This window comes from Pseudophryne corroboree, chromosome 2 (genome assembly GCF_028390025.1).
Source record: "Pseudophryne corroboree isolate aPseCor3 chromosome 2, aPseCor3.hap2, whole genome shotgun sequence".
Lineage (NCBI taxonomy): Eukaryota > Metazoa > Chordata > Amphibia > Anura > Myobatrachidae > Pseudophryne > Pseudophryne corroboree.
In genome coordinates this window covers 212,241,442-212,385,620 of record NC_086445.1, presented here as the reverse complement: position 1 = coordinate 212,385,620, position 144,179 = coordinate 212,241,442, and the positions used below count along the sequence as shown (strand labels likewise).

Genomic DNA, 144,179 nt, shown 5'->3' with positions numbered 1-144,179 from the left:
CTGATGCTGACATCTGGTCCGGACTGAAGGACCTGACAACGATTACGGACATGTCGTCTACTGTCACTGCATATGATTCTCTCAACATTGATAGAATGGTGGAGGATTATATGAGTGACCGCATCCAAGTAGGCACGTCACACAGTCCGTACTTATACTGGCAGGAAAAAGAGGCAATTTGGAGGCCCTTGCACAAACTGGCTTTATTCTACCTAAGTTGCCCTCCCACAAGTGTGTACTCCGAAAGAGTGTTTAGTGCCGCCGCTCACCTTGTCAGCAATCGGCGTACGAGGTTACATCCAGAAAATGTGGAGAAGATGATGTTCATTAAAATGAATTATAATCAATTCCTCCGCGGAGACATTGACCAGCAGCAATTGCCTCCACAAAGTACACAGGGAGCTGAGATGGTGGATTCCAGTGGGGACGAATTGATAATCTGTGAGGAGGGGGATGTACACGGTGATATATCGGAGGGTGATGATGAGGTGGACATCTTGCCTCTGTAGAGCCAGTTTGTGCAAGGAGAGATTAATTGCTTCTTTTTTTGGGGGGGTCCAAACCAACCCGTCATATCAGTCACAGTCGTGTGGCAGACCCTGTCACTGAAATGATGGGTTGGTTAAAGTGTGCATGTCCTGTTTTGTTTATACAACATAAGGGTGGGTGGGAGGGCCCAAGGACAATTCCATCTTGCACCTCTTTTTTCTTTTCTTTTTCTTTGCATCATGTGCTGATTGGGGAGGGTTTTTTGGAAGGGACATCCTGCGTGACACTGCAGTGCCACTCCTAAATGGGCCCGGTGTTTGTGTCGGCCACTAGGGTCGCTAATCTTACTCACACAGTCAGCTACCTCATTGCGCCTCTTTTTTTCTTTGCGTCATGTGCTGTTTGGGGAGGGTTTTTTGGAAGAGACATCCTGCGTGACACTGCAGTGCCACTCCTAGATGGGCCCGGTGTTTGTGTCGGCCACTAGGGTCGCTAATCTTACTCACACAGCTACCTCATTGCGCCTCTTTTTTTCTTTGCGTCATGTGCTGTTTGGGGAGGGTTTTTTGGAAGGGACATCCTGCGTGACACTGCAGTGCCACTCCTAGATGGGCCCGGTGTTTGTGTCGGCCACTAGGGTCGCTAATCTTACTCACACAGCTACCTCGTTGCGCCTCTTTTTTTCTTTGCGTCATGTGCTGTTTGGGGAGGGTTTTTTGGAAGGGACATCCTGCGTGACACTGCAGTGCCACTCCTAGATGGGCCCGGTGTTTGTGTCGGCCACTAGGGTCGCTAATCTTACTCACACAGCTACCTCATTGCGCCTCTTTTTTTCTTTGCGTCATGTGCTGTTTGGGGAGGGTTTTTTGGAAGGGCCATCCTGCGTGACACTGCAGTGCCACTCCTAGATGGGCCCGGTGTTTGTGTCGGCCACTAGGGTCGCTAATCTTACTCACACAGCTACCTCATTGCGCCTCTTTTTTTCTTTGCGTCATGTGCTGTTTGGGGAGGGTTTTTTGGAAGGGACATCCTGCGTGACACTGCAGTGCCACTCCTAGATGGGCCCGGTGTTTGTGTCGGCCACTATGGTCGCTTATCTTACTCACACAGCGACCTCGGTGCAAATTTTAGGACTAAAAATAATATTGTGAGGTGTGAGGTATTCAGAATAGACTGAAAATGAGTGTAAATTATGGTTTTTGAGGTTAATAATACTTTGGGATCAAAATGACCCCCAAATTCTATGATTTAAGCTGTTTTTTTAGTGTTTTTTGAAAAAAACACCCGAATCCAAAACACACCCGAATCCGACAAAAAAAATTCGGTGAGGTTTTGCCAAAACGCGTTCGAACCCAAAACACGGCCGCGGAACCAAACCCAAAACCAAAACACAAAACCCGAAAAATTTCAGGCGCTCATCTCTACTTAGAAGCAGGACACCCAATTTTCTTGGGATCATACAGGACAAACAGAGAGTACGATTTTCTGTGACGAAAAGTCCTCTTCACATAGATCCTCAAAGCCCTCACAACATCCAAGGACTTTGATGTTATCGAGAAGTCAGTAGCCACTGGCACCACAATAGGTTGGTTGATATGAAAAGCCGACAGAACCTTTGGAAGGAACTGCTGACACGTCCTGAGCTCAGCTCTATCTTCATGGTAGATTAAATAGGGGCTCTTACAGGACAAAGCCCCCAATTCCGACACACGGAACACAAGTGACAGCCTTCCATGTGAGAAACTTAATTTCAGCCTCCTGTAAAGGCTCAAACCAATCCGACTGCAGGAACTGCAACACCATGTTAAGATCCCAGGGTGCCTTAGGCGCCACAAAGGGAGGTTGGATGTGCAGAACCCATTTCAAAAAGGTCTGGACCTCAGGAAGGGCAGCCAATTGTTTCTGAAAGAAAATGTTTAAGGCCGAAATTTAGACCTTTATGGATCCCCAATGCAGACCCATATCCACACCTGCTTGCAGGAAGAGGAGAAACCGTCCAAGTTGAAACTCCACCGTAGGAAATTTCTTGGATTCACACCAAGACACATATTTTTTTCAAAATGCAATGGTAATGTTTAGACGTTACCCCTTTCCTAGCCTGTATCTGGGTAGGAATAACCTTGCTTGGAATACCCTTTCGGGCTAAGATCTGGCGTTCTACCGACATGCCGTCAAATGTAGCCGCAGTAAGTCCTGATAGGCAAACGGCCCCTGTTGCAGAAGGTCCTTGCAAAGAGGAAGAGGCCACAGATCTTCCAGCAGTAGGTCCAGAAGGTCCGCGTACCAAGCTCGCCTTGGACAGTCCGGAGCAATGAGAATTGCCTGAACCCTTGTTCTCTTTATGAGTTTTAGAATTCTTGGAATGAGTGGAAGTGGAGGGAACACATACACTGACTTGAACACCCATTGAGTTACCAGGGCATCCACCGCCACTGCTTGTGGGTCTCCCGACCTGGAACAGTACCTCCGAAGTTTCTTGTTGAGACATGAGGCCATCATGTCTATTTGAGGCACGCTACAATGACTGGTCACATCTGTGAACACCTCTGGATGGAGGCCCCATTCTCCTGGATGGAGATCGTGTCTGCTGAGGAAATCTGCTTCCCAGTTGTCCTCTCCTAAAAGGAAGATCGCTGACAGCGCCAACGCGTGCATTTCTGCCCAGAGGAGGATTCTTGTCACCTATGACATTGCAGCCCTGCTTTTTGTTCCTCCCTGTCGGTTTATTTATGCCACCATCGTCTCATTGTCCGACTGTACATGAATGGGCCGATCTTGTAGAAGATGAGCCGCTTGGAGAAGACACGGCTCTTAGTTTCAGAATGTTTATTGGAAGAATGTCTTCCTGATTTGACCATCTGCCTTGGAAGGTTTCTCCTTGGGTGAACGCTCCCCAACCTCTGAGACTTGCATCCATGGTCAGAAGGATCCAGTTCTGGATTCTGAACATGCGGCCCTCCAGAAGGTGAGGCATTTGCAACCACCAGAGGAGAAGAATCCTTGCCTTTGGTGAGAGACGTATCTTCTGGTGCATGTGCAGATGAGATCCCGATCATTTGTCTAGTAGATCCAACTGGAAGGGTCGAGCATGGAATCTCCCGCACTGTAGAGCCATGTAGGAGGCAACCATCTTCCCCAGAAGGCAAATGCACTGATGAAATGATACCCGGGCAGGTTTCAAGACATCCCGGAACATGGATTGAATCGCCAATGCTTTTTCCCTTGGAAAAAACACCCTCTGCACTTCCGTGTCAAGGACCATCCCCAGGAAAGACAATCTCCTTGTCGGCTCCAGATGTGATTTTGGAAGGTTCAGGATCCAACCGTGATTCCTGAGCAGTTGAGTCGTAAGAGCAATGGACTGCAATAACCTCTCCCTGGACACTGTCTTTACCAGTAGATCGTCCAGGTATGGAATTATGTTCACTCCCTGCCTGCGGAGGAGAACCATCATCTCTGACATCACCTTGGTGAACACCCTCGGTGCCGTGGAGAGACCGAATAGCAGTGCCTGGAACTGAAAGTGGATGTCCAACAGTGCGAAACGGAGATAAGCCTGATGCGGCTGCCAAATTGGAATGTGGAGGTACGCTTCCTTGATATCCAGGGATACCAGAAACTCCCCCTCCTCCAGGCCTGAGATCACCGCTCTCAGAGACTCCATTTTGAATTTGAACTCCCTCAGATAGGGGTTTAACGATTTCAAAGTCAAAATTGGCCTAACCGAACCATCCGGTTTCGGTACCATGAAAAGATTTGAATAGTAACCCTTGTTGTGCATATGAGATGGAACTGGGACAATGACCTGTGACCCTTCCAATTTTTGGATGGATCCTGTAGGATAGCCCTGTCTGCCAGCAAAGCTGATAAGCCTGATTTGAAGAATCGGGGAGGCAGGAGTTTTTGAAACTCCAGCCTGTACCCCTGGGACACAATGTCCTGTACCCAGGGGTCAATACCAGACACCCACAAATGGCTGAATCGTCTTAGCCTCACCACCACCTGCCCCTCCTCCAGGCCGTGTGATCCACGTCATGCGGAGGATTTTGATGTACCAGAAGGAGGCTTCTGGTCCTGGGAGCCTGCAGTAGCAGGTTTTGGGGATTTTCCCGCCCTCCTCAAAAGAAGGTGTTATGCGGCTTGTTATTTCTTGATTTAGGAGTCCGAATGGACTTTGACGTAGCTGAAGAAAAGGGCTTCTTCATAGCAGGCACAGCTGAAGGAAGAAAAGGTGACTTACACGCAGTTGTCGTTGAAATCCACGCATCTAGCGCTTCCCCAAATAGAGCCTGACCTGTGTAGGGCAGGTTCTCCACGCCTCTCCTGGATTCCGTGTCGGCAGACCATTGGCGCAGCCAGAATCTTCTACGAGCCGAGACCGACATGGAAGATATCCCAGCAGCCATCGAACACAGGTCTTTCATGGATTCCATGGTAAATACCGCAGAATCCTGTATGTTACGTAAGAACAATTCAACGTCACTTTTATCCATTGTTCCAAGTCCTCAAGTAACGTGCCAGACCACTTTACTATAACTTTAGAAATCCATGCACAGGCAATGGTAGGCCGTAGTTGTCACGATCCGGGTATCTGGACGCCATTTCTTACCTATCAGATGCCTCCTAAGGCTGGCTCAGCGCTCCAGGACCGGATCCCATCTGTCATCCTGATGTGCACATTCCCGCATCCTCGCCTGTCTCTCTGGACGCAGTCACAGTAACGCCTTATACATCTGGCATGGCGTCTCCCGCGGCCTCCGCCCCTGAGCTTCTGCATTCAGAGTGGCGATTACGTCAGCCGCGGCCTCCGCTGTGTCCGCGTGGTTGGATGTGCATCTGTCAGCCTGGCGTCTCCTGTCTCCGGTGGCCGGCGCCGCCATTACTGTTTTCCAGACCACATGGATTACAATCCAAACTTCCCTCCAAGTGTCTGCATGGGCGCAGCCATCTTGGATTCTGTCAGCTGATCTTTCCCACCAATCCGTTGTCAGTATTATTAATTTGCATAATTGCCTAGCCAATGCCTTCCTTGCAAGGCGTCAGTGCTTTGGTTGTCAAACCTAGTTCTAGTTTGTCTCTCTTCTGTGAATGTCTTCCAGGTTCCAGCTCCTGTTTCCAGACTTCTGCTATAGAGACCCGCACCAGCATTCCATCTGCGGTGTAGCCTGACTCTCCGATCCATACTGGACTCACCTGTTTCCAGCTACAACATCACCTGCTTCCAGCTCAGCTTCCAGCAGAGTACAGCTTCTCTTAAAGGGCCGGTGTCCTTTCTGCAGTTTACCACTCTCCACCGGTATTATTATTTCTCCGCTCTCAAATTCTACATTTCATCTACATTGCATCGCTCTCAAGCTTTATTTATTATTTAACTGGTTCCAGCCAGTATCCACTCCGTGCCAACACCTGTCTGGTTCCAACCAGTACCCACAGCAGCATTTTATCTACAGCAGTCCAGCTTTCCCTGGAACACCAGCTGGTACGACCCTGGGCTTTCCTCATTGCTACAGTTGAGCCTGGTAAGGACTTTCCAACTTGCAGATAATAAGAACTGTCTCATACCACCAGAGCTCTGTGGCCCCTGCCACCCTGTAGTACCCAGGAACTGTATTATTATTTCTCTGCTGATTTTTATGTTACTTTTTACTGCTACTGTGATGCATGGAGTTTGTCATAAATAAATATCATTGACTTTTACTCAAGTTGTCGTGGTCACGCCTTCGGGCGGTTTCTCTTCATGTTACTTACATGTCCAGGGGTCTGATACAACCTCCCAGGTTCCGGTACATCTCAGCCCCTACAACTGAGGCTGCCTTCCATCAGCTCAGGCCCTCAGTTGTGACAGTAAGCACTGACCTAATGAATCCAGCCGGAGACCAGGATCAAGCGGCCAGGCCGATGCAAGAACTGGCAGCCCGACTTGAACATCAGGAGGCTGCACAGGGCCACATCATCCGCTGTCTCCAGGATCTCTCTACTCGGCTGGATGGGATTCAGACAACTCTCCGTGGATCAGGCGCATCTGGGGCGTCAACCACAGTGACTCCAACTATAACCCCACCCACCTTACCCGTTTCTGCTCCACGTCTTCATCTTCCAACGCCAGCAAAATTTGACGGATCTCCAAGACTCTGCAGGGGATTTCTCAACCAGTGTGAGATTCAGTTTGAGCTACAACCTGGCAATTTTCCCAGTGACCGTACAAAAATTGCCTACATCATCTCACTTCTCAGTGGCTCAGCCCTTGACTGGGCATCACCGTTATGGGAGAGGTCCGACACCCTGCTATCTTCTTACACTGCATTCGTGTCAACATTCAGGCGCATCTTCGACGAGCCAGGCCGGGTAACTTCAGGTTCGTCTGAGATTCTCCGTTTATGCCAGGGATCACATACTGTAGGACAATATCTTATACAGTTCCAGATCCTGGCATCTGAACTGGCATGGAACGACGAGGCCCTGTATGCTGCATTCTGGCATGGTTTATCCGAGTGTATTAAAGATGAGTTAGCTACCAGAGACTTACCCTCCAAGTTAGATGAGCTAATCTCACTTTGTACAAAAGTTGACTTACGTTTCAGAGAGAGAGCAACTGAGCGTGGAAGATCATCTGCTCCAAAATCTTCTGCTCCTCCTCCTCGCCAACTGTCACCAACTAAAGATGAACCCATGCAAATTGGCCGTTCCCGTTTAACTCCTGCTGAGCGCCGAAGACGTCTCTCTGAGTCTCTCTGTCTGTATTGTGCAGCCCCGTCTCACACTATTAATGCCTGTCCCAAACGTCCAGGACTCCAGACCCTAGCTCGCCAAGGAGAGGGCCGGCTAGGAGTAATGATCTCCTCTCCATCTCCTCAAGATTGTAATCTCCCAGTCTCGCTTCAAGTTGCTCAACGTTATCGGAACGTCATTGCCCTCCTTGATTCCGGAGCAGCTGGGAACTTTATTACCGAAGCCTATGTTAAACGGTGGTCCCTACCCACCGAGAGACTTCCTTCCTCCTTTTCCTTAACTGCCGTGGATGGCAGTAAAATTTTTGATACAGTTATTGCTCTAAGGACTCTACCAGTTCGTCTGAGAGTGGGAGTTCTTCATTCCGAACTTATTTCACTTTTAGTGATTCCAAGAGCCACACATCCTGTGGTCCTGGGCCTTCCATGGCTCCATCTTCACAATCCTACAATTGATTGGACGACTACGCAAATTCTGGCATGGGGTCCCTCCTGTGCTGAGACATGTTTGTTTAAAGTGTTGCCTGTCTGTTCTTCCTCCCCCAGGTCGTCTGATGTTCCCCCTCCTCCATATCAAGATTTCACGGATGTGTTCAGTAAAGCTTCTGCTGATATCCTTCCTCCTCATAGAGAATGGGACTGCCCGATTGATCTCGTTCCAGGGAAGGTTCCACCTCGAGGCCGAACTTATCCGTTGTCTCTGCCTGAGACGCATTCTATGGAGGAATACATTAAAGAGAACCTAGCAAAGGGGTTCATTCGACCTTCTTCTTCTCCAGCCGGCGCAGGCTTCTTTTTTGTAAAAAAGAAAGATGGTGGTCTGCGGCCGTGCATCGACTACAGAGGTTTGAACGACATTACCATCAAGAACCGCTATCCTTTACCCTTGATTACTGAGCTCTTTGACAGAGTTAGCGGAGCTACCATCTTTACAAAGCTGGACCTGAGAGGTGCATACAATCTCATCCGGATCCGTGAGGGTGACGAGTGGAAGACCGCATTTAACACCCGTGACGGACATTATGAGTACCTCGTCATGCCCTTCGGATTGAGCAATGCTCCAGCTGTCTTCCAGCATTTCGTCAATGAGATTTTCAGAGACATTCTATACCGTCATGTCGTGGTCTATCTAGATGATATCCTCATTTTTGCCAACAATTTAGAGGAACATCGTTTTTGGGTAAAGGAGGTTCTGTCCCGTCTCCGTGTCAATCATCTCTATTGCAAATTAGAGAAATGCGTCTTTGAAGTCAAGTCCATTCCGTTTCTAGGGTACATTGTGTCCGGTTCCGGACTAGAGATGGATCCTGAGAAACTACAAGCAATCCAGAATTGGCCGGTACCCTTAACCCTCAAAGGGGTCCAGAGGTTCTTAGGGTTCGCCAATTATTACCGAAAGTTTATACGAGACTTTTACACCATTGTGGCGCCTATTACTGCTTTCACCAAGAAGGGTGCTAACCCGTCCAAGTGGTCTGAAGAAGCCATGCAAGCTTTTCATCTTTTAAAACAGAGGTTCATCTCTGCGCCTGTCCTGAAACAGCCTGACATCGACTCTCCTTTCATCTTAGAGGTGGATGCCTCCTCTGTTGGAGTAGGAGCGGTGTTATCTCAGAGGGCTAAAGATGGCCATTTACATCCTTGCAGTTTCTTCTCACGGAAGTTCTCCCCAGCGGAGCGCAACTATGCCATTGGCGACCAGGAGTTGCTAGCCATCAAGCTCGCTCTAGAGGAGTGGAGATATCTGTTGGAGGGAGCTTCTCATTCAATCACCATCCTTACAGACCACAAGAACCTTCTATATCTGAAAGGCGCACAATGTCTCAACCCTCGTCAGGCCAGATGGGCACTTTTCTTTTCCAGGTTCGACTTTAAACTCCAGTTCTGTCCGGGCTCTCAGAATCGCAAGGCCGATGCCCTTTCCCGCTCATGGGAGCAAGAAAATGAGTCAGAGTCTTCAGACAAGCATCCTATTATAAATCCGTTGGCATTCTCCACGGTAGGGATGGACTCTACGCCCCCATCAGGGAAAAGTTTTGTGAAGCCGACACTAAGGAAGAAGCTCATGCATTGGGCCCATGCTTCCCGCTTTGCCGGACATACAGGTATCCAAAAAACCCTGGAGTTTATCTCTAGGTCCTATTGGTGGCCAACTCTGAAAAAGGACGTTTTGGAGTTTATTGCATCTTGCCCAAAGTGTGCCCAACATAAAGTATCCCGCCAGTCGCCTGCGGGGCAACTGGTTCCACTATCTGTTCCCCGTCGACCATGGACCCATTTGTCGATGGATTTTATTACAGATTTGCCCATGTGCAACAAGTTCAATACCATCTGGGTGGTAGTTGACCGGTTCACCAAGATGGCACACTTCATTCCTCTCACCGGTCTTCCGTCAGCTTCCAAGTTGGCTCAAGTATTTATACAAGAGATCTTCCGACTCCACGGTCTTCCAGAAGAAATTATCTCAGATCGAGGAGTTCAATTCACAGCCAAATTCTGGCGAAGTTTATGTCAAGTCCTCCAAGTCAAGCTAAAGTTTTCCACGGCTTACCATCCTCAGACCAATGGTCAAACTGAGAGGGTGAATCAGGACTTGGAGTCCTTCCTCCGCATCTATGTGTCCTCCTCTCAAGATGACTGGGTTCAATTACTTCCCTGGGCCGAGTTCTGTCATAACAACCAGTATCATTCTTCATCTTCTTCAACACCATTCTTCACCAACTTTGGATTCCACCCTAAAGTCCCTGAGTTCCAACCGCTTCCAGCAACTTCTGTTCCTGCAGTGGATATCACCTTGCATCAGTTTGCCAATATCTGGAAGAGCGTACGATCAGCTCTGCTCAAGGCATCGTTCAGGTACAAGAAGTTTGCGGATAAGAAGCGTCGAGCAGTTCCTGCTCTCAAGGTGGGTGATCGGGTATGGTTATCCACGAAGAATTTGAGGTTGAGAGTTCCCAGTATGAAGTTTGCACCTCGCTTCATCGGTCCTTTTAAAATTGATCAAGTCATCAATCCTGTTGCTTACAGACTCCAGTTACCTCCTTTCTTAAAAATACCCAGGACATTCCATGTTTCCCTGTTGAAACCGCTAATCTTGAATCGGTTTCATTCCTCACTTCCTCCAACTCCGAAAGTCCAAACTCAACGAGGCGTTGAGTATGAAGTGGCCAAGATCCTGGACTCACGTCACCGTTACGGTCAACTTCAGTATCTTATTGACTGGAAGGGTTATGGCCCTGAGGAACGTTCATGGACCAATGCTTCTGATGTCCATGCTCCAGCCTTGGTCCGGAGATTCCATTCAAAGTTTCCTCAAAAGCCAAAGAAGTGTCCTGGGGCCACTCCTAAAGGGGGGGGGTGCTGTCACGATCCGGGTATCTGGACGCCATTTCTTACCTATCAGATGCCTCCTAAGGCTGGCTCAGCGCTCCAGGACCGGATCCCATCTGTCATCCTGATGTGCACATTCCCGCATCCTCGCCTGTCTCTCTGGACGCAGTCACAGTAACGCCTTATACATCTGGCATGGCGTCTCCCGCGGCCTCCGCCGCCGTCCCTGAGCTTCTGCATTCAGAGTGGCGATTACGTCAGCCGCGGCCTCCGCTGTGTCCGCGTGGTTGGATGTGCATCTGTCAGCCTGGCGTCTCCTGTCTCCGGTGGCCGGCGCCGCCATTACTGTTTTCCAGACCACATGGATTACAATCCAAACTTCCCTCCAAGTGTCTGCATGGGCGCAGCCATCTTGGATTCTGTCAGCTGATCTTTCCCACCAATCCGTTGTCAGTATTATTAATTTGCATAATTGCCTAGCCAATGCCTTCCTTGCTGCAGGTATAAATAGGTTGTGCCTGAGCAAGGAAGGCGTCAGTGCTTTGGTTGTCAAACCTAGTTCCAGTTTGTCTCTCTTCTGTGAATGTCTTCCAGGTTCCAGCTCCTGTTTCCAGACTTCTGCTATAGAGACCCGCACCAGCATTCCATCTGCGGTGTAGCCTGACTCTCCGATCCATACTGGACTCACCTGTTTCCAGCTACAACATCACCTGCTTCCAGCTCAGCTTCCAGCAGAGTACAGCTTCTCTTAAAGGGCCGGTGTCCTTTCTGCAGTTTACCACTCTCCACCGGTATTATTATTTCTCCGCTCTCAAATTCTACATTTCATCTACATTGCATCGCTCTCAAGCTTTATTTATTATTTAACTGGTTCCAGCCAGTATCCACTCCGTGCCAACACCTGTCTGGTTCCAACCAGTACCCACAGCAGCATTTTATCTACAGCAGTCCAGCTTTCCCTGGAACACCAGCTGGTACGACCCTGGGCTTTCCTCATTGCTACAGTTGAGCCTGGTAAGGACTTTCCAACTTGCAGATAATAAGAACTGTCTCATACCACCAGAGCTCTGTGGCCCCTGCCACCCTGTAGTACCCAGGAACTGTATTATTATTTCTCTGCTGATTTTTATGTTACTTTTTACTGCTACTGTGATGCATGGAGTTTGTCATAAATAAATATCATTGACTTTTACTCAAGTTGTCGTGGTCACGCCTTCGGGTGGTTTCTCTTCATGTTACTTACATGTCCAGGGGTCTGATACAACCTCCCAGGTTCCGGTACATCTCAGCCCCTACAACTGAGGCTGCCTTCCGTCAGCTCAGGCCCTCAGTTGTGACAGTAGTATCGTCCCTGAAGCCATGTATATGGATTTGAGCGCAGTGTCAATTTTGTGATCAGCTGGTTCGTTCAACGTGGCAGATCCCGGGACAGGTAAAACCACATTCTTTGACAGTCTGGACACCGTGCGTCAACTATGGGTGGGTTTTCCCATTTCTTTCTATCCTCCCCAGGGAAGGGGAATACCACCAGAACCTTTCTGGTGATCTGTCATTTTTTTATCTGGGTTTTACCAGGATTTTTCAAATATAGCATTTAACTCTTTAGACGCAGGAAAGGTTAGCGAGGCTTTCTTATTATCTGTGAAGTAAGCCTCCTCAACCTGCTCAGGTTTTGTGTCAGCAATGTTTAACACATCTCTAATGGCTTCAATCATCAACTGCACCCCCTTTGCAAGAGATGCCACCCCCCTCAGCACGTCCCCATCACCGCCTACTGTGTCAGAGTCGGTATCCGTGTCGTCTTGCATAATCTGAGCAAGAGCACGCTTTTGAGAGTGAGTGCCAGGGGGCCTTGAAGGTGCCAACCTGGACCAAACAGCCATAGAATTCTGTAAAACCTGAGTTGCAGTTTCATTCTGTGCTACCCTAGCAGAAATCTGAGAGATCATACTCTTAATAGAGGTTAACCACTCAGTTTCTCTTATTGGAATCTGTGTTAAACCAAAGCAATCCTTATTACATGGAATGGGATCATCCTGAGAGGACATATCCTCTGCAGTATATGACACAGAGTCCCTAGACATGGCTTTTTCTGAGATAGCAAACACCCCCACACACACAGGGAAATGGCAGAGTTTCCCAACTGAGAATGCCAAGAGAGACACAGAGTTTGGAGCTAACCCACACACAGCGCTTTTTAAGATAAAGGATACCCCTTACCAGCGCAAACTGTGTACCTTAATAGGTTACAAAGTCTATTACACAGTCTCCCCCCCTTCTACAACCCCCTGGTATCGTACAGATAGCTGGAGTTGATGTGGAGGGACAGCTCTCCCCTGTCAGCGTCCCTACATGCAAGAAAGATGGCGCTGAACACTGCTGGGTCCGCTCTGAGGAGAAGCTCCGCCCCCTTTCATGGCGCTGCTTCCCGCTTTGATTTGAATTTTATACTGACCTGAGGTATGTGCTGGTGGTGATCCTGGAACCCTGACAGGCTTTCTAAATAGTGTAGGGTGTAGGCGCTGGCTCAGGTCGCCCCTCTCAGCGCTGCACCAAGTACCGCTAAGCACTGGAGTGCAGTTAGTACTGCGCTCCCTACCCTGATGCCGCCATCTTCATACCTGGTCCCCGCTTGTCAGGGGGGCCGGTAACTAACTCGCAACCGAAGTCTTCTGGCTCTGTAAGGGGGTTGGCGCCATGCTGCTGGGGTGAGCGATCCCCTGTGGCGGTGAACGTTCGATCCCCCCAGGAGCTCAGTGTCCTGTCAGCGGAGATAGTGGCTCATACCCCGCAGAGCGGACACTACTCCCCCCCCCTTAGTCCCACGTAGTAGGGAGGCTGTTGCCAGCAGCCTCCTTGTGCCTAAACTCTATTGAAAAAATAAAACTAAAGAAACTCCTATGGAGCTCCCCTAGCTGTGACCGGCTCCTCCGAGCACATTTTCTAAACTGAGTCTGGTAGGAGGGGCATAGAGAGAGGAGCCAGCCCACACTCTCCTGGTGGACCAGTCTATACCCCATGGTAGTAATGTGGACCCTAGCATCCTCTAGGATGTAAAAGAAATTGCGATCACCTTGCAATTTCTGCTTCATCGTAAAAACTATTGATGCCTCTTGCCGGCACAGCTTAGATGCGCCCGCAGGAGAACCGGTGCCATCTTACCCATTGCGGCGGCTGCATGTGACATAACACAGCTGCCGCAATCATGCCTATGACACCTCCCCTATTTGCGGCGCCCGACTGCGAAGTGACCCGACTCTATTGATTTCAGGTGTCAAAATTGTTGCCCGAGACTCGTTAACCCTTGTAAAACTACAGCTACTTATTCATAATAGAAAATTATAGTGTTAAGGTGCCCACTTTGGCAACGTATTTCATGCCCAAACCAGTGTTGGGCAAGGCAAAATCCATGTGGGTCATATGCAAGTGACCCGACTCAGTTGATTTCAGGTGTCAAAATTTTTGCCCGAGACTCGTTAACACTTGCCAAACTACAGCTACTTATTCATAATGGAAAATGATAGTGTTAAGGTGCCCACTTGGGCAACGTATTTCATGCCCAAACCAGTGTTGGGCAAGGCAAAATCCATGTGGGTCATATGCAAGTGACCCGACTCAGTTGATTTCAGGTGTCAAAATTGTTGCCCGAGACTCGTTAACCCTTGCCAAACTACAGCTACTTATTCATAATGGAAAATGATAGTGTTAAGGTGCCCACTTGGGCAACGTATTTCATGCCCAAACCAGTGTTGGGCAAGGCAAAATCCATGTGGGTCATATGCAAGTGACCCGACTCAGTTGATTTCAGGTGTCAAAATTTTTGCCCGTCACTCGTTAAACCCTTGCAAAACTACAGCTTATTCAAAATAGTAATTCATAATACTGTGCATGTGCCCACCTTGCCAGCGTATTTCATGCCCAAAACAGTGTTGGGCAAGGCAAAATCCATGTGGGTCATATGCAAGTGACCCGACTATTGATTTCAGGTGTCAAAATTGTTGCCCGAGACTCGTTAACCCTTGTAAAACTACAGCTACTTATTCATAATAGAAAATTATAGTGTTAAGGTGCCCACTTGGGCAGCGTATTTCATGCCCAAATCAGTGTTGGGCAAAGCAAAATCCATGTGGGTCATATGCAAGTGACCTGACTCAGTTGATTTCAGGTGTCAAAATTTTTGCCCGACACTCGTTAACCCTTGCAAAACTACAGCTACTTATTCAAAATAGTAATTCATTATACTGTGCATGTGCCAACCTTGCAAGCGTATTTCATGCCCAAACCAGTGTTGGGCAAGGCAAAATCCATGGGGGTCATATGCAAGTGACCCGACTCAGTTGATTTCAGGTCTCAAAATTGTTGCCCGAGACTCGTTAACCCTTGCAAAATTACAGCTACTTATTCAAAATAGTAATTGATATTACTGTGTATGTGCCTACTGTCAAAGTCAAAAATATTACATAGAGAGAACATACAAACTGCACACATTTAAGTCGCTATACTTGCAAATATGCGCAGCGAGCACAGCAATATATGTTAACACACGCATTTACACGGACATGGCACAGAGATGGATTCGACACTTATTTCATACAGTACATAATTATAATAATATCAAGCACCAGACATCATGGAGATTTAAAATTACTTAATGAATTAATGTCATGAATGTGTATTATTTGAACAGAACCAGATACACCCGTCATGTTTAATATTGAAACAAGCAGATTGGTGTGTAGATTAATTTGATACTTGTTGTGAAATTGTGGGACATTGCTGCGGATAGTTATGATTATATGTATAAAAGCTAAAATCACTTTGTTAGAACAATGCAGTGAACAGGGAACTGAAGACAACCCTTTTGGCAGTTTTCAGGGCTGAACCTGATCAGCATATACAAAGCAAGAGAGACCCCTCCCCCAGGAACTAGTCACACAGGAAAGTAGTTCCTGGCTAGAGAAGAGGTCAGTGTTCAGTTGCTTGTGGGCTCAGAGGACAGATGTACTGTAGCTACACTCAGCTACAAAGCACCCGGAAGCATGGCTGGTTCATCACCAGGCTCCAAGCGAAAGGCTAAGTATTGAATTCACATGGCTAGATAAGGAAATATAGACAGATGGCTTTAAGGTCAATGGTGCTGGTTTAACTAGGATATTGTAACTTGTTTGGGAATCTGTGATGGTAGCTGGGACATTAGACAACCTGTAGCATAGCATTTGTGGTATTTGTTTGCCTATGGTGATTTAAAATAGATTGTGCTGGTTTGTTATAATATATCTTGTCAATCATGAATACCGCCATGCAGTTACTTGTGAATATGGGTTTTGTAGCAATGGCATGATGGGATGTGTGGTTACATTGTGATCTGGTGATTCATATAACATGGACTGTAGGCAATAAACGAAGTTTGTTTGGAATGTGAAATTGAATAAGATGGTTCTAGGAAGTTGGATTGGAATGTGGAATATAATTAGTTGGATTGGAATGTGGAATATAATTAGTTGGATTGGAATGTGGAATATAATTAGTTGGTTTGTAGAAGATGGCTGCTGCTGGGTGTTTTCTCCTCCCCCTTTGAACCATGTGTTGCAGTCTTTGGAATCATGGGAGTTTTCCCCAAAATGGAGTCTAGCTTCTATCCCATGCGGTATTATAGGGACCATTGTGTTGTTGCTGGGTGTTGTGTATATAGGGACAGCCAGTATGGGTAAGCTCAAGTATTCTCTCCACAAAGATTCTCAGCATTGACTAACTGCGCAGCGATTGTCTCTCACATGTGTAAGTTTCTCTGCAGCCATATAACCATATTGCCTTTATTGTTATTGTAAGCCACTCTCTCTCTCTCTCTCTCTCTTTCTCTCTCTCTCTCTCCTTCCCCTTTAAAAGTGTATTGTGTTTTTATTGTATTTTATGTGTAGTGATTCGGTTAGGTATTCTATGTTATTTTGGTAGTGTATAACTTGTATTTGTTTATTCTTTTGCAATAGAACGTTCATTTAAGGTGTTAAAACCTAAGACCGGTATTTGATTGATTATTATATTGCACAAAGGTTCTCAGAGCATCACAATCGCTCAAACAGCTTTAGTATAAACAAGGTTAAGCAGCGTTATATCGCTACAGTGTTTTAGTACAAGGTCTACAGTATAAGAATATCCTTTTGTGTGTTACATTCAAGGTCTACTGATTGTTATCTTGTGAGCGTCTGCGCCGCTCGTGATCTCCTCGTGGTCTCGAGCGTCCGCTACGCTGATAGCGTAGCATTACGGTAGTCGCTCACCTATAGTGTGCCCGATACCAATAGCGTATTCTCGCGAGCGTTTGTGTCGCTCGAGCGGCTCGCTCCCGATACAGCGTCCGCTACGCTAAGAGTACGGTACCTCGTGCGCCAATTGCGTACTGTGTCTCTTAACCTTTTAATGTGTTTTAAATAGGATAAATATTATAGACATTGTCAAGTGAGGGCTCCTCCGGTCTTCACATATCTGCACTAGGTAACTTTAGCAGACATTATCGATCAGCAAAAGGCGGGAAGGTGCTATCCCTCGCAGTGCTGACCAGATAAGCGCCTGCTTCACTTGGTAAGGAGTGCTGAGGGAATTCGGGAACTGGAAGGTAAGAACAGTACGTTATTGTCTTTGTAAATCTGGTTTTTATTTCTATTTGGTGCCAACTACACACGCAGATTGGATGGTTTGTCTGTTTAAATAGGTTTAAAATTATTTTTAATCGCTCTGCATAGCGTGATAACTTTAGGAGTTTGAATGATGACTTTCTTTGTGACAAGAGGCCGCATGGTCTGTCCACCATTTTGTGTGACCCTCATGGAGGTGGAAGGGGGAGGAGCAGCGGCCATTTTGGGAAGGTAAAAATTTTTTTTTTCCTAAGCGGCTGATTGTCAGTTGACTCAGGAAATAATCAGCCATCCATTGTCAAAAAGAAATCATCATTTAATGAGTTTTTTTTTGACAATGGATGGGTTTTTTTTAATGCATTTATTTAATCTATATCATAGTCAATCATAAGTGGTTCAGATACAGTTTAATAACAGTTAATAATAAATTAAATATTTGATTTAAGAAATACACAAATAAAACAAAGTAGTTTTTTTTTTTTGGTCACTGTCTCTCTTCAAAAACCTGTTTTAACTCTGCTACTTGTAGGATGGCCATTGAAATGCAAATGACCTGTGGGACTGGTTTGTTGTTTTTTTTTTCTCTCTCCCAGCAGTGAAAGAAATCGCACATTCATATGCAAATTAGAAGCACTGAATAGGGTCTCATATATGTAATATCTATATGCGTGTGCTTACATCAATGTATGTTATTAGATTAATTTAGAATTGCATGTTCATTTGTGTAATTTTCACATCTCACCTTCCTGTTTGCCATTTGCATTGATAACGTGCTAAGAAAGATTTGTTGCTATTGGTAGTTAAAAAGATAAAAAGTAATATTTAAGGGTATAATTGTAAAAAGCACGCACACAGTCTCGCCTAAGAATACAAGGGAGATTTGGGTGGTGTATAGTGAATGATTACAGTTAAAGATCATTCACATTGATAAACGTGTAGTGTGTTACTGTGAACGTACTTGATCTGTGTACACGTGTCCTCACAAGGACAGACCGTACGCGACGCGAGGGCCGACGCAACGGAGCGTCTGGGTACGCCCACATAATACAAATCACACGATAGTATTATTTTAACAGGCGAAAAGGAGGCAACGCGATAAATAGCGCAAGTCAATTTTAGTGTCCAAAATTTTAAGCTAATAGATCCTTCTCCAATTTGTGACTCATCTGGTCTAGACTATTACTGAATGAAAGGAATTTCTGCGCAGAAATAACAATTAAAGTGTACATGTGGTGAGTGAGTGTATATATATAAGTTTCTACAATTTTTGGGTTGAACCACAGGAAAGTCGAGTTCTCGTGAGGTACATACATGTAAGTGACGTGCATGGTGGCTTGGGAGGCATCCCTTGTTAAACATAAATTTGAGCAGTAGAGTATAGCAGACCAGGAGGTCTACTGTAGCACAGACCAGGAGGTCCGGAACAGACCAGGAGATCTAGGTACAGCAGACTAAGAAGTCCGCTATAGAGAAAAGTAGCACAACACCAAGAAGGGTTGGTGCGGAACCCATATAGACCATTAAAGCTCTGGCTGAAGGAATTCGCAGCCGAAATTTTCGATTCCACTGGTCGCTCCGCACATAAGATTAGTTGCTTATGTGCAGAACGATTGTACCGCACGTAATTGTGTGCATTAGTTAGTAATCTGACCCAGTACCATTTGCGTACGAAAGGGGTCATAAACGCTATTTGTACACTCTAACGTGATTTGTGTAATTTTTTTTATTTTAAGGGAGGTTCGCTGGTCACTCAGGAACTATCCAGCAACCAATAGTTACTGAAAAGAGTAAGTGCTCTTCGGATCACCCTCATATGTTCCAGTAAATAGCGGTTCAGGTCGCAGGGGCCCTGGGTCGAGTACGCCAGCGCTAAGGCAGTGTGTGGGCGTATTGGTCGGCGTGGGCGAGTGAGTGGAGTACTCGGTAAACTGCCACCGTCGGCCTACACCGGACATCTTGGTTTTGTAAGGGTTCGCTGAAGACCCTGATTTGAAGGTCAGAGGTAGTGAAAGCAACACCTGCAGGTATGGGGGCCAGTTGTTCGGGTAGGGGACGATCAACCTCGGTTCGGGTTGATTCAGTAAACCGGCCAATCGGGTCGGCAAGGTAATGTGTGAAAAATACGGTTCACACAGAGGTTTTATGTGATGAATGGGAAAGAATGACTGTGCATGACGGAGAAAAGTTTCCCCGGGTAGGTAGTTTTAGCCCAGATGTGTTACAAAACCTAAGGAGAAGGATATGTCTCATTAAATCAACAAAGAGACGGATCAAACATTATGATTATTTACAGTTATGGCAACACAAAGGTGAAATACAAAGAAATTTAACTTACATATCAAACTCTCATCTTGGGAAGAGAGACATGGCAATGGAGAGGATTATGGTTGCAGAGAAATGGCACAATGTTGTACGATAAAAATGCACTTAGTAACTGTATTAAGAATGAAAGTAACAAATGTAATAATGTTTATAAAAATGAAAGTGTAAAAATTACAAATGTTAACCTATGCAAGTCGCACCCCATGTCAAACTTCCCTCAGGACTACAAGCAAGAAAGTGAGCCCAGCACGATGTCGGCACCTTTTCCAGCAGCCATCACACAAGACATCCAGGTGGACGCGACCAAATCGGTAAAGGCAGTAATCAAACCCCCTAACGGAGGGTCAGGTGAGGTCGTGTCCACAGGTACGTACGGTGTTATATATCACGCACAAACAAATGTACCCCATATTGTAAGACCAACACAAGGTGATGTAATTGAATTTAATCCTGTCAGGGTGAACACAATATATTAAAACAAATGTACACTACAGGAAAGTAGCAGTTTAGGTGTTAATAAATGGTTTAAAGGAAGTATTAAGAACGAGTATACAAGCCTCTCTACCTAACTGGAGAAATAACTCAGTAACTGCATTAAAGAACTCCGCTGTTGGGCATGAGCAAAACATCATCAAGCACAGGGAAAACAAAGAAGCCTCAGATCCCTGTGGGTAAGTCAAAGGTGAAAAGGTGTTATAATTGCCAGAAGGAAGGTCATTTTGCAAGAGATTGTAGATCAAGAAGTAGACCAAATTCATATAAACCCCCTAGACAAAGATATGAGCAGAGTTATGACACACCAAATTGTAATCAGAGATCACATAGGAAGGAGTTTGGGCCGCACCTGTAACATGCAATCAGGAAAGGTGATCATTAGGACTGATAGTAAGCCTGAGGATACAGTTAATGAAATGGGAGGTCAGTTCCTTGCAGGCACAAGGACGGCCGGGTAGACGTTGTAATTTATCTGTAAATGTTCTTTTCCCCATCTCTGACGTTCATCGGCAGGACCCAAATATCACATAGCTATTTGGTCCTTGCAGAAGTCTACCAAACCCCAGTATGACCTACCAGCATCGATGTATCCTGGCCAGATACAGAGTGTAGGTATGGAAATACTGGTGGGAGAGACTATGCAAGGATACCATTGGACATGTAGATGTGACAGCCTAATGGTGAACGGAAGATCTGACAATGTTTTTTTTTTTCTCTCCTGAAAAATGTTTGAAAAAAATATATGTTTTTTTCTGTTGTTGTTTATTGTTGATTTATGTGATGCATATATATATATATGAACGGTTCTCTCTCTCGTTGTTGTTTTTTCTCTCTCTCTCTTCTTTCTCATGTTCTCATAACGTTACAGATGGTATGTCACACATTAGTTGGACAAATGGTAATGCAAGATTTATTCTCCTTACAGAAAGAGCGCTGAGCTAGAAGAAATATTGTATCACCAGAAAGTTTAGAAGACTGAGAGACAGCACCTTTGAGATGACAGCAGAACAAGAAGAACAACAAGACTAGAGAACTAATTATCGTAACAAGTTTCTCTCCCCCTCAAACTGTTTTCCTGTACCCCCATTACAAATTTCTCCTTTTCTTCTCCTGTAAGATGGACTCGCCTCAAGAGACTGTGATCCGTGTTTTCATGTTGACCCTGATGTTGACCAGAGCAGTCTGTTTCGGTGAGAGTACCAGTGAGGTCGAGAAAGGATCCAGAATAGGTTTCTGATGACTGAGACGGAGGTGTAAATTTCCAATAACAACACAATCACCGAGCAAAGGCGAGTACCGGAAACGATCTAGCAGCCATGTTATTTGTAAACATTGTGAAGGACTGTTAACTGAAAAGAACTGTATCTGTAGACTCTGTGACAGTGTAGTAGAGGATGGGTGCATCAAGAAATGTCAGTCCAGTTTTAACATTAACATGGACCGGCATCCATTGAGTGACTATCACTCCTTAGTGGGTAAAGTGTTAAATCAGACAGATTGTTGGGTATGCTCTCAAGTACCTCAAGGCCACAGCAAGCCAGGACTAGTACCATTTCCTTTAACGATAGGGGAGGTACTTGAGTTAAGTGGTGGGAGACCGGTGGACAAGAGGTTTAATATCTCTAGTCCTCCTAGTTTGAAGCTCCACCAATATCATGTGGATAGATCCCTAGTATGTTTTAACATTTCCAATCCCCGAAAGCCGGGAAATTGGGAAGTGTCATGGAGTAACCAAACCATGACCTTTTCATATAGAGCAGATATAATGCCTACAGATACAGAGCTTATATGCCACATAGCCGGTAGTGGAAAATCTTTCCGATATAGGTATACCCTAGGAAATAGGATAATGAGAGTTGGAGAGATATCACCAGGATACTGTGCACATATCATACAAACAGATACGTGTACTAAACAGATGGGAGAATTAGGGTCAGGAGATTTTATATGGAAAATGTGTAACATGGTAATGACATATTCAGTCCCATATGTTCTCCCCGATGATGCATATTTCATATGCGGGAGAAAGGCGTATGAGCGGCTTGCCCCAAACTCAGAAGGATTATGTTATATTGGAAAAGTACTGCCTGAGGTAATGACTGTATCGCATAACAAAATTGATTTGATTTATGACCCAACGATAGAGACACTGTTGTGATGAAAATGTGATTCCACGGTCCGTTTCTTTCACCTGTTTCTCCTTTGTTTCTCTCCAAGGTGAAAAGACATCCGCTTGGAAGAAGAATTTGACAGCCTTGTATACAGACAACAGACGGACTAAAGAAGAAGTTTGACAACCTTGTACACAGACAACACATGGACTATGCCATAGACCCCCTTATCCCTAGTAACGTTAATTTTACGCTAGCCCAACACTTTTTGTAAGTCTATGGACATTGAGAGAACTTTTGCTTGCATTTTGGCAAAAGCCCAAAGAGACTACAGTCAACATGTACATCAAGACAAGACTTCAATCGGCAAATGTACGTTAACCTCACATAGAATACGACTGCATTTCCCATAATTGTTCTTTATCTTCATTTCTACAACCTTCAGGTAATACCACACATAGTCGATAGGGAATACAGGCACAGATATCAGCACTCACATATTTCCCCATTCATGTATCATCAACTAAAATGTGCTCCCCCATTTTGTTGCAACCAAAAGCCGAAAAGAGCCCGGTAAAGTTTGACAGCCCATCCACAGACCCTTGATACGGGATAAGAAGGAATTCAAATGTATACTTCGCAATACCTCGAAGCTTGATTTAAAACACGTACGGCACGATGATACATGACCCCCCAAACATGGATTCATACATACATACTTTTACTATTTCACTAGGTCATACATTTTTCCTACCTTCTTCTCTCCTCCCTTACCCAATCATAGAAATGTATTTACATATGACATATATTTTTCTCTTTTTGAAATGTTTTAGGAAGTGGCAGTTATTGGTGACTGCCAAAGGGTGGACTGTCAAAGTCAAAAATATTACATAGAGAGAACATACAAACTGCACACATTTAAGTCGCTATACTTGCAAATATGCGCAGCGAGCACAGCAATATATGTTAACACACGCATTTACACGGACATGGCACAGAGATGGATTCGACACTTATTTCATACAGTACATAATTATAATAATATCAAGCACCAGACATCATGGAGATTTAAAATTACTTAATGAATTAATGTCATGAATGTGTATTATTTGAACAGAACCAGATACACCCGTCATGTTTAATATTGAAACAAGCAGATTGGTGTGTAGATTAATTTGATACTTGTTGTGAAGTTGTGGGACATTGCTGCGGATAGTTATGATTATATGTATAAAAGCTAAAATCACTTTGTTAGAACAATGCAGTGAACAGGGAACTGAAGACAACCCTTTTGGCAGTTTTCAGGGCTGAACCTGATCAGCATATACAAAGCAAGAGAGACCCCTCGCCCAGGAACTAGTCACACAGGAAAGTAGTTCCTGGCTAGAGAAGAGGTCAGTGTTCAGTTGCTTGTGGGCTCAGAGGACAGATGTACTGTAGCTACACTCAGCTACAAAGCACCCGGAAGCATGGCTGGTTCATCACCAGGCTCCAAGCGAAAGGCTAAGTATTGAATTCACATGGCTAGATAAGGAAATATAGACAGATGGCTTTAAGGTCAATGGTGCTGGTTTAACTAGGATATTGTAACTTGTTTGGGAATCTGTGATGGTAGCTGGGACATTAGACAACCTGTAGCATAGCATTTGTGGTATTTGTTTGCCTATGGTGATTTAAAATAGATTGTGCTGGTTTGTTATAATATATCTTGTCAATCATGAATACCGCCATGCAGTTACTTGTGAATATGGGTTTTGTAGCAATGGCATGCTGGGATGTGTGGTTACATTGTGATCTGGTGATTCATATAACATGGACTGTAGGCAATAAACAAAGTTTGTTTGGAATGTGAAATTGAATAAGATGGTTCTAGGAAGTTGGATTGGAATGTGGGATATAATTAGTTGGATTGGAATGTGGAATATAATTAGTTGGATTGGAATGTGGAATATAATTAGTTGGTTTGTAGAAGATGGCTGCTGCTGGGTGTTTTCTCCTCCCCCTTTGAACCATGTGTTGCAGTCTTTGGAATCATGGGAGTTTTCCCCAAAATGGAGTCTAGCTTCTATCCCATGCGGTATTATAGGGACCATTGTGTTGTTGCTGGATGTTGTGTATATAGGGACAGCCAGTATGGGTAAGCTCAAGTATTCTCTCCACAAAGATTCTCAGCATTGACTAACTGCGCAGCGATTGTCTCTCACATGTGTAAGTTTCTCTGCAGCCATATAACCATATTGCGTTTATTGTTATTGTAAGCCACTCTCTCTCTCTCTCTCTCTCTCTCTCTCTCCTTCCCCTTTAAAAGTTGTCAAAGTCAGAAAAATATCTCTATGCACATTACCATATTTGCACCTCACACAGGTCCGTGCTGCGCATGCGTGCGCTCTCCCGTACGTGCGCATACTCACAGTCGCGGGCACCCGCAGGCGCACGGTATGCGTATTTACGGTAGAGTTTATGTGATCGTAGCGTGCGACTCAATCGTTACATATTTTCACTATATAATGTATTTTGTAGATCATGGTCCCTTTGATAGATTCTGAAAGTTTAGTTAACATAGCATGTTCCTGAACAGAGAGATCCCTCTTTGTATTGTACGAAGGGTCTAACAGGGGTCATACAGTGGTGTTTGGTACCCATCGGAAGAGTATTTAAATAGCAATATTCCGGTGTTGGTTTGGAGCGGATTAATCGCTCGTGCGAATAGTTATGGACATAAGAAGTTTATGTCCATTTACTATTATTTGTTCTTATTTAGTCATGCGGCGGGAAACCCAGTATCCCACCCACCTGAACAGTTGGAAGCAGTCACAGCCCACCTGTATGAATCAACCTATGACCTTTTGTTATAATGCGAAGCCGAATTCCTGTGTCCAATGAACAATGAGATTGTAGGGACCATTGAATTGTATTGTGTGTGGGGCATAAATAGGCAGGCCGACCATATCCAGTTCACTCTCTTCAACGGTTCTCATTGCTGATAATCGGGAGCTGGATATCGAGGCGCATGCGATCGTTTCCCCTTGTGCGTAAGTGTTTCTCCGCAACTATATTGATCTTCTTGTTATTGTGGGCCAATCTCTCTCTCTCTCTCTCTCCTCCTCTTTCTCTCCTATTTTCTCTTAAATAGTAATTGTATTATATTCCCTGTGTAGTTATCTGGTTAGGTAGTCTATGTTATATTGTAGTGTATGATTTGTATTTGTATTAATTCTTTTGCAAGTATATCATTCAAAATATATATATTAGGCGTTGGACCCTAAGCCCAGGTATCTGTGTAATTCTTATAGTGTTTAGTATTCTCAGAGCGTCGGTGACGCTCAAACAGCTTGTAAGTTAATAAGGTTATACTGTGTTGCATTTACGTTCTATCATTACACTAAGGTCTTATTGCACAATACACTGTTTATGGTTTAGATACAAAGGTTTAACATTGTGAGCGTCAGCGCCGCTGGTGATCTCCTCGTGGTCCCGAGCGTCCGCTACGCTATAGCGAATCATTAAGTTAGTCGGCAGCCAATAGCGTGCCTGCCCGTGATCTCTTGGCCGTGAGCGAACGTGACGCTTGAGCGTCTCGACTACGGCTAAGCGATTGTTACGCAACGTGCGTACCCTTACGGTACTTCATACGTAGATAGCGTACAGTGTTCTTAGACCTCATAAAGGGTATTATATAAGATAAATATTTAGCTTTATCAATTGCGGAATCGTCCTGTCCTTCACATATCTGCACTAGGTAATTTCAGCAGACATTATCCAGCAGCAAAGGGCGGGAGATCATATTCCTCGTAGTGCTGTTTGGATAAGCGTCTGCTTCTCTTAGTAAAGGGTGCTGAAGGAATCCGGGAACCGGAGGTAAGAACGACACGCTAGTCTCTTTTAAAACTGTTTATTTTTCTGTCTTGCGTACACACGCACGCACACATATATATCTGCATTTCTTTTTTTCATTTGTGTATTTTCGTATATCACTCTCCTGTTTGCCAGTTTTATAGTTGATAAACGTGATAAGAGAGATTTGCCGCTATTTCATAGTTTAAGAGTAAAGGTAATATAGTTAAAGTATAGACAAACACAGCTGTGCCTGAGAGACAAGGCGAAGTCAGTGTGGTGCGCGGTAGATGATAAAGGATCATCTACATTGATAAACGTATAAATTGTGTTACGGTGGATCTTTGCTTTGCGTACACGTGTCTCTAACAAAGGACTGAGACTTGTGTACGCAACCCAAGGGCCGACGCACGCAGCGTATATTACGCAACGGAGCGTACGGGTACGCCCACGTAACTCAAATCACAAGTGTAAATTTTTTTTTCAACGCGATAAATAGCGCAACGCGGTAAATAACGCAAGGTGATAAATCGCGCAAATCTATTTTAACATTCGAAATTTAAATTAACAGATCCTTCTCCTAATTTGTAACACATCTGGTCTAAAGAGAAATTTCTGCGCAGAAATAGAAATAGAAACAAAAGTGTATATGTGGTGAGTGAGAGTTTGTTTTTACAATTTTTGAGGTTGAACCACAAGAAAAGTCGAGTTCTCGTGAGGTACATGCGTGTAAGTGACGTACATGGTGGCTAGGGAGGCATCCCTGGTTAAAACATACAATTTGAGCATTAGAGTGTAGCAGACCAGGAGGTCATACTGTAACAGACCAGGAGGTCATAGCAGACCAGCAGGTTCAGGTACAGCAGACAAGGAAGTCCGCTATACAGTCCACAGGCACAACACCAAGAAAGGGTTGGTGCAACACCCATATAGGCCATACAAGCTCTGGCTGAAGGAATTCGCAGCCGCAATTTTCGATTCCACTGGTCGCTCCGTACATAAGATTAGTTGCTTATGTGCTGAACGATTGTACCGCACGTAATTGTGTGCATTAGTAAACCTGACCGGTACTATTTGTGTACGAAGGTCATAAACGCTATTTGTACATTCTAACGTGATTTGTGTAATTTTTTTTATTTTAAGGGAGGTTCGCTGCTCACTCAGGAACTATCCAACAACCAATAGTTACTGGAAAGAGTAAGTGTTCTTCGGATCACCCTCACAGGTTCCAGTAAATAGAGGTTCAGGTCGCAGGGGCCCTGGGTCGAGTACGCCAGCACCATATCGGTGTGATCAGGTCGTATTGGTCGGCGTGGGCGAGTGAGTGGGGTACTCGGTAAACCGCCACCGTCAGCCTATTTTGAACATTTTGGTTTGCGTAAGGGTTGGTTGAATAAAGCAACACCTTCGAACTATGGGGGCCACTTGTTCAGGTAGGGGGCGATCAACCTCGGTTCGGGTTGATTCAGTGAACCGACCAGTCGGGTCGGCAAGATACGTAATGTGTGAGAAATACGGAAGTCACACAGAAGCTTTATGTGATGAATGGGAGAGAATGACGTTACATGACGGGGAGAAATTCCCAAGAGTAGGTAGCTTCAGCACAGAAGTGTTAACGAATTTAAGGAGAAGGATATGTCTCATTAAATCAGCCAAGAGACGAATCAAGCATTATGATTATTTACAGTTGTGGCAACAGGAGGGTGACATACAGAGAGGATTGGCTCAGGCGGCGGCATCTGGCTCGATCAGAAAACTGATAGCCACGGCCCCACCGCCACCATATATATCGGGAGAAAAATTGGTTGCGGAGAATGACGCATTAAGGTGTAACAAACAAACACTTAGCAACTGTGTAAATGTTAAAGATAATGTTAATCAATTAACCAATGCAAGTATTAACCCGTGCAAGTTGTACCCTGTTTTGAACTTTCCTCAGGAGTGTGATCAAGAGGACGAATCGGCAACAATTTCAGCGCTCTCTCTAGCAGCCACCATAGCAGAGACCACTGTAGGCACAGCTCAACCCCCGAGATTAGTAACGAAAGCCCCTAGCGGAGGGATAGGTGAGGTCGTATCAACGGGTAAGTACGGCACCATACACTATGCTGAAACTATTTCACCACAGCCTGTAGAATCTACACAGAATGAGGTTGTTAGAGTTAATCCTGTTAAGGTAATAGTAGTTCCAAATGGGAAAACAGACACTTCAGGAGTCACTCCTGTTAGGAACATTGCCATGTACAGCCCATTTTCCCGAATGGAATTAAGGACCATAGTGTCGGAATTCCCTGACCCTAGAAAAGACTTAGTTGCCAGCCAAAAATACATCAGAGACCTAGGTAACACGTTAGAGCCCAACAATAAAGACTGGCAGATATTGCTGAGAGCATGTTTACCCTCCAATGTCGACGCAGCTCAATTTTTAGCTGACTGTGGATTAGATCAGGATGTACCTCTTACAGATGTGTACAACAAAGACAATGTAAAAAGAATAAGCTTACAGTTAAAAGAGTACTTCCCAGCCGTAGTTAAATGGAACAAAATATTCTCCATTAAACAGAAGGAGTCAGAAACAGCTGCAGAGTATTTTCACAGAGCATTATCAGAAATGGCAAAATACACAGGCATAGAGGACATTAAAACAAACATAAACCATCGAGAAGTAGCAGTATCGGTACTGATGGATGGTTTAAAAGAGTCATTGAAGACTAGGGTACAGACCACACAACCATGTTGGCGAGGTCTGTCTGTGGCTACTTTGAGAGAGGCTGCTATTGATCACGATAGGAACATCACCAGACACAGGGAACAACAAGGTGATAAGTTAATGGCAGTAAGTATACAGGCCCTGACCACAAGGCAGCCTTTGTTTATATCACCAAACCCTGTGGGTAAGTCAAATGTGGTTACTTGTTATTCTTGTCATAAACAGGGACACATGGCACGAGATTGTAGAATGAAGAATTCACGAAACTCATACCAACCCCCTAGACAACGACACGACACACGACATTGGGAGCAAGGTCCGCAGAAACGGAGTTATGAGCCACATACAGGGGAAACAAAAAGATACCCCCCGAACAGAGACTGGCAAGCCTCTGGTAGCTCCCAATTAACTCCATCACAAGTAGTTGCTGCCAGCGGGATTCAGGGAGGTCACCATACCCAATAGGGGTGTGGCCATACCTGTAATCTGCAGCCAGAAAAATTGATTGCAAGCCTTGAAAGTGAACCAGAAATTGCAATCAATGTAGCTGGTAAATCATTAAACTTTCTTGTAGACACAGGGGCGGCCAAATCAGTGATAAATTCGACAGTGGGCATGAGAACCACTGGTAAGACAATTCCAGCCATAGGGGTAACGGGAGTAGTCCAGCACTACCCTGTTAGCAAACCAGCCGAGATTACAGTAGGGCCTTTACATACCAAGCATTCCTTTTTGCTGGCTGCATCGGCACCGACTAATCTCCTGGGAAGAGACTTACTGTGTAAAATGGGGTGCGTCATTTATTGTACTCCTGAAGGTGTATTCTTGGACATACCTGAGAATCACGCTCAGGAAGTGCGAGACATGTTAGACTCCCCGTCAAAATTAATGTCACATACCATTATGACAAATAGGACTCCCTCCCAAGTAGAAGAAATGACATCTCAGATACCAGAGTCACTTTGGACTAAAGATGGACAGGACACTGGATTAATGGCAAACGTAGCTCCGGTAGTTGTACAAGTAAAAGATGGTAGGATAGCTCCAAAAATCCCACAGTACCCTCTGAAGCCAGAGGTGGAGTTAGGAGTGTATCCCGTAATAGAGCGCTTGCTACAACAGGGCATTCTGGTAAGAACGTCCAGCACTGCCAATAGTCCCATCTTCCCTGTTAAAAAGAGTGGGGGGAGGGGTTACCGGCTAGTGCAGGATCTAAGGGGGATTAACAAAATAGTTGAGAGTCAGTTCCCCGTAGTGCCAAATCCAGCTGTCATCCTAATGCAAATCCCTCCCACTGCGAAATTTTTCACTGTTATTGACCTCTACTCCGCTTTCTTTTCGGTACCTCTGCACCCTGACAGTCAATATTTGTTTGCATTTACATACAGAGGAGTCCAATACACATGGACTCGATTACCACAAGGATTCATAGATAGCCCAAGTATATTTTCCCAGGCTTTGCATGATTGTTTACAGTCTTTCCAACCAGTGAGTGGATCAGTATTAATACAGTACGTGGATGATCTACTACTGTGTTCTGATTCATTGGAAGCATCCCTGAAGGATACGAAACAGCTCCTGTTTCATCTTTCAGACACAGGACACAAGGTTTCCAAAGACAAGTTGCAATTATGCCAAACTAAGGTAAAATATTTGGGACACTGTTTAACACAAGGACTGAGACACCTGACCGCTGATAGAATTCAAGCAATTAGAGACATGACTCTGCCACAAACCCAGCAACAGATCAGAACATTTTTAGGAATGTGTGGGTATTGCCGTAACTGGATCCCAGGGTTTTCCATTCTAGCGTTACCCTTGCAGGAGATGGTCTCCTCAAACAAACCTGATCGGATTTCGCATACAGACGAGTCTGAGACAGCATTTGAGAGACTTAAACAGTGCCTAACGCAGGCACCAGCATTAGGTATGCCTGACTATGGGAAACCCTTTGAACTATACGGAACAGAAAGTGCTGGTTGCGCGGCAGGCGTACTAACCCAAAAGCGCGGTGATGCCAGCAGGCCGGTAGCATATTACAGCGCTCAGCTAGATACGGTAGCGCGATCCCTCCCCACATGCTTGCGAAGCGTTGCTGCGATAGCATTGCTAGTAACGAAAAGCGAAGACGTCGTGCTAGGTCACAACCTCACAATTCATACACCACATGCAGTGTCAGCCTTGTTAAATTCTGCCCAAACCAGACACGTCTCATCAGCGCGGTTTACAAGATGGGAATTGGCACTAATGGCCCCCGTAAACATCACCATAAGGAGATGCAGTGCATTAAATCCTGCAACATATCTCCCAGGTGTGCCTGGACAGGCACAAAGGGTGGAGGATGAGAGTGGTGGGGAAGGAGAATTTAATACAAAGGAAGACACCAATGATTGTATGGAATATTTGACCCAAAATTTTACCGCAAGGCCTGACATCAGTGACAACCCACTGGAAGATGTAGAACTTACGTTCTACACGGACGGTAGTTGTCATAGACAGTCAGACTCGGGAGACTTGTGTACTGGATACGCAGTCGTAGATGACCAAGGCACCATAGAAGCGGAACCGCTAGGCCCACCTCACTCAGCCCAGGTTGCTGAACTGGTCGCCCTAACCAGAGCATGTGAATTGGCTAAGGGCAAATCAGCCAATATCTACACCGATTCTAGATACGCATTCGGGGTAGTCCATGATTTCGGAGCCCTATGGCGCCTCAGAAATTTCATGACGGCAGCTGGTACACCGGTAGCGCATGCAGCTCACATAAAAAGGCTTCTAACAGCGATACAGGAACCCGACAGAGTGGCTGTTATCAAATGTAAAGCACACACATATAGCCAAGACCCAGTATCACTTGGTAACAGCCGAGCAGACGAAGCTGCTAAATTAGCAGCTGCTACCCCCAGACAGACACCACACAACTGATGGTATTTAATACCATCAACACACAGAAGTTGTGTGAGATGCAAAATTTGTGTTCCACACAGGAAAAGGCAGTCTGGAAGGCAAAGGGATATGGTCAGGAGTCCTCAGGACTCTGGACGGATGGACACGGTAAACCAGTGGCCCCCAGAGCATGCCTTCCATGCTTAGCTGAGGCAGCTCACGGGCTGACTCATCTGGGCAAGGAAGGGATGTGCAAGTTGGTAAGAGCATATTGGTGTGCCCCAGGATTTTCATCTCATGCGAGTAAAAGGGCAATGTCATGCCTTACCTGTCTGAGAAAGAACATCGGAAAGGCAATACCTACAGAACCATCTCATATCCCACCTGCCGGCGGCCCTTTCCAGGTAATACAGATTGACTTTATTCAATTACCCCCTTGTCGAAATTTGAAATATGTACTTGTTTGTATAGATGTTTTCTCAAATTGGGTCGAAGCATTTCCGGCGGCCACAAATACCGCTATGTTTACTGCTAAGAAAATTGTGCAGGAATTTGTATGTAGATATGGTATCCCTAGAATTATCGAAAGTGATAGGGGTACCCATTTTACAGGTGATGTCTTTCAAGGAATGTGTAAATTGATGGGAATTGATAGCAAGCTGCACACTCCATACCGTCCACAGGCGAGTGCGAAAGTGGAAAGAGTGAACAGCACTATTAAAAATAAACTGAGTAAAGTGATGGCAGAGACAGGATTGACATGGCCAGAAGCTTTACCCATTGTACTGTACAGCATCAGAACCACTCCCAGGTCCCCTCTTAATCTGTCTCCCTTTGAAATCTTGTTTGGTCGACAACCGCATGTTATGATTAACCCTCAGGATGATTTGAAGTGTAACAATGAAGTGACTGTAAAATACTTGATTAACATGAGTAAACAGTTAAGGAATCAAAATGATAATTTGAAGTTGGTAATGCCTGATTTACCAGATAGTAATTGTCATGACATTGAACCTGGGGATTATGTAATGATACGGAATTTTCTACGCTCAGGTTGCCTTATTGACAGATGGGAAGGACCATACCAGGTCTTATTGACTAGCACTACAGCATTGAAGGTTGCTGAGAGAGAGACTTGGGTTCATTCGTCCCACTGTAAAAAGGTTGCTGATCCAGAGAGGTCCCGTGATAAGGAACAGACGGTAGAGGTTGTATCACTGGAGTGTCTGTTCCAGGAAGATTGAGGCGGCACCTGAGCATTGAAAATCACAAGACCAAAAGCAGTTGTCGATCCCCTGTTCCCTTTTATTGTTTTTCTCCAACTTCCCATCCCCTCTCCCTCAAATTATTTTTTTTCCCCCTTCTCATTCTTCTCCGTTTCCTCCTACAAGATGGACTTGCCCCAAGAGACTGTGATCCGGATTTTCCTGTTGACCATGATGTTGACCAGAGCAGTCTGTTCCGGCGAGAGTACCATGGAGGTCGAGAGAGGTTCTGGAATGGGTTCTGATGACAGAGATGGAGGCGTAGTTTTCCAAGAACAACATTATCAACAACCAAAGGCGAGTATCAGAAAACGATCCGATAGCATTGATCATAGAAGGAATTGTGAAGGATTGTTAGCTGAAGAAAACTGTATCTGTCGGCTCTGTAACAATGTCATTGAGGATGGGTGCATCAAGAAATGTCAGTCCAGTTTTAATATCCATATGGACCGGCATCCATTGAGTGACTATCACTCCTTAGTGGGTAGTGTGTTAAATAAAACAGATTGTTGGGTATGCTCTCAAGTACCTCAAGGTCATAGCAAATCAGGGCTAGTACCATTTCCTTTAACGTTAGGGGAGGTACTTGAGTTAAGTGGTGGGAGACCGGTGGACAGGAGGTTTAATATCTCCAGCCCTCCTAGTTTGAAGCTCCACCAATACCATGTGGATAGGTCCCTATTATGTTTTAACATCTCCAATCCCCGAAAGCCGGGAAATTGGGAAGTGTCATGGAGTAATCAGACCATGACCTTTTCGCATAGAGCAGATAGAATGCCTACAGATACAGAGCTTATACGCCACATAGCCAGTAGAGGAAAATCTTTCCGGTATAGGTATACCTTAGGAAATAGGATTACGAGAGTTGGAGAGGTATCACCAGGATACTGTGCACATATCGTACAACCTGATACGTGTACTAAGCAGATGGAAGAATTAGGGTTAGGAGATTTCACATGGAAGGTGTGTAATATGGTTATGTCCTACTCCGTCCCATATGTTCTCCCCGATGATGCATATTTCATATGCGGGAGAAAGGCGTATAAGTGGCTTGCCCCAAACTCTGAAGGATTGTGTTATATTGGAAAAGTACTGCCTGAAGTAATGACTGTATCACATGACAAAATGAAAGACATACACCGTGTTGCCCAAACTCCTTATACTCACACCCATTACGAGCACGTAGTTAAACGACACCTGATAGAAAGAACAGAGCATCCGGCCTCTGACATGATCCATGAATCCACCGGGATTCAGTTTCTAATCGCGTTAGATATCACTCGCACCGCTAGAGGAGTGTTGAATTATAAATACATATCTGCGCTCGCCAATTTGTTAGATAATATCACTGAAATGTATGATGACACGTTTAGGTATACTGGAAGAGAACTTCAGGCTTATAAAACAGAACTGGTACAGCATAGAATGGTTCTTAATTACCTCACAGCAGTGACAGGCGGATATTGTGTCACACTGGCAACACAATACGGCGTGAAATGTTGCACATATATTACGAATAGCACCGAGGACCCGGTCGAGGTCATAGACCAAAAGATGGACGATATTCTCCAACTGAAGTGGGAATTTCGCAGGAGACACAATCTCACCCTTGCTGCTGTGGGTAATGAGCTGACTGGTTGGGTGTCATGGTTGAACCCGCGAAATTGGTTCTCTGGTTTAGGAGACTGGGCTCAAGGAGTCATAATGGATGTTGGGAAGTTTCTCCTATGTATCTTAGGTGTTATCATAACGATTGGTTTGATATTTAGATGCGGTCAGGCTTTAATGAGGTGCAATCGTCGTACTAGGGTAATGAGTTTAAGGAGTGAGGAAACTGTAATTCCAATGGACTTGATTTATGACCCAAATGTAGAAACAATGATGTGATGAAAATGCGATTTCTACGGTCCGTTTCTTTCACCTGTTTTTCCGTTTCCTCCAAGGTAAAAAGACCCACTTGGACGAGGAATTTGATGAGCCGATATACAGACAACAGAGGGATTAAAGAAGAAGTTTTGACAACCTGATACACAGATTTTTGATGAACTATGCCATGGATCCCCAGTTTCCCTAGAAATTTTAAAATTACGCTAGCCCAACACTTTTGTAAATCTATGGACATTGACAGCTTTTGCTCGCACCTTATGGGCAAAAGCACAAAGAAGACTGCATTCAACAGACACCAAACAAGACCTCAATCGACGAATGTACATTTACCTGACATAGAATACCACCGCATTTACCGTAATTATGTCTTTTCTTCATTTCTACAACCCTCAGGTAATGACACACATAGTCGATAGGGAATACAGGCACAGATATCAGCAATCACATATCTCCCCCATTCATGTATCATCAACTAAAATGTGCTCCCCCATTTTGTTACAACCAAAGCCGAAAAGAGCTCGGTAAAGTTTGACAGCCCATCCACAGACCCGTACCACGGGATAAGAAGGAATTCAAATGTATACTTCGCAATACCTCGAAGCATGATTTAAAACACGTACGGCGCGATGATACATGACCCCCAAGCACGGATTCATACACACATGCTTCTGCTATCTCACTAGGTCATACCCTTTTCCTACCTTCTCCTCTCCTCCCCTACCCAACCATGTAAATGTATTAACCCCTGACGTATATTTTTCTCTTTTTGAAATGTTTTAGAAGGTGGCAGTTATTGTCGACTGCCAAAGGGTGGACTGTCAAAGTCAGAAAAATATCTCTATGCACATTACCATATTTGCACCTCACACAGGTCCGTGCTGCGCATGCGTGCGCTCTCCCGTACGTGCGCATACTCACATTCGCGGGCACCCGCAGGCGCACGGTATGCGTATTTACGGTAGAGTTTATGTGATCGTAGCGTGCGACTCAATCGTTACATATTTTCACTATATAATGTATTTTGTAGATCATGGTCCCTTTGATAGATTCTGAAAGTTTAGTTAACATAGCATGTTCCTGAACAGAGAGATCCCTCTTTGTATTGTACGAAGGGTCTAACAGGGGTCATACAGTGGTGTTTGGTACCCATCGGAAGAGTATTTAAATAGCAATATTCCGGTGTTGGTTTGGAGCGGATTAATCGCTCGTGCGAATAGTTATGGACATAAGAAGTTTATGTCCATTTACTATTATTTGTTCTTATTTAGTCATGCGGCGGGAAACCCAGTATCCCACCCACCTGAACAGTTGGAAGCAGTCACAGCCCACCTGTATGAATCAACCTATGACCTTTTGTTATAATGCGAAGCCGAATTCCTGTGTCCAATGAACAATGAGATTGTAGGGACCATTGAATTGTATTGTGTGTGGGGCATAAATAGGCAGGCCGACCATATCCAGTTCACTCTCTTCAACGGTTCTCATTGCTGATAATCGGGAGCTGGATATCGAGGCGCATGCGATCGTTTCCCCTTGTGCGTAAGTGTTTCTCCGCAACTATATTGATCTTCTTGTTATTGTGGGCCAATCTCTCTCTCTCTCTCCTCCTCTTTCTCTCCTATTTTCTCTTAAATAGTAATTGTATTATATTCCCTGTGTAGTTATCTGGTTAGGTAGTCTATGTTATATTGTAGTGTATGATTTGTATTTGTATTAATTCTTTTGCAAGTATATCATTCAAAATATATATATTAGGCGTTGGACCCTAAGCCCAGGTATCTGTGTAATTCTTATAGTGTTTAGTATTCTCAGAGCGTCGGTGACGCTCAAACAGCTTGTAAGTTAATAAGGTTATACTGTGTTGCATTTACGTTCTATCATTACACTAAGGTCTTATTGCACAATACACTGTTTATGGTTTAGATACAAAGGTTTAACATTGTGAGCGTCAGCGCCGCTGGTGATCTCCTCGTGGTCCCGAGCGTCCGCTACGCTATAGCGAATCATTAAGTTAGTCGGCAGCCAATAGCGTGCCTGCCCGTGATCTCTTGGCCGTGAGCGAACGTGACGCTTGAGCGTCTCGACTACGGCTAAGCGATTGTTACGCAACGTGCGTACCCTTACGGTACTTCATACGTAGATAGCGTACAGTGTTCTTAGACCTCATAAAGGGTATTATATAAGATAAATATTTAGCTTTATCAAAGTGTATTGTGTTTTTATTGTATTTTATGTGTAGTGATTCGGTTAGGTATTCTATGTTATTTTGGTAGTGTATAACTTGTATTTGTTTATTCTTTTGCAATAGAACGTTCATTTAAGGTGTTAGAACCTAAGACCGGTATTTGGTTGATTATTATATTGCACAAAGGTTCTCAGAGCGTCACAATCGCTCAAACAGCTTTAGTATAAACAAGGTTAAGCAGCGTTATATCGCTACAGTGTTTTAGTACAAGGTCTACAGTATAAGAATATCCTTTTGTGTGTTACATTCAAGGTCTACTGATTGTTATCTTGTGAGCGTCTGCGCCGCTCGTGATCTCCTCGTGGTCTCGAGCGTCCGCTACGCTGATAGCGTAGCATTACGGTAGTCGCTCACCTATAGTGTGCCCGATACCAATAGCGTATTCTCGCGAGCGTTTGTGTCGCTCGAGCGGCTCGCTCCCGATACAGCGTCCGCTACGCTAAGAGCGTACCCTTACGGTACCTCGTGCGCCAATTGCGTACTGTGTCTCTTAACCTTTTAATGTGTTTTAAATAGGATAAATATTATAGACATTGTCACTACCTTGCCAGCGTATTTCATGCTCAATCCAGTGTTGGGTAAGGCAAAATCCATGTGGGTCATATGCAAGTGACCCGACTCAGTTGATTTCAGGTGTCAAAACTGTTGCCCGAGACTCGTTAACCCTTCAAAACTACAGCTACTTATTTAAAATGGTAAATTATAGTGTATGTGCCCACCTTGCCAGCGTATTTCATGCCCAAACCAGCGTTGGGCAAGCCAAAATACTGGTGGGTCATATGAAAGGGACCCTACTCTGTGAATTTCAGGTGTCAAATTTGTTGCCCAAGACTCATTAACCCTTGCAAAACTGATTGATCTGAATAAGAAGCTGAAGCTTGAATAAGAAGTGAATAAGAAGCTGGCCGAATAAGAAGCTAACTTCAGCCTCGTGAGATTCAAGGAGATTGTTACTATTCCAGGGAGTCTCCAGCAGAATGAGGGAGGATAGGCAACTATGAGAAAGGGGGGAGGTCTGCTGGTAATGGAGTCCTGAGCCCAGACTGAGAGGTGGGCCCTTGCAGTACTCCCAGTGCTGTGCAATATAGTTGATTTTTTTGCGACCATGATGTCACGTCATGTCACTTAAAGAGAGGAGGAGCCGCAATGCATGAGGAGCATCCAGAAGAAGCAGGTAAGTGTCATGTGGGGGCTGGAGAGACAGAAAGGGGCTGGATGGACAAGAGAGACTCAGCAGGATTGGAGAGACAGTAGTGGGCTGGCTGGGGCTAGAGGGATGTGTAAGGATAAAGTACCAGGGAGAGGGCTGCATATTTTGTCATAATTTCTGATGGCATCCCTGGCCATCTCTACTATATATGCTGGCAAAACCAGTAGACTGCATAAATGTTTAGTTATCAAATAACCAATAACTAACCATGGAGGACAGGTGGCAATAGAGATCAGTTGAGTTATATGATTAAATTATATATCTAATATTCAGATTAAAAATGCATTCTACTGTTTCCTTTGCAAAGTACTGAAAACCTGGGGCTGTCCCCAGGAAACTTTCACAAGAAATGGTAACTATGCTGAAGAGAAGCTGTGCAGCTGCTGAGAACGTGATGCTCCTGTCAGTCACTGCCTTTTGTGTTTGTAGAGATTATCCGAGCATGACTCCTTCCCTGCTGCAAGGCGTTGCCTCCCAGACAGCCATATTTGATAAGGGCATAGTAGTGTCATCGATGACGTCATGTATCAGCATGTGACCTCTGCACTATCCACCTCACAGATGAGGCTGCTGCTGCTGCCGGCCGGAACATGGCGCTGTACAGGACGAGGATGTGCTGGAAGGTAGCGAGCAGTCGGTGCATGAGGCAGTGTGTGCTGATGCAGTGAGTATACGGGGATCAGGTACAGCACCGAGTGTGTCAGCAGTGACAGTTGGCTCTTTGTAGTGCATAACACACAGGTGACACCAGGCACTCTCATAGGCATGCAGTAATGTTACTTGCAGTGTACAGTCATCATCACACTGTTACCAGCACCATGGCGACCGTGTGCAATAGAAGACTTACAGGACGTTTATGATTACTGGCTTCTCATAATTAACGCTATATAATTTTCAATGAAAAGATCACTGTCCTTGTAATACAGTATTATCCAGGAACATTTTCACTGGGATCTGGCAATGGGGGGAGGGTTAGGATTGAGGCACCACAAGGGTGGGTGAGGGTTAGGCTGCGCGGGAGGGGGAGCGATGATGATGATGATGCACGCTTGGGATCAGGCTGCGGCATTAGCGTTTCTATCCTGGGTGAAGTGTGTGCATGGGGGCCCAACACTGCACACACTGCACCTATGTTGTTGTAATACTTACCTTTCCCGAGTCCCGCGACGAGCGGTGCTGCCGCTGCAAAAATCCCACCAAAAATAGCCACCGTGCATGCGTAGTACAAAATTTGTCTTTGGACCATGGCGGGCGCCATGTTTCCAGAGACCTGCGCAGTACACTCTGGCACAGTGCCGGAGCCTACTGCACCATGGAGAGGAGGGAGCCCACCCAGAGTCTGCACACGCCCCCTCCTCCAATTTGGGGCTGCAGGCAAGGAAGGTTAGGGGGGTTGGGGATCCCAAGCACCAGGATCCCGATACCATCCCCTTCCTCTGACCAGGTGCATCTCTGCTATAATATGCAATATTTGCTTGCCAAAAAATACCGGTACATTTCCTGTTATCTTCCCACCATTTTATTTTTTTCCTCTTATCTGCCTGCTTCTTCTGTTATGTTCCAACCTCTGCCGTTACCCACTGCCTCCTGTTATGTGCCCACTTTTCCTGTTATGTGCTTGCCATTACACAGTGCCTCCTGTTATGTGCACGCCACTGCTGTTACTCACGGTCTATTGTTATGTGCCTGCTTCTCCTCTTATGTGCCTGCCGCTGCCATTACCCACTGCCTCCTGTTATGTGCCCGCTGCTGCTGTTATCTGCCCTTTTATTCACTGAACTTTGTAAATCCGAACACAGGTGTAGACACGCAGTCAGTGGAATCCATGTGGGGAAAAGCAAACTTTAAGAACAAAGCGTTGGGGCGCTGATAGTAGCGTGTTGGATTAGTACCTTTGTGAATGTATAGTGGAGAGCATATAACAGGAAAGATCCTACATTACCAATTGTTCTAATATGAATGCACTTTTGAAAATACAATTATAGTTATTAGCGAACAACATTGCATTAATGCATTTGCCTATATGACAGTGAGCCTAATTCAGACCTGATCGCTAGGGTGCGTTTTTTGCATCCCTGCGATCAGGTAGTCGCCGCCTACAGGGGGAAGGGGGATTCGCTGTGCAGGGGTGCGATCGCATGTGCAGAGAGCTGCACAGCCCAGGACTTACTCTTCCAGTGCGATGATTGGGGTTGGAGCTGACGTCAGAAACCCTCCTTTCAAACGCCTGTTCCCTCCTGCGTTTCTGCGCACACTCCCTGAAAACGGTCAGTTGCCACCCACAAATGGCCTCTTCCTGTGCTATTGCTTTTCTCGCACAACCTGTTGCTCCCTATCGTTGCGGACCGGCGCGCCTGCGCATTGCGATGCATGCGCAGTTCAGACCTGATCGCAGGCTGTACGAAAACGCAGCCTAGCGATCAGGTCTGAATTACCCCCTGCGTGCTAGGCTGGAGCTAGGATACCATTTGTCGGGTGTGGATCATTGGGTCGACCCATGCTTCGGGCAAGGTTACTATTCTCAATCGTAGGCCACGTGGATCGTTAAGTATGAAAAAGTTCCAAAAATGTGAAAAACTCATGTCGACCTTTTTCATGTCGACCTAATGCAGGTCAACCAATAGTGGTCAACCTGTTGACTGTCGAACTAAGGGCCTTATTCAGATCTGATTGCAGCAGCAGCAAATTTGTTAGCAAATGGGCAAAACTATGTGCTCTGCAGGTGGGACAGATGTAACATGTGCAGAGAGAGTTAGATTTGGGTGGATTATGTTCAAACTGAAATCTAAATTGCAGTGTAAAAATAAAGCAGCCAGTATTTACCCTGCACAGAAACAAAATAACCTACCCAAATCTAACTCTCTCTGCACATGTTATATCTGCCCCCCCTGCAGTGCACATGGTTTTGCCCAACTGCTAACAAAATTCCTGCTGCGATCAACTTGGAATTACCCCCCATGTGCAGTGCAGGTGTGGCAGATATAACATGTACAGAGAGAGTTAGTTGGGTGGGTTATTTTGTTTCTGTGCAGGGTAAATACTGGCTGCTTTATTTTTACACTGCAATTTAGATTTCAGTTTGAACACACTCCACCCAAATCTAACTCTCTCTGCACATGTTACATCTTCCCCACCTGCAGTGCACATGGTTTTGCCCATTTGCTAATAAATTTGCTGCTGCGATCAGATCTGAAGTAGGCCCTAGAGGGCTAATTCAGACTGATCGCTCGCTAGGCGTTTTTGCAGTCCTGCGTTCGCATAGTCGCCGCCCATAGGGGAGTGTATTTTCGCTGTACAAGTGTGCGAACGCATGTGTAGCAGAAATGTACACACAGATTTTGTGTAGTCTATAAGTAGCCCAGGACTTACTCAGCCGCTGCGAACACTTCAGCCTGTCCGGGACCGGATATGACGTCAGGAACCCTCCCTGCAAACGCTTGGACACGCCTGCGTTTTTCCAAACACTCCCAGAAAAAGATCAGTTGACACCCACAAACGCCTTCTTCCTGTCAAGCTCCTTGCCAATGCCGGTGCAAATGGATCCTTCACAGAAACCCATCACTGAGCGGCGATCAGCTTTCTACCCGTGCGACGCACCTGCACATTGCAGTGCATGCGCAGTTTAGACCTGATCGCCCGCTGTACGAAAACGCAACCTAACCTAATCAGGTCTAAATTAGCCCCTAAGTGTGTTCGACCCAACAACCGCATGCCCCATTTGTAGCATGAAAGTGAATGGGAAATCGGCCGAATTTAGGTCAGAACAAAATTGGCTAGGGCTTTGCTGCAATTTACAACCCAAAGGGAAAAAGCGCGCTCAATGCTTTTTCTTTGGGGAAAGAATCACGACTTTGACACGTTATTCATCAAAAACCTGAACTTATCAAAATTCTGCGACCTTTTTGCATCTACATCACACACCCTATCGAATGACACCCGAACCATCAAAATCGGTGTTGTCATTGCTCTCACAATAAAATTGTATAGCCCATTAAATACCGTATATAGATAGTTCTTGTTATTCATGTAGAGCTGCAAAATATTCCCATACAAATACCGAGAGACTGAAAGTCACAATCCACCTAGGTTATACTGTACTGGCTCTTTTGTGGTTCTGTATCTCTGCACCATAAAGACAAAAACACACATTAACCATAAGAACTAAGGTGGAAATCTGAGCCCAAATAAAGTATTAGTGTCTAATCCAGGCCTTACTAACCTTTGGCTCTACAGCTATTGTAAAAATACAAGTCCCATCATGCTTTGCCACAGTTTTGCTATTTAGGGAATGCTAAAACTGTGGCAGGGCATGCTGGGATGTGTAGTTTCACAACATCTGGAGAGCCACAGGTTGGCCAGGCCTGGTCTAATCTATAACTCAAAATACAGGGCTGGAACGAGAAGCTGGCACTTCTGGCAAATGCCAGAAGGGCCGATGGCCTGTTGGGCCGGGCTGGCTGTGCGCAGTATGGAGGCCAATCAGGGATTTTGGCTTAAATTTGTCCGGGATTCGGGCCAATGCTTTTTTTTAAAGCTGGGCAGCGTCTGAGCCGGTTCAGTATATGGCTCTGACGCCGCCCGGCTTCCCCTACCCTCGGCTGTGCGCACTGCACAGCTAGACATTGTGATAGAGGTCATGCAGCACAGCGCAAGCCTCGCCCGCCGGCCCGCCTCCTGCCACCCATACCGCCTGCCGCACCCGCCGCATGCTACCTGGACCCGCCGACAGCCGGACCTGAGGAGGGTAAGTATTTTTTATTTTTAACCGTAGCCATTCCCAGGTAACCTGGGAATCCCAGAATTGACCGTTTTTCAATCCCAAATTCCGGGGTTGAATAAACGGCCTGGGATTGGCCTCCCTAGTGTGCAGTGCAGCCTTCTGGCTCTCTGTCCACTTAGCACTTCAAGGCTGGCACAGAGATAGATGTTGCGTGACCCGTGGTCGCGCATCCCTTGTCAAGCGCACGTGCTCACACGTACATGCCAGGGCTGTGAAGCAGCCCCAGTCCATCCCTGCTCAAATATGTAGAGAAATTGTTTAAAATGTCAGAATTTCAAACATGGCTGCTTCTTATTACATGATCCCCTGTTCCCAAATTTCCTACTTAGTCCGGATAGGAAATGGGTAGGATTTGGAAAGATATGAGCATTATTTTGCCAGATCTGGGGTGTGGCCCAGTTAGTCTCTAAATTCAGGCCAGTAGGGTATGTGGTAATACATTTACAGTACTATTAACCAGTTCAGCTCAGGAAACTGCAGACAAGAAATTGTGGATTAGGATTTGACCTTTATTTTGTAATTGAATTAACGTGGCCTCTGTAAATTAGTTGATATCAGACATGTTTTGTATATCAATTAACTGTGTCTGCGCTTATGGGATATATGCACAAGTATGATTATGGAGATCTATGCACTCATTTTAAAGTAGCAAATTCAGACTTTACTCCATTTGTAAGTCCTCTCTGGTACTGATCCCATTTATCATAGATCGCATATACATTGTGATCTGGGTGGGATCTTGCCACCCAGGATCGTATTGCAATATGCGGTCACATCGAGCTGATGTATCAATTAGCACCCGTAGGGACAAGGGCTCCAATAGGAGCCCGTCCCTGCGATGTGCCGTTACAGCTGCTGGGGGTGCTGTGTATGGACAGTCAGCATGACTGCACAAGCACAGCGGCCACTTCCGAGGAGGGTTCTGGGGGGAACCCTCTGCCGGACAGCTATGCGATGTGTAGCCCATAGGCTACAATAAGCTACTACCATTTTCAGATGGTGGTAGCTGTGGCTGTCTTTATCGGGAATGCTTTGCGTTCTGGATATTGGTAAATATGGCAACATCGCATCGCCCATAGAAACCTACGGCTGTCGCAGCTGCCGGCGGAAATGGAGGTATCGCAGCAGGTGTCGGAGTTTATATGTTGCAGTTCCTCCTTCATACATTCAGGTGATATTTGGCGCTAACCCCCCAAAACACCCGAAATAGCTGCAAATATGCATTGATAAATGTGCACCAGGTCTAACCACTAATCTAATTACTACTTTGTTTAATTACTTTTGCTGCTATTATCCAATTTACCTTTGGCATCATTCTAAATAAAGTATAGTGAGAAAGCAATAAGTGGTTCTGAGAAGAAGCTCATTCTGGGAGGAAGAAAAAAAATATTTTGACAGTGGCGGCAAACTTGGAACTGTCCCTGGAAACTTGGGTTACTGTATGTGACCAACTTATAATGTTTCTCTGACGTCCTAGTGGATGCTGGGAACTCCGTAAGGACCATGGGGAATAGACAGGCTCCGCAGGAGACTGGGCACTCTAAGAAAGAATTAGGACTACTGGTGTACACTGGCTCCTCCCTCTATGCCCCTCCTCCAGACCTCAGTTAGAATCTGTGCCCGGCTCGAGCTGGTTGCACACTAGGGGCTCTCCTGAGCTTCTAGTAAAGAAAGTATTTATTAGGTTTTTTATTTTCAGTGAGATCTGCTGGCAACAAACTCACTGCTACGAGGGACTTAGGGGAGAGAAGCGAACCTACCTGCTTGCAGCTAGCTTGGGCTTCTAGGCTACTGGACACCATTAGCTCCAGAGGGATCGAACACAGGCCCAGCCTCGGTCGTCCGGTCCCGGAGCCGCGCCGCCGTCCCCCTTGCAGAGCCAGAAGCAAGAAGAACGTCCAGGAAATCGGCGGCTGAAGACTTCGGTCTTCATTAAGGTAGCGCACAGCACTGCAGCTGTGCGCCATTGCTCCCTATGCACACCACATACTCCGGTCACTGATGGGTGCAGGGCGCTGGGGGGGGGGGGGCGCCCTGGGCTGCAATTAGAGTACCTTAAATTGGCAAAAAACACATATTATAGTCTAATAAACTATATATGTGCAAAAATCCCCTGCCATAATATTAATAAAAGAGCGGGAGAAGCCAGCCGAAAAAGGGGCGGGCTATCTCCCTCAGCACACTGGCGCCATTTCCTCTTCACAGCTCCGCTGGAAGACAGCTCCCCAGGCTCTCCCCTGCAGTTTCCAGGCTCAAAGGGTAAAAAAGAGAGGGGGGGCACTAAATTTAGGCGCAAAACTGTATTGTATAGCTGCTATAGGGAAAATCACTTTGTGTAGTGTAAATCCCTGTTTATATAGCGCTGTGGTGTGTGCTGGCATACTCTCTCTCTGTCTCCCCAAAGGACTTTGTGGGGTCCTGTCCTCAGTCAGAGCATTCCCTGTGTGTGTGTGGTGTGTCGGTACGGCTGTGTCGACTTGTTTGATGAGGAGGCTTATGTGGAGGCGGAGCAGGTGCCGATAAATGTGATGTCACCCCCTGCGGGGTCGACACCAGAGTGGATGGATATGTGGAAGGAATTAACCGACAGTGTCAACTCCTTACATAAAAGGTTCGATGACATAACAGCTGTGGGACAGCCGGCTTCTCAGCCAGTGCCTGCCCAGGCATCTCAAAAGCCACCAGGGGCTCAAAAACGCCCGCTACCTCAGATGGCAGACACAGATGTCGACACGGAGCCTGACTCCAGTGTCGACGATGACGAGACTAATGTACATTCCACTAGGGCCATCCGTTGCATGATTACGGCAATGAAAAATGTGTTGCACATTTCTGACATTAACCCAGGTACCACTAAAAAGGGTATTATGTTTGGGGAGAAAAAGCAACCAGTGGTTTTTCCCCCATCAGATGAGTTAAATGAAGTGTGTGAAGAAGCGTGGGCTTCCCCTGATAAAAAACTAGTGATTTCTAAAAAGTTACTAATGGCGTACCCTTTCCCGCCAGAGGACAGGGTACGTTGGGTGACATCCCCGAGGGTGGATAAAGCGCTCACACGCTTGTCAAAAAAAGGTGGCACTACCGTCTCAGGATACGGCCGCCTTGAAGGAGCCTGCGGATAGAAAGCAGGAGGCTATCCTGAAGTCTGTATATACACACTCAGGTACTATACTAAGACCTGCTTTTGCTTCAGCATGGATGTGCAGTGCTGCAGCAGCGTGGTCTGATTCCCTGTCTGATAACATTGATTCCCTTGACAGGGACACTATATTGCTAACCATAGAGCATATTAAAGACGTAGTCTTATATATGAGAGATGCACAGAGGGATATTTGCCGGCTGGCATCTAGAATAAATGCAATGTCCATTTCTGCCAGGAGAGTGTTATGGACTCGGCAGTGGACAGGTGATGCGGATTCTAAAAGGCACATGGAGGTTTTGCCTAGCAAGGGTGAGGAATTGTTTGGGGATGGTCTCTCGGACCTCGTTTCCACAGCGACAGCTGGGAAGTCGACATTTTTACCTTAGGTTCCCTCACAGCCTAAGAAAGCACCGTATTATCAAGTACAGTCCTTTCGGCCCCAGAAAGGTAAGCGGGTTAAAGGCGCGTCCTTTCTGCACAGAGGCAGGGGTAGAGGGAAAAAGCTGCACCATACAGCCAGTTCCCAAGAACAAAAATCCTCCCCTGCTTCCACTAAATCCACCGCATGACGCTGGGGCTCCACTGGTGAAGCCAGGTGCGGTGGGGGCCCGTCTCCGGAACTTCAGCGACCGGTGGGTTCGCTCACAGGTGGATCCCTGGGTTCTACAAGTGGTATCTCAGGGATACAAGCTGGAATTCGAGACGTCTCCCCCTCGCCGTTACCTCAAATCAGCCTTGCCAGCTACTTCCCCGGACAGGGAGGTAGTGGTGGCGGCAATTCACAAGCTGTACCTCCAGCAGGTGATAATAAAAGTTCCCCTCCTTCAACAGGGACGGGGTTACTATTCCACAATGTTTGTGGTACCGAAACCAGACGGTTCGGTGAGACCCATTCTAAATTTGAAATCCTTGAACACTAATATAAGGAGGTTCAAGTTCAAAATGGAATCGCTCAGGGCGGTTATTGCAAGCCTGGAAGAGGGGGATTACATGGTATCACTGGACATCAAGGATGCTTACCTGCATGTCCCCATTTACCCACCTCACCAGGTGTACCTCCGTTTTGTGGTACAAGACTGCCATTACCAATTCCAGACGTTGCCGTTTGGTCTGTCCACGGCACCGAGGGTATTTACCAAGGTAATGGCCGAAATGATGATACTCCTTCGAAAGAAGGGAGTTATAATTATCCCATACTTGGACGATCTCCTTATAAAGGCGAGGTCCAGGGAGCAGTTGTTGGTCGGAGTAGCACTATCTCAGGAAGTGCTACAACAGCACGGCTGGATTCTGAATATTCCAAAGTCGCAGCTGGTTCCTACGACGCGTCTGCTGTTCCTGGGTTTGATTCTGGACACAGAACAGAAGAAGGTGTTTCTCCCGGAGGAGAAGGCCAAGGAGTTGTCATCTCTGGTCAGAGACCTCCTGAAACCAAAACAGGTGTCGGTGCATCACTGCACGCGAGTCCTGGGAAAGATGGTAGCTTCTTACGAGGCAATTCCATTCGGCAGGTTCCATGCAAGGATCTTTCAGTGGGATCTGTTAGACAAGTGGTCCGGATCGCATCTTCAGATGCATCGGCTGATCACCCTGTCCCCGAGGCCTAGGGTGTCTCTGCTGTGGTGGCTGCAGAGTGCTCATCTTCTAGAGGGCCGCAGATTCGGCATACAAGACTGGGTCCTGGTGACCACGGATGCAAGCCTCCGAGGTTGGGGGGCACTCAGGGAAGAAACTTCCAGGGACAATGGTCGAGTCAGGAGGCTTCCCTACACATAAATATTCTGGAACTAAGGGCCATTTACAATGCCCTAAGTCAGGCAAGACCCCTGCTTCAAAACCAGCCGGTGCTGATTCAGTCAGACAACATCACGGCGGTCGCCCATGTAAACCGACAGGGCGGCACAAGAAGCAGGATGGCGATGGCAGAAGCCACAAGGATTCTCCGATGGGCGGAAAATCACGTGATAGCACTGTCAGCAGTGTTCATTCCGGGAGTGGACAACTGGGAAGCAGACTTCCTCAGCAGGCACGACCTCCACCCGGGAGAGTGGGGACTTCATCCAGAAGTCTTCCAACTGATTGTAAACCGTTGGGAAAGGCCACAGGTGGACATGATGGCGTCCCGCCTAAACAAAAAGCTAAAAAGATATTGCGCCAGGTCAAGGGACCCTCAGGCAATAGCTGTGGACGCTCTAGTGACACCGTGGGTGTACCAGTCGGTTTATGTGTTCCCTCCTCTTCCTCTCATACCAAAGGTGCTGAGGATAATAAGAAAGAGAGGAGTAAGAACTATACTCATCGTTCCGGATTGGCCAAGAAGGACTTGGTACCCGGAACTACAAGACATGATCTCAGAGGACCCTTGGCCTCTGCCTCTCAGACAGGACCTGCTACAGCAGGGGCCCTGTCTGTTCCAAGACTTACCGCGGCTGCGTTTGACGGCATGGCGGTTGAACGCCGGATCCTGATGGAAAAGGGCATTCCGGTTGAAGTCATTCCTACGCTGATAAAAGCTAGGAAAGATGTGACAGCAAAGCATTATCACCGCATATGGCGAAAATATGTTGCTTGGTGAGAGGCTATGAAGGCCCCCACAGAAGAATTTCAGCTGGGTCGATTTCTGCACTTCCTACAGTCAGGAGTGACTATGGGCCTAAAATTGGGTTCCATTAAAGTCCAGATTTCGGCCCTGTCTATTTTCTTTAAAAAAGAACTGGCTTCACTGCCTGAAGTTCAGACGTTTGTTAAGGGAGTGCTGCATATTCAGCCCCCTTTTGTGCCCCCAGTGGCACCTTGGGATCTCAACGTTGTGTTGGATTTCCTAAAATCACATTGGTTTGAGCCACTTCAGACCGTGGAATTAAAATATCTCACGTGGAAAGTGGTCATGCTTTTGGCCTTGGCTTCGGCTAGGCGGGTGTCAGAATTGGCGGCTTTGTCCTGTAAAAGCCCCTATCTGATCTTCCATATGGACAGAGCAGAATTGAGGACGCGTCCCCAATTCCTCCCTAAGGTAGTATCAGCGTTTCATTTGAACCAACCTATTGTGATGCCTGCGGCTACTCAGGACTTGGAGGCCTCTAAGTTGCTGGACGTAGTCCGGGCCCTGAAAATCTATGTTTCCAGGACGGCTAGAGTCGGAAAGACTGACTCGCTGTTTATCCTGCATGCACCCAACAAGCTGGGTGCTCCTGCTTCAAAGCAGACTATTGCTCGCTGGATCTGCTCCACGATTCAACTTGCACATTCTGCGGCTGGACTGCCTCATCCTAAATCAGTAAAAGCCCATTCCACGAGGAAGGTGGGCTCTTCTTGGGCGGCTGCCCGAGGGGTCTCGGCTTTACAACTTTGCCGAGCTGCTACCTGGTCGGGATCAAACACGTTTGCAAAATTCTACAAGTTTGATACCCTGGCTGAGGAGGACCTTGCCTTTGCTCATTCGGTGCTGCAGAGTCATCCGCACTCTCCCGCCCATTTGGGAGCTTTGGTATAATCCCCATGGTCCTTACGGAGTTCCCAGCATCCACTAGGACGTCAGAGAAAATAAGAATTTACTCACCGGTAATTCTATTTCTCGTAGTCCGTAGTGGATGCTGGGCGCCCATCCCAAGTGCGGATTGTCTGCAATACTTGTATATAGTTATTGCCTACCTAAAGGGTTATTGTTATGAGCCATCTGTTAGTGAGGCTCAGTTGTTATTCATACTGTTAACTGGGTATAGTATCACGAGTTGTACGGTGTGATTGGTGTGGCTGGTATGAGTCTTACCCGGGATTCCAAATCCTTTCCTTGTTGTGTCAGCTCTTCCGGGCACAGTTTCCCTAACTGAGGTCTGGAGGAGGGGCATAGAGGGAGGAGCCAGTGTACACCAGTAGTCCTAATTCTTTCTTAGAGTGCCCAGTCTCCTGCGGAGCCCGTCTATTCCCCATGGTCCTTACAGAGTTCCCAGCATCCACTACGGACTACGAGAAATAGAATTACCGGTGAGTAAATTCTAATTATTTGTGGCGTGGTAATCTGTAGCATTTAGTAGGTTTATCACCTTTTTCATTCATTATTTTTACTTATCTTTTGTAACTTGATACAGTAAAATAGTAGTGACTATTTGAGAAGTGAAGACAAGTTATTTTGGGAGAAATATAAATTCCGTCATGCACAGTTGGCCATTCTTTTTTGTAGCAGGCTGGAGGCTAGTTTACAGGCAGAAGTGACAGCTGTTGTGAGTGCCATTGAAGGACTGCTGTTGTTTCTCTCTGTTCTCTGCCTTACAGGACTGCGAGCATTTTCCATTTTACCTGCATGTACTGTATACAGAGGGCTAAGATTGTCAGGTCAGCCATTTAAAACAAGATTCTTATGAAAATCAGTGGCAACACTGAAATTAATTAAGAGGTTTCTTTGAATGTTGCCTTTAGGCTACATCCGGGGGTTAAAGTGGAGGGAACTGAGTTTCACCACCTGTAATGTTAGGGGGAACTAGTTCCACCTCCTCCATTGCCCTGCACAGTAATTCCAACAGAAAAGCTCACCCCATGACCTATGTCAATCGATGATGCAGGCGGCGCTAGTGTTACTGATGAGCTGCAGCCATCTTCCCTTTCCTGGTGGCTCCATGGTCCCCCTCCATTTACAGCTCACTCCTCCTGGTACTAACACATGCTGTGTCTGTTGGACAGCATTCATCCCCTCCTCTGGTCCCAGTGGCTTCCTTTGCCAGCACGGCATATATGAGGTCATGCTTTCACCGCTGCTGAAGTGAAGAGGAGCCATGAAGTGGAGCAGGCTCTGCGTCTTGAAGACAAGATGAGAGGGGGCTGGAGGGACAAGAGCGGTGGGGAAGCTGCTGGAGGGACACAGGCGGTGAGCTGCTGGAGTGACAAAGGCAGAGAGGTGTATAATAGGCATTATGTGTATAAGCGGCACGTGTAAGGGGCACTACTACTGTGGGCATTTGGTATATAAGCGTCACTACTACTGGTGGCATTTTGTGTTTAAGTGGCATTTATGTCTGCATTTTGTGTATAAGCAGCACTACTGTGGTCTTTATGTATAAGGGGCACTACTATTGTGGAAATTTTATATAAGGGGCACTCTGTGTACATTGTATATAAGGGGCACTACTGTGTGGCATAACATATATAAAAGGTACCATTGTGTGGCGCATTGTGAATAAAGGACACTACTGCGTGACCATTATAAGGAGCATTATTACTGTGTTGTGTAATATGAATCGGGTGCTACATGCAGTGTAATGTGAATAAGATTGTGATACTGTGTGGTGTAATTTGAATTAGGGGGTACTATTGTGTGACCCCGCTGCTTCTTTGTGAGATCAATGTCCCTTTAAAAAGTATGGGAAGTAACATAGAAACATAGAATTTGACGGCACATAAGAACCACTTGGCCCATCTAGTCTGCCCCTTATTTTATCCTTTGGGCAATCTCTACCCTTTTTGAACCTTAATTCTTTGTAAGGATATTCATATGCCTATCCCAAGCATGTTTAAATTGCTCTACAGTCTTAGTCTCTACCGCCTCTGATGGGAGGCTATTCCACTTTTCCACTACCCTTTCTGTGAAGTAATTTTTCCTTCTATTTCCCCTGAACCTCCCCCCTCCAGTCTCAGTGTATGTCCTCGAGTTCTAATTCTTCTCTTCCTTTGAAGAATGTTTCCCTCCTGAACTTTGTTAAGACCATTGATACATTTGAAAGTTTCTATCATGTCCCCCCTTTCCCTTCTCTTCTCCAAACTATAGATGTTAAGATCTTTTAGCCTTTCCGGGTAAGTTTTGTGATGTAGGCCATGCACCATTTTAGTTGCCCTTCTTTGTAAACTCTCTAATGTATTCATAGCCTTCTGGAGATATGGTCTCCAGAACTGGACACAGTATTCCAGATGGGGCCGTACCAATGACGTATACAGTGGCATTATCACTTTTCTTTTCCTGCTACTGATTCCTCTCCCTATGCAACCAAGCATCTGACTTACCTTTCTCATTGCTTTGTTGCATTGCTTTCCTGCCTTCAAGTCACTTGAAATTGTGACTCCTAAATCCCTTTCCTCCTCAGTAGTTTCCATTATAGTACCCTATATTTCTCTGACGTCCTAGTGGATGCTGGGAACTCCGTAAGGACCATGGGGAATAGCGGCTCCGCAGGAGACTGGGCACAAAAGTAAAGCTTTAGGACTACCTGGTGTGCACTGGCTCCTCCCCCTATGACCCTCCTCCAAGCCTCAGTTAGATTTTTGTGCCCGACCGAGCAGGGTGCAATCTAGGGGGCTCTCCTGAGCTTCTTAGAAAAAGTTAGTTTTAGGTTTCTTATTTTCAGTGCGACCTGCTGGCAACAGGCTCACTGCATCGAGGGACTAAGGGGAGAAGAAGCGAACCTGCCTGCTTGCAGCCAGCTTGGGCTTCTTAGGCTACTGGACACCATTAGCTCCAGAGGGACCGAACACAGGCCCAGCCTCGGAGTCCGGTCCCAGAGCCGCGCCGCCGGCCCCCTTACAGAGCCAGAAGCAAGAAGAGGTCCGGAAAATCGGCGGCAGAAGACATCAGTCTTCAACAAGGTAGCGCACAGCACTGCAGCTGTGCGCCATTGCTCCTCAGGCACACTTCACACTCCGGTCACTGAGGGTGCAGGGCGCTAGGGGGGGGGCGCCCTGAGCAGCAATGAAAACACCTTGGCTGGCGAAAATACATCACATATAACCCCCAGGGCTATATGGATGTATTTTAACCCCTGCCAGAATATACCAAAACGCGGGAGAAAAGTCCGCCGAGAAGGGGGCGGAGCCTATCTCCTCAGCACACGGGCGCCATTTTCCCTCACAGCTCCGCTGGAAGGACGTCTCCCTGACTCTCCCCTGCAGTCCTGCACTACAGTAAAGGGTAAAAAAGAGAGGGGGGCAATAATTTGGCGCAGTTTGATAATATCAGCAGCTATAAGGGGAAAACACATTATATAGTGGTATCCCTATATATATATATATATATATATATATATATATATATATATATATATATATATATATATATATATATATATATATATATATATAGCGCTCTGGTGTGTGCTGGCATACTCTCCCTCTGTCTCCCCAAAGGGCTAGTGGGGTCCTGTCCTCTGTCAGAGCATTCCCTGTGTGTGTCGGTACGATTGTGTCGACATGTTTGAGGAGGAAAATGATGTGGAGGCGGAGCATTTGCCTGTAATAGAGATGTCACCCCCTAGGGAGTCGACACCTGAGTGGATGGGCTTATGGAAGGAATTACGTGACAGTGTCAGCTCTTTACAAAAGACGGTTGATGACATGAGGCAGCCGGCTACTCAGCTTGTGCCTGTCCAGGCGTCTCAAAGGCCATCAGGGGCTCTAAAACGCCCGCTACCTCAGATGGCAGACACAGACGCCGACACGGATACTGACTCCAGTGTCGACGAGGAAGAGACGAATGTGACTTCCAGTAGGGCCACACGTTACATGATTGAGGCAATGAAAAATGTTTTACATATTTCTGATAATACAAGTACCACTAAAAAGGGTATTATGTTTGGTGAGAAAAAACTGCCTGTAATTTTTCCTGCATCTGAGGAATTAAATGAAGTGTGTGATGAAGCGTGGGCTTCCCCCGATAAAAAACTGATAATTCCTAAAAGGTTATTGGCATCATACCCTTTCCCGCCAGAGGATAGGGCACGTTGGGAAACACCCCCTAGGGTGGATAAAGCGCTCAGACGCTTGTCTAAACAGGTGGCACTACCCTCTCCTGAGACGGCCGCCCTTAAGGAACCTGCTGACAGAAAGCAGGAGAATATCCTAAAATGTATATACACTCACACGGGAGTTATACTGCGACCAGCAATCGCCTCAGCATGGATGTGCAGTGCTGGGGTGGCTTGGTCGGATTCCCTGACGGACAATATTGATACCCTAGACAGGGACAGTATATTACTGACTATAGAGCATTTAAAAGATGCATTTCTATATATGCGTGATGCACAGAGGGATATCTGCCGACTGGCATCAAGAGTAAGTGCGCTGTCCATTTCTGCCAGAAGAGGGTTATGGACGCGGCAGTGGTCAGGTGATGCGGATTCCAAAAGGCATATGGAAGTATTGCCTTATAAAGGGGAGGAGTTATTTGGGGTAGGTCTATCAGACCTAGTGGCCACGGCAACTGCTGGGAAATCCACATTTTTACCCCAGGTAGCCTCTCAACATAAGAAGACGCCGTATTATCAGCCGCAATCCTTTCGGCCCCATAAGGGCAAGCGAGCAAAAGGCTCCTCATTTCTGCCCCGTGGCAGAGGGAGAGGGAAAAGGCTGCAGCAAACAGCCAGTTCCCAGGAACAGAAGCCCTCTCCCGCCTCTGCCAAGTCCTCAGCATGACGCTGGGGCTTTACAAGCGGACTCAGGCACGGTGGGGGCCCGTCTCAAGAATTTCAGCGCGCAGTGGGCTCACTCACAAGTGGACCCCTGGATCCTTCAGGTGGTATCTCAGGGGTACAAATTGGAATTCGAGACGTCTCCCCCTCGCCGTTTCCTAAAGTCTGCTTTACCGACGTCTCCCTCCGACAGGGAGGCGGTATTGGAAGCCATTCACAAGCTGTATTCCCAGCAGGTGATAATCAGGGTACCCCTCCTGCAACAGGGAAAGGGGTATTATTCCACGCTGTTTGTGGTACCGAAGCCGAACCTATTTTAAATCTAAAATCCTTGAACACTTACATACAGAGGTTCAAATTCAAGATGGAGTCACTCAGAGCAGTGATTGCGAACCTGGAAGAAGGGGATTATATGGTGTCTCTGGACATCAAGGATGCTTACCTCCATGTCCCAATTTACCCTTCTCACCAAGGGTACCTCAGGTTTGTGGTACAGAACTGTCACTATTAGTTTCAGACGCTGCCGTTTGGATTGTTCACGGCACCCCGGGTCTTTACCAAAGTAATGGCCGAAATGATGATACTCCTTCGAAGGAAGGGAGTTTTAGTTATCCCTTACTTGGACGATCTCCTGATAAGGGCAAGATCCAGGGAACAGTTGGAAGTCGGGGTAGCACTATCTCAGGTAGTGTTGCGGCAGCACGGTTAGATTCTCAATATTCCAAAATCGCAGCTGATCCCGACGACGCGTCTTCTATTCCTAGGGATGATCCTGGACACAGTCCAGAAAAAGGTGTGTCTCCCGGAGGAGAAAGCCAGGGAGTTATCCGAGCTAGTCAGAAACCTCCTAAAACCAGGCCAAGTCTCAGTGCATCAATGCACAAGGGTCCTGGGAAAAATGGTGGCTTCCTACGAAGCAATCCCATTCGGCAGATTCCACGCAAGAACTTTTCAGTGGGACCTGCTGGACAAATGGTCCGGATCGCATCTTCAGATGCATCAGCGGATAACCCTGTCACCAAAGACAAGGGTGTCTCTCCTGTGGTGGTTACAGAGTGCTCATCTTCTAGAGGGCCGCAGATTCGGCATTCAGGACTGGGTCCTGGTGACCACGGATGCCAGCCTGCGAGGCTGGGGAGCAGTCACACAGGGAAGGAATTTCCAGGGCTTGTGGTCAAGCCTGGAGACATCACTTCACATAAATATCCTGGAGCTAAGGGCCATTTACAATGCTCTAAGCCTAGCAAGACTGCTGCTTCAAGGTCAGCCGGTGCTGATCCAGTCAGACAACATCACGGCAGTCGCCCACGTAAACAGACAGGGCGGCACAAGAAGCAGGAGGGCAATGGCAGAAGCTGCAAGGATTCTTCGCTGGGCGGAAAATCATGTGATAGCACTGTCAGCAGTGTTCATTCCGGGAGTGGACAACTGGGAAGCAGACTTCCTCAGCAGGCACGACCTCCACCCGGGAGAGTGGGGACTTCACCCAGAAGTCTTCCACATGATTGTGAACCGTTGGGAAAAACCAAAGGTGGACATGATGGCGTCCTGCCTCAACAAAAAACTAGACAGGTATTGCGCCAGGTCAAGGGACCCTCAGGCAATAGCTGTGGACGCTCTGGTAACGCCGTGGGTGTACCAGTCAGTGTATGTGTTCCCTCCTCTGCCTCTCATACCCAAGGTACTGAGAATTATAAGACGGAGAGGATTAAGAACTATACTCGTGGCTCCGGATTGGCCAAGAAGGACTTGGTACCCGGAACTTCAAGAGATGCTCACAGAGGACCCGTGGCCTCTACCTCTAAGAAGGGACCTGCTCCAGCAAGGACCCTGTCTGTTCCAAGACTTACCGCGGCTGCGTTTGACGGCATGGCGGTTGAACGCCGGATCCTGAAGGAAAAAGGCATTCCGGATGAAGTCATCCCTACCCTGATCAAAGCCAGGAAGGATGTAACCGCAAAGCATTATCACCGCATTTGGCGTAAATATGTTGCGTGGTGCGAGGCCAGGAAGGCCCCTACAGAGGAATTTCAACTGGGTCGATTCCTGCATTTCCTGCAAACAGGAGTGTCTATGGGCCTAAAATTGGGGTCCATTAAGATTCAAATTTCGGCCCTGTCGATTTTCTTCCAGAAAGAACTGGCTTCAGTTCCTGAAGTTCAGACGTTTGTCAAGGGGGTACTGCATATACAGCCTCCTTTTGTGCCTCCAGTGGCACCTTGGGATCTCAATGTAGTTTTGGGGTTCCTAAAATCACATTGGTTTGAACCACTCACCACTGTGGACTTAAAATATCTCACATGGAAAGTGGTAATGCTGTTGGCCTTGGCTTCGGCCAGGCGTGTGTCAGAATTGGCGGCTTTATCCTATAAAAGCCCTTACCTGATTTTTCATACGGACAGGGCAGAATTGAGGACTCGTCCTCAATTTCTCCCTAAAGTGGTTTCAGCGTTTCACCTGAACCAGCCTATTGTGGTACCTGCGGCTACTAGGGACTTGGAGGACTCCAAGTTGCTGGACGTAGTCAGGGCCCTGAAAATATGTTTCCAGGACGGCTGGAGTCAGAAAATCTGACTCGCTGTTTATCCTGTATGCACCCAACAAGCTGGGTGCTCCTGCTTCTAAGCAGACTATTGCTCGTTGGATTTGTAGTACAATTCAGCTTGCACATTCTGTGGCAGGCCTGCCACAGCCAAAATCTGTAAAAGCCCATTCCACAAGGAAGGTGGGCTCATCTTGGACGGCTGCCCGAGGGGTCTCGGCTTTACAACTTTGCCGAGCAGCTACTTGGTCAGGGGCAAACACGTTTGCTAAATTCTACAAATTTGATACCCTGGCTGAGGAGGACCTGGAGTTCTCTCATTCGGTGCTGCAGAGTCATCCGCACTCTCCCGCCCGTTTGGGAGCTTTGGTATAATCCCCATGGTCCTTACGGAGTTCCCAGCATCCACTAGGACGTCAGAGAAAATAAGAATTTACTCACCGGTAATTCTATTTCTCGTAGTCCGTAGTGGATGCTGGGCGCCCATCCCAAGTGCGGATTGTCTGCAATACTTGTACATAGTTATTGTTAACTAAATCGGGTTATTGTTGTTGTGAGCCATCTTCCAGAGGCTTCTCTGTTATCATGCTGTTAACTGGGTTCAGATCACAGGTTGTACGGTGTGATTGGTGTGGCTGGTATGAGTCTTACCCGGGATTCATGAATCCTTCCTTATTGTGTACGCTCGTCCGGGCACAGTATCCTAACTGAGGCTTGGAGGAGGGTCATAGGGGGAGGAGCCAGTGCACACCAGGTAGTCCTAAAGCTTTACTTTTGTGCCCAGTCTCCTGCGGAGCCGCTATTCCCCATGGTCCTTACGGAGTTCCCAGCATCCACTACGGACTACGAGAAATAGAATTATCGGTAAGTAAATTCTTATTTTATATATCATGCACTTGGGTCTCTAAAACCCAAAGGCTAAATACTATATTTAGCCTTTGGGTTTTTGAGACCCAAGTGCATGATTTTGCATTTTTTAGCATTAAACTGTAGTTGCCACGTTCTTCACCATTTCTCAAGCCTACCTAGGTCATCAATCATTTGTTTTACACCTCCCGGTGTGTTTACCCTGTTGCATATCTTTGTATCATTTGCAAAAAAGGCATACTTTCCCTTTAATACCATTTGCAATGTCACCAACAAAGATATTAAAGAGAACTGGACCAAGTACAGATCCCTGGGGTACTCCACTGGTAACATTTCCCTCCATAGATTGCACTCCATTTACTACAACTGTCTGTTTCCTATCCTGCTACCAGGTTCTTATCCATTTAACTGTTTTATAATCCACCCCCATGCTTTCAAGTTTATTTAGCAGTCTGCAATGTGGGACAGTGTCAAATGCCTTACTAAAGTCTAGATATGCTACATCTACAGCTCCCCCTTGATCTATTATTTTCGTCACAGAATCAAAAAATCAATAAGATTTGTTTGGCATGATCTCCCACCAGTAAATACATGCTGTTTTGGATCCTGTAAGTTGTTTGATTTAAGATATTCCACAACTCTTTCTTTTAATAGTTTTTCCATTACTTTCCCTACTACTAATGTAAGGCTTACTGGTCTGTAGTTTTTTGCTTCTTCCTTGCTTCCACTTTTGTGCAGTGGAACTACATTTGTTCTTTTCCAGTCCGCTGGAATGGCACCTGTATTTATTGACTGGTTTAATAATTCTGTTAAAGGTGTAACTAGCACATCTTTTAGCTCTTTGTGTATCCCATCTGGCCCCATCTATCCACTTTTATTTTTGAAAGTTCTGTTAGGACCTTCTCCTCTGTAAATGTACTTTCATCCACTTTATTTTTATGAATGTCTTTGCAACTTAACTGTGGCCCCCCCATCCCTTCTCCTTCTGTAGTAAATACTGAGCAAAAATAACTATTTAGGTGATCTGCTATTGCCTTGTCTACCTCCACCAAATGCTCACTCTCTGTCTTAAGTCTTATTATTCCTCTATTTGATTTTCTCCTTTCACATATATACAGGTTGAGTATCCCTTATCCAAAATGCTTGGGACCAGAATTTTATATTGGATTTTTCCGTATTTTGAAATAATTGCATACCATAATGAGATATCATGGCGATGGGACCCAAGTCTAAGCACAGAATGCATTTATGTTTTATATACACCTCATACACACAGCCTGAAGGTAATTTTAGCCAATATTTTTTAATAACTTTGTGCATTAAACAAAGTGTGTGTACATTCACACAATTCATTTATGTTTCATATACGGGATGCAGCCAATTTACCTCCAATCAAAATCCCGACAGCAATTGACCGACGGTCAAAACCCCGACAATGTCAAAACCCCGACATTTAAAATACAGACAAGGTCAAAATACCGGCATGTAAAATGCCGACATGAATTTTTCATGATTTTTTTTTTCAATGAAACCGACATGTTCATACTTTACCATCCCAGTGGACCTGGAGGGGGAATATAATAGTGTGCTGAGCGCATCGAGGGGACGCGGTACACTTATATGGTGTCCATGTCGACCTACACACAAAAAAACAATGAAAACCACATGTCGGTATTTTGACCTGTTGGCATTTTACACGTCTGTATTTTGACCTTGTCGGTATTTTGTCCATGTCGGGATTTTGACCTTGTCGGGATTTTGACCATTGGTCAATTGCTGTCGGGATTTTGATTGGAGGTATTTCATACCGATCCCTCATATACACCTCATATACACCTGAAGGTCATTTAATACAATATTTTTCATAACTTTGTTTATTAAACAAAGTTTGTGTACATTGAGCCATCAGAAATCAAATGTTTCACTATCTCACTCAAATAATTCAGTACTTCAGAATATTTGGATATGGGATACTCAACCTGTACTTAAAGGGGGCAAAACCTTTTTTTTTTTTTTTTAATCTACTGACTGGGCCATTTTCTCCTCAGCTTCTGCCTTTGCTCATCTGATCACTTTCTTTGCATCCTTCCGTCTGTCAAGATACACCTCTGTCGTTATTATTTTGAGTCTGTTTGTATTTCCTAAAAGCCATCTTTTTTGCTTTCACACTAGTTGATACTTCTTTTGTGAACCACATTGGCTTCCTTTTCCCGGTACTTTTCCTAACCCTTTTTATACAATGGTCTGTTGCCCTTAGTATTGCACTTTTCAGTTTTTCCCACCTCTCCTGCACACCTTCCAAATTCCTCCAGTCCGCCAATGAATCACTTCCCATTTTTGCAAAGTCAGCATTTCTAAAGTCCAACACCTTTATTTTTGTGTGACAGGAGTTGGATCCTGTCTTTATGCTAAACCATACTGCTTGATGATCACTGGACCCCAGGTGCTCACCCACGTATATGTCGGATATCCTGTCACCATTTGTAAGAATTAAATCTAATATTGAGTCTTTGCGAGTGGTCTCCCTCACCAATTGCTTGAGAGATGCTCCCTGTAAGGAATGTAGAAATTTGCCACTTGTAGCTGAACTTGCAAAAGACCCTCCCAATTTACATCAGGTAAATTTAAAGTCTCCCATGATTATGACTTCTCCCTTTAAAGCCATTTTAGTGATGTCCAACAATAGGTACCTGTCCAAATCCTGCCCCTGTCCTGGTAGTTTATGGGGCGCTATTGTTTGCAGGGGAGTGCCGTAAACACTAGCACTGGCCATGGCTCCGATTTAATATGAGGGGGTGAGGGGTTATTTGGTGGGTTAATGAGTTCCCCCACCTCTTCAGGACCACTTTAAGCCCTGGCTACATCTGTATGCCTGTATTATTCTCGTGGTTTGGAGACATCTTGAGCGTGAAAACTTGAAGTGCATGCGAGACATCAAAGAAATGCAGCGTATGGTTTTCCACAGCTAATTCCTGGACGGGAGAGGCGGAGAATTAGCAGGGGAAAGAGGAGCTTCAGGGAGAATGGGTTGGAGAAAGTGTGAGCTATTTATTAACTGCAGTGCTGTGCTCACAATTGTTGTGCAATATTTTCACAGGTACCAGCCATGCCACTTATCAACAAGCCAGAAGCCACAAACTGTGTTCTCTCGTATTGCTTCCAAAACCAAGTCTTTCAATGCAAAATATGAACAGTTTTTGGAAAGAACCTTTCCAAACTTTTATATATTATATTCCACTTTTATGAAAGGTAAGCATTGTGTGTGTATTAGAATCCATGTTTTGTCCAGGTAATCATGAAGTTTAGAACTAGGAATTGTTCCTACTGGATGAACAAAAAAGGATAATGTTAAGCTTACTGGTCATGGTGTTGCAAGAATGTGATTCTAAATTTTATGATGACTTTTGAACTTGTGAACAGATGGAGTTTTTGGTATCCGGACTCAAGGTCGACACACCTTAGGTCAACACCTGAAATAGGTCGACATGGAAAAAGGTTGACATGAGTTTTTAAAAAAAAAAAATTTTCTTTCATTTTTTGAACTTTTTCATACTTTATGATCCGTGTGGACTAGAATTGAGAATGGTAACCTGCCCGAAGCCACGAGCCATGCGAGGGGACGCGCTGTACTAATTGGAGTTCCCGGTCACATTACGGAGAAAACGACACAAAAACCCCTCATGTCGACCCTTTTCAATGTCGACCTTGTTCACGTTGACCTTTTGTCCATGTCGACCTATTTCAGGTGTCGACCTAAGGTGTCGTCTAAGTGGTGTTCACCTAATTGGTGTAGACCTTGAGTCCCAGACCCGGGATTTCTAATCACTTTTTTTTTTTTTCAGTCGTTAAATTGTGTCCCCAAAAGTCATCGATCTTTCCTATGTTTATTTATATCACTGTAGCGAACAAATGAAAACATCCCTCCACGCTACTAATCTTACAGTACCATAACAGTATGATCCAGATTGGATCTCAGCCAATGATAATAAAATATTGTAGTTTTCAGCAATTTGAAATAATGATCATTAAAAAAAAAACACATGCTGGGATTATGTTTTATGTACATTAGTGGCAGTAGCTTAGTAAAACAACCAGCATACTATAATTATATCACTGTATTATATACCAGCTGTGAACTCCTATAAATGATTTACTATTGTGTGCCACTCGCCCTATAACTTAGCAGCCAGTACCTCCCATACAGTGTTCTGTAACTGCTGTTACAGCATTACTGACCGGTGGCCATATGTATACCATGGGGTTCCCAGCTGTATAGATACTGCTCTGGTCAGCAGGGGTGGTATTTACTATAAGAACAAGTTCTAAAGTGTTTGGCTGTATACTGTAAACCAGACATGTCCAAACTGCGGCTTTCCAGATGTTGTGAAACTACACATCCCAGCATGCCCTGATACCGTTTTGCTGTTAGAGAATGCTAAAGCTGTGTCAGGGCATGCTGGGATGTGTAGTTTCTCAACAGCTGGAGGGCCGCAGTTTGGACATGCCTGCTGTAAACAGACCACTTCTGGTACAGGATGTATCGTGTTGAATGTAGGGCATAGTGCATAAGGGAGGACATGTACTGGACATCATGCTGCATTTTTGTGAACGTAACCATCTACAGTTCTGGGCTACAGTTCTACTCTTAAACACCTTACACTTTATCTCCTGCTGACTGTAAAATACACATTCTACTAAAGCCCACATTTTACAGAGCCTCCCACTCCCTACGCTAAATCCTCTACACATGCTACAAAACGGTATCCGTTTGGATGGTCGACCATGTTCTGGTCGACAGTCATTAGGTCGACCACTATTGGTGGACATTGACATGGTCAACATGAACACATGGCAAGGTCGACATGAGTTTTTCACATTTTTTTTGTGGGGGGGAACTTTTCCATACTTTACGATCCACGTGGACTACAATTGGGAACGGTAATCTGTGCCGAGCGCAGCGGTAGTGGAGCGAGGCACCTTGCCCGAAGCATGGCGAGCGAAGCGGTGCACTAATTGGGGTTCCCAGTCACTTTACACAAAAAACAACACCAAAAAAGTAAAAAAACTCATGTCGACCTTTTCATGTGTTGACCTTTCATGTGTCGACCAGTTTCATGTGTCAACCTTTTGTCCATGTCGACCATGCCAATGTCGACCAATAGTGGTCGACCTAATGACTGTCGACCATAGCATGGTCGACCATTCATACCGGAACCCTACTAAACACAATTAGGCCAGTGCTACTCACATTTAGTCCTCAGGACACCGTAACAGTCCATGTTTTCCTGGTCTCCTCACAGATTCACAATTGAAATAATTAGAACCACGCATGGATGGGTCTTTTAAAATGTCAGTCAGTAATGAATACACCTGTGCTCTAGCAAAGACATATGGAAAACATGCACTGTTAGTGTGTCCCGAGGACTGTACTTTGTACTAACATGACTACAGTTATATTAGACAGGCACATAGTACATTATATACACCATCCCAAACATTTTTTATTGTATATATCCTCAACCTGAAATATTATACTTGTACTGCCCCAGACACTACACAGCACCATTGCAATCATTAGTGGAAACTCTTCTACTGTGATGCCCATATTCCTCTCAGCTGGTCTGTGGCTGTGCAATAGTGTTTCTCTATATCTCATGTCATGCCATGTACTGTATGATCCAGCTTCTGAGATACATTCACCTTCTGTGGTTGCTACTGTGCAGGCTTTCGAACGTTGTTGTCTGAAGGGAAAGAAGTAAGAACAATCATGAAGAAAATAAACAGTCGGGGATTATGTTATCACCAACTGCCATACAGGGAAATGGAGAAACTGAGGCAGGTACGTTCATATACTTAGTATGTCCAGTACCAACCTCTCATACACTGACCAGGGCTGGTTTTTACTACAGCAGGAGAGTGGCCAGCTCATGGGCTGTGTTTTATATTGGAAATGGACCCAGATTGTTGAATTCTGCAGGTGGCTACAATTTGAGTTGGCAACACTCCTCCCCCCCCCCCCCCCCCCATTGTTCATTTCTCTATCGTCCTAAGTGGATTATTGTGGATTATTATTACTGCGGTTATTGTGGAGATAATGCGGGCTATACGGAGATAAAATGCCAATTGGCAGACATCAATGCCAATTGGGGGCCTGTCGGGGAACTGGCAAACTGCAGCATGTGAAAAAACGCCTGACTCGCAGATTCCATATTTTTTTGGTTGGAATCAGGGATTTCCAAAATATTGGATTTCTCAGATTCCTCCAATTTGAGCATTGGGAGAACGAAATTGCCCCAATAGCTGCCTGATGTGGAGGCCCCATAATGGTCAATCACTTTTGAGCACCTTTGAGCCAATTAGCTTCATGTGTTTATTTTTTCTTTCTCCTGCAGGGTCCACAGATTATCCACAGGATAAACATTGGGATTTGAGGTAGTGTCAGCGGATTGGCACCAACGATAAAAAGCTTTCGGCCTCCCAAAATGCAATGGGCCAGTTCCCTGTATCCCGCCTCCTGGCTCAGGCAATTCACTTTTCTCTTACGTCCTAGAGGATGCTGGGGACTCCAAAAGGACCATGGGGTATAGACGGATCCGCAGGAGCTTGGGCACACTATAAAGACTTAAACTGGGTGTGAACTGGCTCCTCCCTCTATGCCCCTCCTCCAGACCTCAGTTAGACTTTGTGCCCAGGAGTGAAGGGACACACACTAGGGGAGCTCTCCTGAGTTTCTCTAAAAGACTTTGTTAGGTTTATTATTTTCAGGGAGACCTGCTGGCTACAGGCTCCCTGCAGCGTAGGACTGAGGGGAGAGCAGTCAGACCTACTTCTTCTTAGTTCAAGGGCTCTGCTTCTCGGCTACTGGACACCATTAGCTCCAGAGGGTTCGATCACTTGGTGCGCCTAGCTCAGGGGTGGGCAATTATTTCAGCTGAGGGGCCACTTGACATTTCCTGTCAGTATCCGAGGGCCACACACAAAATAGCAGCTCCCCCCACTTGCCAAAAATATAGGGACGTGGCTTCATGTGGAAGGGGTGTGGGCAAAAAATAATACAGATTCATATTAGGCTGCACAATAGTCTCCATTATTCAAATAGCGCCACTTACACACATTACAGCAGATAGAGCTCCCTTTTACACAGTACGGAAGGTACCCTTTTACACACTAACATTTTATTTAGGATAATTATTGCGCAGCAAGCAAATTATCCAGTGTCTTATGGCCCCTGGGGAAAGGTGTGACACAGTGATAGGACACGGGGAATGTGACACAGTGAGAGAACACGAGGGGTCACAAATAAGAGTCGCCACACACACAGTCCAGTGTCCGGGGGCAGTCAGCATCTTCGGGGAAGCTGGACATGCCCCCGAAGCGAAAGAGAAAAGACCCACCAGGCCAAGCCCCTTTCAAATTAAGCCACACCCCCTTTTGGGCACCACACTGCTTGAGCGGGGGGGGTGTAATAGTACCGAGTGCGCCTCTGGGCGACACGGTGACAGGACACGGTGGGGTTGACAGTGACAGAACACCATGGGGGTGACACGGTGACAGTACATGGGGGGTGTGACACGATGACAGAACACGGGGGGGTGACACGATGACAGAACACGGGGGGGTGACACGATGACAGAACACGGGGGGGTGACACGATGACAGAACACGGGGGGGTGACACGGTGACAGAACACGGGGGGGTGACACGGTGAGAGAACACGGGGAGTGTGACACGGTGACAGAACACGGGGGGGAGGTGACACAGTGACAGAACACAGGAGGGTTTGGTACAGCGAGAGCTAAAGATCTCTCCCCCCAACCTAAAAACAGTCAGACGCCACTGTCCGCACACACAAATACACACACACACACACACACACACTCTCACATATATATATATATATAATATATATATATATATATATATATATATATATATATATATATATATATATATACATACATATACACACACTTTCTCTCGCTCACTTTTCCCATTAAACTTACTTATCTGGCTGGCAGTGGCAGGAAGGATGGATCTGCAGCAGTCTGGCTCTTGTCCCGTGTAGCCCCGCCCCCTTTTCGGCTGAACACAGCCGTTGTCACTGGGGAGTCTGGAGTCGGGAGGAGGAGGCTGCTACAACGCAGCAGCAGCAGGGGAGAGAGGCGCCGCTGGCAGCTTGGAGGTACTGCAGTGCAGAGCAATGACAAGCAGCTCAGCTGGTCGGGCCGCTTGTCATTGCTTGCTGGTGGGAGGCAGTGGACCGGGCAGGATCGGTTTGCGGGCCGCATCCGGCCCGCGGGCCGTATTTTGCCCACCCCTAGCCTAGCTGCTTGTTCCCAGAGCCGCGCCGTCACCCCCCTCACAGAAGACAGAAGCCGGGTGAGTATTAGAAGAAAAGAAGACTTCAGTGACGGCAGAAGACTTCAGTAACGGAGGTAACATGCGGCGGTCGCATTGCGCTCCATGCTCCCACACACCAACGGCACTCACAGGGTGCAGGGCGCTGGGGGGGGGGGGGGGAGCGCCCTGGGCAGCAAGTTACTGAGGCTCTTTAAACAAGACAAGGCTGGCTTGAGTTTGTTATTTGGTGACCGGGCACCGTGTCCGCTACCCCCGCCAGCATATCGCAGCGGTCCCGCTGCGCGCCATTTGCTCCCACACACCAACGGCTGGTATCGGGTGCAGGGCGCAGGGGGGGGGGCCCTGGGCAGTATGTTTACTTTATTTTTACACTCCCAGTATACATATACAGTGGGTAGCCACTGTATATGGTCCCCTGCCTGCATATAACGGGTAAAATATAGTGGGCTACCGCGCGCCGATAAGGGGCGGGGCTTAGCCCTCACAGAAAGAGACAGCGCCATTTTAAGCAATGTCCCCGCCAAAACGTGTGTACAGCACAGACAAGGGGGGGCACATATATGTTAGTGTTATGTAGGAATGTATAACACTATTTAAGTTGAAAATGGGCATGTACTCTTGGTTATGTATACTCTCTGTGTGCTCCCTGTCAGAAATACACTTGTGTCGACACGTGTGAATGTTCTGTTACTAACGCCTCTGGGGTTCATTGTCGGCATCGCCGACACCTGTTTGGTACTTGATACAGTAGATAATGAGTCAACAGATCGGTTGTGTTATACTTGTTCATAGTAAACACGGTATGGGAGACACAGTAGTATGTGGGTGACCCTGTCGGCACCAACTGTTATTACCGGGTGTAAATTGACATGCTGTAACTAACGTATACCTGTATATATATTTATATGGTTCGGTTCCGTGACTCTGTAGCTCGAGCACAGACATGGTTATTAAAATTATATATGTATAATTCCCTCGGGGTCACAAGTATGTTATTTTGCCTGGTTGCTACTCCCTGCTGTCGACGATTACTAGGTTTTCTGTCGACTATAATGTTTCCTGGTAGAGCCACAACTGCGGATTCAGTACATGGTCATACACATTCAGAACACATTAATGTCACTTGGGTCCCGAAGGTTCCGGACAATCCGCTTATATGTATGTTATATGTATATATAGGTGGGATATGTGTGTATATGTGTATTACAATATGTATATTCATCTTATGATTTATAATGAATGCTGAAGTAATAGTATTCTTTCTCATGTGCTGGTCGCTCTGTTGATAAAGCTTTAGGTCGGCCGTGACGAGTGGGTCTCCCGTCCTCTCAAGGAGTCCGAATGTTTATTCTTTTCCCGCGGCAGAGAGAATACTGTGGAAGTCAACTCCTGGTCGACACGGGGTCCTGTCACAAAGGATCGGATACAGGAAGCTAAGTGATATTTTATTTCTATTCTTTGGACTTATTTGCATTACATGCACATGGGGGAGTGTTTATATTCGGAGGGATATCCGATAGAATTATCCTGCAGAGATAGGGGATTTTCCTTATGTTGGGTCTTCTCTATACATCGCGGCAGGCTGCAGTGCGTATACAGGAGGTGGCCGGGAAATTCTGAGGCTGACTCCGAGAGATACTGGAGTTTTTTTTCCTAGGGCGGTGTGCCGCTGTTTGGGGATGCCTTAGTTCAGTCACTTTCGGCGGATACTGCTGGTAAATCCAACTTAGTGAGTTAGATTCCCTCACAACGGTTGGTGACGCATTCCTTTGTGGGATGCAGTCGCTTTAACTAGTTTAATACCGTTCTTTTCTTTTTCCTTTTCTGTGCAGATGGCAGGTGAAAAGGTAAGTGTTCTGCAGCCTTGTTAGGTTCGCAGAAGCGGAGGTCGTTTTCTGTTTCTCACACATCCACCACATGGTGCTGAATCTACCTGCCTGGACCCCACTCCGGTGGGGACTCGTCTACTACTTTTCAGTTAGTCCGGGAATAGACCAGGACCCGTGAGTTAGTTATAGAATCCGGAGGGGGACTGTCTAGAGTTACAGATGTTTCCCCTCACTGATTTTCTAATAGATCTTTCCGTTTCCCCTCTGGAAGGGGAGGTAATACGCGAAGCCACTCCAGAGGTGCGTCAGATTCAGGGCCTTGTCCTCCTGTCCCGGTTATAAACTTAAAAAAAAAAAAAAAAGGTTTACATGCGTTGTTCTACGCATTCAGATTACCTGGAGGGATAGCCAGGATGGTCTTTGCCATTTCACTGGAGTGATGGTAGTATGAGGGTTTTCTTTCATTAGTAAGAGCCATTGTTATACTGTAATGAGATGTTCGCCTGATTGAGGCGAGGTCAAGAAACAAGTGGAGCAAATCATTGTTACTTTCTCTGTCTGTTCTTCAACACAGGGAAGGACTGTTGTTCCCAACGACGCAGATGTCGGAGGTGGTATCAGGGTAGATACTGAACGGTTGAGGTTCTGTGTTTTCCTGTGGAAAGAGGTCTGAGGATCCTGAGTCGGATCAGATTTGCAGGGCAAATCCTTCTGTCTTTTCCGTTGATGAAGAAGTTGGGTACGGCCTAAGAGGCTTTTTCGGTGAGCAGGTCAAATGTCAGAGTGCTTTTCACGGGACCTGTTGGGTATGTGGTCTGGGTCTCACCGGCACATGCACCGGAATATAATTCTAATGGCCAGGATATCGCTCCTGTGGTGTCTGCTCAGTTCTCACCTCCTAGAGGGACGAAGGTTCACGATCCAGGATTAGATCCTGGTGTCCATGTATGCAGATCTCCGAGGCTGAGGAGCAGTCCTTGCATGGGAAGTATTTACAGGGGAAAATGTCAAGCTGCGAAGCTTGTCTACAATAAGCTTTCTTGAAGTAAGAGCTGTTCTCAACGAACAGATTCTTCGTGATCTGCCCATGTTAATTCTGTCGGACGACTTGGCAGCAGTGGCATAAGTAAGCCGCTAGGGCGGAACAAGGAGCGAAGCGGCAATGGCAGAAGCTGAAATAGGTTTCTCTCCATCCGGGAGAAATACTGTCGTCATCGAGAAGTTTTACAGAAGTGGTAAGTCTTTGAGGAGTGCCTCAATTGGGCATGATGGCGTCTCGCCTCAACGAGAGACCTCAGGAATATGGTTCCACGTCAAGGGACGCTCAAGCTATAGCAGTGGACGCCCTCGTGACACCTTGGGTGTTTTCAGTCGGTCTATGTGTCCCCTCCGCTTTCACTCTGCTGAAGGTGATAAACGTAAGAAGAACGGAGGTTCCGGCGATCCTCATAGTTCTGGTCTAGCCAAGGAGGGCTTGGTATCCAGTTCTTCAAGATTTATTGATAGAAGATCCCTGGCCTCTTCCTCTACGGGAGGAACTGTTACAGCAAAATCCGGGCGTGTATCAGGACTTACTGCGGCTGCGTTTGACGGCGTAGCGGTTGAACGCCATATCCTAGTCCGATCGGGTATTCCCAGTGAGGTCATTTCCACACTTCTTCAGGCTAAAGAAGAAGTAACGGCGAATATGTGTCTTGGTGTAAATCTAAGGAGCTTCCTATGGCAGACTTTCAGCTGAGTCGTTCTTCTCCATTCTTTGCAAGCAGATGTGGATGCAGGCCTACAGTTAGGCTCCGTTTCAGGGCAGTTTTGGTCTTGTAAATTTTCTTTTAATAAAAAAAAAAGAATTGGCCACCTTTCCGGAAGTTCAGACTTTCGTGAAAGGAGTACTGCACATCCAACCTCCATTTGTGCCCCATTGGCACAGTGGGCTCTTGACGTGGTGTTGCGTTTCTTGTGTCTCACTGATTGGAACCTTTATTAAAGGTTGTGTTAAAATTTCTCTCTTGGAGAGTGGTCATGCTTTTGCTTTTTGTGCGACCGCAAGGCGGTTGTCGCAAGTAGCGGCTTTGTCTCACAAGAGCCCCTGTTTGATCTTCCAAGTGGATAGAATTGAGAACTCGGATAGTAGTTCTGCCGAAAAGGGTTTTCGGGGTTTATCAAAAACCTGCCTAGTTTGATGCCTGTGGTAACTTCAGCATTGGCTGATTCAATGCCTCTCGATGTAGTCAGGGCTTTGAAGATTTATGTCGCCAATTGGGCTCAGTTTCGGGAAACAGAGGCTCTGTTTGTCCGGTATGCTCCCAGCGTGCTTGGGGCGCCTGCGTCTCTGCAGTCTGTTACACGCTGGATCTGTAATATGTTTCGGTGTGCTAGTTCTACGTCTGGATTGCCGTTACCGACGTCGGGGGAGACCCATTCTACTAGGAAGATGGGCTCTTCTTTGGCGGATGCCCGAGTTGTCTCGGCGGGTTAACTTTGCCGAGCGGATACTTAGTCGGGTTCAAACACTTTGGCTAAGCTCTACAAGTTTGATACCCTGGCTGATGGGGACCTCATGTTTGCTCAATCGGTGCTTCAGAGTCGTCCGCACTCTCCCGCCCGTTCTGGAGCCTTGGTATATAGACCCCATGGTCCTTTTGGAGTCCCCAGCATCCTCTAGGACGTAAGAGAAAATAGGATTTTAGTACCTACCGGTAAATCTTTTTCTCCTAGTCCGTAGAGGATGCTGGGCGCCCGTCCCAGTGCGTACTGTGTCTGCAGTTATTGATTTTGGTTGCACTTTGTGGTGTTTTTCTCTGTCAGGCTATCGCTGACGTTGTTCATGCCATGGCATGTGGTTTCTTATTATTGGTTGGGTTGACACACAGGTTGGTTCCAGATTCTCTCAGCATATGGCTGTATGGTTTCATACCGTGGGCTGGTATTCTGTTGAAGGCCATGTTTTGCGGTATGTTCGTGGTGTGAGCTGGTATGACACTCACTGTGTTTAAATTTATAAATTCTTTCCTCGAAATGTCCGTCTCTCCTGGGCACAGTTTTCTAACTGGGCTCTGGAGGAGGGGCATAGAGGGAGGAGCCAGTTCACACCCAGTTTAAGTCTTTATAGTGTGCCCAAGCTCCTGCAGATCCGTCTATACCCCATGGTCCTTTTGGAGTCCCCAGCATCCTCTATGGACTAGGAGAAAAGGATTTACCGGTAGGTACTAAAATACTATTTTTTTTGTTGGTGCGGCAGGAGCCGGACCACGATCTTTGGGCTGCTGATTTTGGCAGCCATAAGCTTGTTATTTAATTTATTTCTGCAGTGGGGTACACTGGGGTTCCACAGGGAATAACATCGGGTGTAGAGTTGGATCTTGATCCGAGGCACCAACATGCTAAAAGCTTTGATTGTTCCCAAGATCTCCGTGCAGAGGAACTCCGTTTGTAAGTTCGTGCCTGCAGTGCAGTCAGCTAACAGGGAGCGCTGCGCTAGGCAGCCCTGAAAAGAGCTTTTTTAGAAGAAAGAAGACTTCAAAGGCTCCCTCACCTCCACCAGCTGCGCTGTATACTCCCGCGCCCTGGTTGCCGGGTACTTACAGTTGAGGGCTCCGGTTTCTCTTCAGGCACACACACACTTGCCGCTGCTCTCCAGGATCGTGTGGCCGCATTAGAGGGAGGAGGTAAGAGGGTCCCCCAGGCGGGACCCACTGAAAACCGCGATCCGCCGTGGTCTCTAGGAGATGGGCCGCGCGTGCTGGTGTGGACACTGTGGCCGTACAGGGACCCCACTAGACCACCAGGGCAAGGGGCACAGGTAGGATTACCATAATCCAGTTTAGTAGGCCCCGCAGTACCCGGTGGTGAAGTCCAGCAAGGGGATAAGGCTCTGATCTGTAGCCCGTCCCCCAGCCCCAGGCTCCATTTTCTGCAAATGTTCCCGCCCTGGAGCTGCATCTGTCTGTCTCCCTCACTCCCTGTCAGTTTTTTGGCGCCATTATACACATGCTGAGCTGATTCTGGGACTGCTGGGCAATGTCTCTGTAAAGCCGCCTGCATCATCATCTGTGCATTTACAGGACACTTAAGTATTCTACATGTCATTTAGACAGTGTTAGTTAAGAACAAGTGCATTACTACAGGGATATTTAGTACAAGTATCCTGTGATATACATCCAGTATATACTGTGCATTGTTATATCTATATACCTATATAGCTGTACTTAGTGTTGTACTTAGTATTGCTAGTCCAGTGCAGTTTTATTGTTGGTAATAATTTCTGCATTGTACATGTGACTGAGTGTGTGCCAATAGCTGCTGTGTGGTCTCTATTCCGTGTATCCCACACATATTGCTATCCCTATATTCTGTACCCTGAGGGGGGCTAGGTGCGTCAGGGTCCTCATATAATAGTGTTTCACAGGATATACTACTTTGGTATTTTTCTCTGTGTTTTACAGTCACCACATACCTCTTAAATCCTCTGTTTGTGCTCTGCTTTGCAGTCACACTATACAGGGGTTTTTTGTCTGCTCATATTGTACTATTACACCATAAGGTTACGCTTGCATATAATGTCTGCTAAACAGGGTGGTCGATCTATAGCTAATCCTGCACCATGTAGTGCTGACGCCACGGATTACACAGAAGAAAGCATAGCAGCTGAGGGTTCAGGTACTGGGGGCTCTATACCCCATGGTCAGTCTGCAGCAACGAGGGCAGATCAAGACCCACCTTGGGATGCTTTCTCTAATTTCTCTAACGTCCTAGTGGATGCTGGGGACTCCGTAAGGACCATGGGGAATAGACGGGCTCCGCAGGAGACAGGGCACTTTAAGAAAGAATTAGGATACTGGTGTGCACTGGCTCCTACCTCTATGTCCCTCATCCAGACCTCAGTTTGAATCTGTGCCCGGACGAGCTGGGTGCACCTTAGTGAGCTCTCCTGAGCTTGCTAAAAAGAAAGTATTTTGTTAGGATTTTTTATTTTCAGAGAGATCTGCTGGCAACAGACTCTCTGCTACGTGGGACTGAGGGGAGAGAAGCAGCCCTACTCACTAGAAGATAGGTCCTGCTTCTTAGGCTACTGGACACCATTAGCTCCAGAGGGATCGTACACAGGAACGCACCCTTGGTCGTCCGATCCCGGAGCCGCGCCGCCGTCCCCCTCGCAGAGCCAGAAGACAGAAGCCGGCGTGAGAATCAAGAAGACTTCGAAATCGGCGGCAGAAGACTCCAGTCTTCATATGAGGTAGCGCACAGCACTGCAGCTGTGCGCCATTGCTTCCACACTAAACCCACACACTCCGGTCACTGTAGGGTGCAGGGCGCGGGGGGGGGGCGCCCTGGGCAGCAATTGGGAACCTCTTGGCAAAAAGTAGCATATATACAGTTGGGCACTGTATATATGCATGAGCTCCCGCCATTATTTTACACACAAAACGCGGGACAGAAGCCCGCCGCTGAGGGGGCGGGGCTTCTTCCTCAGCACTCACCAGCGCCATTTTCTCTCCACAGCTCCGCTGACAGGAAGCTCCCCAGGCTCTCCCCTGCAGAATCACGGTAGAAAGAGGGTAAAAAGAGAGGGGGGGGCACCTAAATTTGGCACAAAAACAGCAGCTACTGGGTTAACACTACGTTACTGTGTGATTCCTGGGTCATATAGCGCTGGGGTGTGTGCTGGCATACTCTCTCTCTGTCTCTCCAAAAGGCCTTGTGGGGGAACTGTCTTCAAATAGAGCATCCCCTGTGTGTGTGGTGTGTCGGCACGCTTGTGTCGGCATGTTTGACGAGGAAGGCTATGTGGAAACAGAGCGGGTACAAATGAATGTGGGGTCGATAATGTTAATTCCTTGCATAAAAGGTTGGATAAAGCTGAAGCCTTGGGACAGTCAGGGTCTCAACCCAAGCCTGATCCTACAGCGCAGAGGCCGTCAGGGTCTCAGAAGCGCCCACTATCCCAAATTGTTGACACGGATATCGACACGGATTCTGACTCCAGTGTCGATGGCAATGATGCAAAGTTGCAGCCTAAAATGGCTAAAGCCATCCGCTACATGATTATAGCAATGAAAGATGTGTTACACATCACAGAGGAAACCCCAGTCCCTGACAAGAGGGTTTATATGTATTGGGAAAAAAGGCAAGAGGTGACCTTTCCCCCTTCACATGAGTTAAATGAGTTATGTGAAACGGCTTGGGAATCTCCAGATAGAAAACTGCAGATTTCCAAACGGATGCTTATGGCGTATGCTTTCCCGCCAACGGACAGGTTACGCTGGGAATCCTCCCCTAGGGTAGACAAAGCTTTAACACGCTTATCCAAGAGGGTAGCCCTGCCGTCACAGGATACGGCCACACTAAAAGATGCTGCAGATAGAAAGCAGGAGGGTATCCTGAAGTCCATTTATACACATTCAGGTACCCTACTAAGGCCGGCAATTGCGTCGGCCTGGATGTGTAGTGCTGTAGCAGCATGGACAGATACCTTATCTGAGGAACTTGATACCTTGGACAAGGGTACTATAGTACTGACCCTGGGGCATATAAAAGACGCTGTCCTATATATGAGAGATGCCCAAAGAGACATTAGCCTACTGGGCTCTAGAATAAATGCAATGTCGATTTCTGCCAGAAGGGTCCTGTGGACTCGGCAATGGACAGGCGATGCCGACTCAAAAAGGCACATGGAGGTTTTACCTTACAAGGGTGAGGAATTGTTTGGGGACGGTCTCTCGGACCTGGTCTCCACAGCTACGGCTGGGAAGTCAAATTTTTTGCCATATATTCCCTCACAACCTAAGAAAGCACCGTATTACCAAATGCAGTCCTTTCGATCACAAAAAGGCAAGAAAGTCCGAGGTGCGTCCTTTCTTGCCAGAGGCAGGGGTAGAGGAAAGAAGCTGCACAATACAGCTAGTTCCCAGGAACAGAAGTCCTCCCCGGCTTCCACTAAATCCACCGCATGACGCTGGGGCTCCACAGGCGGAGCTAGGCCCGGTGGGGGCGCGTCTCCGAAATTTCAGCCACAAGTGGGTTCACTCACAGGTGGATCCCTGGGCTATAGAGATTGTGTCTCAGGGATACAAGCTGGAATTCGAAGTAATGCCCCCTCACCGTTACCTACAAATCGGCCCTGCCAGCTTCCCCCATAGAGAGGGAAATAGTGTTAGCTGCAATTCACAAATTGTATCTCCAGCAGGTGGTGGTAAAGGTTCCCCTCCTTCAACAGGGAAGGGGTTACTATTCGACAATGTTTGTGGTACCGAAACCGGACGGTTCGGTCAGACCCATATTGAATTTAAAATCTCTGAACATATACCTGAAAAGGTTCAAGTTCAAGATGGAATCGCTCAGAGCGGTCATCGCAAGCCTGGAGGAGGGGGATTTTATGGTGTCTCTGGACATAAAGGATGCTTACCTTCATGTCCCCATTTATCCACCTCATCAGGAGTACCTCAGATTTGTGGTACAGGATTGTCATTACCAATTCCAGACGTTGCCGTTTGGTCTGTCCACGGCACCGAGAATGTTTACCAAGGTAATGGCAGAAATGATGGTGCTCCTGCGAAAGCAAGGAGTCACAATTATCCCATACTTGGACGATCTCCTCATAAAGGCGAGGTCCAGAGAGCAGTTGCTGATCAGCGTAGCACGCTCTCGGGAAGTGTTACAACAGCACGGCTGGATTCTGAATATTCCAAAGTCGCAGCTGATTCCTATGACGCGTCTGCCCTTCCTGGGCATGATTCTGGACACAGACCAGAAGAAGGTTTTTCTCCCGACGGAGAAGGCTCAGGAACTCATGACACTGGTCAGAGACCTCTTAAAACCAAAACAGGTGTCGGTGCATCACTGCACGCGAGTCCTGGGAAAGATGGTGGCGTCATACGAGGCCATTCCCTTCGGCAGGTTCCATGCGAGGACCTTTCAATGGGATCTGTTGGACAAGTGGTCCGGATCGCATCTACAGATGCATCGGCTGATCACCCTATCCCCCAGGGCCAGGGTTTCTCTTCTGTGGTGGCTGCAGAGTGCTCACCTTCTCGAGGGCCGCAGATTCGGCATTCAGGACTGGGTCCTGGTGACCACGGATGCAAGCCTCCGAGGGTGGGGGGGCAGTCACACAGGGAAGAAATTTCCAGGGTCTGTGGTCAAGTCAGGAGACTTGCCTTCACATCAATATCCTGGAGCTAAGGGCCATATACAACGCCCTAAGTCAAGCGGAGACCCTGCTTCGCAACCAATCGGTGCTGATTCAATCAGACAACATCACCGCAGTGACTCATGTAAACTGCCAAGGCGGCACAAGGAGCAGGGTGGCGATAGCGGAAGCCACCAGAATTCTTCGATGGGCGGAGAATCACGTACGAGCACCGTCAGCAGTGTTCATTCCGGGAGTGGACAACTGGGAAGCAGACTTCCTCAGCAGGCACGACCTCCACCCGGGAGAGTGGGGACTTCATCAGGAAGTCTTCACGCAGATTGCAAGGCGATGGGAACTGCCACAGGTGGACATGATGGCATCCCGCCTCAACAAAAAGCTACAGAGGTATTGCGCCAGGTCAAGAGACCCTCAGGCGATAGCTGTAGACTCACTAGTGACACCATGGGTGTTCCAGTCAGTTTGTGTTTCCTCCTCTTCCTCTCATACCCAAGGTGCTGAGATCATAAGAAAAAGAGGAGTGAGAACAATACTCATTGTTCCGGATTGTCCAAGAAGTACTTGGTATCCAGAGCTGCAAGAAATGCTCACAGAGGACCCATGGCCTCTGCCTCTAAGACAGGATCTGTTGCAACAGTGGCCCTGTCTGTTCCAAGACTTACCGCGGCTGCGTTTGACGGCATGGCGGTTGAACGCCGGATCCTAGCAAAAAAAGGCATTCCGGATGAGGTTATTCCTACGCTGATGAAGGCTAGGAAGGACGTGATGGCTAAACATTATCACCGTATATGGCGAAAATATGTGGCTTGGTGTGAGGCCAGGAATGCCCCTTCAGAGGAATTCCAGCTGGGCTGTTTCCTTCACTTCCTACAGTCGGGAGTGACTTTGGGCCTAAAATTGGGGTCCATTAAGGTCCAGATTTCGGCCCTATCCATTTTCTTTCAAAAAGAACTGGCTTCTCTTCCTGAAGTTCAGACGTTTGTAAAGGGAGTGCTGCATATTCAGCCCCCGTTTGTGCCTCCAGTGGCACCTTGGGATCTTAACGTGGTGTTGAGTTTCCTGAAATCACACTGGTTTGAGCCACTTAAAACCGTGGAGTTAAAATATCTCACGTGGAAGGTGGTCATGCTATTAGCCTTGGCTTCGGCTAGGCGTGTGTCAGAATTGGCGGCTTTGTCACACAAAAGCCCCTATCTGGTTTTCCATATGGACAGGGCAGAATTGCGGACTCGTCCGCAATTTCTGCCAAAATTGGTGTCCTCTTTTCATATGAACCAACCTATTGTGGTGCCTGTGGCTACTCGTGACTTGGAGGATTCCGAGTTACTAGATGTAGTCAGGGCTTTGAAGGTTTATGTAGCCAGAACGGCTAGAGTCAGGAAAACTGAGTCGCTGTTTATCCTGTATGCATCCAACAAGCTGGGTGCTCCTGCTTCAAAGCAAACTATTGCTCGCTGGATCTGTAACACGATTCAGCAGGCTCATTCTGCGGCTGGATTGCCGCTTCCAAAATCAGTAAAAGCCCACTCCACAAGGAAGGTGGGCTCTTCTTGGGCGGCTGCCCGAGGGGTCTCGGCATTACAGCTTTGCCGAGCGGCTACTTGGTCAGGTTCAAACACTTTTGCAAAGTTCTACAAGTTTGATACCCTGGCTGAGGAGGACCTTGTGTTTGCTCATTTGGTGCTGCAGTGTCATCCGCACTCTCCCGCCCGTTTGGGAGCTTTGGTATAATCCCCATGGTCCTTACGGAGTCCCCAGCATCCACTAGGACGTTAGAGAAAATAAGATTTTACTTACCGGTAAATCTATTTCTCGTAGTCCGTAGTGGATGCTGGGCGCCCGTCCCAAGTGCGGACTTCTTCTGCAATACTTGTATATAGTTATTGCTTAAATAAGGGTTATGTTATGGTTGCATCAGGGTTTATCTGATGCTCTGTTGTTGTTCATACTGTTAACTGGGTAAGTTTATCACGAGTTATACGGTGTGATTGGTGTGGCTGGTATGAGTCTTACCCTGGATTCCAAAATCCTTTCCTTGGACTGTCAGCTCTTCCGGGCACAGTTTCCTTAACTGAGGTCTGGAGGAGGGACATAGAGGGAGGAGCCAGTGCACACCAGTATCCTAATTCTTTCTTAAAGTGCCCTGTCTCCTGCGGAGCCCGTCTATTCCCCATGGTCCTTACGGAGTCCCCAGCATCCACTACGGACTACGAGAAATAGATTTACCGGTAAGTAAAATCTTATTTTACTGACTACGCTAGTCACTAGACTTAAGCCCCCTATGGGACCTCCTGTGCCATTACAGTCGCATATTGTCCCTGCAGTTAATCCGCCATGGGCAGATACTCTGTCCTCTCAGTTACAACAATTAAATCAGTCTCTGGCTAAGCAAAATCCTGACTCGCCCGCCGAAGACCAAGGGGTCATCTAAACGGGCCATTACTTCCTTACAATCCACACATGTTTCGGATACCTCATCCGATGAAGATGTTGCTTACACTGCCCCACTACACTGATGCAGATGCTTCTGATGGGGAATCTCAGCCTCCAAGAGGTCAGGAACATCCACTTGTGTCAATCAGGCTGATTATTCAAATCTGTGATGACGAAGAGCCTCCAGCTACCTCTAAGAAACCAGATAAGTTTAAACGTCAGAAGGTTACTAAATTAGTTTTACCTCATTCTGACCACTTGGTTGACACTTGTCAGGAATCCTGGAAAAATCCAGGAAATACATTTTTCTTTGTCTAAAAAGATGCTAGCCCGTTATCCCCTCACTGCAGAGTTAAGTAAAAATTGTGAAACACCTTCGCCAGTGGATTCACAAGTCGCATGGTGTCCTCTGCTCTGCCTGTCACTACCGTCACCTCGCTGAAGGAACCGACGAATAAGCGTGTGGAGGGTTGCTTGAAGTCCATTTACACTCTTGCTGGAGCTGTACATAGGCCCACTATTGCGGCCTCTTGTGCAGCTAAGGCTATAGAGGCCTGGGTTCAGGAAGTTGAAGCGTGACTACCGTCTGATTTTCCTGATAATGCTAGACAGTTTCTTTCATATATTAATACAGCCTCTCATTATATTCAGGAGGCGGCATCTGATGCAGGTATCCTGGCGGCCAAAGCGTCTACTACGTCTATTCTGGCTCGCCGGATCCTCTGGTTGCGGTACTGGTCCGTAGATCTGGACTCTAAAAAGACCCTGGAGGTGATCCCTTTTAAGGGAAACATTCTTTTTTGGGAAGATCTCAACAAGATTGTTGCTGACTTAGCTTCAGTTAAGACTGCGTGTCTACCTAGTACTTCTCCTTCGGCTCCGAAGGCTAAGAGTACTTCCTTTCGTTCCTTTTGACCTCCAGGTAAAGCCAAAGGGTCAGGCGTACCCGAAACAGGCTCGCACTTCCAAAACCTCTACGCCCAAACCTAGACGTGCCTGGGCTGCCCGTCAGCCTGCTTCCAAAACAGACAAGCCTGCTGCACGATGGGGCAGGCCTCCCCCTGGGGGGATCCCAGGGTGGGAGGCTAACTTCTACGGTTTGCTCAGGGGTGGTTACAGACCACTTCGGATGCCTGGGTAAGGGAAGTCGTCGCTCACGGATACGCCATCTCTTTCAAGAAACGTCCCCCTCGTCAGTTTTGCTCAACAAACATCCCTTTGGGTCAGGTAAAAGCAAAAACTCTCCATTTGGTGGTATAATCTCTCCTGGATACAGGAGTGATTGTGCTGGTGCCTCTGTCTCAGAGAGGCAGTGGGTACTATTCCACGCTGTTCCTACTCCCGAAACCGAATGGGTCCTCTCGGCCTATTCTCAACCTGAAGACTTTGAACAAATTTGTGAAAGTTTCCAAATTCTGTATGGAAGCACTTCGCTCTCTTGTTCTGGCTTTGGAGCCCAAGGATTATATGTTAACCCCGGACATACAGGATACTTACCTGCATATTCCTATTGCAGTGTCGCATCAGCAATACCTGCGGTTTGCTATTGGCAACCTAAATTTTCAATTCCAGGCCTTACCTTTCGGTCTGACCACGGCTCCAAGAATTTTCACCAAGGTCATGACGGCTCTACTCCGCCATCAGGGTATCCGGATCCTGCCGTATCTGGACGACTTGTTGATCCTGGCGAACTCTCCAGAGGTTCTCCTCTGTCATCTGGAACTGACGGTCCAATTCCTGCAAGCCCACAGGTGGCTCATCAACTGGAAGAAATCTTCCCTTGTCCCTGCTCGGAGCATGGTGCACCTGGGAGCAATATTGGACACCCACAACCAGTGGTTGTTTTTGTCTCCGGAAAAGATCCTGAAACTTCAGGACAAGATAAGATGCTTCCTCTCTCGCTCACGTGTGTCAATACACTCGGCGATGCAAGCACTAGGCCTTATGGTGTTGGTTCTCGACATGGTAGAGTACGCTCAATTACATTCCCACCCCCTGCAGAAGTTACTCTCCAAGTGGGACCGCCTGCCTCACTGGATCAGGACCCACATGATCTCCTTGGCTCCGTGGGTCGGCTTGTCACTGAGCTGGTGGCTACAGGACCAGCAACTGAGCAGGGGTCGTCCCTTCTGGACCTCCAACTGGGTCCTTCCGACGACGGATGCCAGTCTGCGGGGCTGGGCCGCGGTGTTGGAGCAACACTCTCTTCAGGGTCGGTGGACCAGGGAGGAATCTCTCCTCCCGATAAACATTCTGGAATTGCGGGCAGTGTTCAATGCATTGACACTAGCTCTGCCTCTGGTACAGAACAGGTCTGTTCAAGTACAGTCATACAACGCCACCACGGTGGCGTACATAAATCATCAAGGCGGCACTCAAAGAAGCATGGCAATGAAGGAAGTATCAAAAATCCTTTGTTGGGCGGAACGCCATCTGCCAGCCATATCGGCAGTGTTCGTTCTGGGTGTCCTCAAATGGGAAGCGGATTTCATCAGTCGTCAGGACGTACATGCCGGAGAGTGGAGTTTTCATCCGGAAGTCTTTCAACTCCTAGTAGACAAATGGGGCCTACCAGATGCAGACCTGATGGTGTCTCGACACAATCACAAGGTTCCGGTCTTTGGAACAAGGACAAGGGATCCTCAAGCAGCGTTTGTGGACGCACTGGCAATTCCATGGAACTTTCGGCTGCCATACGTGTGCCCTCCGGTGTCACTTCTGCCCAGGGTAATAAGGAAGTTCAAGCAAGAAGGAGGAATACTATTTCTAATCGCTCCAGCGAGGCCCAGACGGCATTGGTTCTCAGACCTGCAGGGTCTCTCGATAGAGCGTCCTCTTCTACTTCCACAAAGCCCAGACCTCCTCGTTCTGAGCCCTTGTGTCTACCAGGATTTGGCCCGGCTGGCTTTGACGGCGTGGCTCTTGAAGCTTCTGTACCGAGGACCAAAGGATTTTCTGAGGCGGTCATTCAAACCTTGTTGAAGGCCCGTAAACCAGCTTCGGATTTATTATAGGGTCTGGAATTCTTACGTCGTCTGGTGTATGACTAACCATTATGACCCATATAAGTTCAGTACTGCCAAGCTTTTGGCTTTCCTGCAACAGGGCCTGGACTTAGGCCTTCGTCTGGCCTCCCTCAAGGTTCATATTTCTGCCTTGTCGATCTGGTTTCAGAGAAAAATTGCGACTCTGCCTGATGATCATACATTCACTCAGGGTGTTTTATGGATTCAACCTCCCTATGTCCCGCCTGTGGCTCCTTGGGATTTGTTGGTTGTTATGGACTCCTTACAAGAGTCTCCGTTTGTACCTCTTGAGTCTGTGGACCTTAAGTGGCTTACTCTTAAGGTCCTGTTCTTGCTGGTTATTGCCTCTGCTAGACCGGTTTCAGACTTAGGTGCCTTTCCACCTTAACCAAGAGATTGTGGTTCCGGCCTTTACCTCTCATGGTTTATCCTCCAAAGAGCGGTCTTTGGATGTGGTATGGGCTCTCCGTATTTATGTGAAGAGAACAGCTTCTCTTAGGAGATCTGATTCCCTCTTTGTCTTTTTTGGTTTTCACAAACGTGGCTGGCCTGCTAATAAGCAGACCTTGGCCAGATGGATTAGAATGGTGATTGCACATGCTTATGTACAGGCTGGTCTTCCAGCTCCTTCTACCATCAAAGCCCATTCTACTCTGTCTGTTGGACCTTCTTGGGCGGCCTGATGTGGTGCGACCTTTGAACAATTGTGCAAGGCGGCTATGTGGTCCTCAGTGAACACGTTCATCAGGTTCTATGCCTTCGATACTTCCGCCTCCCAGGATGCCTACTTTGGACACCGGGTTCTTGTGCCCGCTACAGTGCGTCCCCTCCCATGAGGAACTGCTTTAGGACATCCCCGATGTTATTCCCTGTAGAACCCCAGTGTACCCCGCTGCAGAAAAGGAGATTTATGGTAGGGACTTACCTTTGTTAAATCTCTTTTTCTGCAAGGTACACTGGGTTTCACAGGGCACCAACCCTGACGCACGTCGCTTCTTTCGGTTTGTATGGCATTAGCCGCTGGTACCTTCTCCTGTCGTTAGAATGTGGTTCTATGTGGCTAACATCTTCCGTCTTTTACCTGCTACTGCATTGGACTGGTTAACAAAACTGAGCTCCTGTGCACAGAGGCAGGGTTATAGAGGAGCCGATGCTGTGCATCTTGGAAACAGTCAAAGCTTTTAGCCTGTTGGTGCCTCGGATCAAGATCCAACTTTACACCCGATGTTATTCCCTGTGAAACCCAGTATACCTCGCAGAAAGAGATTTAACAAAGGTAAGTTCTTACCATAAATCTCCTTTATTATAGTCTCAAGTTTTTTTGATCGAGTTTTCTTAAAAGCGTCTTGCACGCACCTTAGAAAGAGTCGCTCCGATAACTCTCCGTCGGGTCGCGACAACGCATACCCACGCGTACAGTGCTGTTTTGGCTGATGTCTGTATAGAATGTACTAGCAAGTCCAGTTGACATTACCAGGCTGTGGCAGGAGCACGGGGAGAAATTAAGGTGTCAGTTCCGCTTAGCAGGGGAGACGTAAGACACAGCCGCACTGTTTTCGGGAAGGAGACTACTGAACAGTCGCTGATGCGGCTGCCACCTCGGGTGCACCAGCGCTAGGCCCCAGGGATCATAGGCTCCAGGGATTAGTGAGAAGTCGTGATTCCTGGGGTTGATGTCAGCAGTGGGGAGTAAGACGCTCCCCTGGTCGCCCCTCCCCCCTGGTTCATGACCAGTTTCCTCCGAGTTTCCCGCCATGAACTGATTTTACGCTTTTGTTTGAGACGCTGTGTATCTAAAGGACCCAGTCGCAGCATAGGAGACTGTGTAACTAGTGTGTCGGTGTTCACTGTGGGCATACTGGGTGTTTGTGTACACTGTTTAGTGTCTGGATCCACTCAGCATTCACTAAGGTATTGATCGATCCTGGAAGCGGGGTGAACTCTCCCAGTATCCTACTCTCCTGAGCCTGGTGATACAGCACTAAGGGGGTCATTCTGACCCGATCGCTCGCAGCAGTTCTTCGCAGCGATTAGGTCAGAACCGCGCATGCGTCGGCGCATGGCTGACAGCCGACTGCTATCGTTGCCTAGCGATTGCCTCTGCCTGATTGACAGGCAGAGGCAGTCGCTGGACAGGAGGGGGCGGGCCACAGCGGCTGTGACACGTCACACGCAGCCGTTGCGACCCAGGCAGCGATGAGTAGCTCCCGGCCAGCACTCAAAAGCTGCGCTGGCCGGGATATACTCCTGAAGTGCAAAAGCATTGCCGCGGTGCTTTTGCATTTCTGCGACGGGGCAAGGACTGACATGCGGGGCGGACTAACACTGTGCTGGGCATACCCTTGCATGTCTGTGTTCTTGACTGCAGCTGTGCTAAATTTAGCACAGCTACGATCAAGTCGGAATCACCCCCTAAGTCTCTACCTACCATTAAATACAAGTAGTTGGATAAGTGCCTGATGCATATGAGTCTGTAAACTATTGCTACTGTTTTCTTTCGCTGTGCGACTGAATACGTTTAAAGTTCTATATAAGGTAATGCAGTAATATGTTTCTCCTACATACTTGAAATGTATCTGTAGTTGAATATGTGCTCATATTGCTTATTATACTAATGTATAACTTGTGACTGATTGCTAGTGTGATTGCTGACTTTACTATTCCTATCAGTTTCTGTGTATATACCAATCCTCATTGCTGGTGTAAGGCAGGGAGGGATCGGATTATATATCACTTTAACAAGTTTTAAAGTGATTTCAGTCACAAATTGTGTATTTAACACTGTACAGGTGTGTGATTTGTGTAAAATGTCTAAGAGAGGCAAGGGTGCGGAGGATACACTCCACAGCAGCACCTACACTGATTTCATGTTTGTCTTGCAAAGCTGGGTTAACCTCTCAGGATCTGGTTCAAAATGGATTATGTGCAAATTGTTTTAGCTTTCACCAAAGTCTCCTGAACAATCCAAGGCAGGCACAAGTTCAAGTTGAACCCCCATGGGTTTCTTTTGCTCGCACATTATCCAATATAGCTGAGCGGATAATGGCATCTCCTATACCTGGGATAGGTTACCCTGTTAACCCTTACATGCAACATTCCCCCTGGGGGTTATCACATCCAGTCCAAGAATCTGCTGCCATTCAACAAAAACAGGCTGAAAGGCCTGTAGAAAGTAAATCACACAGACATGAAACAACATCTTCACAGTCTACACATGTTTCAGATGGGGACTCTTTGGAGGATGAGGACTCCTCGCATTCCGGGTCTGCATACAGAGATGAGGATGAAGGTCCCAGCTCAGTGGATATACCTGAGCTAATTAGTGCTATGAAAACCATTCTATCCTTAGAGAAGGCAGCAGAGCATTTGTTAAAATCCAAGGCACCTGTGTTAAAATAATCCCAAAACAGTCAGGACTGAATTTTCGGGGTCAGAACAATTGACGGAGATTATGCAAGAGGCTTGGGTAACACCCAGTAAGAAGTTTAGAAATCCAAGAAATGGAATTCCAATTATCCTCTTCCAGCTGGGGACTGTTTAAAAAGGGAGGTGGCTCCCAAAGTAGATACGCATGTCATTCGATTGGTGCGAAAATCTGCCTTCAACATCATTAAATGATGTTACGGATAGGAAAATAGATGGTTTTTTAAAAACCATTTTCTCCTTGTCTGGGGCATTTGTAAGACCAGCCATGGCTTCAGCCTGGATGGAAAAAGCAGTGGCAGCCTGGGCTGATGCATTGGAGGATGATCTTTCATTGGCATCTGGAGAGCAATAATCCCATATTGCACATATTAAACAGACGGCTATGTTTATGGAAGAAGCAGCCTTGGATATGGGTACTATTGCCTCTCAAGCATCAGCCTCAGCAGTAGCAGCTCACAGAGCTGTTTGGCTGCGTACATGGAAGGCTGACTCAGAGTCCAAGAAAGTTCTAGAGTCTTTGCCTTTTACTGGAGATATTCTTTTTGGTAAATAATTAAACAGCATTTTGGAGTCAGAAGCAGACTCCAAGAAAATGAAGATTCCTTCAACACACAAATCTAAACCTAGGTTTCCAGCTTTTTGTCCCTTTCAGACCCAAGGTAAAGCAAAAGGAAAGGGTTATGGCTAACAGTCTCAATCTGACAAGTCTGTTAAGACTACAAAGCATTGGGCTACCAGAGGGCCTGCTTCCAAGCCAGAAGATAAGCCATCAGCCTGATAGAGCGGGCCTCCACCTGGGGGATCCCAGGGTGGGAGGCCGACTTCTTCATTTTGCACAGGTCAGGCAGCCGTCCACCACAGATGCCTGGGTGCAAGAAGCGGTTTCTCACAGTTATGCGTTTGCCTTCAAGAAACACCCTCCACAAAGGTTCTTTTGTACCAGCCCGCCTTCAGTGGAAACGAAGGCCAGAGCCTTACAAGAGACTGTTCAGAAGTTGCTTCAATCAGGAGTGATAATTCCAGTTCCTCCTGCCCAATGAGGACAAGGTTTTTATTCCAACCTGTGTCTAGTTCAGAACCAAATGGGTCGTTCCGGTCCATACTCAATCTCCAGGTGCTGAACAAGTACATTTTGGGTGCCTCGTTTTCATGTGGAGACTTTACGTTCCATTATTTTGGCCATGAAGCCGGAGGATTTTATGGTATCCCTGGATATCCAGGATGCATACCTGCATGTTCCTATAGCACAGTCCCATCAGTGCTACCTCAGGTTTGCTATCCTCCAGCAACATTTTCAGTTTCAGGCCCTACCATTTGGAGTGGCCACAGCTCCGAGAGTGTTCACCAAAATTATGGTGGTAATGATGGCTTATCTCAATCGGCAGGGGATAAGGATTTTTCCATACCTCGACGATTTATTAATCCTGGCACAATCTCAGGAATTGCTTTAGTGTCATCTACAACAGACAATAGCTTGTTTGCAGAGACACGGTTGGCTCATAAATTGGGCAAAGTCGTCCCTGGTTCCGTCACAACGGATACTGCACTTGGTGGCTGTATTGGATTCGGGCCTTCAGAGAGTAATTTTACCTCTGAACAAAATTTCCACAATACAGTTGAGGATTCAGTAGCTGCTACACAGTCAAAGGGTATCCATTCAAACAGCGATGTGTGTGATGGGATCTATGGTGTCGACATTCAACATGGTGGAGTATGCTCAATTCCACTCGAGGCCTCTAAAACGTCTGATCCTTTCCAAATGGAATGTGTTACATCAGACAATAAAAACGCAGGACTATGGTCCTTCCTCTAAAAGTAAGGAGGTCATTAGCCTGGTGGCTACAGACATACCATCTGGACAAAGGGAGACCCTTTTGGATCTCAGATTGGGAGGTTCTGACAATGGATGCCAGTCTTCAGGGCTGAAGAGCAGTGTCAGAAAGAAGTTGCTTCCAAGGGCAGTGGACCAAAGTTGCCTGCCAATAAATCTATTGGAACTTCGGGCCATATATATGGCACTCATTCCGGCAAAGGACATTCTACAGGGGAAGCCAGTTCAAATTTGCTCAGACAATGCAATGACTGTAGCATACCTCGGTCATCAGGGAGGAACTCGCAGCCAAAAAGCAATGAAGGAGGTAAGCCGTATGTTAAAGTGGGCAGAACTTCATCATCCAGCCTTGTCCGCAGTGTTCATTCCGGGAGTTTTAAACTGGGAAGCGGATTTTCTCAGTCGACACGCCATTTATGCAAACGAATGGGATTTACACCCCGAGGTCTTCCAGACTCTGGTAGACAAGTGGGGGTTATCGGAGGTAGATCTCATGGCTTTCTGTCAGAACAACAAAGTTCCCGCATACGGGTCAAGGACAAAGGATCCCAAAGTCACGTTTGTGGATGCCCTGTCGGTAAGATGGGACTTTCGTCTGGCCTTTGTGTTTCCACCGATCGCCCTGTTGCCCACGGTTATGCAAAAGGTAAAATAGAGAGAGGGCATCATGAGACTAATAGCTCCAGCTTGGCCCAGAAGACATTGGTACACAGATCTGCAGGGCTGTCGGTGGATTCTCCGTTTTCTACTCCTTCAACGACCAGATCTACTGTCTCGGGGTCCTTGCTATTACAAGCACCTGGATCGGCTGTCTTTGACAGCGTGGCTCTTGAGACTTCCATCCTGAAAGCAAGAGGATTCTCACAACAGGTAATTCAAACAATGCTTAGAACAAGAAATCCATCCTCGGCTCGCATTTATTACCGTATGTGGCAGGCCTATATTCAGTGGTGCAGTGACAGGAAATTTGACCCTAGGTCTTTCAGAGTTTCCAGAGTCCTAGCATTTCTTCTGGCAGGAATGGACAAAGGTCTACGGGTGGCTTCCTTGAGAGTTCAGGTGTCAGCATTGACTGTATGGTTTCAAAAGAAAATTGGTAACCTACAGGATGTTCGCACTTTTTTTCCAAGGAGTTCTTCATACCTAACCTTCTTTTGTTCCTCCTACAGCTCCTTGGGATCTAAGTTTAGTCCTAAAGGCGCTTCAAGTTGCACCATTTGAACTGCTGAAGCAAGTGGATCTTAAATGGTTGACAGCTAAAGTTCTCTTTCTACTGGCTATTGCTTCAGCTAGAAGAGTTTCAGACTTAAGGGCATTGTTATGACGTCCTCCTTTTCTGATATTTCATCCAGATAGAGCGGTTCTCAGAACCAAATCTGGTTATCTTCCTAAGGTGGTGTCTAAATTCCACCTTAACAAAGAAATTGTAGTCCCGGCTTTCCAAGGACCGGACCTTTCTGCGGGAGATGCATCATTGGATGTAGTCCGTGCTTTAAGAATCTATGTGGATCATACCAGTGCCATCAGAAAGACAGACATACTCTTTGTTCTCTACGGATTTCATAAGAGAGGATGGCCTGTTATGGTTTCGGATGACGATTTCAGAAGCATATTCTCAAGCTGATCTCCCTATTCCGGCTAATGTGTCTGCTCACTCTACTCGTAAGGTAGGTCCTTCATGGGCAGCACAACATGGTGCTTCAGCTGGACAGATATGTAAGGCAGGCACATGGTCTTCCATTAACACATTCATTAGACATATTATGCCTTTGATACCTTTGCGCGTCAGGATGCTGCATTCGGGTGAAAAATTCTCCTGTCTAATCGGGAGTGTCCCCTCCACTAAAATTGCTTTGGGACATAACAATGTTTAGCCTGTGGATAATCTGTGGCCCCTGCAGGAGAAATACGTAGTTATGGTAGACTTACTGTTGATAACTCTATTTCTCCACAGTATCCACAGAGATCCCACCCTGATGTACCTGATTTGAGGATCCTTACACCTACTAACCTCTTTCTTGTACGGAAGTGTGTGCATGTGTGTTCTTCTTGCCTGATTAGGGCTCTCTGATGCTCCTTCCTGCCTGGAGCTTTGGAAAATAACTGAATTGCCTGAGCCAGGAGGCAGAGATATAGGAGACTAGCCCGTTGCATCCTGGGAGGTCGAAAGCTTTTGATCGTTGGTGCCAATCCACTGACGCTACCTCATATTCCAGTGTTTATCCTGTGGATACTGTGGACTTAGGAGAAATAGTTATCGACAGTAAGCATACCATAACTACATATTTTAACGAAAGTCGCTGACAGCCTGTGTTAGTAGGCAGTTTCAGGTCTGCCTGTGTCACTGTGTAATACTCATCTTCAAATGAATTAATAGATCTCTTTTCAATTGACTCGTAAAGTATGGGTTTTATTTTTGTATTTCATTCCATGCTAATAAGACACAGGTGCCAGCAATGTATTGTGTGTACTAGTCTTATAATGGTGCACATTGGTCCTTGGCGTTTGAACACCCTTCCTTTTGTAAATGCTGATTCGGTCTTCTAATTTTTCCGTTTTTTGTGAAATAGTGTTTAGCATCTCCTGGAATGGGATTATACCATTTCCTCCATACTCATTTATATTGCAGAATACATAATATAGTATTGTATCTGTCTCGTTTTCTTAAGGTTTGCTGCAATACACAGCGGCCCGATTAAATGTTGAAACCATGCAACAGATACCATGGAGTTGCAGCTACTTGAAACCACTCCATACTTAAAAGTATGGAAACTGAGCAACACATTATTAGATGCTACGAGTATTTTTAAGAATTGATAGATTCTATAAGAGAAGCTACACCTGACATAAATCTGAGTTGTGATAGACCACTCGTAAGGCATCCAAGATTGAGCAACATTCTTATTAATTGCAGCAGTTACCTTAAGAAAAATGATGCAAAATACCAGCACAAATGTCTGCTCTTTAACATTTCCATAATCTGAGAACATATGGGAAGATTAGCGAAGGTCCTTCTGTAGTATAGTAACAGAGCAGGTGAGCTGCTTGCTAAGAAGAGTATACAAACAGCTGGCACTATATGAGGCGTAATATCCCTCTTATGGAATCTCACTTAACGTGACAGCCATATTTTAAAAGAGATTCAGATACATCTACACTAATCTTTACTCCACCCTTTGGGGTAATTGTCATAGGGTGTGGGACTTTGGGCGAGAATGCACATATTTTTAAAGCGGCAATCATTTACCAGACAAAACCAACCCTGTAAATGATTTCAGCTTTAAAAATAAATACATCCTTGCCCGAAGTCTTTATAATTTTAATTTAATTAGCATCGAGTTCCCTCACAGTGCTAGTAAGTGCGGCTATAGGCCTTACACTTATGGTACATAAGGACTCGTAGATTTTTGTACATAAATTCACAAATCCAGGATTGAGTTGGGCCAATGAGGGGGGATGAGTTGAGGGTACCGCTGTCACCATTTCTATGCTGTTAAAACAACAACTCTCCTCCCTTGTGGCTAATTGAATTGACCACTTTATCTGTAGCCTGTGATTAACTGCACAAATGTTGCTTACACAGTTATGCCAAGGCGATTGACAAGGCCCAAAACTACCACTGAAGTTAGACTTGCAATAAAAGCTCTTAAAGCAGAATCCCCAGTGTTTAGGAAACTGTTTTCCACCTAATCTTTATGCCCACATATATCAGCTGCAATAGAGATTGGTTCTGCTTCTGTTTAAAATGGGGAATTAAATACTAATACACCATGTACAATACAACAGTAATTCGTGGTTCTCTTTATTTGTCACCTTTTGTTTGCTGCTTGTAATCAGTATTAGTGTGTTTTCCCCAATAGCCTGTCTCTGTTCCCTTTAGTTCCGAAGAGATATTATTAAAGCCCTCCCTGTGATGATCATTTCAATTCCGCCCTTTGCAAACTACTTTGTATTTGTGTTGATGTAAGTATAACTTACAGCCCTGTGCTGTTAAATAAAATCAATCCGCTTATTGTGATTTACGTTGTCTAAATGCAGCTTGGTGAGAGATGAGCTGTAACGTTTCATTTGTTAGACTTTGGATCTGTGAATTAATTATGCTTGTAAATGATACCAGATGGCCACACCTGGGTAACAGGAACACACTTGTATTCAGTGTACATGATAGTGACAACAGCATAAATCCTTCAAACGGGAGCAGTGGATTTTGATGTCTTATTGATAATCCCTCTTATTTCTCTTGCGTCCTAGAAGATACTGGGGTCCACATTAGTACCATGGGATACAGACGGGTCCACTAGGAGCCTTGGGCACTTTAAGAAATCAATAGTGTGCACTGGCTCCTCCCTCTATGCCCCTCCTACCAGACTCTGTTTAGAAAATGTGCCCGGAGGAGCCGGTCACGTTTAGCGAAGCACCTGAAGAGTTTTCTGCATTTATTTTCTGTTTATTTTCAGGCAGGTCTGGTTGGCACCAGATGGCCTGCTTCGTGGGTCTTAGGGGAGAGAACGGCCCAACTTCCTAAAGAGTTAATGGTCCAGTTTCTCCGCTGACGGGACACTGAGCTCCTGAGGGAGTCATTCGCAAGCCCCACTACGGCGAGCGTACCCTCCCGCAGCACGCTACCACCCCTAACGGAGCCAGAAGATAGAAGAGTGGTTAGTACAGCGCCGGCATCCCGGTTAGTGGGTCGTCGGTGGGAATAGTGGCATAAGGGTAGGGAGCGCAGCTCTGAGTGCAGGCGGCGCTCCAGGGGGCTCAGGAGTACATACAGTGTAGTGTGTCCCACTGTGAGGGGCGCGGGGCCACCACTGATTACCCACACTGGCTAACATACCTAACCCTCTTCTAGGCACAAAAATTACTTCAGGCCAGTATAAAAAGCGGGAAGCCGAGCGCCATTATGGGGGCGGGGCTTCACTATGAGCGGATTCAGCAGCTCACCAGCGCCATTTTCCGTCTGCAGCTTACACTGATAGGAATCACAGGGAAGCGCAGCTCCTCCACAAAGACTTCACGTCTCCTCAGCGGTACCAGGGGGTCTGCAGTGGAAGGGGGGGGGGGGGGGGGGTGTTGTAGTATACTAATCCCCATTAAGGGACTTAGTGTGGCGACTCAGCTAAGTTTCACTTGGTTACAGGGGCGCTGTGTGGCTGGCTCCAATTTCTGTGCCTCCCTGAGGGCTCTCTGTGGGTTAAACTGTGTTTTCACCTTCTGTCTGTGGGTGTGTGAGGATCCCTTCACGTTACCATGTCCAGGGACTGTGTTTCCTGCACAGCTGAATGTCTTTCCTCCCCCGGAGACTCGCTTCCCTGTACTCAGGATAGTGCACATTCTCAAGCTAGTGGGGCAGAAACCCCCATAGTTAGCTTCCATTAAAGGGATAATATCTAATTTCTCTGACGTCCTAAGTGGATGCTGGGGACTCCGTCAGGACCATGGGGATTAGCGGCTCCGCAGGAGACAGGGCACAAAAGTAAAAGCTTTTAGGATCAGGTGGTGTGCACTGGCTCCTCCCCCCATGACCCTCCTCCAAGCCTCAGTTAGATTTTTGTGCCCGGCCGAGAAGGGTGCAATCTAGGTGGCTCTCCTAAAGAGCTGCTTAGAGTAAAAGTTTTGTTAGGTTTTTTATTTTCAGTGAGTCCTGCTGGCAACAGGCTCACTGCATCGAGGGACTTAGGGGAGAGAAGTGAACTCACCTGCGTGCAGGATGGATTGGCTTCTTAGGCTACTGGACACCATTAGCTCCAGAGGGAGTCGGAACACAGGTCTCACCCTGGGGTTCGTCCCGGAGCCGCGCCGCCGACCCCCTTGCAGATGCCGAAAAATGAAGAGGTCCAGAAACCGGCGGCAGAAGACTTTTCAGTCTTCATAAGGTAGCGCACAGCACTGCAGCTGTGCGCCATTGTTGTCAGCACACTTCATAGCAGCGGTCACTGAGGGTGCAGGGCGCTGGGGGGGGCGCCCTGGGCAGCAATGATAGTACCTTATTCTGGCTAAAAATACATCACATATAGCCCCTGGGGGCTATATGGATGTATTTAACCCCTGCCAGGTCTCAGAAAAACGGGAGAAGAAGCCCGCCGAAAAGGGGGCGGGGCCTATTCTCCTCAGCACACAGCGCCATTTTCCCTCACAGAAATGCTGGTGGGAAGGCTCCCAGGCTCTCCCCTGCACTGCACTACAGAAACAGGGTTAAAACAGAGAGGGGGGGTACTTATTTGGCGATATGACTATATATATTAAAATGCTATAAGGGAAAAACACTTATATAAAGGTTGTCCCTGTATAATTATAGCGTTTTTGGTGTGTGCTGGCAAACTCTCCCTCTGTCTCCCCAAAGGGCTAGTGGGGTCCTGTCCTCTATCAGAGCATTCCCTGTGTGTGTGCTGTGTCGGTACGTGTGTGTCGACATGTATGAGGACGATGTTGGTGAGGAGGCGGAGCAATTGCCTGTAATGGTGATGTCACTCTCTAGGGAGTCGACACCGGAATGGATGGCTTATTCAAGGAATTACGTGATAATGTCAACAGAGACGGCCGGCAAACAAAATAGTACCTGTCCAGGCGTCTCAAACACCGTCAGGGGCTTTAAAACGCCCATTTACCTCAGTCGGTCGACACAGACACGGACACTGATTTCAGTGTCGACGGTGAAGAAACAAACGTATTTTCCTTTAGGGCCACACGTTACTTGTTAAGGGCAATGAAGGAGGTGTTACATATTTCTGATACTACAAGTACCACAAAAAAGGGTATTATGTGGGGTGTGAAAAAACTACCTGTAGTTTTTCCTGAATCAGATAAATTAAATGAAGTGTGTGATGATGCGTGGGTTTCCCCCGATAGAAAATTATTGGCGGTATACCCTTTCCCGCCAGAAGTTAGGGCGCGTTGGGAAACACCCCTTAGGGTGGATAAGGCGCTCACACGCTTATCAAAACAAGTGGCGGTACCGTCTCCAGATAGGGCCGTCCTCAAGGAAAATATCCTAAGAAGTATATACACACATACTGGTGTTATACTGCGACCAGCGATCGCCTCAGCCTGGATGTGCAGAGCTGGGGTGGCTTGGTCGGATTCCCTGACTAAAAATATTGATACCCTTGACAGGGACAGTATTTTATTGACTATAGAGCATTTAAAGGATGCATTTCTATATATGCGAGATGCACAGAGGGATATTTGCATTCTGGCATCAAGAGTAAGTGCGATGTCCATATCTGCCAGAAGATGTTTATGGACACGACAGTGGTCAGGTGATGCAGATTCCAAACGGCACAAAGATGTATTGCCGTATAAAGGGGAGGAGTTATTTGGGGTCGGTCCATCGGACCTGGTGGCCATGGCAACTGCTGGAAAATCCACCGTTTTTACCCTAAGTCACATCTCTGCAGAAAAAGACACCGTCTTTTCAGCCTCAGTCCTTTCGTCCCCATAAGAGTCATATCTGCCCAGGGATAGAGGAAAGGGAAGAAGACTGCAGCAGGCAGCCCATTCCCAGGAACAGAAGCCCTCCACCGCTTCTGCCAAGTTTCTCAGCATGACGCTGGGGCCGTACAGGACCCCTGGATCCTACAAGTAGTATCCCAGGGGTACAGATTGGAAAGTCGAGACGTTTCCCCCTCGCAGGTTCCTGAAGTCTGCTTTACCAACGTCTCCCTCCGACAGGGAGGCAGTATTGGAAACAATTCACAAGCTGTATTCCCAGCAGGTGATAATCAAAGTACCCCTCCTACAACAAGGAAAGGGGTATTATTCCACACTATGTTGTGGTACTGAAGCCAGAAGGCTCGGTGAGACCTATTCTAAATCTGAAATATTTGAACACTTACAAAGGTTCAAATCAAGATGGAGTCACTCAGAGCAGTGATAGCGAACCAGGAAGAAGGGGACTATAGGGTGTCCCGGGACATCAGGGATACTTACCTCCATGTCCCAATTTGCCCTTCTCACCAAGGGTACCTCAGGTTCGTGGTACAGAACTGTCACTATCAGTTTCAGACGCTGCCGTTTGGATTGTCCACGGCACCCCGGGTCTTTACCAAGGTAATGGCCGAAATGATGATTCTTCTTCAAAGAAAATGGACGACCTCCTGATAAGAGCAAGGTCCAGAGAACAGTTGGAGGTCGGAGTAGCACTATCTCAAGTAGTTCTACGACAGCACGGGTGGATTCTAAATATTCCAAAACCGCAGTTGTTTCCGACGACACATCGGCTGTTCCTAGGTATGATTCTGGACACAGTCCAGAAAAGGGTGTTTCTCCCGGAGAAGAAAGCCAGGGAGTTATCCGAGCTAGTCAGGAACCTCCTAAAACCAGGAAAAGTGTCAGTGCATCATTGCACAAGGATCCTGGGTAAAATGGTGGCTTCTTACGAAGCGATTCCATTCGGCAGTTTTCACGCAAGAACTTTTCAGTGGGATCTGCTGGAAAAATGGTCCGGATCGCATCTTCAGATGCATCAGCGGATAACCCTGTCTCCAAGGACAAGGGTGTTTCTTCTGCGGTGGCTGCAAAGTACTCATCTACTAATGGGCCGCAGATTCGGCATTCAGGAAGGGTCCTGGTGACCAGGGATGCCAGCCTGAGAGGCTGGGGAGCAGTCACACAGGGAAAAAATTTCCAGGGAGTGTGATCAAGTCTGGAGAATTATCTCCACATAAATATACTGGAGCTAAGGGCAAGTTACAATGCTCTAAGCTTAGCAAGACCTCTGCTTCAAGGTCAGCCGGTATTGATCCAGTGGGACAACATCACGGCAGTCGCCCACGTAAACAGACAGGGCGGCACAAGAAGCAGAAGGGCAATAGCAGAAACTGCAAGGATTCTTCGCTGGGCGGAAAATCAGGTGATAGCACTGTCAGCAGTGTTCATTCCGACGCCCGGGAGAGTGGGGACTTCATCGGGAAGTCTTCCACATGATTGTGAACCATTGGGAAAGACCAAAGGTGGACATGATGGCGTCCCGCCTGAACAAAAAACTGGACAGGTATTGCGCCAGGTCAAGAGACCCTCAGGCAATAGCTGTGGACGCTCTGGTAACACCGTGGGTGTACCAGTCAGTGTATGTGTTCCCTCCTCTGCCTCTCATACACAAGGTACTGAGAATTATAAGACGGAGAGGAGTAAGAACTATACTCGTGGCTCTGGATTGGCCAAGAAGGACTTGGTACCCGGAACTTCAAGAGATGCTCACAGAGGACTCATGGCCTCTGCCGCTAAGAAGGGACCTGCTTCAGCAGGGACCCTGTCTGTTCCAAGACTTACCGCGGCTGCGTTTGACGGCATGGCGGTTGAACGCCGGATCCTGAAGGAAAAAGACATTCCGGATGAAGTCATTCCTATCCTGATCAAAGCCAGGAAGGAGGGGACCGCACAACATTATCACCGTATTTGGCGAAAAATTGTTGCGTGGTGTGAGGCCAGGAGGGCCCCCACGGAGGAATTTTAACTCGGTCGATTCCTGCATTTCCTGAAGACAGGAGTGTCTATGGGCCTCAAATTGGGGTCCATTAAGGTTCAGATTTCGGCCCTGTCGATTTTCTTCCAGAAAGAATTGGCTTCAGTTCCTGAAGTCCAGACGTTTGTTAAGGGAGTATTGCATATACAGCCCCTTTTGTGCCTCCAGTGGCACCGTGGGATCACAACGTAGTGTTGGGATTCCTCAAATCACATTGGTTTGAACCGCTCAAATCTGTGGATTTTAAATATCTCACATGGAAAGTGACCATGCGGTTGGCCCTGGCCTCGGCCAGGCGAGTGTCAGAATTGGTGGCTTTGTCTTACAAAAGCCCATATCTGATTTTCCATTCGGACAGGGCAGAACTGCGGACTCGTCCCCAGTTTCTTCCTAAGGTGGTGTCAGCGTTTCACCTGAACCAACCTATTGTGGTACCTGCGGATACTAGGGACTTGGAGGACTCCAAGTTGCTAGACGTTGTCAGGGCCCTGAAAATATATGTTCCAGGACGGCTGGAGTCAGAAAGTCTGACTCGCTGTTTATACTTTATGCACCCAACAAGCTGGGTGCTCCTGCTTCTAAGCAGACGATTGCTCGTTGAATTTGTAATACAATTCGGCTCGCACATTCTGTGGCAGGCCTGCCACAGCCAAAATCTGTAAATGCCCAATCCACAAGGAAGGTGGGCTCATCTTGGGCGGCTGCCCGAGGGGTCTCGGCTTTACAACTTTGCCGAGCTGCTACTTGGTCAGGGGAAAACACGTTTGCAAAATTCTACAAATTTGATACCCTGGCTGAGGAGGACCTGGAGTTCTCTCGTTCGGTGCTGCAGAGTCATCCGCACTCTCCCGCCCGTTTGGGAGCTTTGGTATAATCCCCATGGTCCTGACGGAGTCCCCAGCATCCACTTAGGACGTCAGAGAAAATAAGAATTTACTTACCGATAATTCTATTTCTCGTAGTCCGTAGTGGATGCTGGGCGCCCATCCCAAGTGCGGATTGTCTGCAATACTTGTACATAGTTATTGTTACAAAAATCGGGTTATTATTGTTGTGAGCCATCTTTTCAGAGGCTCCGCTGTTATCATGCTGTTAACTGGGTTCAGATCACAGGTTGTACAGTGTGATTGGTGTGGCTGGTATGAGTCTTACCCGGGATTCAAAATCCTTCCTTATTGTGTACGCTCGTCCGGGCACAGTATCCTAACTGAGGCTTGGAGGAGGGTCATGGGGGGAGGAGCCAGTGCACACCACCTGATCCTAAAAGCTTTTACTTTTGTGCCCTGTCTCCTGCGGAGCCGCTAATCCCCATGGTCCTGACGGAGTCCCCAGCATCCACTACGGACTATGAGAAATAGAATTATCGGTAAGTAAATTCTTATTATTTCTACTAAATTCTAACATAATGAGAAAGAGACGCAACTTTAATACAGTCTATGGATAACCTGATCAATAGTTATTCAGTTCCCATACCAGCATCTCAAATCCTCGCATTTACCCACAAAAGCGTACTCTGGCCCAACTCATGCAGATCCAGAGAAGGGTAAATTGGATGCGAGTGGGGGGATGTGGTCCTGTCACAAGGAATACAGGCCCTGGTAGAAGCTATCAGAAATGTCCTGCACATTCTTGACAAAAACGGCGGAGGTAGAGGAGGAATCTTATTTTAATGTAAAAAAAGAAATCCTCAGCTACTTTTCCTGCATCAAAGAAATTGAATGCCCTGTTTGAAGAAACTTGGGCTAACCCTAACAAAAAATTTCAGATCCCTAAACGATTAATTACTTCCTTTCCCTTTCCTCTGGAAGATAGAAAGAAATGGGAAAACCCGCCGATTGTGGACACATCGGTATCTAGGTTGTCACGTGAAATAGTCTAACCTGTTCCTGGGGCAGCATCCTTAAAGGACACAGCTGACCGCAAGATTGACAACACTCTCAAATTGTTATACACTGCTGCTGGGGTGGCCCACTATTGCTTTTGCATGGATCATTAAAGCTATTGCAAAGTGGTCAGGTAACCTAATTGATTGATTAGATACCTTACCCAGGTGGGAGCTAGTTTTACTCCTGCAGCATATTCAAGGCTAACTTTATGGTGGAGGCCATAAAGGGAAATTGGTTTGCTCAACGCACGCACCACTGCCATGGCAGTGGTGGCACACAGGGTCCTGTGGCTACGCCAGTGGACTGCGGATTCCAGGAAAGGCTTGGAAAACCTACCATTCACAGATGATTCCCTTTTTGGAGATGAACTGGATAAGTGGATATCCAAGGCTACGGCGGGTGAGTCTACGTACCTTCCTTCCGCAGCACCCCCAGCTAGGAAAACCTACTCTGCTCCAACTCTGCAGTCCTCTCGGACAGCGAAATTCAAAGGCAAATCCAAAGGTTCTTCTACAGCAGGCATGTCCAAACTGCGGCCCTCCAGCTGTTGAGAAACTACACATCCCAGCATGCCCTGACACAGTTTTGCTGTCAGAGAATGCTAAAGCTGTGTCAGGGCATGCTGGGATGTGTAGTTTCTCAACAGCTGGAGGGCCGCAGTTTGGACATGCCTGTTCTACAGCCTTCAAAGGTAATAAAGGTAAACCCAGAAAACCAGCAGCTGCAGGTTCTCCGGAACAGACCTCCGGGTCTGCGTCCTCAAAGCCTTCAGCATGACGGTGGTCCGCACTGCCTGGAAGACAGGCAGGTGGGAGCTCGGTTACATTATTTCAGTCACGTTTGGGCAACATCACAGACCTTATCACCTAGGGATACAGACTGGAGTTTCAGGAACTCCCACCTCACAGATTCTTCAAATCAGGCTTACCAGCTTCTCCGGAAGCAAGTACGACTTTACAGACAGCAATTCAAAAACTGGTACAGAATCAGGTAATTGTCTCAGTTCCAATTCAACTACACAACAAGGGATATTACTCTAACCGGTTTGTGGTACCGAAACCGGACGGTTCGGTAAGGCCCATTTTAAACCTCAAATCACTGAACCCGTATTTAAGGGTGTTCAAGCTCAAGATGGAGTCTTGAGAGCGGTGGTCTCGGGTCTGGAGGAGGGGGAATTTCTGGTGTCTCTGGACATCAAGGATGCGTACCTTCATATTCCGATTTGGCCGCCTCATCAGGCTTATCTACGGTTTGCACTACAGGACTGTCACTACCAGTTTCAGGGCCTGCCATTTGGCCTCTCCATGGCACCGAGGGTTTTCACCAAGGTAATGGCAGAGATGATGTTTCTCCTCCGCAAGCAGGGAGTGAACATAATATTGTACCTGGACGACCTGCTGATAAAAGCGCTTACCAGGGAGAGGTTGTTGGACAGCATTGCCCTCTCAACCCGACTACTTCAGGATCATGGATGGATTCTGAACCTACCAAAATCCCACCTTGAACCAACATGGAGGCTTCCGTTCCTGGGGATGATTTTGGATACGGAGGAACAGAAGGTATTCCTTCCGTTGGAAAAGGCATTGGTAATCCAGTCGATGGTGCGGGATGTTCTAAAACCAGCCCGGATATCGGTGCATTTATGCATTCGCCTTCTTACGAGGCTCTGCAGTACGGAAGGTTTCATGCGAGGCCCTTTCAGCTGGATCTGCTGGACAAATGGTCTGGATCGCATCTTCACATGCCCCAGAGGATCCGTCTGTTGCCAAAAGCCAGGATTTCTCTTCTGTGGTGGCTTCAGACTTCTCACCTGACCGAGGGTCGAAGGTTCGGGATTAAAAATTGGATTCTGCTAACCATAGACGTAAGCCTCAGAGATTAGGGAGCAGTCTCCCAGGGTGAACAGTTCCAAGGAAAATGGTCAAGTCAGGAAGCCATTCTTCCAATCAACATTCTGGAACTAAGGTCCATATACAATGCTCTTCTACAGTCATCACATTTTCTTCAAGATCAAGCCATTCAGGTTCAGTCGGACAATGTGACGGCAGTAACGTACATAAACCTACAGGGCGGAATGAAGAGCAGAGCAGCAATGTCAGAGGTAACAAGAATTCTCCTCTGGGCAGAAAGACACGCGGTGGCACTGTCGGCAATTTTCATTCTGGGAGTAGACAACTGGGAAGCGGACTTCCCCAGCAGATACGACCTCCACCGGGAGAGTGGGGCCTTCACCCACAGGTAGTTCTTAACACGTCAGTGGGGAATTCCACAAATAGACATGATGGCCTCTCGTCTCAACAAAAAGCTAAAGCGGTATTGTTCCAGGTCGAGGGGCCCGCAAGCAGTGGGGGTGGACGCTCTGGTGACTCCATGTGTCTACCAGATGGTGTACGTGTTTCCACCACTCCCATTGATCCCAAAGATTCTCAAAAGAATAAAAAGGGAAAAGATTCAAGCAATTCTCATTGCTCCGGACTGGCCAAGAAGGGCCTGGTATGCGGATCTACTGGAGATGCTCCTAGAGAACCTGTGGCCTCTACCTCTTCGCGAGGACCTTCTACAACAGGGGCTGCTCGCGTATCAAGACTTACAACGGCTACGTTTGATGGCATGGAAGTTGAGTGTCAAATTTTAGCCCGGAAAGGCATTCCGGACAAGGTTATTCCAACCCTGATCCAAGCCAGGAAAGGAGTAACGTCTAAACATTACCACCGTATTTGAAAAAATGTCTCGTGGTGTGTCCTGCAGTGGAATTTCAGCTGGGACGTTTTCTCCTTTTTCTACAGTCGGGTGTGGATGTCAGCCTACGTTTAGGCTCCTTGAAGGTCCAGATTTCGGCCTTTATCAATTTTCTTCCAGAAACAATTGGCTTCCCTCCCTGAGGTTCAGACGTTCTTGAAGGAGGTTCTGCACATCCAACCTCCCTTTGTGCCTCCCACGGCACCTTGGGATCTTAACGTGGTGTTGCAGTTCCTACAATCGGAATGGTTTGAGACTTTACAGGAGGTTGACATAAAGTTTCTTACGTGGAAGACCATTACACTGTTGGCCTTAGCTTCTGCAAGGCGTGTGTCGGAACTGGGGGCGTTGTCTCACAAAAGCCCCTATTTGATTTTTCATGAAGATAGAGCTGAACTCAGAACTCGTCAGCAATTTCTTCCAAAGGTGGTGCCTGCATTTTATATCAACCAACCTGTTGTTGTTCCGGTGCTTACTGACACCTCTGCTACCTCAAAGTCCTTGGATGTTGTGAGGGCTTTCAAGATCTATGTGAAGCGGACAGCTCATCACAGGAAATCTGACTCGCTGTTTGTTCTCTATGATCCCAAGAAAATTGGGTGTCATGCTTCAAAGCAGTCTATTGCTCGCTTGATCAGGATTACTATCCAGCATACTTATTCCATGGCAGGATTGCCGGTTCCTAAAGTACAGGCCCACTCTACTAGGTCGTTGGCTTCTTCCTGGGCAGCTGCCCGGGGTGTCTCGGCTTTACAGCTTTGCCGAGCAGCTACTTGGTCGGCGGTCAAACACGTTTGCTAAGTTCTACAATTTTCGATACTTTGGTCTCTGAGGACATTCAGTTTGGTCAATTAGTTCTGCAGGAACCTCAGCACTCTCCCACCCGGTTTGGGAGCTTTGGTACATCCCCATGGTACTAATGTGGACCCCAGTATCCTCTAGGACGTAAGAGAAAATAGGATTTTAATTACCTACGGTAAATCCTTTTCTCGTAGTCCATTTTCCTGCACTGTTACTTTGTTAAGTAATGTTGGTTCAGCTGTTTCTGTTCCCGTTCAAGTTTGGTTAGCATGGCTTTCCTCTTGTTTGTGTGTGCTGGTTCGAATCTCACCACTGTTCTGTCACATCCTTCCTCAGGATATATCCGTCTCCTCGGGCACAGTTTCTAGACTGAGTCTGGTAGGAGGGGCATAGAGGGAGGAGCCAGTGCAGACTATTGATTTCTTAAAGTGCCCAAGGCTCCTAGTGGACACGTCTATACTCCATGGTACTAATGTGGACCCCAGTATCCTCTGCGAACTACGAGAAAAGGATTTACCGGTAGGTAATTAAAATCCTATTTTTATAACACATCTTACAGCATTCTATTAACACTAACATGGAGCTGTGGTGTATACTCTACACCAGTGATTCTCAGCCCTCAGGTTTTCCTAACACGAGTGGATCCAGGAGGGGCGATCAGGGCGATGTCCACACAGCAGCTGGGCTGGGAAAGGTGGCTGCAACTGAGTAGCAGCAGTCTCTGCGCTCTCCCTTTTTCTGCCTGCCCTTTAAGCTTCAGAACTCTGCATCTGTAGCCCTGTTCCTTGCACCACGCACCTGAGCAAAGCAATCCTTTACCCCTTCCCTGTTCTGCACCTATTTACTATACAGCTTGTTACCTTATGCCTACTGTGTAATTTGCAGGTGGTTTGTCCCACAAATAGATACTGTTTGTTCATGATGTGTATTTTGCACAAATAACATTGGGGGTAATTCCAAGTTGATCGCAGCAGGATTTTTGTTAGCAATTGGGTAAAACCATGTGCACTGCAGGGGAGGCAGATATAACATGTGCAGAGAGATAGATTTGGGTGTGGTGTGTTCAATCTGCAATCTAATTTGCAGTGTAAAAATAAAGCAACCAGTATTTACCCTGCACAGAAACAATATAACCCACCCAAATCTAACTCTCTCTGCACGTGTTATATCTGCCTCCCCTGCAGTGCACATGGTTTTGCCCAACTGCTAAAAAAAATTCCTGCTGCGATCAACTTGGAATTACCCCCATTGTTCTGCACTATAGAACCTTTGTGCTATATCATAAATATAATATGATTATAACAATTTATTCATTTGCTTTTCCTTTATTGTTTGACTGTTGAGCATGTGTTGGGGAAAGGCTTGACATAGACTTAAGGCAACATTTTCTGTTCTCTCCAGGTATTTCTTCCCTCGACAGATCCTAATTCGGCATTTTTGGACTGCAAAACAGCAAAAGGAGTTCTTGGACATTAATCACAAAATGCGACAAGAAGTCTATGCAGATGTGCTGGAAAATTTGCAACAATCCGTGCCTAAGATTACTGAGCAGCCTTTGCAAAATCAGATGTTCCAGCTGCTCACACAGGTATTGGTTAATATTAGATATTCTGTCTTGTGGCAGGTCGTCCCACAGAGGTCCATCCATAAGGCCATGGGAAACATAACTCGGGTAGAATGGTCATTGTAGGTTAATTTCTCATATAAACATTCAAACGCATTTGTAGTATCCTCCAATGTGATGGATTAGAATAGACATATAGTACATCTTAAACTGGTATAATGTATTCTAATAATAAAAATGGTTATTGTCCTGTAAGTGTATTTATTTAAAAAATGGCAAAAAGCCTATTATGATGATTGCATTCCATCACATACAGTTATATATATATATATATATATATATATATATATATATATATAGTGTGTGTGTATATGTATACATATATAATATAATTTTGTGTGTGTGTGCATGGTCCACACAATTGGGAGAGAACGAGAATGATAAAGGAAAAAAGATCCTCAGATTTTTTTTTCTGATAATTAGTGAAAAGGTTCTGTAGCAATGGGAATATTGTATGTCAGTTCTTTTATACATACTTATGTATATGCAATATGCTAACTTGTTCCAAACACAACTGAAGATCTGCACTGAGGTAATGCCCTCAAATGCTAGGAAGCTTGTAGTACAGTTTAACACTACCCTAATGCATGCAGCCATCACTAGTCCTTCTGAAATTTCTCGCTGCCTGTTTTATAAAGTGAGGAGCGTATCACTGGGGAGAGTGAGCCCTGATTTGGAGGAGCAGGTAGTTCCATGAAATGTGCACCTGCTAGAAGTTGGTACAGATCTGTATTTACCAAGGATTCCACTCGCCCCTAGTTTGCTTGTTGCTGTGCCCTTATGTGTTTCCTGTTGGTGGTTCTGTGTAGTAGATGGGCTCCTCTTAAGCAGACCTTTATCATTCTAGGTGCAGCATGGAGTTCACCCAAAGGTTACTGATATTGAAGTGGTCAGAGAAGCTTTCTCAGGTCCTCCTCTCTGTTTCTCCAGGCTTGATGTCCAGCAAGTGGTAGGTAGTTCTGCTCACTATTAGAGTACAAGAATCTCTTAGGGTTTCCTTAGTAAGCTGTCCTAGGACTTACTGCAAATGGATATGTCCATTTTAAACATGTCCTTTTTCCGGCATGGTCCATAGGTTATCCACAAGATATCAGCAGGGTATGATGGAGCGAAAGCGGATTGGCACCAAACGATCACAAGCTTTCAGTCCTCCCAGGATGCCATGGGCCCGTCCATATATCCCCGCTCACTGGCTCAGGCAAATCAGTTTTTTGTTTGGTGCGGCAGGAGCCGGACCATGGTCAGAGGGTGCCGTTCTTGGCAGCCCTAAGCTTTCTTATTTTATTTTTATAGTCCTTACTTTGTTTCTCTGACGTCCTAGTGGATGCTGGGGACTCCGTAAGGACCATGGGGAATAGACGGCTCCGCAGGAGACTGGGCACATCTAAAGAAAGATTTAGGACTATCTGGTGTGCACTGGCTCCTCCCCCTATGACCCTCCTCCAAGCCCCAGTTAGATTTCTGTGCCTGGCCGAGCTGGATGCACACTAGGGGCTCTCCAGAGATCTTAGAAAGAAAGTATAGTTTAGGTCAGTGGTTCTCAAACTCGGTCCTCAGGACCCCACACAGTGCATGTTTTGCAGGTAACCCAGCAAGTGCACAGGTGTATTAATTACTCACTGACACATTTTAAAAGATCCACAGGTGGAGCTAATTATTTCACTTGTGATCTGTGAGGAGACCTGCAAAACATGCACCGTGTGGGGTCCTGAGGACCGAGTTTGAGAACCTGTGGTTTAGGTTTTTATATTTTACAGTAAGACCTGCTGGCAACAGGCTCACTGCAGCGAGGGACTAAGGGGAGAAGAAGCGAACCTACCTAAGTGGTGGTAGCTTGGGCTTCTTAGGCTACTGGACACCATTAGCTCCAGAGGGATCGCACACAGGACCCGACCTCGTCGTCCGTTCCCGGAGCCGCGCCGCCGTCCCCCTTACAGAGCCAGAAGCAAGAAGGTCCGGAAAATCGGCGGCTGAAGACTTCTGTCTTCTCAAAGGTAGCGCACAGCACTGCAGCTGTGCGCCATTGCTCCTCATGCACACCACACACTTCGGTCACTGATGGGTGCAGGGCGCTGGGGGGGGGCGCCCTGAGCAGCAATATTAACACCTTGGCTGGCAAAACTGACACCATATATAGCCCCAGAGGCTATATAGGTGTAAATTACCCCTGCCAGAATAACACAAAAAGCGGGAGAAAGCCCGCCGAAAAAGGGGCGGAGCCATCTCCCTCAGCACACTGGCGCCATTTTCCCTCACAGCTCCGCTGGAAGGATCGCTCCCTGGCTCTCCCCTGCAGTCCTGCACTACAGAAAGGGTAAAAAAGAGAGGGGGGGGCACTAAATTTAGGCGCAGTATATATATAATACAAGCAGCTATAGGGGAAAACACTTTCTATAGTGATATCCCTCTGTTATATAGCGCTCTGGTGTGTGCTGGCATACTCTCCCTCTGTCTCCCCAAAGGGCTTTGTGGGGTCCTGTCCTCTGTCAGAGCATTCCCTGTGTGTGTGCTGTGTGTCGGTACCGCTGTGTCGACATGTATGATGAGGAAAATGATGTGGAGGCATAGCAAATGCCTGTAAATGTGTTGTCACCCCCTGAGGGGTCGACACCTGTGTGGATGGACTTATGGAAGGAATTACGTGACAGTGTCAGCTCCTTACATAAAAGGTTTGACGACATAGGACAGCCGGCTACTCAACTTGTGACTGTTCCAGCGTCTCAAATGTCATCAGGGGCTTTAAAACGCCCGCTACCTCAGATGGCAGACACAGATGTCGACACGGATACCGACTCCAGTGTCGACGACGATGAGACTAGTGTACCCTCCAATAGGTCCACCCGTTACATGATTGAGGCAATGAAAAATTTATTACACATTTCTGATAGTACCCCAGGTACCACAAAAAAGGGTAATATGTTCGGTGAGAAAAAACTACCAGTAGTTTTTCCTGCATCTGAGGAATTAAATGAGGTGTGTGAGGAAGCCTGGACTTCCCCCGATAAGAAATTGATAATTTCTAAACGGTTATTGGCAGCGTACCCTTTCCCGCCAGAGGATAGGTCACGTTGGGAAACATCCCCTAGGGTAGATAAAGCGCTTACACGTTTATCAAAACAGGTGGCACTACCGTCTCAGGATACGGCCGCCCTAAAGGATCCTGCTGATAGAAAGCAGGAGGCTACCCTAAAAGCTATATATACACACACGGGCATTATATTGCGACCAGCGATTGCATCAGCATGGATGTGCAGTGCTGCTGCTGCGTGGTCAGATTCCCTGTCGGATAATATTGATACCCTGGATAGGGACAATATTTTGCTGACAGTAGAGCATATAAAAGACGCTGTCTTATACATGCGCGATGCACAGAGGGATATTTGCCGACTGGCATCAAAAATAAGCGCAATGTCCATTGCCGCCAGAAGGGGGTTATGGACTCGGCAGTGGTCAGGTGATGCCGATTCAAAAAGGCACATGGAAGTTTTGCCTTATAAGGGGGGTGGAACTGTTTGGGGATGGTCCTTCAGACCTCGTTTCCACAGCTACGGCTGGGAAATCGACATTTTTGCCACAGGCTACCCCACAGCAAAAGAAAGCACCGTATTATCAAGAACAGTCCTTTCGGCCCCATAAACACAAGAGGGCTCGAGGCGCATCCTTTCTGCCGAGAGGCAAAGGTAGAGGGAAAAAGCTGCAGCATACAGCCAGTTCCCAAGAGCAAAAGTCCTCCCCCGTGTCCGGTAAGTCCACAGCATGACGCTGGGGCTTCACAGGCGGACCCGGGTACGGTGGGGGCCCATCTCAGAAATTTCAGCACACAGTGGGCTCTCTCACAGGTGGATCCCTGGATTCTTCAAGTAGTATCTCAGGGGTACAGGCTGGAATTCGAGACGTCCCCTTCCCCCCGCCGTTTTCTAAAATCTGCCTTACCAGCAACTCCCTCTGCCAGGGAGGCAGTGTTGGTGGCTATCCAAAAACTGTATTCACAGCAAGTGATTGTCAAGGTACCCCTCCTTCAGCAAGGAAAGGGTTACTATTCCACAATGTTTGTGGTACCAAAACCGGACGGTTCGGTGAGACCCATCTTAAATTTAAAATCCTTGAACACGTATATCAGAAAGTTCAAGTTGGAATCGCTCAGGGCGGTTATTGCGAGCCTGGACGAGGGGGATTACATGGTCTCTCTAGACATCAAGGATGCCTACCTGCATGTCCCCATTTACCCTCCTCACCAGGAGTACCTCAGATTTGTGGTACAGGACTGTCACTATCAGTTCCAGACGCTGCCGTTTGGGTTATCCACGGCACCGAGGGTCTTTACCAAGGTAATGGCCGAAATGATGATACAACTTCGCAAGAAGGGAGTTTTAATTATCCCGTACTTGGACGATCTCCTGATAAAGGCGAGGTCCAAGGAACAGTTGGTAGTGGGGGTAGCACTTTCTCGGGAAGTACTACAACAGCACGGCTGGATTCTCAATATTCCAAAGTCACAGCTGGTCCCGACGACACGTCTTCTGTTCCTGGGAATGATTCTGGACACAGACCAGAAAAAAGTGTTTCTTCCAGTGGAAAAAGCCGAGGAGTTGTCATCTCTAGTCAGAGACCTCCTAAAACCGAGACAGGTGTCGGTACATCAATGCACACGAGTCCTGGGAAAAATGGTAGCTTCGTACGAAGCAATTCCATTCGGAAGGTTCCACGCAAGGACTTTCCAGTGGGACCTGTTGGAAAAATGGTCCGGGTCCCATCTCCAGATGCAACAGCGGATAACCCTGTCGGCAAGGACCAGGGTGTCGCTGCTGTGGTGGCTGCAGAGGGCTCATCTACTAGAGGGCCGCAGATTCGGAATACAGGACTGGGTTCTGGTGACCACGGATGCCAGCCTTCGGGGCTGGGGTGCAGTCACACAGGGAAGAAATTTCCAAGGACTGTGGTCAAATCAGGAGATTTCGCTTCACATAAATATTCTGGAGCTAAGGGCCATTTACAATGCCCTAAGCCAAGCAAGGCCCCTGCTTCAGAACCAACCGGTACTGATCCAATGAGACAACATCACGGCGGTCGCCCATGTAAACAGACAGGGCGGCACAAGAAGCAGGAGGGCAATGGCAGAAGCCACAAGGATTCTCCGATGGGCGGAAAATCATGTGTTAGCACTGACAGCAGTGTTCATTCCGGGAGTGGACAACTGGGAAGCAGACTTCCTCAGCAGGCACGACCTCCACCCGGGAGAATGGGGACTTCATCCAGAAGTCTTCCAAATGCTGGTAAACCGTTGGAAAAGACCACAGGTGGACATGATGGCGTCCCGCCTCAACAAAAAGCTAAAAAGATATTGCGCCAGGTCAAGGGACCCTCAGGCGATCGCTGTGGACGCTCTAGTAACACCGTGGGTGTACCAGTCGGTTTATGTGTTTCCTCCTCTGCCTCTCATTCCCAAGGTACTGAGAAAAAGGGCATTCCGGAGGAAGTCATCCCTACCCTGATCAAAGCCAGGAAGGATGTCACCGCAAAACATTATCACCGCATTGGCGAAAATATGTTGCTTGGTGTGAGGCCAGGAAGGCCCCAACGGAGGAATTTCAACTGGGTCGATTCCTGCAAGCAGGGGTGACGTTGGGCCTCAAATTGGGGTCCATTAAGGTCCAGATTTCGTCCCTGTCGATTTTCTTCCAGAAAGAACTGACTTCACTGCCTGAAGTTCAGACTTTTGTCAAAGGAGTTCTGCATATTCAGCCTCCTTTTGTGCCCCCAGTGGCACCTTGGGATCTCAATGTGGTTTTGGAGTTCCTGAAATCACATTGGTTTGAACCACTTAAGACTGTGGATTTGAAATATCTCACGTGGAAAGTGGTCATGCTGTTGGCCCTGGCTTCGGCCAGGCGTGTGTCAGAATTGGCGGCTTTGTCTTATAAAAGCCCTTATCTGATTTTCCATATGGATAGGGCAGAGTTGAGGACTCGTCCTCAGTTTCTCCCGAAGGTGGTATCAGCGTTTCACTTGAACAAGCCTATTGTGGTGCCTGCGGCTACTAGGAACTTGGAGGATTCCAAGTTACTGGACGTAGTCAGGGCCCTGAAAATGTATGTTTCCAGGACGGCTGGAGTCAGGAAAACTGACTCGCTGTTTATCCTGTATGCACCCAACAAACTGGGTGCTCCTGCTTCTAAGCAGACTATCGCGCGCTGGATTTGTAGCACTATTCAGCTGGCGCATTCTGCGGTGGGACTACCGCAGCATAAATCTGTAAAAGCCCATTCCACAAGGAAGGTGGGCTCATATTGTGCGGCTGCCCGAGGGGTCTCGGCTTTACAACTTTGCCGAGCTGCTACTTGGTCAGGTGCAAACACGTTTGCAAAATTCTACAAATTTGATACCCTGGCTGAGGAGGACCTGGAGTTCTCTCATTCGGTGTTGCAGAGTCATCCGCACTCTCCCGCCCGTTTGGGAGCTTTGGTATAATCCCCATGGTCCTTACGGAGTCCCCAGCATCCACTAGGACGTCAGAGAAAATAAGAATTTACTTACCGGTAATTCTATTTCTCGTAGTCCGTAGTGGATGCTGGGCGCCCATCCCAAGTGCGGATTGTCTGCAATACTTGTAAATAGTTATTGTTACACAAATCGGGTTGTTATTGCGAGCCATCTGTTCAGAGGCTCCGTGGTTATCATACTGTTAACCGGGGTTCTTATCACGAGTTATACGGTGTGATTGGTGTGGCTGGTATGAGTCTTACCCGGGATTCAAAATCCTTCCTTATTGTGTCAGCTCTTCCGGGCACAGTGTCCTAACTGAGGCTTGGAGGAGGGTCATAGGGGGAGGAGCCAGTGCACACAAGATAGTCCTAAATCTTTCTTTAGATGTGCCCAGTCTCCTGCGGAGCCGTCTATTCCCCATGGTCCTTACGGAGTCCCCAGCATCCACTACGGACTACGAGAAATAGAATTACCGGTGAGTAAATTCTTATTTTTTTGAGCGATCTTTCTTAACAGCGTCTTATACGCATATTGGAAAGAGTCGCTCCAACAACTCTCCGCCGGGTCGCAACAACGCTTACCCATGTGTACAGTGCTGTCTCGACGGGCGTCTGTGTCGTATATACTAGCAGGTCCAAGCAGACGTTACCAGGCTTTGGCCGGAGCACCAGGAAGAAGGTAAGGCATCTGTTCCACGTAGTCGGGCAATACGGACACAGCCTCACTGTATTGGGAGGAGACTACCAAACAGTAGCTGACGCACCGCCACCACGGGTGCTCCAGCGCTAGGCCTTAGGGATCATAAGGCACCAGGATTAGTATGAGGCTGCGATCCCTAGGGTTGATGTCAGCGGTGGGGAGTTAGGCGCTGTCCTGGTCGCCCCTCCCCTTCAGTTCATGACCAGTTTCCGCGAGTCTCCCGCCATGGGGTTTATGGGCAAATTGTTTTGCGTTTCAGCAGATTACAAGGCAGATCCCTGTTCAACGTCAGGTACAGATAGATCCACCTTGGGCGATGTTTGCACAGACCTTGTCCAATATAGTTGAACGGGTAATTCCTACAGCTTCGCTACCAGGAATGGGGTACACTAATAACCCATACATGCAGCTCCCTACCTTCGGTATATCATTTCCCTCTCCAGCTTCTCTAAAAAGACAAGCTGAAAAACCGAGTGTAAGTAAACCGTCAACTTCACAGGCTACACAGGATGATTCATCAGACGAAGCTCTATATACTCTTCTTCGGCATACGAAGAACAAGTAGAAGGTCTCAGCTCAGTGGATATAGCTGAGTTAATTAGAGCAATAAAGGCCATTCTATCCTTAGAGGATTCAGTGGAGCCTGTGTTAAAAGCCAAGGCACCTGTGTTTAAACGGCCAAAAGCAGGTAAGACTGAGTTTCCAGGGTCAGACCAGCTAACGGAAATCATGGAAGAGGCTTGGGCTACACCCAGTAAAAAATATAGAATTCCCAAAAAATTGGATTCCAATTATCCTTTTCCAGCTGGGGACTGTTTTAAAATGGGAAATGGCTCCCAAGGTAGATACGCACGTCATTCGATTAGTGCGAAAATCTATATTGCCTTTGCCATCAACGTCATTGGATGATGTCACGGATAGGAGAGTGGATGGTTTTCAGAAAATCATATTTTCTCTGTCTGGGGTAGTCATAATGCCAGCCATGGCTTCAGCTTGGATGGCAAAAGCAGTTGCTGCCTGGATAGAGGTACTGGAAGATAGACTTTCAGCACCTTCAAGGGAGCAAGAATCCTATATAGCTCAATGAAACAGGCTGCAATGTTCTTGGAAGAAGCAGCATTAGATATGGGCACTATCGCCTCCAGGGCATCAGTTTTAACAATAGCTGCTCGCAGAGCAGTTTGGTTACGTACATGCACACAGATTGGGTATCTGCACACTCACTATGTATTTGTTTATTGTATTTCTTGTGAGTGTATGTGATTCATCACCATACATTCACTTGGCGAACCCCTTTCCTATATCATATATTATTAAATGTACTCAGGGGGTGCTGTCAACTACAGGGTATTGAAACTAGAATGTAAGAGGAAAGAAACAGAAGGAAATCTGTATTGTTGACGCACTGAGGAGATATGAATTTATTCTAAAATATAACCTTTATTTGATATGCATTAAAATAGAGTTGGATATCGTCCTGAACAGCAGTGAAACATAAGAGTTAAAATGACAGTACTAACAAATATGTGAAAAGACTGGAAAAATGTGAATAAAGAGTTAAAAACGTGTCCACATGTGTTTCACGTCTAATTCTTAGGAGTTGCTGAGATGACTTATATATCAATAGTCTTTATCCAATATCAAAAAGGCTGTCACAATCTATGATGTTGGAACCCGCTATATTACATCAGTGGTCTAAATGTTTACTCTTCATGTGTGTATCTTCTTCACTCCATGAAGATTACCATCTGACGGGTACTCCCCCTTGTGCAGTAGAAATATGTGGACTATAGATTCAAATAAATGCACATATATCACCCAGTTTCAGATAAAATTATCTTTGAGTATATGTGGTTGCTTTAGTCTTAATTTCCCTATTGCTGTAGATATAATTCTCTACTGAAATACGGATCTCCAAGCATCAGGAGTCCTACACACTTACTGTCTATACCTTCAGAGGATCTATTATATGTGTGGGTTAAGTTGCTTCGGAGGTTATAATATTCCCCACTTGTTATGGGAAACGGCCTACGTGTATATTAATACACATCGGCTCTGTTTTAATCTATCAGGAGTATGGCTAGAAATTGCTTATATTAGGGGTATAGCAGCCCCAATTTTTCTTAGAAAGCAATCCACCTGTAGACTCAACTCATTTCCTGTGCGTCTGTAGTATATTAACACTGAGGATTATTATGTGTATCCTCAATTAATTATAGTGTACTTCTCATTTACATAAAGATTTCCCATTAGTCAATGTAAATCACTGTTATGCCATTAAAGGAATAAACCTTATTTGATTGGTTAACAGTAACAGTGAGGTTAATGGTGGGGTATAACAGTCCAAGCTTAAATATAAAGTGACCCACAAATATATTGGTTGTGGTAGCTTTAAGGAATAATTCCTATTTTTTGGCTACCAATATGTATAGAATAATAACTAAGAGGTATAGTACTGTTAATCCTTGTGTCACATAATTATTCTTAAATTGTTAGGCTTCAGGTATAGGGAAATTTATTTTTGTTTGTGTTAAATTTATTACATTCATCAAAAAACCTTAGTTTATAAAGCAACCACTATATAGGGAGACCTGTTATAATTTTAGATCAGTGATAGTCCTAAAATAAAATTATGTATAGATATTGCGGGTATCTCAAAAAGTGTGTGTCATGATGTCATATATCCTGGCTGTCATTTATGCCACAGTCATAAAATTATAACTTTTATTAATGAGAATCACAACTTTAACATAGACTCTTTTGCTGGTAGTTGCTTCAATAATATCTTAGGACACGTAACTGTCCTCTGGCTCCTGTATGTTGCCAGTTCAATTGCTACAGTGTGTTGTGTTCTGTGTATTGAATTGAGACATGCAGCTGCTACTGGCTTCTCAATGTTGCCAGTTTGTTACAATATTCCTGTCTCAGCTATCTGAATGTGTTACAATTATACACAGTTGCAACAATGCTCTATTACAACACTACTGATGTCTGTAGCTACCAGCACAGTATCAAGGATTTGTAACACTTTACCAGCTATCATTAAGTATGTCCGTTTAAGCAGCTGGTATAGACTTAGCCGCAGCTTAATACAGTCTCCCTCTTCCTAAAGACTGTTAATGAGGACTATTAATTGTCACCATATTTAAATACATAGATTTCTGGAGATTGGGCAATCAATGTCCCTTCATCTAATCTGTATATTCAGCCCTCTATGCTAAAATGTCCCTGTCACTCACGGCTAACAGCTAGTCTCCTATAATGATTCCTGTATTAGCATCATGACATTACACATAGTTTACAGCCCTCTGCGGTGAGTATCCTTATTGCTGCAGACTGCCAGCTAACATCCTATAATAATATATTTGCATTGTAGCATTCACACACTAAACACATGTGGACACGCTGTGCCCTACACGCGTGTTTCACTGCGCTTGTCGCAGCTTCGTCAGGGAGCAAACGAGAGCGCTTCCCGAGAGCATGTATAAATTGAGATCATTTGACCCAATCAGTGTCCGTTATCAGGTCATGTGGGGCCGCCAGCCTATCGTAATTCCGCTATGTCCCGATACGTGACATGCGGCTGCCCGCCAATGGAATACATTCATCATTGTCACATGGCACCGCTAGCCAATCGCGGTGCTCCAATATTCTCTGTTGTGTCTATGGAGATGGGGATTTTGTGGTCACCATGCCCCGGTGTCTGTATACAACATAACCATTCGTCATCTGGCAACATGCTTTACAGTTCGGCCGTTATATGCCATAATTTACTGGCACCGCTGTGTTTCTCCATCCTGCAACATCTTGGTAGTTGTATTCCACGTGTCCAGGTTTTGTTATCTTCATTCCATATAAAGTGCTGTGATGGATATATACATGTTCCTGGGTCATTCTTAACATATATCACGTGACACCGCTACCCAATCGCGATGTTCATGCGTTAGTAAGGAAGTGATTTGTATTATATTAAGAAGGATGGAGATTCCATTGCAGCTAGGTCCCGAATCTGTATATGTCATATCGCTCTATTTCCACATAGCATAGCCAGCAGTAGCACCTTTGTATATTCTAAAATTTGCTGACCCCGCTGTATTTTTTCTTCTTACAGCAGGTTGGTTATCCTATATGGTGTATTTAAATTATTGTCCTTATTTCTCATATAGTAATAAATAAATACATGTTCCTGGGTTATTTTTTCTTTTTGCTTATTGCGCCCTATCATGGACAAAGTGTGTGGTCCCTATTCCACACTCATGCTCAATCTGTTATAGTGATGCTGCAAATTCAATTCGATATTTCTGCTATATTTTAATCTACAAAAAATGTGTAAAAGATATGACAAAAAATATAATAAAAAATGTTGTGGTCTGGCTGTGTACTTCTTTATATAGAATAAACTTTTTATGAAAAAGTACTCCTACATTTCAAGTCCCATTTAAGGTATAGATTTCACATCACTCCGGAAATATATAAGTATACATTAAATATGTAGTTATTAAGATAGCTCATAATTTTGATGTTATAACATTCAATAATAAATAATATCCAATACATTCAGAAGGTAAGTATATCCCTTAGGTAAATATCTAGATAAGTGGAGCTAATTCTTTCCCAATATAGCGTATATATCAAGTAAAATGACAGGTAAAAATGCTCGTCCCTTCGTCATTTATCACCTTATAGATTGTCATCTTAAATGGCATCAGGGTAGAATGGTCTAAATTCTCATTATAACTTTATTCTGTTCCCTGTCAATCAATACATTCAGAAGGTAAGTATATCCCTTGGGTGAATATCTAGGTAAATGGGTCTAGTTCTCTCCCAATATAGCATATATGTCAGATAAACTGACAGGTAAAAATGCTCGTCCCTTCGTCATTTGTCACCTTATAGATTGTCATCTTAAGTGGCATCGAGGTAGAATGGTCTAAGTTCTCATTATAGCTTTATAGAATAAAGCTATAATGAGAACTTAGACCATTCTACCTCGATGCCACTTAAGATGACAATCTATAAGGTGACAAATGACGAAGGGACGAGCATTTTTACCTGTCAGTTTATCTGACATATATGCTATATCGGGAGAGAACTAGACCCATTTACCTAGATATTCACCCAAGGGATATACTTACCTTCTGAATGTATTGATTGACAGGGAACAGAATAAAGTTATAATGAGAATTTAGACCATTCTACCCTGATGCCATTTAAGATGACAATCTATAAGGTGATAAATGACGAAGGGACGAGCATTTTTACCTGTCATTTTACTTGATATATACGCTATATTGGGAAAGAATTAGCTCTACTTATCTAGATATTTACCTAAGGGATATACTTACCTTCTGAATGTATTGGATATTATTTATTATTGAATGTTATAACATCAAAATTATGAGCTATCTTAATAACTACATATTTAATGTATACTTATATATTTCCGGAGTGATGTGAAATCTATACCTTAAATGGGACTTGAAATGTAGGAGTACTTTTTCATAAAAAGTTTATTCTATATAAAGAAGTACACAGCCAGACCACAACATTTTTTATTATATTTTTTGTCATATCTTTTACACATTTTTTGTAGATTAAAATATAGCAGAAATATCGAATTGAATTTGCAGCATCACCATAACAGATTGAGCATGAGTGTGGAATAGGGACCACACACTTTGTCCATGATAGGGCGCAATAAGCAAAAAGAAAAAATAACCCAGGAACATGTATTTATTTATTACTATATGAGAAATAAGGACAATAATTTAAATACACCATATAGGATAACCAACCTGCTGTAAGAAGAAAAAATACAGCGGGGTCAGCAAATTTTAGAATATACAAAGGTGCTACTGCTGGCTATGCTATGTGGAAATAGAGCGATATGACATATACAGATTCGGGACCTAGCTGCAATGGAATCTCCATCCTTCTTAATATAATACAAATCACTTCCTTACTAACGCATGAACATCGCGATTGGGTAGCGGTGTCACGTGATATATGTTAAGAATGACCCAGGAACATGTATATATCCATCACAGCACTTTATATGGAATGAAGATAACAAAACCTGGACACGTGGAATACAACTACCAAGATGTTGCAGGATGGAGAAACACAGCGGTGCCAGTAAATTATGGCATATAACGGCCGAACTGTAAAGCATGTTGCCAGATGACGAATGGTTATGTTGTATACAGACACCGGGGCATGGTGACCACAAAATCCCCATCTCCATAGACACAACAGAGAATATTGGAGCACCGCGATTGGCTAGCGGTGCCATGTGACAATGATGAATGTATTCCATTGGCGGGCAGCCGCATGTCACGTATCGGGACATAGCGGAATTACGATAGGCTGGCGGCCCCACATGACCTGATAACGGACACTGATTGGGTCAAATGATCTCAATTTATACATGCTCTCGGGAAGCGCTCTCGTTTGCTCCCTGACGAAGCTGCGACAAGCGCAGTGAAACACGCGTGTAGGGCACAGCGTGTCCACATGTGTTTAGTGTGTGAATGCTACAATGCAAATATATTATTATAGGATGTTAGCTGGCAGTCTGCAGCAATAAGGATACTCACCGCAGAGGGCTGTAAACTATGTGTAATGTCATGATGCTAATACAGGAATCATTATAGGAGACTAGCTGTTAGCCGTGAGTGACAGGGACATTTTAGCATAGAGGGCTGAATATACAGATTAGATGAAGGGACATTGATTGCCCAATCTCCAGAAATCTATGTATTTAAATATGGTGACAATTAATAGTCCTCATTAACAGTCTTTAGGAAGAGGGAGACTGTATTAAGCTGCGGCTAAGTCTATACCAGCTGCTTAAACGGACATACTTAATGATAGCTGGTAAAGTGTTACAAATCCTTGACACTGTGCTGGTAGCTACAGACATCAGTAGTGTTGTAATAGAGCATTGTTGCAACTGTGTATAATTGTAACACATTCAGATAGCTGAGACAGGAATATTGTAACAAACTGGCAACATTGAGAAGCCAGTAGCAGCTGCATGTCTCAATTCAATACACAGAACACAACACACTGTAGCAATTGAACTGGCAACATACAGGAGCCAGAGGACAGTTACCTGTCCTAAGATATTATTGAAGCAACTACCAGCAAAAGAGTCTATGTTAAAGTTGTGATTCTCATTAATAAAAGTTATAATTTTATGACTGTGGCATAAATGACAGCCAGGATATATGACATCATGACACACACTTTTTGAGATACCCGCAATATCTATACATAATTTTATTTTAGGACTATCACTGATCTAAAATTATAACAGGTCTCCCTATATAGTGGTTGCTTTATAAACTAAGGTTTTTTGATGAATGTAATAAATTTAACACAAACAAAAATAAATTTCCCTATACCTGAAGCCTAACAATTTAAGAATAATTATGTGACACAAGGATTAACAGTACTATACCTCTTAGTTATTATTCTATACATATTGGTAGCCAAAAAATAGGAATTATTCCTTAAAGCTACCACAACCAATATATTTGTGGGTCACTTTATATTTAAGCTTGGACTGTTATACCCCACCATTAACCTCACTGTTACTGTTAACCAATCAAATAAGGTTTATTCCTTTAATGGCATAACAGTGATTTACATTGACTAATGGGAAATCTTTATGTAAATGAGAAGTACACTATAATTAATTGAGGATACACATAATAATCCTCAGTGTTAATATACTACAGACGCACAGGAAATGAGTTGAGTCTACAGGTGGATTGCTTTCTAAGAAAAATTGGGGCTGCTATACCCCTAATATAAGCAATTTCTAGCCATACTCCTGATAGATTAAAACAGAGCCGATGTGTATTAATATACACGTAGGCCGTTTCCCATAACAAGTGGGGAATATTATAACCTCCGAAGCAACTTAACCCACACATATAATAGATCCTCTGAAGGTATAGACAGTAAGTGTGTAGGACTCCTGATGCTTGGAGATCCGTATTTCAGTAGAGAATTATATCTACAGCAATAGGGAAATTAAGACTAAAGCAACCACATATACTCAAAGATAATTTTATCTGAAACTGGGTGATATATGTGCATTTATTTGAATCTATAGTCCACATATTTCTACTGCACAAGGGGGAGTACCCGTCAGATGGTAATCTTCATGGAGTGAAGAAGATACACACATGAAGAGTAAACATTTAGACCACTGATGTAATATAGCGGGTTCCAACATCATAGATTGTGACAGCCTTTTTGATATTGGATAAAGACTATTGATATATAAGTCATCTCAGCAACTCCTAAGAATTAGACGTGAAACACATGTGGACACGTTTTTAACTCTTTATTCACATTTTTCCAGTCTTTTCACATATTTGTTAGTACTGTCATTTTAACTCTTATGTTTCACTGCTGTTCAGGACGATATCCAACTCTATTTTAATGCATATCAAATAAAGGTTATATTTTAGAATAAATTCATATCTCCTCAGTGCGTCAACAATACAGATTTCCTTCTGTTTCTTTCCTCTTACATTCTGGTTACGTACATGGAAAGCTGATTCAGAATCTAAGAAGGTTCTGGAATCTTTGCCTTTTACTGGAAGTATTCTGTTTGGTAAGGAATTGACAGATATTCTGGAGTCAGAAGCAGACTCCAAAACGGTAAAATTTCCTTCAAAATATAACCCCAAACGTAGGGGTCCCGCTTTTCGGCCCTTTGGGTCACAAGGAAAAGCAAAAGGAAAAAGTGATAGTAGGCAGCCCCAATATAATAAAATTGGTAAGGCAAAAAAGCAATGGGCTACCAGAACGCCAGCCTCCAAACCAGAGAATAAGCCATCAGCCTGATGGTGCGGGCCTCCTCCTGGGGGACTCCATGGTAGGGCGCCGACTTCTTCAGTTTGCACAGATATTGCAGCAGTCTACAACAGATGCCTGGGTGCAAGAAGTGGTATCTCTAGGTTGTTTTTCCCTTCAAGAGGCATCCTCCTCGAAGGTTCTTCTGCACCAGCCCGTCTCGGGTAGAGACAAAAGCCAGGGCTTTGCAAGAAGCAGTTCAGAAATTGCTTCAGACAGGAGTAGTCATTCCAGCATCCCCTGCACAACGGGGCCAGGGTTTTTACTCCAACCTGTTTTCGGTTCAGAAGCCAATTGGGTCATTCCGGCCAATTCTCAATCTCAAAATGCTGAACAAATACATTTGGGTCCCATGGTTTCACATGGAGACATTACACTCCATAGTTTTGGCCATGGAACCAGGGGATTATATGGTATCCCTGGATGTTCAGGATGCTTTACCTACATGTTCCTATAGCACTGTCCCGTCAGTGCTATCTCAGGTTCGCTATCCTCCAGCAGCATTATCAGTTCCAGGCATTACCGTTTGAGTTAGCCACAGCACCCAGAGTATTTACCAAGATCATGGTGGTTATGGCAGCTTATCTTCGTAAGCAGGGGATAAGAATTTTTCCATACCTCGACGACCTGTTAATCCTAGCTCAATCACAGGAATTGCTCCTGGACCATCTCCAACAGACAATAACATGTTTGCATAGGCACGGATGGCTCATAAATTGGGCAAAATCGTCTCTAGTTCCGTCACAACGGATGACTCACTTGGGGGCTGTACTGGATTCAAGTCTGCAGAAAGTATTTTTACCTCGGGACAAGATAGCCAAGGTACAGTCAAGGACTCAGGAGTTGTTACACAGTCAAACAATATCAATTCACACAGCAATGTGACTGATGGGTTTGATGGTGTCAGCATTCGACATGGTGGAGTGTGCATAATTCCACTCCAGACCTCTGCAGCGTCTGATTCTAGCCAGATGGAATGGAATACATCATACAATAAAGAAACAGACTATGGTACTTTCACACAAGGTAAGAAAGTCATTAGCATGGTGGCTACAGACATCCAATCTAGACAAAGGGAGACCCTTTTGGATATCAGATTGGGAGATCCTGACAACAGATGCCAATCCTCAGGGCTGGGGAGTAGTGTCCGTAAAATTATGGTTCCAGGAACAATGGACCACAGAAGAAAGTTGCCTGCCAATAAATCTGTTAGAACTTCGGGCCATATACATGACACTGATTCAGGCAAAGGACACTCTTCAGGGAAGACCAGTCCAGATCCGCTCGGACAATGTAATGGCGGTAGCGTACCTCAACCATCAGGGAGGAACGCGCAGTCAAACAGCAATGAAAAAGATAAGTCGCATACTAAAATGGGCAGAACTCCATCTTCCAGCATTGTCTGCCGTATTCGTTCCGGGAGTCCTAAACTGGGAAGCAGTCTCACGCCACTCAAGCAAGCGAATGGGCTCTACACCCGGAAGTCTTTCATACTCTGGTAGACAAATGGGGTTTGCCAGAGATAGATCTCATGGCGTCCCGTCTGAACAACAAAGTGCCCGCATACGGGTCAAGAGCAAAGGATCCGGGAGCGATCTTTGTGGACGCCCTGTCGGTGAAATGGCACTTTCATCTGGCGTATCTGTTTCCATCATCATCCTGCTACCCAGGGTGGTGAGGAAAATAAAAGAAGCAAGGGGTGCCATGATTCTAATAGCTCCGGCTTGGCTCAGAAGGCATTGGTACACAGATCTGCAGAGAATGTCGATGGATGCTCCACTACTGCTCCCTCAATGTCCAGATCTACTAATGCAGGGTTCAAGTTATCACAGGCATCTGGATCGACTATCGTTGACGGCGTGGCTCTTGAAACCTCTATCCTGAAGTCAAGAGGATTCTCACAGCAGGTAATTCAAACTATGCTCAGAGCAAGGAAACTCTCCTCAGCTCACATTTATCACCGAATATGGCAGGCCTATATTCATTGGTGCAGTGAAAGAAATATGGACCCGAAATCTTTCCAAATTTTCAGGGTCTTAGATTTCCTTCAGGCAGGAATGAATAAAGGTTTGAAAGTGGTTTCCTTGAGAGTTCAAGTATCAGCATTGACTGTATGGTTCCAAAAGAAAATAGCACATTTACAGGATGTGCATACTTTTTTCCAGGGAATGCTACGCATTCAACCTCCCTTTTGTTCCTCCTACAGTGCCTTGGGACTTAAATGTAGTCCTGAAAGCCCTTCAAGTTTCTCCATTTGAACCACTGGTTGACAGCTAAAGTTCTCTTTTTACTGACTACGGCATCAGCTAGAAGAGTGTCAGATTTAGGAGCGCTGTCATGTCGTTCTCCTTATTCTGTTTTTTTTTTTTTATCCAGATAAAGCAGTTCTCAGAACTAGGTCTGGGTATCTTCCTAAGGTGGTGTCTAAAGTCCACCTTAATGAAGAAATTGTAGTCCCGGCTTTTCAGGTATCGGGACTTTCTGCGGGACATGCGTCGCTGGACCGTAGTCCGGGCATTGAAGGATCTACGTGGATCGTACCAGTGCCATCAGAAAGACTCTCTTCATTCTCTACGGATTTCACAAGAGAGGATGGCCTGCTTCTAAACAGACGCTGGCAAGATGGCTTCGAATGACGATTTCAGAAGTATATTGTCGAGCTGATCTCCCTGTTCCTGCTAATGTCTCTGCTCACGCTACTCGTAAGTTAGGTCCTTCATGGGCAGCACAACATGGTGCTTCAGCAGAACAAATATGTAAGGCAGCCAGATGGTCTTCCATTAACACATTTATTAGACATTATGCCTTGGATACTTTTGTCTCTCATGACGCTGAATTTGGCCGAAAGGTTCACCTGTCCAATCGGGAGCGTCCCCACCACTAAATTGCTTTGGGAAATCCCATTGTTATCCTGTGGATAACCTGTGGACCCTGCCGGAGAAATATACGTTAAGGAAAGAACTTACCGTTGATAACAGTATTTCTCCGAAGTCCACAGGTTCCACAGGGATCCCACCCTGACGCACCTGATTTGAGGATCTTTCTACTCACTAAACCTCTTCCTTCTTGTACGGAAGGGTGTGCCTGTGTGTTATTTTCACCTGATGAGGGCTCTACATGATGCTCCTGCCTAAATGCTTTGGAATACAACTGATTTGCCTGAGCCAGTGGGCGGGGATATATGGACGGGCCCGTTGCATCCTTTGGAGGACTGAAAGCTTGTGATCGTTTGATTCCAATCCGCTGTCACTCCATCATATCCCATTGTTATCCTGTGGAACCTGTGGACTTAGGAGAAATACCGTTATCAACAGTAAGTTCTTACCATAACGTATATTTTTCATAATGTATAAACTGTTCCCTGCACCTGGGACTTTCATGCACACAGCAGGACACAATGCAGAGGAGACTCCCCTTCTGCCATGGCAATTTGCCACGTGACTTCAGACTACGGGGCAGATGTATTAAGCCTGGAGAAGGCATAAAGAAGTGATAAGTGCAAGGTGATAACGCACCAGCCAGTCAGCTTCTAACTGTCAATTCACATGTTGGAGCTGATTGGCTGGTGCGTTATCACCTTGTACTTATCACTGATTTATCACTTCTCCTGGCTTAAAACATCTGCCCCTGTAAAATGATGTGACAGAATCATGTGGGAAAAGGATGTCCGAGCAGAGATAACACTACAGCTATGGGGATGGGGAATGCCTTTTGAGTAGGACAAGCTGAAATATCATCATGTCCTGTCAAGTAATTGATTCATTACCTTTTTATTTTACCTATGTCTTATTTGTTGGCTTAATGTGCATGTAATGCTAGGAGTAGTGCATGGTCGCTTTCTAGTTCTCTTGCTGTTCCCACAGTAAATACATACAGCCAGCAGGCCATTTCCTTGTTTGGCTTCTCTTAAGTTGTACTAGGGTCTTTCCTGACTAATGGTGGCAAGAAGGAAAATTCAACATGTCTTATCCCAGAGCTAGGCATATATCACAGCAAGAGATCTAAACAGGGCTTTCTTTGTAATTAGTGACCTCACCCAATGCTTTAAACACTTTATACTACCAATGTCATTGCTCCTCCTATGTAAAGCTTTATATTCTAGGGGGTATATTTACTAAAGCTTCCAAAATGTTAAAAGTGGTGATGTTGCCCATAGCAACCAATCAGATTCTATGTTTCCATTTCTTTTTTGACCCTAGCAAATGATAGACAGAATCTGATTGGTTGCTATGAGCAACAGACAGAGGGGGGGGGGGTGTTGCAAATCCCACCCCTACATTTCCCTTCAGCACACTAAAAATTACCTGCAATCATACCTGAACCTATCTGGTAATAGAAATTCAGAGAATTAGTTTACACGTTTGCAAACACATGTTTAAGCTGCTGAGCCACTTCAAGGCTTCTCCGATGTCAGCAGTCCTAACACTACATAATAGCAGTGCACATATAGGGCAACATCATCACTATGAGCAACATCATCACTTTTCAATTTTAAAACCTTTAGTAAATTTACCCCTAGGTCTCTGTATTTTGAAAGCTTGCAAACTTGGCTTTTATTAAAGTATAATTTCATTTTCTAATTGTTTAATTATCAGGTACATTCTAAACACAGGCAATAAAGGCAAGTTACTTTACATGGGATATCTATCCAGAATATTATATACAGTAAACCTGTAAACATCTTTTTTTATTTTTTTATTTTTGTAAACATGGTAATAGTAGGTTGGGTACGGAACCCTGACAGTGAGGATGCCGACAGTGGCATCCTGACTATCGTAATCCCAACACATTTTGTTAAGTACGGTAACCCCTACCTCCTTCTCTTGCAGCCTAACCCTTATACTTACCGGTGGAATGTGTTGGGATTTTGACAGTCGGGATGCCTCTGTCCTTATTGTGACCATCGTCACCCTGTCTGTCTGGATGCTGACTCCATCCCGGTAATAGATATGGTCTTTCTGAGTGTGTCCCCTCCTTTTGCTAAAGATTTATACAAATTGGTGCTGTTTTCTGTCTAGCATTATTATATGTATATTGTCTGTTTGCTTACTGTGCTGCAGAGATATTGTGCCTGTAGATCTAGTCAGAACTGCTTGTTTTGTGTATGATCCTCATAACGTATTGTACATTTGAGTCACTGATGACTCAGACCACTATAACACATCCACCTGTGCTCCGGAGAGAGTCCCAAACCCTACATTGTTGGGTTACTGATACTGCCTTTTGTTTGTACAGAAAACTTTAAGTCGGATCATGTTCCTGACGCCGCACCTCCCATCGTTCTATCTTCATGGCCGCCTCAGGTCACACATTTTTGAAATTCACTATTTGGACAGCGCAATGCTCCAACTTGGGGTCAAAGAACTCACGGATGAGGAAGTACAGAGGGTGAGATGTAATTAATTCTAATATTAAATGTCCTAGTCTAGACATATGACTTAAATATTCCTTAGCTAAGCACTTTAGGTTTAGTGGTTCATTATCAAGTGTATCTTTCTATATGAAAGGTTTTACAGGCTTCATGCAGTTCCATATATTTTTTTTTTAGTGATTAATTTAAAGTTTTACTATACACAGAAGAGAAGGCACAAAAGTTACATACATCAGCATATTCTGTATTCTCAGCATAAGGATTAGAACACACAAAGATACACAGAAATATGAATGAGCAATCATAATACAAATCTAAGTGGTAATGACTAAACTGAGATGGTGAGGCATCTAGCATATAAATACGGTACTTACAAGGTCAGCTTTAACATCTCTAATTGTGAAATGTAATGTAATAAAAAGGAGTAAAGAGGAAGGTAGATAACGAGCGAGCTAGAAGGGATTAGGTGGTGGGGGTAGGATGGGGGAGATCCAGATTAGCATTAGAAAGTAATGGAAATAGCTAAAAGGCTCTATAAGGACGACAAAGGTAAGGACAGGTTCCAAGAATAATGCAACAACAGGTCTGAAAAGCCCGATCGTAGAACTCTGTGCGCTGTACAATTCTTAGATGCAAACCAGTCACACCACACCTGGAGGAATTTAAGAAAAAGGTATTGTGCAGATAAGTAGTTATTGTCTTTATGGATGCCAGGAGCCAAATTTTATTCATGAGTTACTGTTTAGAAAGAGGGTCAAGGCATTTACATTGTCTAGCAATCACGCATCTAGCCGCATTCAAAATATGTAACGAGAGCTTATCAGCATATTTATCTAAACCCCCTAGTAGGCAACCAGGTAGAAGAAACCACCGTGCCTTATTTATTGGTACTTTAAAAACTACTGATAAGAGGCAGACAACCTCGTCCCAGTATTTGGCTATTTTCGGTCATGACTACCAGATGCATTAGAAAGTACTTGCCTCACCACAACCCTTCCCAGACCAGTCTGAGGCAGAGCTGTACATTTTTTGTAACAGTGTAGGTACTAGATAACCACCTATAGCAGATTTTATAGGTGTTCTCCTTAACCAAGGAGGAGATAGAAGACTTTGAGACCCTCTCTCCCACTATGGACCAGGTGTTGTCATCAGGTGGGCTCCCCAAGCCTCTATCCCATTGCAGCTCATGACCCAGTGTGACTGGTTTTTTGACATGGAGTAAGAGATTGTAAAGGACAGAAATTACACTCTTCAAGAGTGGGTTGGTAAGGCACAGGTAAAGGAGATAATTATACTCTTCAAAAAGTGGTTGGTAAGGCACGGGTAAAAGGCAAAAATTATTCTCTTCAAGAAGGGGTTGGTCTAGCGATGGAGCAAGGGGGGACAGAGTCAAAGTGTCAGACTTGAATGTAAGCAAAAGGGCTGATAGTTTGTATTCCAAGTTTGCTCTGTATAGAACCCAGAGGGGTGCATCAGCCAAAATGGAGGAGATCATATACCACCCTAATGCTACCATTAATCCAGGAGGAGAAGCAATTTCGCTGAAACCTGGGAGGAATGCTGGATTTTGCCGGAGGGGGTTGATGGGAAGATAGATGGAAAGTGATTTCATAATGAGTTTTACAGTAGTCCCAAATGGAACATGTAAAAGTGATAATTGGGTGGGATTGTGTTCATTCTTATCTATCAGTGGCAGAGATACCTACATTGAAAGACATCGAGGATATAACAGGAGTTTGCTTCTATATGGACCCACTGAGGAACCTGTGAAGTAGCAAACGGAGTTATAGGTTGACTGTGGGTAGCATAAAAAAAATGAATGTCGGGGAAACCATTTCCACCATTAGTTGTGGGATGACGTCTGGATAAACCATCTGTGTAACTAATAATTTAGATCTTGGGACTTTGATAGGGATAATCTGGAAAAGATAAAGTAATTGGGGCAAAAGATTCATCTTAACCACCACTATCCTGCCCAACAAAGAAATTGTTATGAGTTGCCACTGCGACTCATTCATGGATGCATTCCGGCTGTGTCCTAGCAACTAGCATGCTGGCTGGTACGTACAGCAGTATACCTGTTTGGAATGCCTCGTTACCTGACTCCACCCTGATGTCTCTTGTAAATGGTCTGACTCCCTTTCATTAGGGATTCTGGCCAGTTCCTGTTACCGATGATATTCCATAGTTCCTGCACCTAGTGAGCTCATCACACGGTCGCTGTACCCTGTACAGTTCCCAGTCTGTCTGTTCCGGAGTCCTGGTTCCCTGCCTTTGTGTGCCTACTTCAGTCCTCTTTCTGTTGTCCCTGCCAGTCCTGCACCCCTGCCCTGTTGGATCCTGTCCTGTACCTGCCATCCTGTATCCATACTTGCTCCATGTCATTGTCTTGCAGTGGCCTTCCAGTTACTCTAGTGTCTGATCCTGATCCAAGTCCAGGCTCCTGCCAAGTCTCTGCGATTATATTCTGTCAGCTTTGGTTAAGAGTTCATCCACTCCAGCCGTACCTGTAGTTGCAAGTCTGCAGCAAACTATAGTATCTCTGGAACGTCTGAACCTGTATTCCAGTCACAGTTTAGCCACGGAGTTTGCATCCTGTCTGTTATTGCAGACTGCAGCCTAGTCACATTATTCATTTGGCTAGTCTCTCTCCAACTAGGTGCATGCTGCCATTACTCTGCTTTCAATCAGTATACACCCAGCACCTGTTTGTTATCCAGCAGTTAACCATCGCTGTTTTCATCTGCAACTAACTTTTTACAACTCCGGTCACTGTTGTCTTGTTGTGAATCCTGCACACAACTAGTGCAGCAGTCTTCAATAAGCATATCCTGCTAAGTCTGCCTGCAAGTAACTCCTGCTTTGTCGTGTATCCAATTATCAAGTCCTGCTGTCTTCAGTCACATCAGTTTAGTCTGCATTACCTAACCAAGTCTGTTTGCTGTTAACCCCAGCATTGACGAGTCATCCTGCTGCTACACTCCAGATTATTACCATGTGAGCTGCAGGTGGTATGTGCAGTGCGAGAGACTTGGTCTTGGAGAGAGTCTTTTTTTTATTTTTTAACAAATGTTATCTTTATTGAAGCATGACGTTTATATATTAGTCATCAAAGAGTACCATACGTAGCCAGGGTCTGGAAATGTGAGAGTAGAGATATGTGGGTACTAGTACATCATCAGCAAAGGGACCCTTCCCCATTGCCCAGTAGTATCCCTTTTACATCTGGATCAAGGCCAATCTGAGCTGCCAGTGGTTCAGTGAGCAGAGCCAGATAACCTGCCATCTGGCTTGCCAGCATATTTGTGAGCCTTATAGGATGTGGTTGGTATTATTATTATTATTATTATTATTATTATTATTTTCTTCTCTGGCTGGGTCCACAGGTTATCCACAGGATAACATTGGGATATGCCTGAGCGACAGCGTAAATGGCACCAAACGGTCACAAGCTTTCTGGCCTCCCAGGATGCATCGGGGCTTCACCATATAATCCCGCCCACTTACTCAGTCAAATCAGTTTTTTGTTTGGTGCTGCAGGAGCCGGACCATGGTCACAGGGCTGCTGATAATAAAGCAGCCTGAAGCTTTTATTATGTTATTTTTATAGTCTTACTTTGTTTTTGAGTGACTTTTCTTAACAGCATCTTAAACGCATATTAGAAAGAGTCGCTCCAACAACTCCCCATCGGGTCGCAACAACGCTTACCTTCGCGGTACAGTGCTGTCTTGATGGGCGTCTGTGTCGGATGTTCTAGCAGGTCCAGCAGACGTAACCAGGCTGTGGCCGGAGCATGGGGGAGAAGGTAAGTCTATGGATTGCCTCTTACTAGGGGGGTCCGGACACAGCTACACTGCTTTTGGTGGAGACTACAAACAGTGTGTTGATGCGCCGAACACTCTCTGGTGCGACAGCGCTACACTCTAGGGATCATAGGCGCCAGGACTAGGTTGAGGCCGCGATCCTTAAAGTTTAAGTCAACGGGGGGGAATCAGACGCTCTCCTGGCCGCCCCTCCCCCAAGTTTATGACCAGTTTCCGCGCGTCTCCCGTCCATGAACTGAATGGCCTCACTTCCGTCTCGGACGCTACCACGAGGGTACTCTGTCACAGCTTAGATGCCGCGGTTGTGTACACTAGAGATTGCCGGACCGAGGCGCAGGCCTTAGCATACACGTGGCATTTCACTGAGCGTCCGTGTCCATTAGTGAGCGTCCGTGTCTTGCATCAGTTATCAGAACGGCAGTGTACACCAGTAGCGTCTGAATCCACTCAGCGTCTTGCGAGCGTATTTGTTTGGATATGGAAGTGTGGTGAGTCTCCCTGTATCCCGCTCTATGGAGGAAGGGTATACAGTACTAAAAATTCTCTCTACTTGTTAGTATGAATTGTTAATTTTAGTACATATTGCATATGAGACCTGTATATTACTGTTGTTTCTGCATGTTATGTTTGAAAAAAAACAGTTAAAAACAGAAGAACAATTTTCCTACTTACTTGTAAGTTGTTATGGGGGTTATATTCTCATATGACAATGTTTAATGCCTTAACATGTGACTGACTGCTAGTATGTGTGCTGACTTTTTTATGTCGTCAGTCCTGTTCTGACCCTAAATTCAGGTGCACGGCTGTGGTCAGATTGATCTCACTTCTATATATCCATATATAGGTGATTTTCAGTCACAAATTGTGTAGTCATAAACAGAATATTACCATGTCTGTGAGCGGCAAAAGTGACTAGGAGAATTTATCAGGCACTCCTACATCCCTAACATGCTTATCTTGTAAAACAGGGTTAATTGGTATGAACCAGTTGGTCACTTATGAGGGGTTGTGTGCGAACTGTTTTTGCTTTTCAGCAAAGTAAAAAACAGGATTTGGTTCAACAACCAGCAGAGCCACCATGGAGTACGTTCGCAAAGACTTTGTCTTCAATAGCGGATAGGTTAACTCCGGCAGCACCACCCCAGGGGTTAGGTTACACTATTAACCCATACATGCAGCTCCCTTCCTATGGGTTGGTTCCAGTAGCCTCTACAAGTAACCAAGGGACAGGTAAGACTAAGACAGATGCGTCTATGTGGCAGACTACACAAGATGATACAACAGATGATGATACAGTATATTCAAAAACTCTGTATGATGATCAGTCGCAGAGTTTTAGTTCAGAGGATGTAGCTGAACTTATTGATGCTGTGAAGGCTGTTCTCTCTTTGGAAGAGTCAGCCAAGACAGTGTCAAAATCTAAAGCACCTGTGTTTAAACGAACAAAAACAGTTAAAACTGAATTCCCAGCGTCAGATGAGCTGACGGAAATGATGGAAGAGTCTTGGGCGACGGCCAGTAAAAAGTATAAGATTCCAAAAAGATGGAATTCTTATTATCCATTTCCAGCAGCGAATTGTTCGAAAAGAGAAGTTCCTCCAACAGTAGATGCACATGTACTGCGACTTGTGCATAAATCTGCTTTACCACTGTCATCTACCTCACTAAATGATGTCACAGACAGAAGGGTAGATAGCTTCTTGAAAAAAACATTTTCTCAGGAGCAGTGGTAAGACCTGCAATGGCTTCGGCCTGGATAGCAAAGGCAATGGGCGAATGGTTAGAGGAACTAGAGAATGGCCTCTCTCCTCCTAATAGGTAGCAAGAGTATCATTTAAGCCGTTTAAGACAATCTTCCCAATTCTTTGAAGAAGCAGCAATTGATATGGGTACAATTGCTTCTAAAGCTTCAGACTTGGCAGTAGCCGCTCGTAGAGCAGTTTGGCTACGAACCTGGAAAGCAGATGCTGAATCCAAGAAAGAATTGGAAGCATTGCCTTTCATGGGTAATATATTGTTTGGAAAACAATTGTCTGATATTCTAGAATCGGAAGCTGAATCAAAGAAGGTCAGATTTCCGGCTAGTTATAACCCTAAGTCCAAGGGTTCAAAGTTTCGGCCATTTCGATGGCAAGGCAAAGCTAAAGCTAAAGAGGAGTCTAAGCAACCCCAGTCCAATAGATCAGCCAGGGGTAGGAAGCAATGGGCTAGTAGAAAGCCAGCTTCCAAGCCTGAACAGCAACCATCAGCCTGAAGAGACGGGCCTCCGCCTGGAGGATTCCAGGGTTGGGGGCCGACTCCTTCATTTTGTACACATGTGGCAACAGTCGACAACAGATGCTTGGGTGCAGAAGGTGGTTTCTCAGGGGTATGGGTTCCCATTCAGGAGGCAGCCTCCTCAAAGATTTTTTTGCACCAGCCCATCTCGTATAGAGTCGAAGGCCAGTGCCCTGCAAGAAGCAGTCCAAAAATTACTGCAGTCAGGTGTGATTGTCCCAGTACCGCCATCACAAAGGGGACAGGGGTCTTACTCCAATGTATTTCTGATTCAGAAGCCAAATGGGTCATTTCAACCAAATCTCAAAATGTTAAACAAATACATTTGGATTCCAAGGTTCCACATGGAGACTTTACGCTCCATAATGTTGGCTATGGAACCGGGAGATTACATTATATCTCTGGATGTACAGGATGCTTACCTACATGTGCCTATAGCACGGTCGCATCAGTGTTACCTCAGGTTTGCCATCCTCCAGGAACATTTCAGTTCCAAGCCTTGCCCTTCGGGCTAGCAACAGCACCCAGGGTATTTACCAAAATTATGGTGGTTATGGCAGCTTATCTCCGCAAGCAGGGGATAAGGATATTCCCATGCCTAGATGACCTGTTAATCCTAGCACATTCGCAGGAGTTACTTTTGAGCCATCTTCAACAGACAGTAGTTTGTTTACAGAGACACGGGTGGCTTATAAATTGGGAAAAGTCGTCTCTGAATCCGCCACAGCGGATGGTTCATTTGAGGGCCATATTGGATTCAGGTCTACAAAAAGTTCTCTTACCAGAGAAAAAGATAGTCAAGGTGCAAGTCATGACTCGGGAAACGTTGCACACCCAGACAATGGTGGTCATTCCCAGTTGTTCGCTCGGTAATTTTCTTCGCATCGCATCGATTTTCCGCTAATTGCGCATGCGCAATGTTCGCACTGCGACTGCGCCAAGTAAATTTGCTAAGAAGTTTGGTATTTTACTCACGGCATTACGAGGTTTTTTCTTCGTTCTGGTGATCGTAATGTGATTGACAGGAAGTGGGTGTTTCTGGGCGGAAACTGGACGTTTTATGGGAGTGTGTGAAAAAACGCTGCCGTTTCTGGGAAAAACGCGGGAGTGGCTGGAGAAACGGGGGAGTGTCTGGGCGAACGCTGGGTGTGTTTGTGACGTCAAACCAGGAACGAAACTGACTGAACTGATCGCAGTGGCAGAGTAAGTCTCGAGCTACTCAGAAACTGCAAAGAAATTTCTAATCGCAATTTAGAGAATCTTTCGTTCGCAATTTTGCTAAGCTAAGATTCACTCCCAGTAGGAGGCGGCTTAGCGTGTGCAATGCTGCTAAAAGCAGCTTGCGAGCGAACCACTTGGAATGAGGGCCAATGTCAATCCATGCAGCAATGCGGTTGTTGGGTCTGATGGTATCAACCTTCGACATGGTGGAATATGCGCAATTCCACTCAAGACCATTACAGCACCTTATTCTGACCAAATTGAACGGAAATCATCAGGCGATAAAAAAGCAGATGATAAAGTTTCCAGTAAACGTAAAAAGGTCTCTAGCGTGGTGGCTACAGGCGGACCATTTAAACAAGGGGAGACCCTTTTGGATAAAAGAATGGCAAGTCCTGACAACAGATGCCAGTCTGCAAGGCTGGGGTGCGGTACTCGGAAGCCTTTGGTTCCAGGGAAAATGGACCGTAAGGGAAAGTCGCCTGCCAATAAATCTGTTGGAAATAAGGGCCATTTATATGGCTCTAGTTCAGGCAAAGGACAGTCTGCAAGGAAGACCGGTCCAGATTCGCTCAGACAATGCGACAGCAGTAGCGTACCTCAATCCATCAAGGAGGAACTCACAGCAAGAGACTGATGGAGGAAGTAACTCCCATTCTAAGATGGGCAGAACTCCATCTCCCAGCATTGTCAGCAGTGTTTGTCCCAGGTGTACTGAACTAAGAAGCGGATTTTCTCAGTCGACACACCATTCAGGAAACCGAATGGGCATTACACCCAGAAGTGTTTCAGATGATAGTGAACAGATGGGGTCTACCGGAGATAGATCTCATGACGTCTCGTCTAAACAACAAAGTTCCGAGGTACGTATCAAGAACAAAGGATCCCGGAGCGGTCCTTGTAGACGCACTGTCAGTAGAATGGAAATTTCATCTGGCGTATCTGTTCTCTCCAATATCTCTGTTACCCAGAGTAGTGAGAAAAATAAAGCAAGCAAAGGGAGCCATAATTCTAATAGCTCCAGCTTGGCCAAGAAGGCATTGGTACACAGATTTACTGAGACTGTCCGTGGAAGCACCGATACTGCTCCCTCAACGTCCAGATCTGCTAATGCAGGGTCCTTGTTGTCACAGCCATCTGGATCGTCTGGCTTTGACGGCGTGGCTGTTGAAACCTCTATCTTAGAAGCTAGAGGATTTTCAAAACAATTAATCCAAACCATGCTTAGAGCAAGAAAGCCTTCTTCAGCTCGTGTTTATCACCGAATATGGCAAGCCTATATTCATTGGTGTACTGAAAAAAGTTTGAATCCAAGATCTTTTAAAGTATCCAGGATTTTGGATTTCCTTCAAGCAGGATTGGATAAAGGTTTGAAAGTAGCTTCCTTGAGAGTTCAAGTATCCGTGTTAACTGTATGGTTTCAGTGAAAGATTGCTGGTTTACAGGATGTACGTACTTCTTTCAGGGAGTTGTACATATTCAACCTCCATTTGTTCCTTCTGCATCTCCCTGGGATTTGAATCTAGTTCTTAGATTCCTTCAGGGACCTCTGTTCGAACCACTTAAGAGAGCAGATCTTAAATGGTTAACGGCTGAAGTACTTTTTCTACTGGCAATGGCGTCAGCCAGAAGAGTGTCAGATTTAGGAGCGTTATCGTGTAAGTCTCCTTTCCTAAGTTTTTTCCCAGATAGAGCAGTTCTCAGAACTAGATCTGGTTATCTTCCAAAGGTGGTTTCAAAGTTTCACCTTAACGAAGAGATTGTAGTCCCAGCTTTTCAGGTATCGGGACTTTCTGCGGGAGAAGCGTCGCTGGACGTAGTCCGAGCATTAAGAATCTACATAGATCGTACTAGTGCCATCAGAAAAACAGATTCTCTCTTCATCCTCTACGGATTTCATATAAGAGGATGACCTGCTAGTAAACAGACACTGGCAAGATGGCTCCGAATGGTAATATCAGAAGCTTATTCTCATGCAGATCTCCCTACTCCGGCTAATGTCTCTGCTCACTCTACACGTAAGGTAGGTCCTTCATGGGCAGCACAACAGGGTGCTTCAGCAGAACAGATTTGTAAGGCAGCCACATGGTCTTCCATAAACACATTCATTAGACATTATGCCTTGGATACTTTTGCCTCTCATGACGCAGATTTCGTGTGAAAGGTCCTCCTGTGTAATCAGGAGCGTCCCCACCACTAAAACTGGCTTTGGGAATCCCAATGTTATCCTGTGGATAACCTGTGGACCCAGCCAGAGAAATAGACGTTATGGTAAGAACTTACCGTTGATAACGTCATTTCTCTTATGTCCACAGGTATCCACAGGGGTCCCACCCTGACGCACCTGATTTGAGGATCTTGACAATCACTAAACCTCTTCCCTCTTGTATGGAAGGGTGTGCATGTGTGTTCTTATCGCCTAAATAGGTTTCTACCTGATGCTCCTGCCTAATCGCTGTGGAAAGAACTGATTTGACTAAGTCAGTGGGCGGGATTATATGGTGAAGCCCCGATGCATCCTGGGAGGCCAGAAAGTTAGTGACCGTTTGGTGTCATTTCCGCTGTCGCTCCGGCATATCCCAATGTTATCCTGTGGATACCTGTGGACATAAGAGAAATTACGTTATCAGCGGTAAGTTCTTACCATAACGTCTATTTTTTAGTTATTTTAAATTAGCTTGTTTGTTAGGTTTCTATGTTCTTTTTAAATTGAACAAATTATCGAGTTCATTACATTTGATCATGTTTGCTAAATATTTAAAAGTGCAATGCTCTTACTAGCAAGACATTGCTATTAAAAGCATTGTCCTTTTAAATATTGGACATAAACACGCTCAAAAGCCCCGGGTTTTATAACCCAGTGCCTCTTATATAAACCGCTAGATCTATTCTGTGTATTGCTGTTCTAACTACAGAAGGAGAAATTAGTTCTCACTGCTGTTTTCTATATTGCAGCGTAACCAGAGAGAACATGATTTATTTATTTATATAGCTTATCCACTTTACATTGCGCTGTACAGAGAATAATAGTAATTATGGGGTAAATGTATGAAGCAGTGATAAGAATGGAGACGTGAGCCAGTGGAGAAGTTGCCCATGGCAACCAATCAGCATTGAAGTAACATTTATCATTTTCATACTATACAATTGTCTGGAGCAGCTGATTGGTTGCCATGGGCAACTTCTCCACTCTTATCACTGCTTCATACATTTACCCCTCAGTCCCCTTTTACCCATGGGGTCGGAAAATGTTGTCTCATCGCTCCAGAATCTATTATTAAAATTGGACACTGTTGTTAATTACGTCACCCGCATGCTTAATGTGTCTGGTAACGTCGTCCTTTATTACATTTATTTATAAGGTGCCAGCTTGCTCTTCGGGGCTTTACAACATTTTGGGGGGGGGAAAGCAGTGTTTTAAATAAAGATTGTATTGAGAAATAGGTCCTTACCCACAAGGTGACAGTCTCCTACTTTGAATTACAAGCAAAATATATACGATTCTATTCTGACTTTGTTACTCTTACTGTATATTGTAAGACTTAAATATTAATGTGTAATCATTTTGCCAAATATGTTTGAAAAGATTGGTTTGTGTACATGGTTTTGTTATTTCCCTTCCATCTGCCCATGAGCCTCTTCTCTGTAACTATCACAGAGGTCTGCAGAATGATAGATTGTAGCTACCTTACTCCAGGGTATATCAGAAAGCCATTACATTCAGCAAATGACCATCCTGAGGATAGACTTCTGTTTCTCTTCTTTGTGTCATAATTATCTAAAAAAAAAAAAGTGTTTTTTCTTATTCCTTCTGTAAAAAAAGAAAATAAATATTTATTCTTCAGGGTCTCCGCCAGCCTGAGCCAAAACAAGTCTCACATTATGTGGCTAATGGGCACAGAACTGCCTTCCATATTATAGTTTCCACTATGCCCCGGGTGTCTTTACTTCTGTTGCTGGTCTGTTAAACAGCACTTCCCTTTTAAGAACAAAGCAATTACCAAGTCTTATTAACCATATCCTATATGGCTTTCTGTATTCGTTTGACTCAGGCATGTTATATCAGAGGGCTGAATTCCACTCACCTCAGTACAGAAGACTGCAGAGAATGGTTACGCTGTTGGCTCCAGTTATCTGACAAACTAACAGGTAATTCCTGTCTCCCTGTCCTCCTTGCATGGCCATGCCTGTGTCGTCCGTTGCACACTAGATGCCTTTAAAAACTTTCTTGCAAATTAGAATTTCATTGGCATAAATGTTGAACTTCTAATGCCTTCCTCTCATATACTACTGTCTACCATGCCTATACATGTGTTATCAACACCCCTAAACAAACATACTTCCAGCCTCTCCTCTCTTCTAAGGCTTCAAATACCATAGGCTTTTGAAATCTGTAGTCAGTCCTCCGGCATCCTCCATCTACTGGCAGTGCCCAGGATCTTGCTTCATAGTTGAAGGACAAGATTAATAAAATCTGACACAAAATGGTATCCTCTTAGGGGGTCATTCCGACCCGATCGCTCGCTGCAGTTTCTCGCAGCGTTCGGGTCGGAACTGCGCATGCCAGCCGTCGTTGCTTAGCGATCGCCTCTGAGGCAGAGGCGGTCGCTGGGCTTGAGGGGGCTGGACGGCGGCGTTAAGCCGCCATTTAGGGGGCGCGGTCCGGCCAATGCAGGCGTGGCCAGACTGTTGGGGGGGGGGCCGCGGCGGCTGCGCGACGTCACACGCAGCCACTGCGGGCCAGGGAGAAACGAGTAGTTCCCGGCCAGCACTCTAAAGCTGCACTCTGGTCGGGAGCTACTCTTGAAGTGCAAAGGCATCGCCACTGTGCGATGCCTTTGCACTTCTGCGGGGGGGGGAGCGGCACTGACATGCAGGGCGGACTAGGAATGGAGTTGTGCATCATCTATATTACATCTGGTGATCTGGGTGGTGTAATCAAATGGTTAAACTCCGTCAATAACCACCAATGCATAAATGAAGAGGTGCATATAAAAGAAAGGAAGGTGTGTGGTGATTGCCACACTGAAACGCATTGAGTAGCTCATTGCACCTGATGGGACATTTCTAATCTGATATCCGGCCCAGCAACACTTTGTGGACAAGAACTAAGCCATTCCTACTGCTTTTTGGAGATCCAGTGCGGGGGACTACTTGCTAATTCAAGGACCACACGGACTGGCTATACTGCCAACAGGGCACCATTAATACTCTGGCTGGATATTGTACCGGAACCTTTCTTTTGTACGCCCCTCTTCATTTATGCACTGGTGGCTATTGACTGAGTTTAACCGTTTGACACAACCTACTCCATGCACAATAGATCCTATTTGCAATACCCATTACTGTAATTAGCACATTCTAATACATTGTGTGCATGAATTGTTTTTTAAATGTATTTATTATTTAGGTATTTTAATATTCATTAAATATTGTATTGTATTCACCAAGCCACATTGCAGATTTTGATGAATGAATTTCTGAGTGCACCATTACATATACCCACAAGCGCTGTTCTCCCGCTATCTGTTTTAAGGCCATCAACAAAACTACATGAATACATTTCTCTTCCCTTGTCTCTATGGGGGTAATTCCAAGTTGATCGCAGCAGGAATTTTGTTAGCAGTTGGGCAAAACCATGTGCACTGCAGGGGAGGCAGATATAACATGTGCAGAAAGAGTTAGATTTGAGTGGGTTATTTTATTTCTGTGCAGGGTAAATACTGGCTGCTTTATTTTTACACTGCAATTTAGACTGCAGATTGAACACACCACACCCAAATCTAACTCTCTCTGCACATGTTAAATCTGCCTCCCCTGCAGTGCACATGGTTTTGCCCAACTGCTAACAAAATTCCTGCTGTGATCAACTTGTAATTACCCCCTATATCTCCTAAATTGACCTTTTTTGGGCAATCTTTTGCCTTAAACTTAACAATGATTTGTGTGACTAACGGTAAGTATGTTACTATCCCTAACTTCAATGCTATGACAATAAAAGGTCTAGCAGGATATTACTGAATCTTGATTTTGTTAGGAGCACTTCTATTCCCTTTATTACACGAGATCCATTTTATCTCAGTGACAGCCTGTTTATCCCTCAGGTTTGCCTGCAGACAGAAAATGGCTGCTGGTCTGTGTCCATTTTAGCTTTGCTGGACTTGCCTACCCACAATCCTTTTCTTCCCTAGCTTTCCTCCTTTACACATTCCTGCCATTCTCCTTCCTCACTGTCATACTTGGCCACTTATACAAAACTAGTTCTTTAAGCTAACAGAACTGTATTAAACCATACTTTGTCATTTATAACCAGTGGCGGCTCCTACCTGCTGTCTTCAGGGGGGCTGCCTGTGCCGGCACTTCCCACTGCTCTGCCCCCAGGCTGCACCTGCCACCGCACCGTGATGGAAGGATGATTTTTTTTTAAAAACAGGCTTCCGCCAGCCGCGGTCACTGTTGGAGATAAATGGAGAATTTGGGCATGCGGGCCCGCACCCCGTTTTATGCGGCTTTTACAGACAGCATATGTTGCAGTCCTAGAAGCACATTACTGCTGGCAGAAAGGCTGCCTATTGGAAGCCCTAGCTGCCAATCACAGTCCTGCACGTGATTAGCAGATTGTGCTTCCAATAGGAAGCTACTACAATCACTAGGGGCTCACTGGTGGGGGCAGGGTTTTCAATCCGCCACTGTTTGTAACACTTGTCATTCTTCAACCTTCCTTTAGTCCCTTACAATCCACTCTGCTAGTAATATAATATACATTCTACTAGACACATTTTAAAACCTCTCTGGTGCTGCAAGAATCATTCATCTTTTAAGATGTTTCTTGATTTCGACCCTATAAAATTAGTCTTTTGATAAATGTTTTCTGTTTCTTTTCAGTGTCTGAGGCATCCTTATTGCTGCACAGTATGGTCCTACTATCCACCAACTACCTCCAGTCTTTAAAGAAGTGATTATCTGGGCAATGGTCCTTCTACTCGTAGAGTTGCTCCTAGTAACGACCTAAGCCACAGAGCTTGATGCGCTCAGGTTATTTACAAAGTGCACTGAGTGGGGGAGTTAAGTTCTTCCTGTATTTGATGGGTGATATTCTCAAAATACATTGTGCATTATTAAAATTGTTGTGAAAAACCGCTCTTTACCTGGAGAAATATTCAAAGGGAAAACACATGGGGCGATGTATCAAACCTTGGAGAGAGATAAAGTACCACCCAATCAGCTTCTGTCATTTTTCAAACATAGGGGTGGATTTAACAAATAATAAATGGTGCTCCAGCCAATCAGCTCCTAACTGTCATGTGTCATTTGTAACGAGTGGTAACAAGAATATCCCTCATTGCTAAATCTGCCCCACAGCCTGTAAAATGACAGAAGCTGATTGGTTGGTACTTGAACTATCCAAGGTTTGACACATCTCCACCTTTGAGAGATGGGACCAAATAAAGGAAGAAGTACTTAGTCATTATCAAAATAACTTGAAGCTTAGTCATTTGTTTCATCAATTATTAATGAACTGTATATCTGACCTTCACTTTATTTTATGAATGTTGTTCTAATGCTTGGGATTGTGGTAAAAAGACTTTGGAAGAAAGAAAAGTTTGGGGCTTGTATCTTGTCCAGACTTCAGTAAAGACCAACTTGTTTCCAAGAACTGACACCCAACAATGTGCCGGATATGTTACTGCTGAGAAATGGGGTACACTCCACATACAGTGCAAAGGATCCACTGACTGATCTATACAGCCACCGTCTAATTAGATATATCCCAGTTGTCTTTTGATCCACTGTTGCCACTACACCATCTATTTCTTTGCCTGGGTCTCCTGACTCTGCAAGTAAGGCAAACCAACAGCACTTTCTAAACAATCCATCAAGTCAATTATTTTAGCTGTTTAGTAAATATTGCAATTAACCTTCAGTTGGTAAAGGTTGTTTTTTTATGTTTTCATATGTGGTTGTGTATTTTATTTCTGCTTGTGTTGGTGCAGTGTATGTGTACATAATGTTTAAGATTTATAAAACAAGCTTTTTACACAGCCTGAGTTATGTTACAATTTGTTTTCTTGCTCATTTAGAAATATTCCAAAAACGTTTCTTCTTTAACAGACACACACACAACGTTGTTCACATATATATCATGTCGGCTGTGCAGCACAGCCAATGCCCGCTATATCTATAGATATATAAGCGCATCTGACTTTGTGTACGGGCAGAGTGACTGACACGTTAGACACACTATATCAGGCGAACGACTGTTAAGTGTGTATGCACTTACCAATCACTCGATGGGTCGGCCAGGTGTGTATCCAGATTTACAATAGAACTCCATGTAAAATGGTTCTGGGTATATAAACCCTCCCCTTGGAGCCATGAAGTTTCCATATCTGTACCCTGCTCAGAGGTTCTCACTACTACCTCTGTAATGCTCATTTGTCTTGGAATCTGCAATTTGGAGAAGTTTAGATGATACTTGTCAGGTTTCTGCAATGCCTCCTTTGGAAAGCCTTTCATTGGAAAATAGAAGGCAAAAGAACAGTCTGCTTCTTTTGACTTTTTAAGTAAAGCGACCGCAGGAACCACAGTTTCCACTGGATTAATCAAAATCTAATGTCTGCCAGATTAAAAGAATTAGAGCTTTCACATCGGGTCCACTGGGAGACGCTTCTTCCCACTGTTCAAAATCCTGCAGATCTGAGTCTCTCTGAACCTCCCTGTAAAGAAACTGGAATTGTGTGGAGGACTAAAGTTACAAACGCCTTATTCCAAACACTCGCTAGACAGTTTTTTGTTATTGTTTAGCCACGTGTCCTTTAATTACTTCATACCCTGGTGATTATTCTGGGTCTTTACTCGTGGTTATGTGTTGTTGTGTGATATTATTTGGTAGATGTTTCCATGTGTATCCGGTGCTCTTAGGTATTGATCATACAAGAAGTATCTGTGAGGGAAATGTGATATCTACTACCAGCCCCTGTGTTTATTCCCTTGAAAGAAGTTCTTGCATCCATATTCCTACCAGCATGCTGCAGAGACTGACCGGGACAGGGAGGGGGGGGGGGGGGGGGGGGTCAGAGACAGTGTTAGACCCCTCCGTCCACCCCTCCGGCTCCTTTCAAACTGCTGGAGGGGAAGACCACTATATGCCCTAACTCATTCACTGTGAAAGAGATGGGGCTACATTGTGGAGTCCCTGTGCATGGTCTCGGGTTCTGCTACAGGTCTGGGACCAGCTGAATATGCCTGGAGGTACCTGACAGACAGGACAAGGATACCTCCACACCGGTGACCAGGAGATTGGAGCGCATAGTGCTCATAAATGCCGCCCTTCACGTACGTTTTTATAAAGAACTCCCAATGGGTTCGGTATGGGATCCTGCCGGTCACATGACCGACACTGGCAGTCTGGCATTGAGAATGCCAACAGGGCACTGGGCAATTATTTTACCCCTACCCTAACCCGCCTGGGGTGGTGGCTAGGGCTAAGACATAGGTGACACCGTTCTGTGTTCCGGTGCAGGTGTTTCAGTATCAATCACATGACCGCCGGCATCCCGACTGACTGGATGCTGAACGCATCCCCTCCCAATACAAAATCAGAAAATGATAGCACTTAAGCATAACAACATAAAACTCACAAAGCTGCTCCTGCTGCAAGCAAGTTGGTGTCTACTCAGACACAAAGAAGATAATTCTGGTTAGGCATTACCATCGATGTTTACAAACCTTCGATGGTTTATGCTCAATGTCGAATACTTTTACCATCCATGATGGAGAACCAGATGGTTTCCTGCTATCGATGGTAGCCACGGACCCTATGATTTGCTGTTTTGTTTTTTTTTAAGAGCCAGGTGCTGCACATAGGTGCTAGGTTGTCAGCCAGCGGCCCCTGGCTCTTAAGTGTTTTGCTGTTCCTGCGCAAAAATACCATCGAAAGTATGTGTAGCCGTTGATGGCGGACACGACGATGGCCATCCCTAATTCCGGTTAGGCTTATGGGATATGGAGGTAAGGGGTTAGCTTACATACAGTGTAGTTTGATGTACTGACTCCTTACAGTGCCCTCTACATGGTGAACTGAAAAGAAATCACAAAGGTATTTGTTATAAGGCTAATATTTTACTTTCCCTCTGAACTGTGGCGATCCACTGATGAAGTAAGGCTATTCATAAAGGACAACACATGTTTTAGAACAGGCAGGAGTGAGATGTTTTATTGTCCTTAGAGTCCTTCTGGTACTTTAAACTGCAAACATAGGCCCTCATTCCGAGTCGTTCGCTCGGTATTTTTCATCGCATCGCAGTGAAATTCCGCTTAGTGCGCATGCGCAATATTCGCACTGCGACTGCGCCAAGTATCTTTGCTATGAAGATAGTATTTTTACTCACGGCTTTTTCATCGCTCCGGCAATCGTAATGTGATTGACAGGAAATGGGTGTTACTGGGCGGAAACAGGCCGTTTTATGGGAGTGTGGCTGAAAACGCTACCGTTTCCGGAAAAAACGCAGGAGTGGCCGGAGAAACGGGGGAGTGGTTGGGCGAACGCTGGGTGTGTTTGTGACGTCAAACCAGGAACGACAAGCACTGAACTGATCGCACAGGCAGAGTAAGTCTGGAGCTACTCTAAAACTGCTAAGTAGTTTGTGAGCGCAATATTGCGAATACATCGGTCGCAATTTTAAGATGCTAAGATACACTCCCAGTAGGCGGCGGCTTAGCGTGTGTAACTCTGCTAAATTCGCCTTGCGACCGATCAACTCGGAATGAGGGCCATAATTACATTTTAAAATCCCAGCTCTGTAACCAGGAGTAGAAGACATTGAAACATCTTTTCATCAGCAGGTGGAGGATCAATTCTATTTACGGAAAGGTGCTCCAGGAGTGATCCCCAGGGCTGCCATCAGACATTGTGGGGCCCCCCATCTCTCTCATAGCCCCCCACCCCTCCTTCTTAGCTTATCCCTACAGAATTATTATTACGTCCTAGAGGATGCTGGGGTCCACATTAGTACCATGGGGTATAGACAGGTCCACTAGGAGCCATTGGCACTTTAAGAGTTTAATAGTGTGGGCTGGCTCTTCCCTCTATGCCCCTCTTACCAGATTCAGTTTAGAAAATGTGCCCAGAGGAGCCGGTCACAGCTAGGGGAGCTCCATAGGAGTTTTTCTAGTTTTATTATTTTTCTTAGAGTTAGGCACAGGGAGGCTGCTGGCAACAGCCTCCCTGCTTCGGGGAACTTAGGGGGGGGGGGGGGGGGAGTAGTGTCCAACCCTGAGAGGTTAAAGGCCACTATCTCTGCTGACAGGACACTGAGCTCCTGAGAGTGATGATCGTTAGCCGCCCCAGGCGACCGCTCACTCCCGCAGCATGCCACCACCCCCTAACAAAGCCAGAAGATTCCGGTGGCGAGTGAGTCACCGGCGCCCCAGCAAGCGGGGAGCTGTTGTGAAGATGGCGGCAACAGGGTGGAAGCGCAGTACTGACTGCGCTTTGGAGGCTCAGCGGTACACAGTGCGGCGCTATGAGGGGCGCCCTGAGCCAGCGCATAAACCTTACACTGGTCACCAAGGCTGTCAGGGACCTCGGTAACGCTGCGAGCACCATTCCTCAGACCAGTATAAAGATGTGAAGTGCGGGAAGCAGTGCCATGTTCAGGGGGCGGAGCTTGTCCTCAGAGCGAACCCAGAAGCGTTCAGCACCGTTTTCCTGCCTGCAGATCAAACCACAGAGACGCTGACGGGGAGTGTGTCCCTCCACGCAACTCCAGCTATCCTGTGCGGTACCAGGGGGTTGTAGAAGGAGGGGGGGCTGTGTAATTACTGTGTAGTCTACTAAAGTACACAGTCAGCGCCAGGTAGTTGTATTATATCTACCTAGGGAAGCGCTGTGTGTGTGCTGGCTCCAAGCTCTGTGTTTCTCTGTGTCATACTTGGGGGGAAACTGTGTCTGACATTTTCCTGTGTGTGTGGGTGTATGTTTTCTCACATAGCCATGTCAAGGG

The 144,179-nt window shown here is 45.9% G+C and overlaps 1 protein-coding gene across 2 annotated transcripts; it reads left to right on the top strand.

The window, feature by feature from the left end:
• The first annotated feature begins 38,657 nt into the window (after positions 1-38,657).
• LETMD1 (LETM1 domain containing 1) lies at positions 38,658-140,216 on the top strand. Of its 2 annotated transcripts, none has more exons than XM_063952292.1 (9): positions 38,658-38,808; positions 60,960-61,111; positions 63,586-63,701; positions 90,795-90,877; positions 103,205-103,391; positions 104,275-104,376; positions 124,716-124,868; positions 136,227-136,323; positions 139,060-140,216. In XM_063952292.1, the coding sequence occupies exons 1-9, from the start codon at positions 38,735-38,737 to the stop codon at positions 139,131-139,133; spliced, it is 1,038 nt and encodes a 345-aa protein (XP_063808362.1). In that variant the 5' UTR covers positions 38,658-38,734; the 3' UTR covers positions 139,134-140,216. The 2 variants fall into 2 exon arrangements, with proteins under 2 accessions (XP_063808362.1, XP_063808363.1); XM_063952293.1 differs by having other exon boundaries at positions 38,742-38,827.
• The last annotated feature ends 3,963 nt before the right edge of the window (positions 140,217-144,179 follow it).

Excerpts from the sequence above, each read along its gene's own strand:
- LETMD1 (XM_063952292.1), top strand. The coding sequence starts at position 38,735 with ATGGCGCTGTACAGGACGAGGATGTGCTGGAAGGTAGCGAGCAGTCGG. Across the intron at positions 38,809-60,959 it reads AGGCAGTGTGTGCTGATGCA|GTACCAGCCATGCCACTTAT; the intron begins GTGAGTATACGG and ends ATATTTTCACAG. Across the intron at positions 136,324-139,059 it reads GTTATCTGACAAACTAACAG|TGTCTGAGGCATCCTTATTG; the intron begins GTAATTCCTGTC and ends GTTTCTTTTCAG.